The 106,882-nt window shown below is 40.9% G+C and overlaps 2 protein-coding genes across 7 annotated transcripts; one reads left to right on the top strand and one right to left on the bottom strand.

Annotated features, from left to right (window-relative positions):
- The first annotated feature begins 43,905 nt into the window (after positions 1-43,905).
- Positions 43,906-75,158, top strand: Paip2b (poly(A) binding protein interacting protein 2B). 3 transcript variants are annotated; one of them, XM_069988932.1, is made up of 5 exons: positions 43,906-44,078; positions 44,720-44,792; positions 60,527-60,675; positions 67,936-68,112; positions 69,150-75,157. In XM_069988932.1, the coding sequence occupies exons 3-5, from the start codon at positions 60,538-60,540 to the stop codon at positions 69,204-69,206; spliced, it is 372 nt and encodes a 123-aa protein (XP_069845033.1). In that variant the 5' UTR covers positions 43,906-44,078; positions 44,720-44,792; positions 60,527-60,537; the 3' UTR covers positions 69,207-75,157. The 3 variants fall into 3 exon arrangements, with proteins under 3 accessions (XP_069845033.1, XP_069845034.1, XP_069845035.1); XM_069988933.1 differs by lacking the exon at positions 43,906-44,078 and adding an exon at positions 44,536-44,620; XM_069988934.1 differs by lacking the exons at positions 43,906-44,078; positions 44,720-44,792 and adding an exon at positions 52,523-52,673 and having other exon boundaries at positions 69,150-75,158.
- A 4,234-nt stretch (positions 75,159-79,392) lies between these two features.
- Nagk (N-acetylglucosamine kinase) lies at positions 79,393-89,018 on the bottom strand. Of its 4 annotated transcripts, none has more exons than XM_069988928.1 (10): positions 88,921-89,018; positions 86,979-87,063; positions 86,729-86,827; positions 85,863-86,004; positions 84,691-84,801; positions 83,901-84,013; positions 81,851-81,938; positions 80,880-80,977; positions 80,396-80,474; positions 79,393-79,686 (listed from the first exon to the last, which is right to left on the bottom strand). In XM_069988928.1, exons 1-10 carry the CDS (start codon positions 88,947-88,949, stop codon positions 79,496-79,498), a joined length of 1,035 nt encoding a protein of 344 aa, XP_069845029.1. In that variant the 5' UTR covers positions 88,950-89,018; the 3' UTR covers positions 79,393-79,495. The 4 variants fall into 4 exon arrangements, with proteins under 4 accessions (XP_069845029.1, XP_069845031.1, XP_069845032.1 ...); XM_069988930.1 differs by having other exon boundaries at positions 86,729-86,831; positions 88,921-89,017; XM_069988931.1 differs by lacking the exon at positions 88,921-89,018 and adding an exon at positions 88,829-88,847.
- Between the last annotated feature and the right edge of the window lie 17,864 nt (positions 89,019-106,882).

Genomic DNA, 106,882 nt, shown 5'->3' with positions numbered 1-106,882 from the left:
TGTCTTTGTTTCTGTGTGTGAAATGCCTTTGTGAAACTCTTTTGTACAACTGATATATACAAAAAATGAAAAAGTAAAGGTATGAAAATAAAACAAGCTCTGTTGGGGAATGGGTACCAGTGGGTGTAGAAAGTGTTAACAGAATGAGTAAGGGTGAATATGGTTTAAATACTTTATATGGAGGTATAAAAACAAAACAATGAACCTATTTATTTTTTTTTTGCCAGTCCTGGGGCTTGAACTCAGTGCTTGGGCAGTGTCCCTGAGCTTCTTTTGCTCAAGACTAGCACTCTACCACTGAGCCACAGCACCACTTGTGTTTTTTTTCTGTGTATGTGGTACTGAGGAATCGAACCCAGGGCTTCAAGCATGTTAGGCAAGCACTCTACCACTAAGCCACATTCCCAGCTCCCCTATCCAATTTTTTTAAGGAGGAATGAGAGAGAATGATAAAGGAGGTAAATCTGATTGGGGTACATTGTATGTATAAAAATGTCACAGTGAATCCCCCATATAACTAATATATTGTAATACAAATAGCATATATAATACTATGCTGAAACTTTGAAAATCAACATAATAATATAACATGTTGACACCAGAAACTTTGAAACTATTACAAGAAGGAGTAGAGGAAATTAGAACTAGTATCAATATAAAGGAACTTCCTAAATAGAATTTCAAGGGTTCATCAAATAGGAAAGAGAATTGACAAATGGGATTGCATCAAATTTAAAAGCTTCTCACAGGGGGCTGGGGGTTTAGCCCAGCGGAAGGGCACCCGCTCAGTGTGCGCAAGGCCCTGGGTTCGGTCCTCAGCCCTGGAAAAAAAAAAAAGCTTCTCACAATAGAAGCAATGATCATTAAACTAGAAGGATAGTCTATAGAACAGGAGAAGATCTTGCAGAATATACAAAGAGCTCAAAAAAAAAGACACTAAAGAATCAATACCTAATTAATAAATGGACAAAGAAGCCACATCAACAATTCTCAAACACATGAAAAAATGTTCAAAATACCTGTCCTTAAAGAAAATAACATCAAGCAACATTGAGGTCAGGCACTGGTGGTTTATGCCTACATTGCTAGCTAGTAAGGAGACTAAGATCTGAGGATCATGGTTCAAAACCAGCCCAGAGGGGCTAGGAAGGTGGCTCAGTGGTAGAGTGCTTGCCTTGCATGCATGAGACCCTGGGTTCGATTCCTCAGCACCACATAAGCAGAAAAAGCCGGAAGTGGCACTGTGGCTCAAGTGGTAGTGTGCTAGCCTTGAGCTGAAGAGCTGAGGGACAGTGCCCAGGCCCAGAGTTCAGGCCCACAACCGACAAAAAAAAAAAAAAACAGCCCAGACAGAAAAGTCTGTGAGACTCTTTTTTTCCAATTTACTACCAAAAAGCTGGAAGTTGAGCCCTGTCTCAAGTGGCAGAGGGCCAGCCTTGAGCCAAAAAAAAAAAAACAAAAAACCTCAGGGACAGTGTCTAGGCTCTGAGTTCAAACCTCAGCACTGACACACACACACACACACACACACACACACACACACACACACACACACAATTTTAACTGAGATTCTATCTTACCCAGTCAAAAGACAATACAAATGTAGAATACAAACATCAACAAATACTGGTGAGGATGTGTGAAAAAGGAAACCTAACATGATGTTGATGGACATAAAAATCAGTGCAACCCAGGAGGAAAGGAAAAAAGAAAAACTTAGGAAAACGGAATGGCAGGGACAACAATGCATCTCTCTATACTTTCTCTTAATATAAATGGGCTGAATTCGCCAATTAAAAGAAAACGAACTGAGGACTGGATAAGAAAACAAGACCCATCCATCTGTTGCCTTCAGGAGACCCACCTCTCAGCCAAACATACAAACAAACTCAGAGTGAAGGGGTGGAAAAGGATCTACCAATCAAACGCCCCCAGTAAGAAAGCAGGTGTAGCTATCCTGATATCTGACAAAATAAACTTTTCATTAAAATCAGTACAGAAAGACAAGGACGGACACTACATATTAATAAAGGGAACAATCCAAGAGGAGGATATAACCATCATCAACTTATATGCCCCAAATATTGGTGCACCCAGATATGTCAAACAAATGCTCTCAAACTTACAGAATAAAATAGATCCCAATACGATAATACTAGGAGACTTTAACACACCACTCTCACCAAAGGACAGGTCTACCAACCAGAGGATTGGCAAAGAAGCTACCGAATTTAGAGAGGCCATACTTCAAGCGGAATTAACTGACATCTACCGAGTATTTCACCCTAAAACAACACAGTACACATTCTTCTCAGCAGCTCACGGAACTTTCTCCAAAATAGACCATATCATAGTTCATGTAAGGAACTTAAGCAAATACAAAGGGATTGACATAATCCCCTGTATCCTATCTGACCACAGTGGAATCAAGCTAGCTCTCAATAACAAAGCATACCGCAGAAATTTCTCCAATACATGGAAATTGAACAGCACACTCCTTAACAATGCCTGGATAACAGAAGAGATCAGAGAAGAAATAAAGCATTTCCTACAACTCAATGAAAATGAAAACACCTCACAAAGAAACTTGTGGGACACAGCAAAAGCAGTCCTGAGGGGCAAATTTATTGCCCTCAGTGCCCACATCAAGAGAATGGAGACAGACCAAGTAAATAATCTCATGTTGCAATTAAAACAGCTAGAAAAACAGGAAAAAATGGGACCTAAAGCTACTAGAAGAAGCCAGATAACCAAATTAAAAACAGAGATTAACCAATTAGAAAATCAGAAAACCATAACCAAAATAAACCAAACAAAAAGCTGGTTCTTTGAAAAAATAAACAAAATTGATGGCCCATTGGCTAGATTAATTAAAAAAAGAAGAGAGGAAACCCATATTAATAGGATTAGGGATGCCACGGGAAACATCACCACACGTACCCAAGATATCCAAACAATTCTAACAGACTACTTTCAAAAGCTATACTCTCTAAAGGAAGAAAATCGGGCAGAAATGGATGCATTTTTAGAGAAATACAAGTTGCCCAAACTGAGCAAAGAAGAAGTTAACCAATTAAATAAGCCAATATCCTATAATGAGATACAGGAAGCTATCAAAAGTCTTCCAACAAAAAAAAGCCCAGGACCAGATGGATTCACAGCAGAATTCTATAAGACCTTTAAACAAGAACTAATACCCATACTCCTCAAGCTCTTCAGAGAAACAGAGAAGGAAGGAGCTATCCCAAACTCATTCTACGAAGCCAATATCACACTCATCCCCAAACCAGGCAAAGACCCAACCAAAAAGGAGAATTACAGGCCAATCTCCTTGATGAACACAGATGCAAAGATCCTTAACAAGATTCTAGCTAACAGAATCCAGAAACACATAAAAAAAATAATTCACTATGACCAGGTAGGCTTCATCCCAGAGACACAGGGATGGTTTAACATACGTAAGTCAATAAATGTAATCCAACATATCAACAGAGCCAAGGTCAAGAATCACATGATTATCGCTACAGATGCAGAAAAGGCCTTTGACAAAATTCAACATTCATTCATGCTAAAAGCTCTGGAGAAAATAGGAATAGAAGGAACATTTCTAAAAACAATAAAAGCCATTTATGACAGACCAATAGCCAATATTATACTTAATGGGGAAAAGCTACAACCAATTCTCCTAAAATCAGGAACAAGGCAAGGATGCCCACTGTCTCCACTCCTCTTCAATATAGTCCTAGAACCCTTAGCCAGGGCAGTAAGGCAAGAAAAAGACATTAAAGGGATCCGCATAGGGAAAGAAGAAGTTAAACTATCCCTTTTTGCAGACGACATGATACTATACCTCCACGATCCCAAAAACTCCATCCCCAAACTCTTAGAAATCATAAATCACTTCGGCAAAATAGCAGGATACAAAATAAACCCACAAAAATCAGTTGCCTTCCTATACTCTGATAATGTACAGGAAGAGAGGGAAATAAAGGGAGCAACCCCATTCACAATAACCTCCCGAAAAATAAAATATTTAGGAATTAACCTAACCAAAGATGTAAAAGAACTATTTAATGAGAACTATAAAAAGTTAAAGAAAGAAATTGCAGAAGACACTAGGAAATGGAAAGACCTCCCATGCTCCTGGATAGGCCGACTTAATATAGTAAAGATGGTAATACTTCCAAAACTAATATACAAATTCAACGCAATTCCTATGTACGCATCACTGAAATACAGAAAACAGTCCAAAAATTCATATGGAACAACAAAAGACCTAACAATTCTAGGGGATAAAGACAATATGGGAGGGCTATCCATGCCGAACTTCAAACTCTACTACAGAGCTATAATAACAAAGACAGCATGGTACTGGCACAAAAACAGACCCGAAGACCAATGGAACAGAATAGAAGATCCAGAAATAAATCCACAGGCCTACAGCCAGCTGATATTCGACAAAGGAGCCAAAGACATACAATGGAAGAAACACAGCCTCTTCAACCGCTGGTGCTGGGAAAACTGGGCAGCCACATGCAGAAAACTAAAAGTGGACCCCAGCCTATCACCATGCACCAACATCAACTCAAAATGGATTAAAGACCTTAACATTAAACCTGAATCTCTGAAACTACTGCAGGACAGAGTAGGAGAGACACTCGAACTAATAGGCACAGGAAGGAACTTCCTGAACAGAGTCCCAGGGTCACAACAAATTGGAGAGAGACTCGACAAATGGGACTACCTTAAAATAAAAAGCTTCTGCACAGATAAAGCTATCGCAACCAAGCTAGAAAGACAACCAACTAATTGGGAAAAAATATTTACCAGCAATATATCAGACAAGGGGTTAACATCCTGTATATACAGGGAACTCAAGAAACTAATCCCTCCCAAACCCAACAAACCAATTACTAAATGGGCGAGGGAACTAAAGAGGGACTTCTCAAATGAAGAAATAAAAATGGCAAAGAAACACATGAGGAAATGTTCATCATCCCTGGTGGTGAAGGAAATGCAAATAAAGACAACCCTGAGATACCACCTTACCCCAGTCAGAATGTCCCACATCCACAAATCAGCCAACGACAAATGCTGGAGGGGATGTGGAGAACGAGGAACGCTATTACACTGCTGGTGGGAATGTACACTCATACAACCACTTTGGAAAGCAGTCTGGAGGGTCCTTAGAAAGCTAAAGATTGACCTCCCTTACGACCCAGTCATACCACTTCTAGGCATCTACCCTGAACAACAGGAACCAATATACAAGGACACGTGCACCTCCATGTTTATTGCAGCACTGTTCGCAATAGCTAGGATATGGAAACAACCTAGATGCCCCACCACAGATGAATGGATCCAAAAATTGTGGTATCTATACACAATGGAATATTATGCAGCCATTAGAAATGACAAAATAATGGCAATTTGCAGGGAAATGGATGGAGCTAGAAGGAATCATGTTGAGCAAGGTAAGCCAAGAACGAAGAGACAAACAGTACATGGTCTCCCTGATAAGTGGATGATGAATCCAAAATGTTAGGTGATATGACAAAACTAACAGGACTTAAGAAACAAAGAACTCCCACTCATCTGGTTGAACCACTACTAAATATCCCCATGCTGCTGATCACATATATGGTATATAACATATGAGCACCGTTATATATTACAGACTGTGATAGACAATTTGCTCCAGGAAAGTTAGAATGAACTTGTGACTTTAAATGAGCATCATTATTCCACAATACTGTGAATTTCCGGAAATTAAGTAATCACTTAATCACAATCAAAAAAAAAAAAAAAAAAAGAACCTTGGGGAAGGGAGGGAGGGAGGGGATGGTAGGGGGAAAACAATGGAGGGGGTAACAATGTTCAAGAGGAAGTGGAAGTGTACTCATTACCTCACTTATGTAACTGTAACCCTCTGTATAGTATCTTTACAATAAAAAAAAAATAAAAAAAAAATCAGTGCAACCACCATGAAAGTCAGTTTAGAATCAGAAAAATACTAAAAAATAGAACTACATTATGATCCAGCAATACCAATCGTAAGCATTTATCCAAAAGATTGTTAAGATACAATAAAGGCATTTATAAATCCAGGTTCAATAAAGCACTTTTTGTCATAGACAATTATGGAAATAGTCCAGATGGCTTACAACCAATGAATGTGACAGATAAACAAAACTTTATTCACCTATAAGGAAGAATGTTATGTCATTTTTCAGGGAAATGGAAGAGCCTGGAAAAAAATATGCTGAGTAAATTGTTTTCTCTCATGTGTGGCATGTGATTATATAGAATAATATATAAAAACAAATACATGGCTATATGAGCAAGCTAACTAAAATATAGAATGTGCAAGGGTATGTTTCCATTGTGTAACCCTTTGGAACAATTAACAGAGAACTTCACAAATGAATACCAGGAGGCTGAAATGTCTTGTCTACAGAGATGGGACTTTATGGGAAAGGGGCAGATGGACAGAGAAATGGGGACACATATAGTCATAATACTAAATGTACATATTTAAAAATACTACTAGGAAACTTTAGGAGAAGGTGGGAATGGGATAGATGTGGGGGAATAATGATGGAAAAGGGTAACAGTGATCAAGATGCATTATACACCTAAAGCGACATATTGCATTGAAATCCCTTTTAAAGGGCAAAAAACCAGTCATGATGGAGTACACCTATATCCTAGCACTTAGGAGGCTGAGAAAGGAGGATCATGAGTTCAAGACCAATCTGGAATACATAGGGAAATGTATTCTAAAAATCGAAGCAAAGAATATTACTATGACCAATAAACAAATAAAAGGCTGGAGTTATGCTCACGTGGTACAATGCCTGCCTCACAAAAGACCCTGAGTTCAAACCTCAGTACTTGTAATCCCAACACTCGGGGAAGCAGTATCAGGAGGATCCTGAGTTTGCAACCAACCTACAAGACTCTAGCTCAAAAACAAAGAAGTAAATGAAATGTGTCAGATGGCTACAGAATTTTGTTCAGATGACTAAAGAATCTGGGAAAGCCATTGCTGATAGTGATGCATAACATACTATTATTGGTCTTTTATATAAATATTTGAATTTGGGACAACTTTAACTGTGCTTCCAACTTTGGAAAAAAGTATTCCAGTTTACCATGTTGAGTTGGCATTGTACAGAAATTGATAGTCATGATAGTCTAGAAACATTATTTTTTCCATTTTTACAGAACTAACACTGTATTAATTGGTAAGGTCTTATGTATGTGGATTTGATTATAGAAGCTAATTAAGTATTCTCTAAATAAATGTCTAAGGAAAGAATTTTAAAGAAAGGAAAACAATATGGTGGCTCCTATAAAACTAAAAAATACTTTAGAGAATCCTATGATCAGTAATCTAGTAACCTAGATATGTACCTGAAAGAACTGAAAGCAAAGACCTAAACAAATATTGATACACCATTGTTCATAACCATTTTACCCACAACAGCTAACATATGAAAACAACACAAATATCCATTGATGGATGAATGAATAAGCAACAGGTTGTGTATATATGGAATGTTATTGTTTTAAGAATTCTAATACACACTACTGTATGAATGAACCTTGAAAGCATTATAATAAGTGAAATCAGTCACACACAAAAGTTTAAATATTCTATGATTCCACTTGGAAGAGACACCTAGAATAGTCAAATTCAAAGAGAAATGAAGTGGAATTAGCAGCAGCTACAGTGAGTGAAGGATGGGGAGTTACTGTTAAATGAGCAAAGTTTTAGTTTAGAATGATATAAAAGTTCTAGAAATGGGGGCCTGGGAAGGTGGCTCAGTGGTAGAGCACTTGCCTTGCATGCCTGAGGCCCTGGGTTCAATTACTCAGCACCACATAAGCAAAAAGAAAAAAGCCGGAAGTTTCAGTGCTGTGGCTCAAGTGGTAGAGCGCTAGCCTTGAGCTGAAGAGCTGTGGGACAGCGCCCAGGCCCCACAACCGGACCCCCCCCCCAGAAAAAAAAGTTCTAGAAATGGATAGATGATGGCTACATAACAAACTAAATGTATTTAATGCCTCTAAACTGTGTACTTAAAAATAGCTAAGAATGAGAGAAAGACATTTCATGTAGCAAACTCATTTGGCCCTAGCCAAAAAGAATGATTAAAATAAGTTTTATGTTACATGTATTTTACCACAATTAAGAGAGAAAGAGAGAAAGAGAAAGGGAGAGAGTGTGTACACTAGTGGCTCATGCCTGTAATCCTAGCTACTACTCAAAAGGTTGGGATCTGAGGCTTGCAATTCGAAGCTGGCCCAGGCTGGAAAGTCTGAGAGACACTTTTCTCCAATTAACCACCAGAAAACCATAAGTGATGTTGTGGCTCAAAGTGGTAAAGTGCTAGCCTTGAGCAAAACAGCTCAGGGACAGTACCCAAGCCCTGTGTTCAAGCCCAATGATCAACCAAAAAAAAATTAAATTTTAAAAAATTATGTAGTGATATAGCTTAGTGATAGAGTGTGTGCCTATCATGCACAAAGCCCCAAGGTCATAACAAAAGTGAGCAGATGGGGTGGCATGTGCCTCTATAGGCAGCAGGATTGTTGAACCCAGGAGTTCAAGGCTAGCCTCAACAAAATAATGAGACTGTCTCTAAAGGAAAACAATACAGAACATGAAAATGAATGGGATGTTTTGTTTTTTTTTTCCCCTTCAGAGGATCATTTCCATTAAGTAATTTCTTGGCCATATCTCAAAAGTTGGTTCTCTGATCAATATAGTTCCCAGGATGCCAGAGTTAAGTGACTTATTTAAAAGTGCCCAAAGCATGTCTTATCTATTACCTCAATAATTAATTGTCACTCAAGGCAGTGAAGTGACATTAACTATAGAAAAGTCCTAGCCAGCTTGGAGTAAAGGTTCACCATATAGTATATACTTTATCCCAGAGCCTAGAGCAATAGGAGGAAAGCAGGAAGATGTTGAGGAGTCTGAGAACTTAGCTTTCTGTGCTTTTTGAACATAGGTATAAATATTATAATACATCAGAATCACCTGAAGGCTTAAAATATAGGTTGCCACATGCTCTACTCCCCAAGAGAGAGACTCTTCCAGTAGGTTTAAAATGTGGTCCATGATTTTGGATTTCTAACAAGTTTCTAGGAGATGCTGTATATCTGGTCCAGGGAACACATATTCCCAGGTAATGCTGAGAACTGATGACCCAGGAACCAACCACACTGAGAAAAACTGAAGAGAACATTCAGAAACATACAAGTTGCACTATACTTAACTGATCCCAAAGAAAGATCAAAGAAGGTCAGGGACAAAAGTGAATATATTAACTGTGATAATTCAGTATCTACAAATTATTTAATATTTAGAAAAATATTTTCCATGTCCTCTGTTTCATTGAGTACTTCTAGAAAGAAGTTGGATTCTCCCCCACCCCACCCCGGTAGGCCAACGCTTTAGTAGAAGTCTTTCAAGTCTATAATTCTATGAAAAGGCAATACACAGCAAACAATTGAGAAGGCACACAAGCCAGGGTTAGGGTAGCACTGCCAGGGAGAAAGAGAGACAAAGCAGCTTCTCACAAGCTGCAGACATCATCTCAAAACCCAGAATTTCAAAAATATTAACATCAGAAATTTAGGTGTTATTACAAAATATCACAGAGATCTGGTACCTGACCTGAACTCTTAATTTTTAAATAGAAACATTTCAAAATAGAGTTTGGAAGTTGCTACAAAACCTAGCAAGGTTATAGTTGTTATTTTTTAATGGTTTGCTTTGAAGCTTTATCAGGAAATTCTCACTGAAGATTTTTCGGGGGTGCAAGAAGAGTGAAGGGAAAAAATCAGAGTTTGTAACTGTCTAATTACTGCCTAATACTGTTTAATGCTGTCTAGTATTATTTTCAGTGTTAAAATAATAAGCAGACATAAGAAACATTGGTTTCCTAAAACTATGATATTGAAACAACCAACAATATATTTAGTGTTTAAAAAATAGAGAAAACGTAAAATTAATTAAAATAATGACATAGTTTGATAAACTCTTGTCCAAGGATATAGGTGAAATTTTACATTCCACAAATGACTAGGGACACGGACACATACACACACACACACACACACACACACACACACACACACACACACACACACACACAAATGTGATAATAACTGAAGTGACCAAGATAAAAGAATATAACATTGAAATGTCAGAAACAGAAACAAATACTGTTAATAAACTATGATTTAAGTATGTAGCATAACTTAAGCATTTTATAATTAGAGATCATAAATTTGAAACAAAAAATGCAAATTAAAAAGCAAGAACATAATGTGAAAAAAACAGTATTTTATTTTAGTTCATTTTTTCAAATCTAAAATCAAAAGCCTGATATCATTTCTCCATACTAAAATATCAATGTAAAAGTTAAGAACAGCACAAAATGTGCAACAATAATTTTTAAAATCCTGAATTTCATTAGAAAAAAAAAGAAGTGTTCTTAAGCACTAAGTATTTTATCAAAGATAAAATTTTGCATAGTACTTTTTAATTTAGGGAATTGATTCAAAGCTATTTTTGTAATTCTGTAGCTCTAATGTTATATACTTTTGGGCACTTTCACTTGTAGCTATTCAGCTGCATGTTATTGAAAAATGCTTGTTTTCACAAAGTATAAAATCAAACAGCCTGCTTTGGAATTCATTTTTAAATTCCCTAATTTTGAGAAAAACCTCTGGCGTGTAGTTCAGAGGAGAAGTACTTGCCTAGCACATATAAGGCCTTGGGTTCTACTCGGAGTACCACTTTAAAAAAAAAAAAAGAAAAGGATTCCATTTATTTACACACACACACACACACACACACACACACACACACACACACACACACACACCACATTTTCTTGATCCATTCATCTACTGAGGGGCATCTGGGTTGGTTCCATATCTTAGCTATGGTGAATAATGCTGCAATAAGCATGGTTGTGCTGGTAGCTTTAGTATGGCCTTGTTTGTGATCATTTGGGTAAATGCCTAAATGTGGGATTGCTGGGTCATAGGGGAGTTCTTTTGAGGAAACTTCATACTGCTTTCCAAAGTGGTTGAACAAGTTTGCATTCCCTCCAACAATGCAGTAGGGTTCCCTTTTGGTCACATCCCCTCCAGCATCTGTTGTTATTAGATTTCTTGATTATAGCCATTCTAACTAGGGTGAGATGGAATCTCAATGTTGATAATTCCGTTATCCTGCATTTTTCTAATTTGGGGAGGGGAAGGGAAATAACAAAATGCTGAAATAAGGATGCAGGATGAACCATTGTAACAATGAGATGTACAAGACAGTATGTTGAAAATGAGCTTTACAACTTTGGAGTTGGGAAGGTGGGGAGGAAAGGGATGGTAGGGGAAAAATAAAGGAGGGGGTAACAATGGTCCATACCTTGCTCATGTAACTGTAACCCCTCTGTATAGTATCTTTACAATAATATATATATTAAGAACAAAAAAAGAATGAAAACCATATGTGTGCTGTTATCTACATATGATTATGTGAACACCAAGAAAATAACAAAGAACGTTAAGAGAAAGATTAATTTAAAAAATTGAAATTAAAGAGTGGCAATATGATCTCATATGTGTAAAAATAAATACATACATGTATACAAACATAAAGAGATATGAAAAGATGATGATCAGAATGTTAACAAAGGTTAGTTGAAATGATCTGGGCTAAAGGTGTGGCTTAGTGGTAAAGCACCAGCTGTGAGCAATAATGTGAGGCCTTGAGTCCATGCCCTAGTACCAGCATTTGAAAACACACACACACACACACACACACACACACACACACACACACAGCAGAACTGATCAAAATAATAAAATGTAATAAATGATTAGACACCTCTACTTTCACACACACACCACATTTCCACCTTCTTAATACCCAATGCCTACACATAATGATAGCAGGGCTAGAAAGAAGACAGTATTGGTGAGCTGGATTACTTTTTAAAGGATTTTCTATTCTGGTAAGAAAGTACAGTTCAAACAAGAATCATGTATAGAGCTTGTTAAAACAGATTCCTGTGCCCCATCCTTGTAGTCCTGAACAATAATGTCTGGAGGGCCAAGAATTTGAATTTTCCCTGTTCATAGGTGATGCTATTGTTGCTGCTGCCCCAGAGTCCATACTCAGTGAATTGCTATTCTAAGGCAACTTGGGATATTGTAAAAGTTCACTGAAATCAATATGGTTTTCTGTTCTATTCTCTTTTACTTTGAGAACTGCTCATCTAGCTAGTTTAGATACAGTCTTTCTCAAAGACCACTCTCTCATCCTCTGGAAGCCAGGTAACTTTGTCAGCCAGAAGCAGAAAAGAGACTCTGACCTCCAGGTCAATAGTAGAAGACAATGATAAGCCAATAGGCAGAAAATAAATGGAGTCCAAGCCTAAATATTAAACTGTAGAACCTTTGTTCCAGTGCAGAAGCATTCACATAGCAGACCTAACATTGTTAACTTTTGAAAGACCTGCTTGCAAGTTCAGTCTGTAGCTGGTATTTAGATTTCTGATTTCAAGGAAGTAACCAATATTCCATAACAAGAATGACCCCAGCACCTGGGGGCTGGGAAGGTGGCTCAGTGGTAGAATGCTTGCCTTGCATGCCTGAGGCCCTGGGCTCAATTCCTCAGCACCACATAAGCAAAAAGAAAAAAAGCCAGAAGTGGGGCTGTGGCTCAAGTGGTAGAGCGCTAGCCTTGAGCTGAAGAGCTGAGGGACAGCGCCCAGGCCCAGAGTTCAGGCCCCACGACTGGACCCCCCAAAAAAAAATAAATAAACAAACAAACAAATAAATAAATAAAAGAATGACCTCAGCACCTAAAAACTGTTTGTACAAATATGGACTATGATGAACACCTGCTTTCCTTCTGGGAGTCTAGAATGTTGGCAATAAATGTAATAAGGGAAAAGGTGTCTACATGACCATTCAAAACAAAGTCTTTAGGTTTTTAAGTCTCTAGTGGGTTTTCCTGGTAGACAATTACTGTCACAACTATTCAGCACACTCTGTAGAGCTGTACTGTACACCAGTTCTCAGAAATTCGTATCTATCTTTTTTCCTCCAATTTCACCCATGTACCTTTTCCCTTAGCCAAGTTTACTTTGTATCTTTTTGCTGTTATAAATCTTAACTATGAGTAGAATGATACTTAAGAGTCCTGTAACCCCTCCTAGGGAATCTCTGAATTAGGGGGAGGGCAAGGAGACTTTTGATACATCCTTTTCCAGCATTTTTTCCCCAGCATTATATCCTATACTGTAGAGGGCTAGAAGCTTCTCCCTAAAAACAAAACAAAACAAAACAAACAAACAAACAAACAAAAAAACAGAAAAGCCAGGCGCTGGTGGCTCAAGCTTGTAATCCTATCTACTCTGGAGGTTGAGATCTAAGGATCGTGGCTCAAAGCCAGCCCTGGGCAGGAAAGTCCCTGAGATACATCTCCAATTAACCACCAGAAAACCGGAAGTGGTGCTATGGCTCAAGGGCTGGAGCGCTAGCCTTGAGCTGAAGAGCTGAGGGACAGCACCCAGTCCCAGAGCTCAAGCCCCACAACCGACTTTAAAAAAAAAAAAAAAAAAAAACAGAAAAGCCAAACAAACAGGAAAAAGGGAGGTCAAAGGCCAGAGACAATGAAGAAAGCAAAAGACAACTTCAAAGATTAAAAACTGCAATTAGTATCTTTCAAAATATAAGCTGGGTGTGGATGGCTCATGACTAAGTCTAGCTGGACCCAGGATTGAGGTCTGAAGCAACCCAAGCAGAAAAGTCCACAAGACTGTACCTCCAATTAGACAGCAAAAAGCCAGACTGGAGGTATGGCTCAAGTGGTAGAGTGCCAGCCCTTGAGTAAGTAAGCAAAGTGAGCACGAGGTCCTGTATAAACACACACACACACACACACACACACACACACACACACACACACACACACACATACACACACAGCACCTCTAGGAGTATAATGCTATCAAAAGAAATGATATGAAAGAGCTCTACAAAATTAAGAAAGGGATGCTAAAAAATGAAATACTATAGAAAAGCTAGAGGACAGAGTTGAAAAACTACCTTAGAGAAGCTGGAAAAAATTTAAAATCAGATAAAAATGCAAGTGAGATGACAAGAAAATTAAAGATTGAACCACAAAACACAAAATCCAACTAAGAAAATAAGAATAAGAGAAATTATTAAAATAAATTCTACCAAACCAGGGGAAATAGGGAAGATCTTGTGTTGAAAGTGTCAGTTCACAGCACAATAAATGGAAAAATAGGAACCATTTCGATGGAACCAGAATGCTAGAGAGAAGATACTAAAAGGTTTTCAGAAAGGAAAAAGGAACATATATATACATATATATTCATTTATCTATAAAGGAACAGGAAACATAATAACATATAAAATTTCTCAACAGCAGTACTAACTGCAGACACATCAGAATTTTTTAATTCTCTAATCCTGACAGGTAAGCAAAAGCACTCCTTCTCTACTCAAACCAAACTGGGAAAGGGCAATACAAGCTTTAACAGTGGTGCCAAGAATGTTCACTAAAACTCCACTCCAAGAAAGATGACATAACACCACAGCATTCCATTTCTTCAAAATGTCTATCATTTTCTCTATTCCTAGCAACTCACACAAACTCCCGCTCACACAAACTCCCCCAAAGACTGAAAAGAGGATGGCACAGTACTGAAAACCACTTGCACTAAGTAAGTGCAATTCAATTTTCTTCCAGTATCAGTTCAGCTAGCTCCATCTAGAGGACCAGCGATCAGGACTAAAAAAAAAAAAAAAAATCTGATGTTGCTACAAAGTGCCCCCAAGGTGGAGCAGTGTCCCTGGTGACTCTCAGAACATGCAAATCACTGCAATAAACACTCTGACCAGCAGGACAGCCTCTCCTGAGCTCAGGGGTCAAGCCCTGAGTCCGGAGCTGGGCTCTAGCTGTGGTGGGCCGCTACTGGGGGGGGGGGGGGGGGGAGAGGGGGAGAAGGAGGATCCTGAGAGATGTTTAATTTACTATCCAAATCCAGAACGCGAATAGGTAGCTGTGATTAAAAAAAAAAAAAATCACCCAGCTAAGCAAAAGGAAAAAATAGTTCTTCAAGAGTCAAGAGTCATCATTAAACATCATTCAAAACGCTATGCCAACCAGGCTCCTTTAATTTTTCTGTTCTCAAAGAACTTTTTTTCTATTTTTTTAAGATGTTGGGATGGAACCAAGACCTTGCAGATTATAGGCAAATGCTCTACCACTGAACTACATCTCCAGCCACTCAGGAAGTTCCTTTTCTTCTTTATTTCATCCGTGTATGTTAATTGTACAAAGAGGTTTCATTATATTTTCGTACATGTACGTTGATCAGATTCACCTCTATTCTCCTCACCTAACAAATTTTGAGAAATCTATTACTACCAAATAATAAATCTCTAAACTTACTATGGGGGGGGTCAATTTTGTATTTAAATCACTATTCTTGTCTCAAAAACTATTTTCAAATAAAGGCGGCGCAAGTTAGGCAAGTCTACAAAATAATTTTTTAGAGAATAATCTTAAAAGCTCCAGCTCATCCAAGCTATTTCACCGACGCAAAAGCTATACTGCGACACTCTGTGGGTCTTCCCAGGTACCCCGCTGTGTGTATGCTCAGTCACTGAGCCCAGGTCTCCCCTCCCCACCCCCACCCCCAAACCGTGCGCACTGCGCCGCGCGCGCACCGAGCCCAAGCAGGCTCGCTGGGGCTGTGGCGGAGCCCGCAAAGCCCTCGGCCCCGGCCTCGGAAGGTATGGGCGGGCGCCACCCCACCAGGCGTTCCACGGTGGCTCGCAGACCGACTGGCACGGCTACAGACGCAACTAGCTAATCGTTAAGGACGAGCACCAGGGAGGTGTGATAGTCTTGGGGAGGGAAATCTGGACCCAGTCCCAGTGACACTGGGAGGCGGGTGCGCAGCACCCTCCGGCCCGCCCCTTCCTGCCCACCCCGGCCAACAGCCCCCAAGCATGGATGAGGGCGGGCAGCATAGAGGGCAAAGGAAGCGCTTACCGCTTCAGTGAGTCTGGAACGTGCGGCGATCCGGAGGTCGCTGAGACCCGGCTCGGCGCCGAGACCCCGGCAGCCGGCCGGGTGGCAATGCCTTCTAGAAAGCGGTCCCCGGTCATCGCCGGCGGCGCGCGCAGCCCCGCGCAGCCCCGCGCAGTTCCCAGCGCGCTCCGCACGCCGCCGCACTGGCCCAAACGCAGGGCTCGGAACGGCGGGGCCCGCCCATCACCGAGGCCAGCCAATGGGTACGGAGCGCGGGAAGCGGGGCGGGAGGGGGCGGAGCGAGACGCGACGCCCTCGTCGTCGCTCAGCTATCCCGCGACGCCTCAGGCTCTGCGTGTCTCCCATTCCTCACTCCCTGAATTGACCAGATTTGGGGAAGCACTTTAAGAAGAAGAAAAAGATAAAAAAAAAACAATCTGTGCGAGTCTGAAATGCCAAGGCCATGCTTCGTTCCTTTTGCATGCGGCTTACAGAGCACCTACTGAGAGCCACCACCAGCCCCACTCTCCGGACCCACCAGACATGGGCAGAAAGCGAGACCAGTACCTGCACCCCAGTATCAAAGTCTGGATGTCATGTGTTCGTGAGTTCGTGTCATGTGTTTGGTGAGTTCTGCCAAAGAGAACTGGAAGCCTTGGTTATTCCACCTCTGCTGGCATTGCTTCACTTAGTTGTCTTTTTCCCCTCATCTTTCGTCTCTCATATATACATATATATACATATATGTGTGTATAATATATGACACGGTTTAAAATTTTCAATCATATCAGAATGTATTCATGTCAGAATGTATTCCTCCCCTGCCCACCTTCACCTCCAGTTTTCTTTCCTGGCTTTCACTGCTAATCAATTTCTTGTGTTTGTTTGCAAAGACATTCACAAGCAAAGCCTTCCCCCGCCCCTTCCCTTCTTTTCTTCTTCCTCCTCTTTCTTCTTCCCCTCCAATTCTCCCATACACACACATATGCACGCAGGGTATTCTATACTTTTGCTCCCGTGCTTCTCTTCACTTAACTACTGTTGCTTTGGCTCACTTTCATTCGTTATGCTGACTGTATGGTATTTCATCAAATTATTGTCTCAGTTTATAATCTTGCAGTTACAAACAACATCACATCAATATTCTTTTTCTTTTTACCTCTTTATTATTAAGTAGTTGTACAAAGAGCTTACAGGTCAGGAGTACACTTTTTGATTAGCGTCACCCCTTCCATTAGTATTCTTCTTGACACATGAGCAAATATATGTTAGATTCAATATTTGTGTGCTGAATCCCTTAAACTATCAAGCTTAAAATTTTCACAGATGAAGCCTGGGGTCATGGCTCAAGAGGTAGAGTGTCTTTTCTAGCAGTTATGAGGCGTTGAGTTCAAACCTGAGTACCACTAAGAAGAAAAGAAAGAAGAGGTACATCCATTACCATAATATGTTGCCCAGGTGCATAGGACCAAGTGACTATGAACTGAAATCTCTGAAACTAAGCAAAAAATAAATCTTTCTACCTTTGAATTATGCCAAGTATTTTGTAACAATAACAAAACATCAACAAAGTAGTCATTAAGCAAATGAAACTCAAAACCACTATGCTCTACCACTTCACCCTTTTGGGGGGACTGGGGTGGGTCCTAGGGCTTAAACTCAGGGTTTGGGTTCTGTCCCTGAGCTCTTTTGCCCACAGATAGTGTTCTACCACTTTAAGCCACAGTACCATTCCCAGTTTTTGAGTGTTTAATTGGCAATAAGAGTCTCACAGAGACTTTTCTGCCCCAGCTGGCTTCAAACTGTAATCTCAGATGTCAGCCTCCTGAGTAGCTAGGATTATAGGCATGAGCCATTGGCACCCGGCTGTAGTCACTCTCTTTAGGATGAATATTTTACATATACTATATGTATTTTTCAAGGATCATAAGTATATATTGTATAGTATGTATAATTAAAAAGATTGCTGGTTGTAGTAACATATGCTTATAATTCTAACTACTTGACAGTTAGGAGTAGGAAGAGTGAGGTTCAAGGCCAGCCTAGGAAAAGTTAGAAACTTTATTTGAAAATCAAAGTAAAAAGCAAAAGGACTAAAAGCATGACATAAGTGGTAGAGCACTTACCTAGCAAACTTGAGACCCTGAGTTCAATAGTAAGAAGTTGGAAATTATTATAGACTGAATTGTGTTCCCCCAAATGCATACATTAAAGCTCTCTACTGTGTACCTGTGGCTCACACCTGTAATCCTAGTTACTCAGCAGTCTGAAATCTGAGGATCATAGTTTGAAGCCATCCCAGGCAGGAAAGTCCATGAGACTCTTATCTCCAATACGACTCAGAAAAAGCCAGAAGTTGTGCTGTGGCTCAAGTGGTAGAGTGCTAGCCTTGAGCACAAAGAGGCTCATGACAGTGCCCAGGCCCTGAGTTCAAGCCCCAGGGCTGGCAAAAAAAGAAAGAAAGTATTGATACTCTTAGAAAGCTATTCCTCAAGTAGTAAATTGGCAGTAACAGTGGCCAGGCCCTGAGTTCAAGCTCGGGATATGAAATGGATGGATAGATAGATAGATAGATAGATAGATAGATAGATAGATAGATAGATAGATATTATGTAAATGTACTTTAAGTTTATCAGAGGCTTAACTATATAAATTTTAAAGAACTATCCATTTGTTGTAACAATACTGGCTAACACAGAATAAACCATCTAGTTAAGACCTTGCCACAACAAAATCCAGTGGAAATGATGACCAAGTGCACCCTGGCCAATGACTAAGAAAAATGGAAAGCAGTTAGGTAATCACTGCTCTCTTGTAGCAGTAACATTGGACTATACTTAGAGTGTTTCAATTTAATAAAGTCATCCCAATATGTTCTATGCTGAAGGGTTACTAGAATAAAAATAATCAAGAAAACTGGTCCGCAAGAAGAGTTTAAAAGAATGAGTGGGTAAATAACATTTTTGGAAAAGCATTTTGAAGTTCTTAATTACCAAACTCCAGAATTCATGACTTCCACTGTGTTGGCCAGGAGAGAGATACTGAGCAGCTCTAATTTACCAACAGCAAGTTTGTGGCACAGAGCCTAGAAGTGATTTTCCCAAGGTTATAGAAGAAGCCAGAGGGTAAGCTGAAAATAGAACTGTACCTCAGACTCCCATGCAGGCTATATGATAACTTGTGTACTGTCAGCAAAGAGTGGAGGAATGAATGTCCTGGAGAGCTTAGCATAGTTTTATGGTTAAAGAAGTCTTGCTCAACAATCCCAGAGTCTACTCAACAACAGCAAATGACTTACATAATCTTATAAGCAGTAATGTCTACACATGTAAGCATAATATTTAGAAAAACAAAGTTCCTCTTTGACAACTGAAAAAAACTTAAAATTATACAACTCCACTGCCATAAAGCCATCATTTATTTCATAGGGCTTATTTCTTCAGGTAGACACTGTCAATCCTTATTCCTATGAAAACCAAACCTCCAAACAGCATCTCGTCAACACTGTAATATCAGCAAGCCTAGAGAATCTAGCGGATGAAGCTAAATGTTTTCATAAGCACAATTTTCTGAGGACTTAAATTCTCAAATTCTCACTGATAACCTCTCCCCCCTCTCTTCTCTTTCCTCTCTTTCCCCTCTTCCCCCCCCCCTCTCTCTGTCTGGTCTTGTGTGCTCAAGATGGGTGCTCTACCAATTGAGACACAGTTCCTCTTCTAGATTTTTGGTAGTTAATTGGAGATAAGAGTATCACAGACTTTCCAGCCCAGCTGGCTTCAAACCTTAATTCTCAGGTTTCAGCCTCCTGAGTAACTAGGATTACAGGAGTGTGCCACTGGCACCTACTAATAACTTTCTGTGTAAATTCCTTGCTGAACTCATAGAACTGGGAAACAAAAAGATAGCCTAAAAGTTAGAGCTCATACTAGCCACTAAGTTTTCTTTCTTTTTTTTTTTGGCGTCCGGTCCTGGGGCCTGAACTCTGGGCCTGGGCGCTGTCCCTCAGCTTGTCAGCTCAAGGCTAATGCTCTACCACTTGAGCCACAGTGCCACTGCCGTTTTTTTTTCTTTTTGCTTATGTGGTGCTGAGGAATCAAACCCAGGGTCTCATGCATGCAAGGCAAGCGCTCTACCACTGAGCCACCGTCCCAGCCCTGACTAGCCACTATGTTTTCTAAGTACTAAGGCCATTGAGCAAGTGCTCACCTAACTCTTACCTCTAATGGTATTTAAAGGGGAAAAATGGTATTTAAGGGATTGGTAGTTAGGTGACTCCTCTCTGCAACAGGTACATTTTTATTGACGTAGTCAGAAGAACACTTAAAAATGTATATATTTAGCTGGGCACTAATCAGAAAGTTGATATCTAAGGATTGCATTTCAAAGCCAGCCCAGGCAGAAAAGTCCAGAGAAGGTCTATCTCCAGTTAAAAACTTTAAAAAGCCATACACAGAGCTGTGGCTCAAGCTGTGGCTGTTTTGATCAGCCTTGAGAAGAAAAGCTAATAGACAATGCCCAGACCCAGTGGTCAAATATCAAGTACCAGCACAAAACAAAACAAAAACATAAAGTGACTTAATGAATTAGACATGTTACTGGTGGGATCCATCTGACAAACTATTACAATAAAAAGTAAGGTTTTTTTTTCTCCTACTAGATGCACAAAAAAGAGAGTAATAAGAAAGAGATGGGGGTAGAGGGTGGTGGGGAGTGTAGTTGAGGGAGGGAAGGGATGGTAGGGGAAAAACAAAGGAGGAGGCAACAATACTTGATAAGAAATGTACTCATTACCTTGCTCATGTAAGTGTAACCCCTCTGTACAGTATTTTCACAATAAAAACTTATTAAAAAACAGATGTTTGGGAAGCAGCATTTGCATACTTGACTCTTCTGTACAGGTTCTTAAAAGGGAAACAGAGGACCTATGTCACCATCAGCTAGTGAAATTTGGGGTGTGGATGACTTAAAGAATATGCATAGTTTAACAGGAAAAGGAAAACACATTCTAAACTGAGGGAACAGCACAGCAAAGTTCAAAAGATAAAAACAATTTTCACAAGTTGGAGGTGTGGCTCAGTTGGTAAAGTGCTAGCCAGTGAGCAAAAGCGGCTGGTTTGAGTCCTGGTCTTGAACTATCATATTTACAAAAAAAAATTTTTTCTTAGCCAGGCAAGATGATTTACACCTGTAATCCTATTACTCAGGAGGCAGAGGCTAAGGATTGTGAGTTAGGGGCCATCCCAGGTAACACTAGCAATATCCTATCTCATATCTCAGAAACAAAATTAAAAACAAAAGAATTGGGGGTATTGCTCAAGTATTAGAGCACTTCAAGGCCTTAGGTTCAATTCCCAGTGCAGAAAAAAAAAATCATTTTCTCAAGGAAAAACAAGACATCTTAAAAATAAACAAAACAAAAGATATATAAAAAATCAAAAATTTTAAGTATTTACGCTACCAAAAATAACAAAAACAAACCCATTATATGTTAACACAAATAACACATTAGATTAAAAAATAAGTATAACTTTCAAAATACAACAAAAATATATGAAGAAAGTGACATTCTTTTACATTTAAAAGAAATCTCTTCTATGTGTCCCTTAATAAAAGACTGTATTTTGGTATTTATTTCTGTATTTTTCTGTTGCAATGTCACATAGAATCTGAAGAGCTGTTCTATATACTTGTGAGAGAGTGAGAATGTAAAAACAAAATTACTTCTTATTATGAAAATAATTTTGAAAAAAAATATAAAAAAAACAAAACAGGACTGGGAAGGTGGGTCAGTGGTAGACCACTTGCCTTGCAAGCCTGAGGCCCTGGGTTCGATTCCTCAGCACCACATAAGCAAAGAGAAAAAAGCCAGAAGTGGTGCTGTGGCTCAAGTGGTAAAGCGCTAGCCTTGAGCTGAAGAGCTGAGGGACAGTGCTCAGGCCCAGAGTTGAGGCCCCACGACCGGACCAAAAAAAAACAAAAAACAAAAAAAAAGAAAATAATTTTGATCTCCCAGACCCTTGAAAGAGCTTTAGGTCCCTGAACCATATTCCAAAAATTGCTTCCAAGGAAAAATGCTGGTTATTCTTGAGAGAAAAAAAACAGACTTTACAAATATACTGATGATGATGATAGAAATAAAAGTGCTAGCTAACATTTCTTGAGTGCTCAATACAGGTTAATAAGCATCCCAATTATCCTTTATGGATAAGGAAACTAAAGATGAAGAAGGTAAATAAAATTAGCCAAGTTCACAAAGCTAGTCAGTAGTAATGAAGCTGGACACAAATACAGTTAGCCTGGGTGCAAAGGCTCCCTCTTCACCACTGCTTTACTCTGCCTCTCTAAGACACAAAGGCCTGCAGTATGACTGACAAAGGCCAAGTCATCCTACTCACCCACCCCTTCTCCTCCTCTCCCTGCCATTTCAGATTTCAATGCTCTTTTCTCTTTCCATGCCTGGTTAGGGAAATCATGTTTCTTTGCACTCTGCAGTAAGTCCTTGTCCACTGCCTGTTGTTCATTATTCCTACCACTCCACAGAAACCTCTCTCTCCAAAGGCACCATTGACCTTCTAATGATCAAATTCAATTGCTGTTTCTCAGTCTTCTCTTTGAAAAATGGGATATTAGTGACCACTGTATTTCATTAAAATTTTCTCCTCTCTTGATTATTATACCAGACAATTCTGTATGGTTTAACCACCTATGCAACCCTACCATTTTTTTTCCAGAAAGCCTGGCCTGCTGTCCTCTTTCTTGGCCTGTCTTTGTTTTTTTGTTTGTTTGTTTGTTTGTTTTGTTTGGGGGCTTTTTTATTGGTCAGTCATGGGGCTTGAACTTAGGCCTGGATGCTGTCTTTTACTCTAGACTAGAGCTCTACCACTTTGAGCCACGGCTCCACTTCCGGTTTTCTGATGGTTAATTGGAGATAAGAGTCTCACACTTTCATTCCCAGGCCGGCTTTAAACTGCAGTCCTCGGATCTCAGCCTCCTAAGTAGCTAGGAACATAGGCGTGAGCCACCAGCACCCAGGTTGGCCTGTCTTTCACTCTCTAATGTTTGTTCCTAGGCCCTTGTTTCTTCTCATTCTGTATCTTTCCCATATCACTGACATCCATGGCTTTATTATTTAATATATAGTGTTGAGGGCCAGGGGAGTGTCTCAAGTAGCAAAGTGCCTGCCTTAGCAAGTGCAAGACTCTGAGTTCAAACCTGAGTACCTCCAAATAGTAATAATAAATATATGCTATTGACACCCAGAGATATTATTTCTATTCCAGTTCTCTCCCATATTTTCAGATGATGCTAAGATATTTTCTCAGGCATTTTAAAATCAGCTTATCTGAATCCTAATCAATCATCTCTATTCCTTTGAACTAGTCCTCTAGACTCTGACCTGGGGAATTAATGCCACCATCCATTGTAAGCAATCACTTAACAATTATTCCAGGCTTCTCTTGCCTGTCTTGTAATTTTACTGGATATAACTTGGAAAAGTTTCTGAAATCTAGACCTTTTTTATTTCTACTGCTAAAAACACCATCTCCAGCCATGTACCAGTGGTTTATGCCTGTAATCCTAGCTACTCAGGAGGCTGAAATCTGAAGATCATGGTTCAAAGCCAATCTGGGCAGGAACATCCATGAGATTCTTATCTCAAATTAAGTACCAATAAAACCAGATATGGAGCTATGGCTCAAGTAATAGACTACTAGTCTTTAGAAAACTAGCTCAGGAACAGGATCCAGACCCTGAATTCAAGCCCCAGGATTAGTACATGTACATGTGCATGTACACACACACACACATATACACACCATTGTCACTATTATTACATTATAGTAATCATTAGTAATTTTCTTTCTTCATATCCTAGCTGCTAACAGTTTACCCACAATGGCCAGTGTCTCCACTCTGCACAACTGAAGGGGCCCTTGTTATCTTTTCTTCTATATTATTGTTGACCTTGGGGCTAGACAGCCCTGAAGTTTTATACTACAATACTGTTAAATCCTGTGGTTACCTCATAACCAGAAAACACTTTGATAATTCCACATATCCTTCCATAAAGTGAAAACACTTTCTATTAGACTCATGGATCCTTTGGGTCAGAAATTTGGAAAGGGTACAAAAGATACAATTTGTCTTTTCTCTTTGATGTCTAGGACCTTAAATATCAAAAGGGATGGTTCTTCAGAGAGTGGTGACTAGGATCATTGAAGGGTTTATCTATTCATAGATCAATCCTGGACTTAGTGGAAATTAATATAACTTACCAGAGCATCTACCTACACCCTCTCCCTGTGGCTTGATTTCCTTGTAGCTTGATGGCACCAGGATAAAAAGATTTCTAACATGGCATATCAGTGTTCTAAAGGCAAGTGCTTCATTGAACAAAACGGACCCTACATCATCATTTATGATAGCCTCTGAATTCATTGTCACTCCTACCATATTCTGTTGGTCACAGATTTTTTTCCAGATACAAGAGGAGGAAACATAGACTTTGCCTATCAAAGAGGTCTCGAAATAGTATCAAGTCACATTATAGCCGGGTGCTGGTGGTTCACATCTGTAATCCTAGCTACTCAGGAGGCTGAGATCTGAGGATCGCGGTTCAAAGCCAGCCCGGGCAGGAGAGACCGTGAGACTCCTATCTCCAATAAACCACCAGAAAACTGGAAGTGGCGCTGTAGCTCAAGTGGTAGAGCGCTCGCCTTGAGCTGAAGAGCTGAGGGACAGCGCCCAGGCCCAGAGTTCAAGCCCCACGACCGACAAAAAAAAAAAAAAGAAAAAGAAAAAAGTATCAAGTCACATTATAGATGATTAAGAAAGATGAGAGATGGAACTGACTGTCCTTGGAAAATAATAAACAAGTGAAGTATGATTTTAGGAGGTGAGGAATGCTATAAAGAAAAATAATTGGCCACACACCAGTGGCTCATGCCTGTAATCTTAGCTACTCAGGAGGCTAATGAGGCTGATGATCCATTGTTCAAAGCCAGCCCAAGCAGGAAAGTCTGTGAGACTTTTAGCTCGAATTAGTCACCAAAAAGCCAGAAGTGAAACTGTGGCTCCAATGATAGAGCAACAATCTTAAGACATTCATGGACAGTGCCTAGGCCCTGAGTTCAATCTTGAGGACTGGCACAGAAAATAAAAATTTTAAAAAGAAAGAAAAGAAAAGGAAAGAGAAAAAATAATAAGTGGACATATGGGTGGTCAAGGCTTAAATCATCTTTTGTTTCAAAAGGAGAAGTGAGGGAATAAGCCTAGCAAAATGTCTACTAAAAGAAAATTCTTGACAAAGAACCTGAAACTAGATTGAGCTCCACATGTTTTATGTATAGCAAGGCCAACAGGAGCCCTTTTCTCTTCCCAGCTATAATCACTTGGTGATTGGAAGATGATGTCCTCCAGTCTCTCTGAGAGTTTAAATATCATCTTTGTTCTTTCAATTCCACAATTATATCTCTAGATCATCTTCTTCCCTGGACTTGTAAATCTAATTAAAACCAATCTCTATTTGGATATCTAACACACCTCAAAGTTAATGGGGTCCAAACTAAAATCCTTATTTTCTTCCCCCAACTTCAACCTCCCAACAGAGATGTCTTCCTTTATCTCAGTTAATGCGCAACTTATTTTTTCTAGTCTTTTAGACCATAATTTCCAGGGGCATCTTTGACTCATCTCTCATTTAAAATAGAGTAACAAAGTTTACCAGTTCTGTCTTAAAAGTGTGTCTAAAATCCAGTGACGTCTTGCCGCCTTTACTAGTGCCACCTTCCTTTGTCCTACTGGCCTCCCTCACTCCTACAGCAACATATGCGCAGCAAGCTGATGAAATCCTTTATTAGGCTGGGAAGGTGGCCCAGTGGTAGAGTGCTTGCCTTGCATGCATGAGGCCCTGGGCTCGATTCCTCAGCACCACATAAGCAAAAAGCCGGAAGTGGCACTGTGGCTCAAGTGGTAGAGCGCTAGCCTTGAGCTGAAGAGCTGAGGGACAGCGCCCGGGCCCAAAGTTCAGGCCCCACAACCGGACCCAAAAAAAAAAAAAAATCCTTTATTATTTTTTGTGTCAGTGCTGGGGCTTGATTTGAACTCAGGGCTTAGGTGTTGTCTCAGCCTTTTTGCTCAAGGTTAATCAATACCTCAACTTCTAGTTCTTTTGATGGTTAATTAGTGATTAGAGTCTCTCAGATTTGCCTGCCTAGACTGGCTTCCAACCACAGTCCTAGTATCTCAGCCTCCTGAGTAATTAGGATTACAGGTATAAACCACTGGTGCCTCACTGAAAAAAGATATTTAAATGAAGTCAAATCACCTTAATCAGTACAAGCCAAATTCTCAAATGGTCTAAGAGATACTATGCTGTCTATATTATTTATTTTGTTTGTCAGTCATGGGGCTTTAATGCAGGGCCTGAGTGCTGTCCCTGAGCACAAGTCTAGTACTCTACCACTTTAAGCCACAGCACCACTTTTGGTTTTCAAGTGATTAATTAGAGATAAGAGTTTCACGGACTTTCCTGCCCGGGCTGGCTTTGAACCTCAATCCTTAGATCTCAGTCTCCTAAGTAGCTAGGATTAAAGTGTGAGCTACCAACACTGGCAATGCTGTCTACATTCTTACTACCTCATCACTCAGTATTGTCTTTCACTTTATTATAGCCATGAACCCTCTTCTGCTTTTTCTTTTAGTCTTCCTCAATTATGTGAGACATATTTCTATCTCAAGACCATGGTCCTTGTTTTATTGTCTCTTCCCTAATGAGACACAAGGGAATACTCTAGTTATGAGGCTGATTCTTCCACCTTCTTCAGCTTTCTGCTCAGATGTCACTTTCTCAATGACTTCCTCCTTGCCCAGTGGTAGTACATTGGCCAAGGAGACACATAGAGACTGAAATCCAGCCTCTGTGCATGCTACATAGTAGTTACTCGATGAATATTGCTGGATAAGTGAATAAAAATGACATCAAACAAAAGTAACTCATAGTTTAGAATATACCTTAAAGAGTAAAGGACATTTCTGCTTTTTATTTCTTTTCTTTTCTTTTTTTTTAGACAAGGTTTTGCAGGCTCATCAAACCCATGTTCCTCTTGGTTCAGCCTCATGAGATTATAGACATGTGCCACCAGACCTGGCCAACATTTTTCAATTTGATCCCCTGTGTTCTCACACTGGTATCACAGCATCATATGACTTTGGAAAGTAACTTCTCCATTCCTTAGCTTACATACAGATTGTGCCCATCCTGGCTGATTTGGAAAAGGAAACCTTTATGCCCGTTCCTCAATTGCAGTAAGACATGACTGAGGTTGTGGAGACTGCTATTGATCTATTTTTCTTCCTTCCTTCCTTCTTTTCTTTCTTCCTTTCTCTTCCTTCCTTTTTTTGGCCAGTCCTGGGGCTTGAACTCAGAGCCTAGCCTCTGTCTCTCAGCCTGTCTATGTTCAAGGCTAGCATTCTACCACTTGAGCCACAGCATCACTTCCAGCTTTTTCTGTTTATGTGGTACTAAGGAATCAAGCTCAAGGCTTCATGCATACTAGACAAGCACTCTACCACTAAGCCACATTCCTAGCCCCTTCTTTTTCTTTTTCTTTTTTTTTTTTTTTGGCTGATCCCTTACACTAGCTTATCATGTTTGCTTGGCTTATGTTCTACCACTTGAGCCATATCTCCAGCTTAGGTTTTTTGCTAGGTAATTGAAAATAGAATTTCTTGAAAAGTTTCCTGCCCAGACTGGCTTCAAACCACAATCCTCTCTGGATCTCAGCCTCCTGGGTAGCTAAAATTACATATTATATAATCAGTATTATGCTTGCCATTATTTGGAAGTACAAAGATAATCAACACTATGAAGGAACATGTATTAGAACACAAGATTTATACAATCATAATACCTAAATAAGTACCACAGGCACAACATGTTCTATAAGCCACAATAAAATGCACGAACAGCAAGTACCATGAAAATCTGAGAACTTTCAGGCTTTTCTGGTTCAATAATGGAAAACCTCAAAAAATAAGTTTGCCATGAATTAGCAGGCAGAAATGGTTAGGGAATTCAGCTTTTGGGGGCAAAGGAGCTAGTGAGTACTGTGGAGGCTCACAGTTAATTCCATTCCTATTTGAAAGACAGGCTCCTATTTATGGGACATGCTCCCAATGTCCCATAAAGTTTAAGATCCCTTTTAAACTCTTTCGTATTTTTTCTGGGACAAAAACCATGAAGTGTCCCAGAACTCAAGCTCAGCACCTGGTATGGAACTAGTAGTCATTTGGTGGGTGTTGAATGAAGAAATGAACGGATAGGCAGTATCACTCAAGTTTGAGCCCTTGGAGATCCATGGACCATTCTTCTTCTTGCCTGTTTCATACTTCCTAACTTTCTTCTCTACAATAAAGGTGAGAGAAATCCATTTGTCATTTTCTAGGATAAAAGATGCAAATGAGTAAGTGCTAGGAAAATGATAAATTAGAGTCACTGTCTCCCTGTTTCTCCAAATCCTGCAGTCCAGGCTCTGCCAGGGGCTCACTGCCTAGGGACAGATGCTGCTCTCTTTTTGCATGCTGTGCTGACAGCTCCAATTGGTAAGTAAACAGTCTGTGTTTCTAGTATAGAGAGAAGTTCTCAAAAAGGTGTTTGGGTTACTGCAGCCCTGGAAAGGCAACACAATATTGTGCAATCAAAAACTACCACCTCAGAAGGAAAGGTCAACACTGGATTTTCCATTACAGAAGGGATAAATTTGAAACCTGGAGGCACTCTTGGAATTTTGGTTCCCAGAGAATATACCAGGACCTTCTGGCCTATGGAAATGTGGATGAGTTTATTTTCAATATGCAAGATATAGTCAAAAAGTAATGGCTTGCAAAAGGTAAATTGGGCAGTAAAGTTTGTTCCTAAGTAAAGATTTTCTGTACATGTACATGTGAAGTAGAGAAACCAAGAGCTCTGAGGAGTGACCTTTAAAGAGGTGCCAGTTTTACTAAGGAATAAATCAGACAGTTATGAAGACAGAATTTAAAATTCTGGACAAAAATTTATAAAGGATTGCAGAACAGAAGAAGTAATCATTACTCCCAGTGTTCTTAAAATAGATGAATTTTCAAGTGAATATTTAGATTATAGAAAGCATGAGAATTCTAATAAGCTTCTGGAGAAATTTGTATACTATCCTATAAGCCATCTCTAATCTCAGACTCACTCGTCAAAGTTTAAGTTAAAGACTTTGGAAAAACAGTTTTGGTCAATATTGATGAATGATAACATTTTCATACATACAGTATTGATTTTAATCAGCATAATAAATCATTACATAACTATCTCTTTTTGTGGCAGTACTGAGGTTGGAACTTGGGTTTTTACACAGGTGCTTTACCACTTGAGCCATGTCTCCTAGGCCTTTTGCTTTAATTATGTTTTATTAAGTGTCTCATGTTTTTTAACCTGAGCTGGCCTGGACCATAATCCTCCTAAACATTCTGCCACATAGCTGAGATGACAGACACACAAGCAAATTTAGTTTTTTGTTTAGATGAGATCTTGATAACTTTTGCCAAGGCTGACCTCAAACAGCAATCCTCCCAGTCTCTGCTTCCAGAGTAGCTGAGATTACAGGCATAAATCACCATGCCTAACACATAGGCTGTCTTTTAGTTTTTGACAAATATACCAGTATCTTAAGAAAAAATAAGTAAACAGGAAAACAAAGCAGTCTGATACTCCTAAATTATGTGCATCTAAAATTGCTTATTGTATTTGTTATGTTTTCCTCATCCATGTGTATATCCATGAGTACTGATAAGTCATTTTGAAATGAATTTCATTTATTGTGACAGTTCATCCTTAAATATTTTAGCTTGTAGCTTTAAAAAATTAACAATACTCTATTAGCCATAATAACACTATCACAACCAGTAAAATTAACAATAGTTCTCCAATCCTATCAAGCATTCAGTACTATTTTCCAACTATTCCACATGCCTTTTATGGCTGTTGTAGCTTATTATTTAAACCACATCATTGTCATTAATGTTCTCTCCCATTATGTCCCTATAAATGTGGACAATATACTTAAGCACCTCAGGTTGACTTCTAACACAAAGAAGCTTTTGAGTAGCTCAGCCTTATTTACAAGTCCTGACAAGAACACACACACACACACACACACACACACACACACACACACACACACACACACACACACACACACACACACACACACACACACACACACACACACACACACACACACACACACACACACACACACACACACGGTTTTGGCCTGTATTCCATACTTCTCTTTCACCTGGCTCATAACTTAGTTTTATCTGCTTTTGTCATTCTTCAGACCTGACACCATCTGCCCTCTCCAGTCTTGGTCTTTGCTTTCTCCTGGGCAGTATTTAGACTTGCCTTCTGGAACTTCTTCTTTCAGCTGTTCTATCTTGATTTATCTAACCAATGCCAACCTTAAGCAAACTGTGTCTTTGAGGTCAATTATGCCATCATCTAGAGAGATAGGATTATTTTTGTATTTAGCCTGTGGTGGTAGAATGAGTAGGAATTTTAAGCACCATGCATCCATCATAGTTTAGCTCTGCCATTCTTTCACTGCTTTACTATGGCTGATCACTCTGCCTCATACATTCACGTTGGTGCTACATCAAATGATCTGTTTGGTGCTATAGTCCAGGCTTCACTATAAAAAGGATTGTTCTGTATTCCACTTTACTTGGGAAGAGTTCTCCATTTTAAGATAGGCAGAGAAGAACCAGATCAGAATATACAGGTACCCAGGAAAGCTAATGATTTGGTGCTCCATTAAAACAATGCTCAAAGCAAGTTTCTTTTAGAGGAAGAGTGAAACTATGCAGAGAAGCATCGAGAAGGACTATAAATCCTTGTATGTGTTCATACTTGACTCAGAAAAGAAAAGCCTTTCTCATTAATGGGACCCACTCTCCTTTATAAACAAATTGTTGTGGAGAAAGAGAGCAGATTTTTGAGGCTTGAATTGTCTCTGGGGAAGAGAGAGAGAATAGTAAACCAGAAGACTACTTTATTCCAGCTGCAGAGCCAGCTGCTATCAGTCACATCCTACCCACACTGTCTGAAATCCTGGTCTTCTCCAAGCTGAAGGCCAGTGACCAAACATCTTCTGAAGGACTCCTGATTGCCATGCACCAGTATTTTGGGGGCACTGGAGCATCAGCTCTTCTGTCACGTCAATTTCAGAAACTCCAGATGTGCAAATGTACAGTGAAGCCGCCTTATCATTACTCCCCTCTCTAGTACAAGTATCTACTTAAACTTGTGCCCAGCCTGAGATCTAGCCAAGCAGCTATGGATAACTCTCTCTTCTAAAGCTGCAATTCTTCTCAAATTATATAACATCCCATTCCTCAGTCAGATCTGAATGACTTCTGTAAAGAGCCTCTACCTAGTCTATTAGGACCACAATATAGCTCACCATCATATATGAGGGCTTTGAAAATTACTAGTGGTTCATTCACTCTTTTTTTCTTGCCAATCCTGGGACTTGAACTCAGGGCCCGGGCACTGTCCCTGAGCTTCTTTTGCTCAAGGCTAACTCTCTACTACTTGAGCCAAGTGCCACTTCAGGCTTTATTTATTTATTTATTTATAATATTGATTTATTTGTATATTATTTATTTTTATTTATTTGTTATACTCAGAAATCAAACCCAGAGCTTCATGCATGCTAGGCAAGCACTCTACGACTAAGCTACATTCCCAGCCCCTCATTCACTCCTTTTTCACTCTGACAACAACACAAGTGGACCCACTTACAAGTTAAGGTTATTTGTTAAGTTCTTGGAAATTGTACTGTAACCAAGAGGCTTTGCTGACCTTGTATGAGCCAATCTGCTGTTTTATGGATCATAAGCTCTCATCTTACAGCAAATTTATAGGGGCAACTATATTTCAAAAAAAGATATCTACTAACCACAACCCTGTACCCATTTCTCACAGCAGCTAACTCCAGTAGTGGTCACAAATTGATCCAGTGAATGGGAATTCAAGGTTTTATATACTGTTTCCTGAGGACTTAACATCAGAAGTAGGACATACATCCCATTCCCATCACAGCATGCCACCTGCAGTTTCCCTCATGCAAGGCAAGCTGCCTCTTGTGTGTGTGTGTTTGTGTGTGTGTGTGTGTGTGTGTGTGTGTGTGCATGTGCAAGCACTTGAGTGCACATGTGCGTGAACACACACTCATTTTAGGGCTTGAATTCAGGGCCTGGACACTGTCTTGAGCTTCTTTTGTTCAAAGATAATGCTCTACCACATGAACCACAGCTCCACTTCTAGCTTTTTTTTTTTTTTTTTTTTTAGTAATTTGTTGGCAATAAGGGTCTCATGGACTTTTTTCCTGGGCTGGCTTTGAATGTGATCCTCAGATTTCACCCTCCTGAGTAGCTAGGATTTCAGGTGTGCAGAACTCAAGCTGCTTAAGCCCAAGCTGCCTCTTTTTAATGTCTAAGTTTCAATTTCATATATTCTAGACTGCCCAAACTGCTATGTGGACACTTTTTCCCTATAACTCATGAGAACATGTACTTCGATTGATGCTGCCTTTATACTTCCTGGCTACTAGTCCTGGATATGTTCTATAAAGTTCAGAATAAAAAAGGATACCCTGACCAGGCTCTGGTGCCTTACATCTATAATCCTAGCTGAGAAGCTGAGGATCTGAGAACAGGAAGAAGATAGAGGGGAAATAATAGGGGATCACCCTAGCTGTCTATAACAGATTTGGGTGCTAACACAAACTTCTCCCAAAGAGATTGACAACAACAAATATATAAACAAGCAGAGAATCACAGGATCTGAATAAAACTAATAACTTGCATACATAAGGGCAAAAAATTGGAAAGAACCATCCCCCATCCCAAAGAAAAGTCCCACAGCGCTGGGTCTGGACAGCACAGAAAAGAGACAGAGACCAGTGACAAGCCACCCCAACACCCAGATGCAGAGAACTTGCAGCTCCACAGCTGCCAGAGACAGAGAACCAGTCAGCACCACTGAACAACCCACAACCAACTTCAAGATTAGTGAGTACCTGCCAGGGACCCCTTTCCCCTGCACGGGACCAGCACTGGTGGTAACCCACAGAGCTTGGCCTGGACCCCTCCCTCCCACCCAAGAAGGGGCACCACACCTGGAGCAGACAAAGAGCAATAGCCCTTCGTCACTCCCCCTCACCCCACTCAGCTTCCAGCAGGATGTCACAGGGACCCATACTGGGTGGGCACTAGAACCCTGTGTCAACCACAGCCCTGGCTGTCAGTAGGAAAACCAGGCCTGTTTGAAAACAACACCTACAAAATTTCCTGCACCTGTAGGAGCTGCCCCTCTGAGGTACAAGCCCATCTCACCCATCCCAGAAGCCTGAAGCTACTCTCCCCACCCCTCCACAGCAGACAGGTCCAATTGAGCAGCTGTTAGCAGATTGGTCTCCCATGGCCCCAAAGTGCACACAATGGGCACACCAGCCACCCAAGTGCCAGCCACCTGAAGGGCCAAAACCAACCCAGGGCCAAAGCACAAACAAAATCCTGCACACCTGAGGGAGCCCACCCATTCTGAAGCAAGCATCCACCCTGGAGGCCTGAAGCTAATTTCCCCAGCTCTATGCAACAGACAGGTCCAAATGGGCAGCTGCCGACGGACTGCCACCCCCCCCCCCTCAGAAGCCACAAAACAAACATGCACACACATGCATAAGCTGGAGGTCAAGTGTTAGCCACCTGAGGGACAAGAGCTAACCAAGGACCAAAAAGCAAACAAGCTCCTATGCACCCATGGGAGCCCATCCCCTCCAAAGCATGGGCCTATCCTGGAGGCTCAAATCTAATCTTCCCAGTTCCCCACTACACACCAGACCCATCTCCTTTCACCTAGCCCAGAGCCAAGCACATACAGAGCACTTGCTGGTCCAGGGACCCAGTTTGAGCTAGCCTGGGCCAAGCAAGGGCTCCCACCAGTCAGGCACAAACAGGCTAAGCTCAGGGCACAGGCCTGATAATCCCTGAACTCAAATGAGTAAATCACAGCAAAAGATTATAAAATCATCAACAATCAGGACAACAAACGAAATCCAAGAGCCAACAACAATCCTGTGAAAGACCCCAGTGAGAGTGAAGAACAGATTGAAGACAAAAGAACCATTAAAGAAATAATGACAGAATTGGCCAATGAAATAAAAGTGGAGATGCAAAAACAATTTCAAAAGTACAAAGAAGAAATAACAAAGAAAATCCAGGACTCCCAAAATGAAATGGAAATTTAAAATAGGCATACTATACATCTCATTAAAAGATTGAATTAACACTATGAGAACTGATCTTGGAAGCATAAATGGTTCAATTTTCACAATGCTAACCACAGTGGAATCCATAGATAACAGAATAAGTGAAATGGAAAATAGATTTTCAGGGGTCAAGGATAAAAGAGAGGATTTAGAACAAAAAGTCAAAGGTATGGAAAAAATACTCAGAACCTACCAAAGGGAAACCCAAGAATTGGCAGACTCAGCTAAGAAATCAAATCTATACATAATTGGGATTGACGAGGGAGAAGAACTTAATAGTAAAGCCATTAAAAAAAACTATTCAATAAAATAATTACAGAGAACTTCCACAATCTTAAGAGAAAATCTCACCTGCCTAACGCATACAGACCCCTAGTAGACAGGATCCAAGAAGAAACACTTCTAGGTGCATCATAGTAAAAACATTAGACTTGAATAGCAAGGAATTGATTTTAAATGCTTCAGAAATCAAAGAAGGAGCTATATTACAATGGAAAGAAAATCAGAATCACGGCAGACCTCTCCATACAAACGCTCAATGCTAGGAGAGCCTGGAATGATATAATCTAAGCCAGAAGATCAACAACTGCCAACCCAAACTGATGTAACCAGTGAAATTATCATTTACATTTGAAGGCGAAACTAAAACCCTCCATGACAAACAAAAATTAAAGGAATTCATGAACACTAAACCAGCATTATAAAGAATACTAAAGGGAGGAATACATTCTGAAGAAAACACTCAAACTCAAGGAATCACATAAGACAAAAATCACTAGAAGACCAAATTAGTAATCACAGGAAGGGGAAAGAAGTAAAATACAGGAAATCAAGAAAATGGCAGGAAACATGGCACATCTCTCTATAATAACCCTAAACATTAAAGGACTCAGTTCCCCAATCAAAAGAAAAAGAACAGCAGATTGGATCAAAAAACAAGATCCATTCATTTGTTGTCTCCAAAAGACCTATCTCTCTGTCAAATATAAAAAACTCCAAGTGAAGGGATGGAAAAAGATCTTCTCATGTAAATGCACGCTGCAAGAAAGCAGGAGTAGCCATATTGATATGATAAAATAGATTTCTCCTTAAAATTCGGTATTAAGAAACAAGGAAAGTCATTACATATTAATAAAGGGAATGATCCACAAAGAGGAAATCACAGTGGCCAATATGCACCAAACAATGGAGCACCTAAGTAATTAAACAAATACTCCTGGACTTATAGAAAAGATAGACCCAAACACAAGGATAATGGGAGATTACAAAAGATAAGCAAAGAATCCTCTGAACTAAATGACACCATCACCCAAATGGACTTAACAGACATCTGCAGAGTATTCCACCCAACAACAACCCATTTCACATTCTTCTCAGCCACCCACAGACCATTAGCCAAAATAGATTATATCATAGTACACACACAAAGAACCTAAGCAAATACAAGAGGATTGGCATAATTCTTTGTATCCTTTCTGACCACAGTGGAATCAAACTAGTTCTCAACAACAAAACATACTGCTGAAATTATTCAAATACATGGAGGCTGAACAACATACTACTGAATAACACCTGGGTCACAGAAGAAATTAAGGAAGAAATTAAAAAATTCTTACAATTCAATGAAAATGAAAACACATCACGCCTCTGGGATACTGCAAAACCAGTGCTGAGGGAAAAGTTCATAACCCTAAGCACACATAAAGAAAATAGGAACAACTCAAGTAAATAGCCTCATGATGCAATTAAAACTGCTAGAAAAAAATTCAAATCTAAAACTACTAGATGGAGAGAGATAGATTAGGGCAGAAATCAACAAAATAGAAACTAAAAGATTTATACATAAAATCGATGAAACAAAAAGCTGATTTTGTGAAAAAAAAATAAAAATTGACAGACCACTTAGGAGATTATTGAAAAAAAGTAGAGAAGAAATTCAAATCAAGATCAGAGATGCCACAGAAGCTTACGGGTCTGAGGAAGCTGAGATCTGAGGATCACAGTTCAAAGCCAGCCTAGGCAGGAAAGTCCATGAGACTCTTATCTCCAATTAACCACCAGAAACCCAGAAGTGGAGCTGTGGCTGAAAGTAGTAGAGTGCTAGCTTTTGAGTGAAAGAGTTCAGGGACAGCAGCCAGGCCCAGAGTTCAAGCTCTACAACCAACCTATATATATATAGATAGATATAGATATAGATATAGATATAGATATACACATATATATATACGTATATATATATATATCTATATATAGATATAGATATAGATATATACATTTATATATATATATATATATATATATATATATATATATATATATATATATACACACCCTGCACATTGTTGTTGTAGACTTCCACACTGATGATGAACTGCCAGAGGGGCTTGAAGAAGTAATGTCTCCTCTAAGACCCAGTTCTTCCTTGAATGTTTCTTACTCAAATTCCTAAAAAGGACCATATTACCCTGTTTACTCACACACAAAGAGCCAATCTATCAACTAGGTCTTAAGATTTCTAATCTAGCTCCTAGTTTACCTCACAGTTTAGAAGGTCACATCTTTTTTTCTTTTAAAAAGGGGTCATATTAAACAGGCATGGTCCAATATAACTTGTAGATTATTACAAAGAATCTTAGCTTGCTAGCTTAGCTGGCTTAAATATAAATGTGTTTAGTCAAAGTAATACCTACATGTAGTTCGTTAAATTAATCAGTTTTACAAGGTTTATGTTGAAGGATTGCTTTTACCTTTGAAGCAATACTTGCAACATTTTTAGCTTCATCTATCTATCTATCTATCTATCTATCTATCTATCTATCTATCTATCTTTCCTGTGTCAGGCCTGGACACTGACCTTTAGCTTTTTTCTTCATGGATGGTGCTCTATCACTTGAGCCAAATGGCTGGCTTGAGCTGGCTTTGAATCACCATCTGCAGATCTCAGCCTCCTGAGTAGTTAGGATTACAAGCATGAGTCACCAGCTCCTGGTTAGCCTTTCTCATTCTCTTTGTCAGTTGTGGAGCTTGAACTCTGGGCCTGGGCACTGTCCCTGAGCTTTCCTGCAAAGGTTTTTGCTTTGCCACTTTGAGGGACAGGGCCACTTCCAGTTTTCTGGTGGTTAATTGGAGATAAGAGTCTCAGGGACTTTCCTGCCCAGGCTGGCTTTGAACTGCAATCCTCACATCTCAGCCTCCTGAGTAGCTAGGATAACAGGTATGAACCACTAGCACCCAAGTAGCTACTTCTTTTGATATACATATATTCATAGCCGCATATAGTAATAATATGCTTAAGTATTTATTGTTGGAATGTCTTCACTTTGATTATCCAATCTGTTGCCTCTCTGGTCTGAAATATGGGGAATATGCCATTCACTACATACTTTCCAACTCTGTATACTCTCAGTATGGTTATATACTCTGTATACTCTCAGTATGGTTATGTTTGATATTAACATGATTATAACTATGTAAATATTATCAGAGATAGCAGAACATATTAGTTAAGAGTAGGAACTGTGGCTGTATATTTCCTGGATTTGAATTTTGCCTCTAACCCTAGCTTTACACAATTGTCAAAATCTAAGATTATATACCCTTACCTAGTAAGTGAGATTTTTGTATATGTGATTAAGTTCATGATTTTGAGATAGAGATATTATCCTAGTGTACTGGGTGTCCCCAGTGTAATCAAGTCTTTTTAAGAGATCAGTAGAAGAATCAGATTCAGAGATAAATGTGAAGGTGGAAGTAGAAGACAGAAAGAGAAAAAAATGCTACAACTCTGGCCTTCAAGATGGGGGAAGGGGTCACAAGTCAAAAACTGTGACTGACTTCTATAAGAAGGAAATGAATTCTAACTGAGAGACTCAAGAAGGCCCATCAGAAAGGAAAATCATGAAAATAATTCCATTTTCAATAGCCTCAGAAAAAGTAAAATACCTAGGAATAAACCTAACCAAAAACATAAAAGATCTTTATAATGGAAACTATAAAAATCTGAAGAAAAAACCAGAGGACACCAAGAAATGGAAAAACTTCCAAGTTCATGGATAGATAGAATCAATAGACTAGCCATACTACCAAAAATGATATGCAAATCCAATGCAATCCCCATCAAAATCCCAAAGATGTTCTTTACTGAGATGAGAAAACAATCCAAAAATTCATATGGAACAAAAGACCTAGAATACCAAAAAAAGACCTAGAATACCAAAGCAATTCTAAGCAAAACAAAAAAAAGCAGTGCAGGTGATATCACAAAACCAAACCTCAAACTCTCCTACAGAGCTATAATAACAAAAACAGCTTGATATTGACACAAAAATAGACCCAAAGATCAATGGAATAATTAGAAGACCCAAAAATAAAAGCATACACTTACAGTTATCTGATATTTAATAAGGGAGCCAGAGATATACACTGGGGGGGGGAAAAACTGCCTCCTAGATAATTGGTATTGGGAAAACTAGGCAGCCATATACAGAAAACTAAAAGTGGATCCCTGTATGTCATCATGCACTAGTATCAATTCAAAGTGATAAAAGATCTCAACATTAGACCTGAAACTTTGACACTACTGCAAAACAGAGTAAGAGAAACATTAGAACTTAAGTATAAGTAGAAACTTCTTGAATAGAGTCTCAGGAATACAACAGATAGGAGAAAGACTTGCCAAGTGGTACCACATCAAAATAAAAACTTTCTGCACCAATAAGGACATAGTTACTAAACTAGAAAGACAGCCTACAGACTTGGAAAAGATCTTTACTAGTAGCCATATATCAGACAAAAGCCTAATATCCAATATACATAAGGAGTTCCCAAACCTAATAACCAATCACTAAATGGGCAGGGGAGCTAAGGAGAGACTTCTCAGAAGAGGTAAGAATAGCAAACAAATACATGAGGAAATGCACATCATCCCTGGCCATAAGGAAATACAAATCAAAACAATTCTGAAATTCCATCTCACCCCAGTAAGACTAGCCAACATGGGGCTGGGAAAGTGGCTCAGTGGTAGACTACTTGCCTTGCATGCATGAGGCCCTGGATTCGATTCCTCAGCACCACATAAACAGAAAAGGCCAGAAGTGGCACTGTGGCTCAAGTGGTAGAGCGCTAACCTTGAGCTGAAGAGCTCAAAGACAGCACCCAGGCTCAGAGTTTAGGCCCCACAACTCACTCTCTCTCTCTCTCTCTCTCTCTCTCTCTCTCTCTCTCTCTCTCTCTCTCTCTCTCTCTCTCTCTCTCTCTCTCTCTCTCTCTCTCTCTCTCTCTCTCTCACACACACACACACACACACAAAAGACTGGCCAACATTGTGAATTTAAACAACAACAAATGTTGGCCAAGATGTGGGGAAAAGAAGCCCTACTGCATTGTTGGTGGGAATGTAAACTAGTACAACTACTGTGGTCAGCAGTATGGAGATTCCTCAAAAAATTAAACGTAGACCTTCCCTACAACCCAGGCTTACCACTCCTGGGCATCTACCCTGAACATCATGAGCCAGGATATAAGAAAGCCACCTGCACATCCATGTTCATTGCTGCACTATTCACAATATCCAAGATGTAGAAACAGCCCAGATGCCCCACAATAGATGAGTGGATCCAAAAAATGTGGTACCTATACACAATGGAATTTTACAGAGCCACTAGAAAGAATAAAATAATGTCATTTAGCAAGGCACCGGTGGCTCCCTCCTGTAATCCTAGCTACTCAGAAGGCTGAGATCTGAGGATTGGGGTTCAAAGACAGCCCACCCAGGAAAGTCTGTGAGACTCCTATCTCCAATAAACTACTCAAAAAGCTGGAAATGGCGCTGTGGCTCAAGTGGTAGAGCCCTAGCCTTGAGCACAAAAAGGCTCAGGGACATTGCCCAGGCCCTGCGTTCAAGACACAGGACTGTATAATAATAATAATAATAATAATAATAATAATAATAATAATAATAATAATAATAATAGTGTCATTTACAGGGAAATGGGTGGAGCTAGAACAAATCATGGTAAGTGAGGTAAGCAAAGCTTAGACAAATAGCGCGTGTTCTTTCTGATATACAGAAATTAGATCTAAAACACACTGACATACGATTATTATGCAAGATTCTAGATACACACAGTGAGACCAAAAGATGTTACTCAAGAAAGAAACACAAAGGTGTAATGCCTAAGTGCCTCTTCCTATTTATATAAAATAATATACATACTGAAATGAACTCCAAAAGGCCTCTTTTTCTTTCTTTTTCTTTTAATTTTTAGTTTTTGATGATTCGGCCTTCATTACCTTATGTATGATGTGTTCAAGTGTAGATCTTCAAAAGGGTTGGGGGCAGGGTACAAAACTTGAGGGAAAAATGGTGAAAAGGTGCAGCAGTAGAGCTCACTGGACACAGATTAAAGTGAACTATACAACTTGTGGGTAGAGATGAGAGGGACTGGGAGGTAATAAGGAAACCAACATCGTACAAAAGGAAATGTACTCATTACTTGACCCATGTGATTATAATTATAAGACATGGGGGCTTGAATTCAGAAAGTGCGTGCTATCCCTGAGCTTTTTTTGCTCATGGCTAGTACTCTTGTCACTTTGAGCCACAGCTCCACCTCTGCTTTTCTAGTTGTTAATAGGAGAAAAGAGTCACAGACTTTCCTGCCCAGTCTAGCTTCAAACCATGATGCTTAGATCTCAACCTCCTGAGTAGCTAGGATCTAGGGCCCAGCCTACATTATTTTTTCTGTCATTCATTTCTTTTTAGTTTGTATGAATTGCATTGAGGTTTCACCATGATATTTTAGATTGCTTGATTCACCTTTGTATGATCCATTTATCCCTAGAAACTTATAGGGTCTTTTTACTCCATTGCTTTGCAAATGGTTTGGCATGAATTAGAACTTGTGATAAAAAACTCCATCTTTTTTTCAGGTTTCTCTCCAAGGTGATTATTAAACAAATCAATCAATATGTTAAAATTCACTAAACACTAAAAAAAAAAACTCCATCTGACTGCTAATAGCTTTCAATTCCTACCATCACTCTTTCCCCATATATGTCTATAACCACTGTTCCCTTGTTTGCAAAATTGAAATCTTAGCCTGAGTATGAAAACCCTCCCAGCTAACAACAATGCAGGCTAAGCCAGTCACCTTACTGACTCTTTTAAGGCATTTTCTGACTTTCTTGGTAGACTTCAACGTGAAAACCCCATTAGATGCGTGATATATCTCTTCCTGCCTTCTTGGTATGTGTGTGATTTCATCAGCTTGTAATGAGTCTGACTCCATTTTTTTTTTATATTTGAATGATAACAGCTTTTAATTCCCACTGCCCTCTTCCCATGTAAGTAGACCAACTGGAAAGGTCCCAGTGCTCCCTCCTTTGAAAATTTTAAATCCCTTCTTCATCTGCAGGAACACTGAGAGCCATAAATGCTTAATTAAATGAGCTGCCTCAGTTTGTATGTTTATAAAATGAGAACTATAACAGTACTTGTTCTGTTGTTTTGGAGATTAAATGATGGGTTAATACATTAAGGGCTTCATGTGATACCTGGCCCATCAATAAAAGTTATTGCCAATAATTATTAGTTATTGGCTATAACAAACTCTTAATCATTAGTTATTATAAATAATACCTTGTGAGTTTTTTCTATTAAGGGATTTATGAAATATAACAGCAATTATGAGATATATTTTGGCATCATTTAATTTATATTTTTTTCCTCTTAGAAAGTATATCTTTTTCTAGAAAATTTTTCACACACTTCTAGTTAAAGAAAAAAGGACATGAAAAAAAACAGAGCTACCTGAGAGTGTGTATTAATCAGTAGGAGGTGAGAGAGAAGATATGATCAAAGTACACTGTGTGTACTTAAAAGGATCATAATGAAACTTGTATAAAAGGTATAAGAAAGTGAAGTGGCGCTGTGGCTCAAGCAGTAGAGTGCTTGCCTTGAGCTGAAGAGCGCATGGACAGCACCCAAGCCCAGAGTTCAAGCCCCATGACCAACCAAAAAAAAAAAAAAAGATATCTAAAAGGTATAAGAAAGTGAAAAAGAGGGATGAGGGAAGGATGATAAACAAGGGTAGATAAGAGAGTGTGAATAGGATCAAAATGCATTATTTGCATGTATGGAAATAAGACAATGAAAAACTTACTTTGTGCAATTAACATACACTAATAAAAAATAAGTTAATTTTTAAAAGAACTCCTTCCAACTAGATTAGCTCTCTAGAGGTTACAAAGAGTAAAAGAGGGGTGGAGATTCCCTGAGGAGGGAAGGAAATAGGGAAAGTATTATTTACTTCTAATGTTATTTAAGTAAATAGTATGTAATTATCTGAAATTGTGTAATTATCTTCCTTATCATTTGTTCACTCACTCACTAAGCCTCTAATTTGTGTCATGTATATAGTCAGCAGAAGGAGTGGGGAGATAGTGATGTGTAAAGTAATAAACCCATAAAGATATATCCACTTCCTAGCCAGGCGCAGGTGGCTCACGCCTGTAATCCTAGCTACTCAGGAGACTGAGATCTGAGGATCACAGTTCAAAGCCATCCTGGGCAGGAAAGTCCCTGTGAGATTCTTATCTCCAATAAACTACTCAAAAAAGCTAGAAGTGGCACTGTGGCTCAAGTGGTGGAGCGCCAGCCTTGAGCAAAAGAAGCTGACACAGAGCCAAGACCCAGAGTCCGAGCTGCAGGACTGGGGGGAAAAAAGAAAAAAAAAAGTATTTCCACTTCCTGAAAAATAAAATTGAAATCCTCAGTCAACGATTGGATGTCCCAAATCCAAGGGGATGGGGAAGGTTTTGCTTAAAGCACCAAAGAAGACAGATTGTTTTCTAAACATGTGGAAGTGCCTTCAGCTTCCTTAGTCTCCCAAGTAAGCAGACTCCCTAATTTTCTGGGACTAAACAAAGCCACATCCGAGCCAGTTTTACTCAAAATCCGGTCTAGGTAATAGACAGCAAGGTAAATCCCACTAAAGCCAGTCCTTCCACCACCCCCGCCCTCCTCCCTTTACACTGAGTGGCTAGACTGTGTAGGAATGGCTGCCCTTTCAGCCAATGGACGAAGCAGAAGCAAAAGCCTGTGTAAACAAACCTAGAGTTGCTGCTCTTGAGCTCCTCCCCCACGTTGGGGCCGGCCGCATCCTTGGCCCAATGCCTATCATGGGTTAACGTAACGTCCTTCCAGCCAATCAGAGTCAGGGTCTCCCGCAAGGCGGTGTTCCACCGAGGAGAACGAAAGGACATACATTAAAACCAATCACAAACCGGAACTTCTGAGGGAGTGGGTGGGCACTGCTTTACATTTAGACCAATAAAAATCACATATTCTCTTCTAGGCGCCTGAGCGGCATCCTCTACGGCCCAATAGGTGAATGGGGCGGTGCCCAGCAACCAATAGCTTGGTTTCGGGGGCGGGGTGAGAAGCCAGTGTGCAGTAAGAGGTAACCAGGAGTGTTAGTGGCGCTTGTCCAGTGCTGAGGCTTACATTTTGGTACTAGAGGCCGAGACTGTCCTGGTGACGGCGTTTTTCGAGGGGCCGGCTTTGACTTTCCTAGGAGTGGCAGAGTACAGTCCAGAGGAGAGGCTTCTGATCAGCCCAGGTGAGTTCGGCGTCCGGGCTGCGGGGAAAGGACCGCCGGATCTCGGGGGTGAGGGGTGTCTCCGCGCCCCTCTTGCCGCCGCCGTCAAGGCTGTGAGGGAGCGGCGCGCGCCCGCTAGAGAGGCTGTGAGGAGAGGAAGCCCGCGGGGTCCCAGGTCGTGGCCGCCCGAGAGAACGGGCGTCCGCTTGGGTCACCCCTGTCCCTTGAGATCCCACTGGGTGCTGAGTCCCTTTTTCTCTCACACATATTCTGTTTATCTCAATCCTCTTCTAACACGTGGATCGAGTTCCTGGGCTTGTGATTCCTGGTACTAAGGTCAATACCGCGAGGCAAACTGACCAGTGCCGCACCGCACCGCTCGGCCCCGCGCCCTTTCTCCTGGCGGAGCTGCGAGGAGTTGCGTGTGTGGCCCCTCCCCCATAGAGGGCGCCCCCCTCCCACGCGTTTTCTGCGTTTCTGCTACTCCACCTTCCCCCTTTTACTCGTCCCTTATTCTTCATCCGTCATTTGACACACAAACCCTCGCGACTGCTCCTTACGAGGTCTTCCACGAATGAGTCCTTTAACCCCTTCCCCCATCACCCATAAATTTTCACCTGCACCTTTCTTGGAAACCAACATTTACTACTTGGTTCTTTTAGGTACTTGAAAGGTGAACGCCAGAGACGCAGAAGTTGAGACAAGCCGAATACACTGAGCTGGGAGCTTTACAAGGTTGGGAACTTAAATCGGATTATTATTTTGCTTGAGATGGTATTTGATCGTTATACCGTTCCTGGATACCTCAGTAAAAGTTCTTTTGATGGTAATTGGTGAAAATGCAGGCGAAAAAGATTATTGGCAGCAACAGATAAAATGTGTCATTGTTTAAGTGGATGGAATTGGATTGTGTTTTAAACAGCTTAAGTAAAAGCCTAAGTTTCCAGTGTAAGGACCTGGCCAGCCTAGTTTGTCATAAAATATAGAACATACTGCAGCATGGTTTGATTTGATCACCAACCTATGAATGAATAGTAACAGTGAGTCTGTTTAAAAACAACATTGCACATTCTATTTTTATAGAGTATTGGTATTTACCTTCATTGTATAGTCATTTGCTTTCCAATTGTGCTAGTTCTAACCATATGTTTCTAGTTAATCACAGTATCTTGTACTTAAAGAAAATTATGCTGAGGTTCTTATGGGGAAAAAGCTAATGTAGCACTCTTGGTTTTGAAAGAGGTTTAAGAATATTAAGAAATTGGACAATGAAGATTTTATTGTGAAAGAGGAAATTGAAGTGTTAGAGTAAGATCAATAGGACTCAGGCTGTGTGTATGACAGAGATATAGGGGAGGGGAAGGGATGGACATAGGGAGAAAACTTGCACACATATACATATATATGTATATACATACACACAAAATCTTGTATATCATCAGTGGTTAGTCTCATGATTTTATATAAACTGGAATTGTTTTTGTTAGTTTTCAGTAGAGAAATGTAAGCTATGACTTTAACATCATGTTCACTATCTTAGCTAGAAGCTTGAAAGCTATTGTGAAAAAAATCTTGTTTTCTTTATCCTACTTGTAACATATCTATATATCTAAATATCAATCTTCTTTCCTGTGTTTTGTTATGGTAAAATTTTATCTTGCATTTGTAGATCTACGTCATAATCTAATGAGCCATATGTTTGAGGCTTGTTAATATTATTCTAAAGAGAGCAAGATCTTAAAGCCATTCTAACAAATGCCACAGTATTAAAAATAAAAGTATTCTGGGCTGGGAAGGTGGCTCAGTGGTAGAGTGCTTGCCTTGCATGCATGAGGCCCTGGGTTCGATTCCTCAGCACCACATAAGCAAAAAGGAAAAAAAGCCAGAAGTGGCGCTGTGGCTCAAGTGGTAGAGCACTAGCCTTGAGCTGAAAAGCTCAGGGACAGCGCCCAGGCCCAGAGTTCAGGCCTCATGACCGGACCCAAAAAAATAAAATAAAATGAAAGTATTCTATAATAAGATTATAGCAGTCATCAAAGTCATGGACAAATTGGACATCTCTGAGTTAGTCACTGTTGTGAATTGATATGAATGCAGTTGAAAACCAGTTATTGCCAGGCACCAGTGGCTCTTGCCTGTAATCTTAGCTACTCAGGAGGCAGTGTTCTGCGGATCTCAGTTTGAAGCCAGCCTGGGCAGAAACATCTGGAGACTCTTTACCTCTAATTAATCATACACACACACACACACACACACACACACACACACATACACACACACACACATACACACACACACGCACACGCACGTACGCACGCACGCACGCACACATGCCAGAAGTGGAGCTGTGCCTCAAGTGTTAGAGTGTTAGCCTTAAGCAAAAGAAGCCACGGACAACATCTAAGCCCTGAGTTCAAGCCCCAGGACCAGTGTGCATGCGTGCACACACTCATGCATGCACACACACACACACACACACACACACACATGCACGCATGTACACAAGCACACGGAGAACCAGTTATTTCTGTGTTGTGTTTTCAGGTATATTTGTGTTCAGTAATTACTGGTTCGCAAATTTAGAGCATGTAGCTATGTTTTCCTAGAGACTTGGACTTTGAAGAGTTCACAGTTTAGTGAACAAAAGACCTAATAACCAATTAAGTGCAAAGAGAGGTTCTGAAGCTCAGGGTGTGTACAGGGTACAGAGAAGCACCTATGTTCTGGCCTTATCTCCCAGGGCTCTAGACTTCCTAAAGTGCCATTTCCTGATCTACCTGTCTTACATAGACATAATTTTAAATCCTAAAAACAACTCATCCTGGTAGATTGTTTTCTTTATTTTACAAAGGAGAAAATGAGGTTGAAAAGTGCTTACCTGAGGCCGCCCCCACTAACAGGTGCTGGAGTTAGGATTTAAACTGTGTCCCATTGACCCCAAAATTAGTTTCTTGCACTGCACTGCCCCCTACTGTCTCTGTGCTTTTACCATTTCTGTGTAAGAGCCAACCAAGAAGGCCCAGTATCATGCTTTATTCTACCCTAGTTTGGGATGTATGCAAGGAAGAATCCATTTTTTGCCACTACATACATATCTATGAATAACTCCCGAAGTACTACCAGTACTAATTTTAGGGCCACACATAAATTTTATCAGCAAGGCAAATTTGCAGATATGAGATTCACAAATAATAAGGGCCAATTATGCTTGTGGATGACCCCTAGATACTATTTCATGACACTCTACCAAATCCTCCATAAAATGTTCCTATAGCTTCTTTGGTAATTTTTCCAGTTATTTATTCATTCAGCAAGTATTTATGAAGCACTTACTATAAATCATACTCTGCTTTAGATGGTGGCAAACAAGATAGAGACTGAGATTCTACCCTGTAGATTCTAGTAAGAAAAGTAGATAGCTAAGACTGGAGCTCAGGGAGATGTTCAATTATAAATTTACTTAACCAAAACGAAATGAGGTGTGCTACCTCTTACTTCACATCCCCAAGAATACTTCCAGAACATTTCTGTTCTACTCTGGTACATAAACTCTTCCAAACTTCTCTCCATTGGCCTATGTCAACCCGTATTTTCATTTGTTGATTTTTTAGGACATTTGCCCAAGTAACTTGTAGAACTACTATAGAAGAATCATAATCCTGGACTCTGTCAACTATCAAGTGATCAACTTTGGTTAAGGACTTTGAGTCTGTTTCCTAATTTTGTTAAAAACTTGTTTCAGGGAAGAAGTAGGTATACTATTAACTTGGTGATGAGGGTAGACATAAATGTAAATGAGAGATCATTTCATCATCCATCTTGTTTTTTGGTTTGAGTGCATTTGAAAATTTATTTAATAATAGTTTAGCAGTATTTAGGATAGGATTTGAGCTCGAAAGACCTGTCTTCTTTCACTTTGTCCATCAACATTTTTATAACATCTGATTTGATTGATCTGGAAACTTCTAAAATGGAAGAACCCTGTATCAAGCAGAATTTTTGAGCCAAAATAGGCTCTCAGTTGTGAAGTACTTTCAAGTTCAGCTGTTTGTTGTCTTTAACTGAGACACTGGGTCTTACTTACTCTAATTCAAAGAAATAGGATTGGTTTCATTCATCATCTGTCACAGGTTGCAGCATGAGTTAGAAAGAACTTCTTGCAGATAGTTTCTTTTCTTCAGAAGATAACTGAAGGGTACCAGTCCTAGGGTTTCCTGTTGTTCAATTCAAAAGCTTATCTAACAAAATTATAGTGTTTAAACAACACAATAATTGGCATATGTTAAATCTTAAATGTATCTTCTTGGTGTTATATTTAATATTATTATAATGTGATTGTATGTTCATATGGCTATGTCTTCTTATTACACTTCCATGAGCATCTTGAGTTTTGCTTGGCCTTTGCCTACCACTTATTTTTCCTTCCCTTTGTAGTTAAGATAACAGACATACACCGAATGCTTAGTTTTGGCCATTGAGATGGATTTTTCTGACAATTGCCTCAGCAGCCCTATAGTCTCAACCTCCCACCCACATGGCTATGGTGACAAGAAGGAGGGTCTCATTTATGACAGAGTTGGCTTTGAACCTGGATCCTTCCAATCTTAGACTTCCAATTAGCTAGGATTACAGGTGTGAGCCACTAGATCCTGGCCAAAGAAATTGTTTACATTCCAAAATCAGTTTGCGGGCCGGGAAGGTGGCTCAGTGGTAGAGTGCTTGCTTTGCATGCATGAGGCCCTGGATTCGATTCCTCACCACCATATAAGCAGGAAGTGGCACTGTGGCTCAAGTGGTAGAGAGCTAGCCTTGAGCCGAATTACTGAGGGACAGCGTTCAGGCTCCATGACTGACCAAAAAAAAAAAAAAAAAAAAACACATAAAAGAAATAAAAATCACTTTGCACTCTGAATGATACCACCCTCCTTTATTTCCTGAAATCGTTCATGGTATAATTTCTGTGGAAATCTGTGTATATCTTCTTAGTTTAGTTTACAGTAAACTTATAAAACCCCAGAGAGATAATGAATCTTCCAGTAGTATGAATCATAGACACACATCTGAGGTTTCCAACTGGAAGTTATTGCCTTCAACACCAATATTCTTCCTGGCTGATGGCCTTTGGGTGGGGGGTAGGGGTGGGAGTGGGATATCCTGGGTTACACCGGATATCCTCAAAGTCCCAGGCCTGCCAAATTCTTTAGGTATTCTCATTTTTGCTTTTAGAACTTTTTTAATGCATATAAGCATTTTAAAAAGTAGAACCATATGGTACTGAGTAGACACTATGCTGAGAATGAACTATACAACTTGTAGGCAGGAGACAGGAGGGAAAAACTGGGAGAGAGTGAAAGCAGGAGTGACATTGTCCAAAAAGAAATGTACTGGGCTGGGATGTAGCTCAGTGGCAAAGCGCTTGCCTAGCAAGTGCAACGTCCTGGGTTCGATCCCCAGTACCAAAAAAGAAAAGACAAAAAAAAAAAAAAAAGAAATGTACTAATTATCTGACTTATAAAACAGTAACCCCTCTGTATATCACCTTTATAATCACAAGTTTTGCTTTAAAAAAAATAGAGAACTGTAACATAGTCATTTTCTTTCTTTCTTTCTTCTTTTCTCTCCTTTCTTTCTTTCTTTCTTTCTTTCTTTCTTTCTTTCTTTCTTTCTTTCTTTCTTTCTTTCCTTTCTTTCTTTCTTTTTTTTTGCTGGTTCTGGGCCTTGAACGCAGGGCCTGGGAACTGTTCCTGAACTTCTAGCACTCTACCACTTGAGCCACAGCACCACTTCCCACTTTTTCTGTGTATGTGGTACTGAGGAATCGACCCCCCGGGGCTTCATGCATGCTAGGCAAGCACTCTAAGCCACATTCCCAGCCCTCCTCATTTTCTTATTTGGTGTATTTTTGGCATATTTCCATGGCAATACATTTATCCCAGTATCATCATTTTAATAGTTAGACATGTATTAAGTTAATCATTGCCCCATACCTACCCTGCCTGGTGAATGTCTTTGTACATTTCATACTTCCCAGAAGTAGAAAAAAGAGTAGAGGAAAAGAAAAAAGTAAGTAAAGGAAAAGAGTATAAAACCATTTGGAGGGTGTTAATATAAAATTTCAAATTATCCTCTAGCAAAATGGCTTCAGTTTAGAAAATGCTTTTCTTTAAATCTTTTCTAACTGATTAGATGACACCTAGTCCAGGGTTATGTGCAATTTTGTGTTTACTTTATAATCTATCTTATACTATTGAGTTCATACTACTTTAATAGTTTTCATTTCATTCTTTCTGTGTTGTTATGAGTAAGACTGGAGTATTAGTGATTTGAACTTGCTTGGCTTGCTTGGTCTACTGACATTCTGCCGTTTGAGTCAGGCCTCTGGGCCTTTTTATTCTGTTTATTTTGAGATAAAAATCTCAATTTTTTTCTCAGGCCAAAGCTTCTAATCACAGCCAAATTGACAGGCACATAACACCACAGTTAGCTTTTGCTTTTTTTTTTTTTTTTTTTTTTTGTCAGTTATGGGGCTTGAACTCTGGGCCTGGGTGCTGTCCCTCAGCTCTTCAGCTCAAAGCTACCACTCTACCACTAGATCCACAGCACTACTTCCGGCTTTTTCTGCTTATGTGGTGCTGAGGAATCGAACCCAGGGCCTCATGCATTCAAGCAAGCTCTCTAACACTGAGCTACCTTCCCAGCCCAACACACCTAGCTTTTACTGGGTGGCCTTTTTTTTTTTTTTCTTCAGTCCTGGGACTTGAACTTAGGGCCTGGGTACTATCCCTGAGCTTCTTTTTTGTTCAAGGCTAGCACTCTACCACTTGCGCCACAGTGCCACTTTCAGCCTTATCTATTTATGGGGTATTGAGGAATCAGACCCAGGGTTTCATGCATCCTAGTCAAACACTCTACCACCAAGCCACATTCCCAGCCCATACTGGTTGGCCAGATCTCAACCTTCCTACTCACTATGATTACAGGTGTGAGTCTAGCATCTGTTAATTCTTGGTCTTGCTGAGAAATCAAAGTAATATTCAGTAGTTACACCTTTATCTTACTTTGTTTGAAATGTGTACATTGCATAGAAATAGGCATGTTGTTTTTTTTTTCTTTTGTGCTAATTTTGTTTAGTTTGGTGTGTTGAGCTACCTATATGCAAATAATTAGAAGCTTTCTTCATTTCTTTATGTTTTGAAACAGTTACTTGGGAATTGCCAGCTTTTTGAAATGTGGTATTCTCTGAGCCATAGGTTTGTTTTGCCCACTCTTTTTTTTTTTTTTGGTCCAGTCATGGGGCCTGAACTCTGGGCCTGGGATCTGTCCCTCAGCTCTTCAGCTCAATGCTAGCACTCTACCACTTGAGCCACAGCGCCACTTCCAGCTTTTTTCTTTTTGCTTATGTGGTGCTGAGGAATCAAACCCAGGGCCTCATGCATGCAAGGCAAGCACTCTACCACTGAGCCACCTTCCCAGCCCCTGTTTTCCCCATTCTTTAAATTGTATTTGTCTCATGGAAATGAAGCTATGTGTGTTGATGTTAATATTTTTGGTTTGATAGAATACACTGACTTGTACATGCTAAACAAGCATTACCCATGAACTATACCCCCAGCTCAAAATGAACTTTTAATGTACTAATTTTGGTGTTTAGAGGAGCATAACACAAGTTAGTTTTATAGTGAGAGCTTAGTTTTGTTTACTAGTCAGTTTTTGGTGTCTTTTTCAATCTAGGCTGTGATGTTAGTACAGAACTATTAAACTCATTGTCCCAAGGCTTACAAGATCCTTAATAACATTGGACAGATCTAACTGTTCATTTTGTAGCATTGCAGATACACAAAATGTGTCTAGGGTTCCCACAGAAAGCAAGAAGTAATGAAATAAACTTTTGCCAAGCTTAGAAGCCTCTGAAGATAGGTTATCCTCATTTTATTACTATCTTGAAACTATGAAGATGAAAAAAATTCATAGTTAACTCCTTACTAGGTATAAGGGAATGTTGTACTTCCAGTTTTCTGGTGGTTAATTAGAGATACTTCTGGCTTCTTCTGAATAGTTTATTGGAGACTTTTCTGTCCTTCAAACTGTGATCCTCAGATCTCAGCCTCCTGAATAGATTACAGACTTGAGCCACCAGGGCCTGGCTGTGATTATACTTTTTAACAAAATTTCTCATTGTAGGTTGTTTTCTTATTTAAGTCATAAAGATAAAATTAGATAAAGGGAAGGTGAGAGTAGTAAGAAGTTATTTTAAGCAAATACCTTTACTTCATATCTAGATAAAATACACATCCTCCCTGGCTTTCGACCTACAGAAGAAAACACAATGTTTTCCACCTGCTAAGTATCTGAGTTTCTCAAACATATGCATCATAATCACCTGGAGGCCTTATTACAACACACCTCAGTTGCAGGTCTAGGGTGGGGCCTGAGAAATAGCTTTTCTGATAGGTTGTCTGGTAATGCTGATATTACTGGTCCAGGCACTACATTTTTGAGAACCACTGCTGTTTACTACATGTAAATTGTAAAATTCAAGTTCAGAAAGAAGCTTTGTTTGGTCTTGGAGTATAAGAAACTAGGTATGGAACACATCCAGCATTGTTTTGAGTTCAGGTAAGAGAGACCAGAGAGACATTGTAGACCTAGTCAAATAGTTAGTCAATAACCTTATGAGAATAGAAGTTCTTTTTTATTTATTTGTATTTATTTCTACTTCTTTTTACCCTGACTTTAGAAAGAACAAGTTTACTTTGTCTTAGTTCCTTTTAACTGATAAAGTGTTTTTTAAGTGCTTATTAAATTGAAAGTTTTATTTATATGTTTTTAAAGATGTTAGCCATATTTATTGTTAAGGTTTGGGCTTGGTTTTTTAAAAACAATAATTTGAGAGAATAAGAGCAACTTTTTCCATAAAGAAAAATCACTAGAACTATTTTATAGTCCTACTGGAATATTGGAGAATGTAGTCTGTTTCATAAAATATCATATGTGCTAGACTTAACTTTTTTTTAGTGATTATTCATTGCATTGTTTTTGGTGATCCTGGTAATTGTTGTAATCCTTTTGAAGATGAAAAAGGTCAAAATCATAGATTTAGCCTAGGGACTGCAAACTGGAGACAGATCTGAAGGAATGAAGATACATATACACATACATACATGTCTGCTGCACACAATTTTGAGTTGTTATTTAGGTATCTGTGATGAAGAGAAAGGAAACTCTGGAAGCCACACCTTTTCGTAGAGGAGTTTTGCTTCAAGTTTTTCTTGCTTGTCAACTCTGTAATTTCTATTGCTCTTCGGCTATTAGCCTCAGTTTTCAAGTTGACCAGTTACTGCAGGCTAGACTGGAGAAATTGCTGTATTACATACTGTGGGTTGGGCAGATTCCCCAACCTTTTTTTTAAAAAAAGAGTTTGAATGAACAAAAGAGACTGTAGAACTGCCTGTAAATTGTAAAAATCTAGTTCTGAAAGAAGCTTTGTTTGATCTTGGAGTATAAGAAACACCCTAGGTATGGGACACATCCAGCATTGTTTCGAGTTCAGGTAAGAGAGACCAGTGAGCCTCCCTCCTTGTACTCAAGGCTAGAGTTCTACCACTAGAGCCACAGAGCTACTTCTGGCTTTTACTGAGTAGTTTATTGGAGATAAGAGTCTCACAAACTTTTCTGCCCAGCTGACTTTGAACTGCAATCCTCAGATCTCAGCCTTGCCTCAGATCTCAGTCTTCTGAGTAGCTAAGATTTACAGGTGTGAGCCACTGGCGCCTGGCAGCAAGGTGTTTAATGAACTACAGAGACTTCATTGGGAAAACCAAGTTAAAGACAGCCATTGCCTTGTAGGATTATTGTGAAAATTTTAAAAAGAGAATGAAGCTAGGTATGATAGAATACACCTATTCTCTCAGAGTCTAGGAGGCTGAAATAGAACTAGAATGGGTCAGCCAGTTTGGGCTAAGTAATGAGTTCAAGGCCAGTCTGGGATCCGTAGCAAGATCCTATCTACAAACAAGAGAATGTTAGTTCAGTGCTTATAAGAGTTATTTTTTCTTCTTGTCCTTTCCACTTGGTTATTTGTTGTCTCTCTATACTTAATTTACCCAATGAGGCCTTCTCTTAAGCTAGAGGCTATGGGGAGCTAGCCTTAAATGGTTTCCTAATTCATGACCTACTTTAGTTCCATTCTTACAACTTAGACATAAAATCCTGTCTCTTCAGTGGTTTACACAGAAAAATCCATAGGCTCCTAAGCTTTTAGTGGGCCTATCAGTTTTACCAAAGGCCTTAAAGTGTAATCCATTTATTAGGAACTTTCACTCTGTAAAGCATACCACTTTTTTTTTTTCAATGTTCCATTGTTTTCCCGTAAGCCTGAGGGTCCCTGGTTTTTCACAGACACACATTTCTCCAACAAATTAACTTTAAAAGTTTCTTCCACCCAAAATATTGCTCTTCTTGGAAAGATTCTAATGAATAAAGTCTTTACCTCATTATATACATATTTGGGCTGCTAAGCTCTCCTTTCCCCAGTGTGCTATGGAAAACAATCCTTTTTCCAAAAATATATCAAATAAAATGAAAGTGGTCTCTTTCGATAATTTTTTGTTACAACTAAAACTGGTGTGGATTTCTTCCAATTTAAATAATGCTATGATTGAGCTTTTATACATTGCCTGAAGCTAGTGAGAAAAATGTTATAACTACCTGCTGTTACTACATGCTAAAATAGTAAATAAGAGCATATTGAAAGTTTCCTAGCATGAGCTTTTTTTCCTTGTTGAGTAGTTTAACCTATCAAAACAGATTTTTAAATGGCCTTGTCACTGGTTTGGGCGAATATGTTTATACTCGATGAAGAGTTCTGTCATAGACCTTTGCCACTGAGCTACATAGAGAGACTCTGTTCTAGAAAACCAAGGGTTGAGAAACGTAGGTAGAGGCTTGCATAGCCATCCAAAGGCCTGAGTTTGATCCTTAACATTGAGGGTAGGGGTGAGGGAGTTTTATCACTTCTTAAGAGTAGTAAGTATTCTTAACCCCTGAATTTGGTACTTTATTTGGTCCTATTTTAGTACTGTGTGTTTTTCTTAAGATGAATAGATTATGTCCTCAGAGCATAGTTGTAAAACACTTTATTAGTTTTTAAACACTGTACAATTAAATTATTGATGGATTAATTACTAGTGTTTGGAAAAGCCTGCACTTTCCAATTTTGTAGGAAACATGGGTGGAATGGTATAAAATACCATCCAATACTGTGCCAACACTGAGGGAACGACTTTCTTGGTATTGATAGTACCCTATCAGTGTTTGCAACTGCTTTGCTGTATTACATTAAGTTTAGTGATCTGAAGGAAAACAAACTCAGTCTCTTCTATACATGTTCACAATACAGATCACATCTGTGATTCCAAAATGTGTGAAGATTTCTCCTCACAAGCAAGTAAATCATTCTATAGCAGACACAAACTGGGCATCCCCTAATTTAATTATACTCTGACACTTTCTGCCTGCAGATAGCATGCAGCAGGTCCCACAGATTAGATGCTTTGTCCTACCACACTGCTTCCATTTTAGATACCAGTTAGTTGAGAGTTTCACAATTCCATCCTTGAATTTAATTAACTTTCTAAACCAGCTCACAGATACAAGTTTACAAGTTGACTATGAAGAATATTTTACTTCTAGGTGCTGGTGGCTCACACTTAGAATCCTAGCCACTCAGGAAGCTGAGATCTGAGGGTCACCGTTTAAAGTCAACTGAGGCGGGAAAGTCCGCAAGACTCTTCTCTCCAATTAACCACCAGAAAACTAGAGGTGGCACTGTGACTCAAAGTGGTAGAATGCTAGCCTTGAGTGAAAAAGTTCAGGGACAGTGCCCTGAATTCAAGCCCTACAACGAACAAAATAAAACAAAAAAAAAGGATGAGTGTGATCAAAGTAATATTATATGCATGTTGTAAATATTACAATTAAACCACTTTGCACAATTTATGCTAAAAATTTTAAATAGATATGCACAAAACCCATACAAAAAAATTTTTTCAGTCATAGGGCTTGAACTCAGGGCCTGGGCACTGTTTCTAAGCTCTTTTGCTCAAGGCTGGTGCTCTATCACTTTGAGCCACTTGCAGTTTTCTGGTGGTCAGTTGAAGATAAGAGTCTCATGACTTCCCTGCCCAGGCTGGCTTTGAACTACAGTCTTCAGATCTCAGCTCCTTGAGTAGCTAGGAATACAGTCATTAGCCACCAGTGCCTGACCCACATATAAATTTTTTAAGAAGAGTATTTTATCAGACACAACTATCCAGCTGAAAAGGTATATAGATTGAGGATTGGAAGGATTCCATGGAGTTGGAACACAGCACCCTCTCAGGATATGGTTGAGTTCTTGTTCACCTTCCTGCATGCCTCCACATGTTTACCTGTTCACCAGCTCTCTGAACCCTGCCTCTTTGGGTTTTTTTTAAATGAAGATTTCATTGTATAGCATGACTGAAACATAAAGAACTATGTGACAATGTGATTGGACCAAAAGGATATGATCTAATGCTAATATATTGTAGAAATCCAGTAAAGCTTGTCTGTTCAGATTCTTCTTGGCCTCTCTGTGCAGCATTCTCTTTTCTAGCTATGGGGGAAGACTCTTCTTAAATAGGGATATCTTTGGTCTACGACTAGACAAGGTAGGCCAGAAAATTTCTCTGTAGCCAATTTCAAGAGAGAGGAAGGTTATATTTTTAGCTTTTATGACCTGCCAGGAAAGAGAAATTGTAGTTTCTGTGGCCTGCTTTAAAGGAAAAAAGGAAGTGGTAAAGGGAGGGCAGAATGTCAGAGAAAAATTTTCTTTCTGAAGCCTAAAGGACTTCTGCATTATAACAAAAGACTGAGTGGAGGGGGCTAGTCTGTGGTGGAGTTCTTGCCCAGGATGTACAAGGCCCAGAGTTCAATCCCCAGCACTGGAAAAAAATGAATAAAATAGAAAAGATAAAATGACTATTTTTGCCTTTCTTACTCTGAAGCCAAACTGAAATAATAAAGGTTATGATTGTTAGAAGCCTTCAAGATACAGATGTCATAAAATCAAAGGTAACATCCCCACATTCACTTATAGTCATTGTCCATCCCCTTTCTCATGAACTAGTACATATGTAATTTGCTGTCTGGGCTTTGCCTTGAATCAGAAGGGTTATTCTTTCTCTGCCTTCTATTTCCTCACAATCATATTCACTCAAGTTTTATTATTTTGGACAAAGAAAGATGCTCTAGAAAATTGAACTCATTCTCCATGGATGTAACATAGTAACAGAAATCACTGCACTCAAAAAAGTCTTTGGAAATAAAAGTACTGTATAACCTGCTACCCATTGAAGTTGAGGACCTCTGAGAGTCTCTGTACTTGCATACTATCTATACAGAGTTGCCTGTATCTATCTAAAATATGCAAGAAAGATATATTTCATACTAAGTGCCCTACTTAAACCTATGGTAAATTAAATTAGTTCTATTTTAAATGAAATTATTTTGGAACTGTCAGTGAGTCATTTTTCCATTTATTCTCTTTTCATACTTATACATAATGAGGTTTCTGATGTCCATAGTAGATAGGAAATTGCAGAAACTTTAAAGATGATTAGCAGGAATTCTTTATACTCAGAAGCAGATAAAACTTTCAGGAGTATTGCCAAGATGGAAAAAAAGAGGAAAATAATTTGTTAGAGGAAATGTAAAGAAAGACCTCAGGAAGATGGGAATAGCCTTGAAATTGTGAAGGAGAAAAAGGAAAAAAATTATCATAGCACAATTAAATGACAGTTATTTATGGGTTAACTAATGTGATGAATTACAAAATGTATAAACCTCAGTCTTGTTTCTCAAGAGTTGAGAATTTTAATTGATAGGAGAAAAAATTTGCATTTGAAAGAGAACAATTAAATAATAGCATTAACATTATACTCCATAGGTACAGTAGCTTAGAAGCAGGAAATGAGTGAATTGAGCCTGGAATGATTTTTAGGGAATAGTTAAGATTTAGATAAAGAGCAGAAAAAGATGTACATGGTAGCAAAAATACAGAGATCAAGAAACCAAGTAAACAATTATTTAGTATATACAGGACTTTTATTTTTACTAATTATTTGTCATGCTATCTTTGATCTCAGAACTTTGCACAGTAGGCAAACTCTGAGCCACTGAGTTACAAATCCAGCTCTGTGTTCACTTCTAAAAGCTACAGACAGGGGCTGGGAAGTTGGCTCAGTGGTAGAGCGCTTGCCTTGCATGCCTGAGGCCCTGGGTTTGATTCCTTGGCACCACATAAGCAAAAAGAAAAAAGCCGAAAGTGGCGCTGTGGCTCAAGTGGTAGAGCGCTAGCCTTGAGCTGAAGAGCTGAGGAACAGCGCCCAGGCCCAGAGTTCAGGCCCCATGACCGGATCCAAAAAAAATAAAAGCTACAGACAGACATAAAGAGCTATAAAAAAATAAATAAATAAATAAATAAGGCTAGAGGGGATTAAGGCAACATAATAATTTTTTTCTCAGGCCTGGCTTGAACTCAAGGCCTGGGTACTATCCTTAGGCTTTTTCAGCTCAGTGCTAGTGCTCTACCACTTGAGCCATAGCTCTGCTTCTGGCTTCTGCCTGGGCTAGCTTTGTACCCCTATCCTTACATTATATTCAAGCCGGGCATATATTTTAGTTATATTTTAATTTATAGCTTATTTTATAATTGTTTAAAAACTGGGACAAATGCAATAAACTTCTTACAAACAGTAAGGAAAAGGAACACACACACACACACACACACACACACACACACACACACACACACACACACATAAAAGTATATACCTCAGTAGAAAAAATGGCCAAAAAATATGAAAATATTCAGCCTCACCAAAAATCAGAAAACTGATAACAGAACAATCCAGGTTTTTCTCTTAGGAGACTAGGAATGGCTTAAAAAATAACATGAATGTGGGAAAACTGGCCCTTACACACTACCAATGGGAATTTAAATTCTTGTGGGAGTGTGGCAACAAGTAAACCTAATCCTCAGTGTTCTACCCAGCAGTTTTTTTTTCTAGGAGATTTTCTAAGGAAATTTAAAAAGATAAACAGAAGTTGTTCAGCCAAACTATCATACAGAAACATCAGTCATACCTACAAAGAACAGTATTGCTATCTTACCATAGAAACGAGGGGGAAAAAAAAACTAGAGGTGTGCCTCAAGTGGTAGAGTACCAGCCTAGTAAGTGCAAGTTCAAATTCTAGTACTACCAAAAATAGAGAAAGGGGGATGGGAGAAAGAGAGGAAGGACAAGAAAAAACCAAATGGTACAACATCATAGAACCTGTTGTTATTGAGAATGGGTACCTTGGCAATGTTTGTGTATGTATGTATCTACAAGTACATAGCTGTGCCTGGAAGTTATATGCATCACATTGTTAGTTGCTCTTAACTCCATATAATTGAACAGTGAATTTTTTCTCCTTGTTATTAATATAACGAACAGGAACTATTTTGAAATTTACATATTAAAGAACTATAAGGCTTCAGAATCCGAATAAAGAGCAGGTTCTTAACAATGTTTATTTTATTTTATTTTTTTGCCAGTTAGGGGACTTGAACTCAGGGCCTGACTGTTGTCCCTGACCTCATTTATTCTGCACAGGACTAGTGCTCTACCACTTAGAGCTACAGCACCATGCTGATTTTCTGGTGGTTAATTGGAGGTAAGGGTCTCACAGATTTTCCTCCCTAAGCTGGCTTTGAACTTCAATCCTCATATCTCAGCCTCCTGAATAGCTAAGATTACAGGCAGGAGCCAGCAGCAACTGGCTTCTTACAGTGTTTACTAAAAATACATTTTTGCTGGACTCTAATAGTCCATGACTTATCCTAAATACTCAAGAGGCTGAGATTCAGAGGATTGTGGTTTGAGGCCAGTCAAGGCAGAAAAGTTTGTGAGACTCCATCTCCAAAATAACCAGAAAAAAGCAGAGGTGAAGGCATCATGCAAGTAGTAGAGCACCAGCAAGGAAACTAAGCAAGCATAAGGCCTTGAGTTCAAATCATAGTACCAAAAAAAAATTTTTTTCTCTATTAAAAATTAAAGACTTAAGGGTGTAGCTCAAGTGGTAGAGTGCGTGCTCTGAGTTCAAACCTCAGTACCACTCTCAAAAAAACAAAAGTTAAGGAAGCTAGTCCAGATTAGATTCTAGGATCTTTAGGAATTTGTCATTGGAAAACTCCTACCTCTAACCCTAGCTTATAGTACTTGTCTAGAAGAACTAGGCCTAAACATTTTTTCTCTCTTAATTCTTGAAGAACAACTATGTTTCTGTTTATTAAGTTAAAAAATCTGGCTTACAGCTAAAGAAACTCTTGAAAGAATATAGATGTTCTAGACTTACATTTCTTTGATTTTTATATTCATTTTCCCCCTTCTTCTGTTCCTGTTCAGATTCTTCCATAATGAATGGATCCAGTGTGGCAAGTACATCACCCAGTGTAAAATCCAAAGAAGACCAAGGGTTAAATGGGCATGAGGAGAAGGAAAACCCATTTGCAGAGTACATGTGGATGGAGAATGAAGAGGATTTCAATAGGCAGGTAAAGAAAAAAGTGAAAGATTAATGATAGTGTTTCCTATAAACTGCAGTAATAAAATGGCAATCACACTAGTATTGATAGCCAGGGCCCTTAAGTGGCAAAGGTTTATAGGCAGAGCTGACAGACTCAGAGGCCTATATCTCCAAATTCCTGCAAACTAGAGCTTACTGCCCTGGGTTCCAACTACCAGGGGCTCAGCATTCACCAGATAATGAAATGATCAGTTATGAGTAACAGCAAATGATAACAGCAGTTGGCTTTTTTCATGTTAATCAGTTCACCCCACTCTAGCTATAAGAAAAATCACTAACAAAGTACCACTTGGGAAAACACTTTCATTGGGCTCAAAATTGCAATACTAGAAAGTAGCACAGGAGACTGTCTCTGGGCTGACTAGAAAAGCGAGCCAAACAACTTGGTTATGTAGGCAAGAGGAGGGGAGATGTAGCACACAAATGGAGGATTGTAGTTTTACCAATCACAGAATAGCTTCCAGTTCTACCAAACACAGGTCTTACATAAAGACCCATCAAAAATCCTGTATTACACCAGTTGCTAGCTTCTTGCCAAATTACTGAGGAAGTGCTCCCTCTCCCTTCTTAAATGAGATGCAGGGTCATCCAAATTTCACCCAAGCATGTGTTGCCTGGGATGCTGCCTTGAAAGGCCGGTACAGGTTTTCTAGAATGCTTGTAACTAGGACAAGGCCTCCTGGCAAGGTATAATGGCTTCAGTTACAGTGATCCTTGAAGCTGGCATGTTCTCAGAGTAATCATACAGTGTCCAAACAGTAAGAACTAACATAACGGTAATCTGTCCTGTTACCAAATATGGGCTACTTAATGACATTTCCCTGCCAAGCATAAAGGAAGGGTCTATCCACTACCATTTTTTTTTAATCTACTGCCATTTTCAAAGGCTTTAACTGCAGGTCAGCCAAGCCTGAGGTTTCACTCATTCACAGGAACAAATTATTATAGAGTGCATATAATAAAGACTTAAAGTACAACATAAACATGTCTCAATACATGTAGTTCAACAGCTGCACTATTTTACTGTTTGTTACAAAATAAATAATAAATGGGTACCATTGGCAGTAAAATAACTTAAAAATATTTGGAGGCCTCATCTGGAATGATCAAGAAGCATCTTCAGGTGGCATGAGACCAGAATGATCATATATACTTATAATTTTATGTTCATTTTAAAAAGGCCACAGCCGACCAATGGCTCAAGCCTGTAATCCTAGCTACTCAGGAGACTTGAGTTCTGAGGATCGTGGTTCAAAGCCAGCCAAGCAGGAAAGTCCATGAGACTCTTATCTCCATTTAACCACCAGAAAACCAGAAGTGACTTTGTAGCTCAAGTGGTAAAGCACTCACCTTGAGCTGAAGAGCACAGGAACAACGCCCAGGTCCAGAGTTCAAGCCCCATGACCAACCAAAAAAAACAAAACAAAAATAAGATTAATCAATTGATCTAGAAGTCTTGATAATGTCTGGCTTTATAGCCATCTCCACACTGTGACGATGCCCCCTTACGTGTAATTTGTATTACATAGTAACTCGTGCAGAAAAGTGCCTCATTCTGGCTATATTTGTTTATTGAGCTTCTTTAGAGGACTGTAAACTACTGGAGGAGATTGCTATAATTTAAATCCAACAAGACTCTCCCTGACCCAGAGAACCATTATAGCTGAGTTCCTTTATCCTGCCCTGACTTGTGTTAATCCTAGGAACTACTGTGGTTCTCTCTACAAAGATCAATGTGAAATTAATTGCACGCATTGTGGACACAGAATGGTAGAGAGTTCCTTTTTTTATACTTTGGGGGTTGTATTGATTTTTATTTGCTTATAGGAAATATGAAAGTCTGAAGTCATCTTTAAAAATAATATAACTGGTTAACAGTGGCTTATGCCTGTAATCCTTGGCTCATGCCTATAATCCTAGCCACTAAGGTTGTTGAGATCTGAAGATCAAAGTTTAAAGCCAATCTGAGCAGACAAATCTGAAAAACTTTTATCTCCAATTAACCAGAAAAAAAAGGCCAGAAATAGAAGTGTGGCTTAAGTGTTAGAGTGCCACTCTGGAACAAAAAAGCTAAGCAGAAGCATGAGGCGCCGAGTTGGAGATCCATTAGTGGCATAAAACAACAAAACAAATGTGGACATAATAGATATTTAAGAACTCTGAGTGAAGGTATATTTTCCATTTGAGAGTAGTAGTTTGGCTTTTTTTTTACCTACTTGTTTTATTTTGTCTTTATGTAGCTCTAACTGAAAAATAGGTTGTTGAAAGTATAAATCATTTCTCCTGGCTTGGAAGGCCTCACTGATATGCTTTTAATCCCACTGATTAGGATTGGGACTCTTAAGATTCAGATGTCCACACTGTGGATCCTCTGTGAATTCCTGTGTGCAGGAGTTTAGGAAAACTGAGGCAGGATGGGTGGAATAATACTAAAAACTAGTAACTTTCAGAAATATAGACAAGTATAGTTATTGAAGAAAGACAGTTTAGAAGCTCTGAACACTATAACATTTTTTCCACAGAGAAAAATATTTTAATACAATGAAATATGATTATGTGAAATGAATATTTGAGAATGAAATTAAGTTTTAAATTTTGTATTTTTAAGTATTAAAATCAAGAAACTTTATAGATGAGATATACGTAAGTGGTTTCCTCTACAATACATGAAACTGCACACTGATGATTCAATCAATCATTTCATGATTATGTTCAAAAGTAATCTGTGTATATCTCTCTTTTCAGTTAAATAAGCATTAAATTGACCACCACATTTATGAAAGACACTTTTTCACTGTAATCTAACCTCTAATCCATTCTGTAACAATACTTGAAGATTACATGGCTCCCTAGTTTGAAAATAAACATCTAACACTCTCCTCAGAATGGTAGAATTTCTTGAGACTCATATTCCTGATTAACTGTAAGCTACAATCTTATCATGACACTTTGGTAAATTTCTGTTGATGGATGTAAAACAAGAAAGGAGTGAATTTAGAATTACTGTTGCTAGATTAATATGCAAAAAAATTCCAATAATTCAATCACTTCCTCTCCTTCCTTCCTTCCTTCCTTCCTTCCTCCCTCCCTCCCTCCCTCCCTCCCTCCCTCCCTCCCTCCCTCCCTCTTTGCCTTTGGTCCTGACAGGATCTGACCATGTAGTCCAGTCTGGCTTCTATCATCATCCTCTCTGGTGCTGAGATTAGAGATAATGACTGACTATAACTTATATAACTTATTTTAGAAAAGCAATGACAGCTTCAAGGATTGTGTTCCAGGCCCTTAGAAGGATTGAGCTAGTTAATAATTGGATATTCAAATTCTCTTAACCCTAATAATTCATAGGTAATATTAGCTTGGCAACATTGTCTTGAAACTGTTGCTGAATATTCAGCCAGAAGATTGAGAATTTCAGGAACTTTATTCATTTGAGAGCCAGGAATATTTTGGATCTAGGATTTTTATTGATGTCAGTTCTTCATAAATTCCTGCAAGCTGGACATCTCTTAACAACCATCAAGTTCTTTCATCTTATTCTCTCTTCTTATTTTATTGCAAAGTCAGAAGATACTGTATCAAAGTTACTAGCTAGTTTCCAAATTCTTCCTCCTTAAAATTCAACTCAGTTGTCATGATGGGCAAAAAACTTTTCAGTCCTTAAAAAGTAAGAGTGATGGTCACTAAGCTTTTTGAAAAGATATCTTTTAGTGTGAAGTTAATAGAAATGGAAATGGAGTTTTGAAAGAAGAAAGAATTTCAAAAAAGGTATATCACTCAAGATCTTAGAAAGTGTAACTCAGGAAAGGAAGGAAGAAGTAATATCAACTGTGTTAGTTATAGTTGTGGATGGTTTGTATCTCCAAAAATACACACAGAATTTTTAAGATAGTTTTTGTTTTATTTTTCCCAGTATTGGGGCTTGAATTCATGGCCTCATGCTCAGCTCCTTCACTGTTGGCTAGCTCTCTACACCTCTGTTTCCAGCTTTGGTTAATGGAGACAAGAGTCTCATGGACTTTTCTACCTGGGCTGGCTTAAAACCATATTTATTAGATCTTAGTTTCCTGAATGGCTTGGATTACAGGTGTGACCTACCGCTGCCTAGCTACACACATAATTTGTAAGACAGGAGAAATGAGGTAAATTGGGATAAAAAAAATTACTTAATGCAGTTTGCAAAATGTGCTGCACTATGATGTAGAAAGAGATGAAAATGCTTAATGGATATTTTGTGTGTCGGTATTGGAGTTTGAATTCAGGGCCTATGCACAGTTCCTTTAGCTTTTAGCTCAAGGCTAGCATTCTACCACTTGAGCCACAACTATATTTAGAGCAACATTTTGGTAGTTAATTGGAAATAAAAGTCTCATGGACTTTTCTGTCTGGACTGGCTTCAAACCACAGTTCTCAGATCTCAGCCTCCTGGGTAGCTAGCATTACAGGCATGAGTAATTAGCACCCAGCCATAATGAATTTTTAAATCTTTTGAGTAATATATGCACACACACACAAACACACACACACACACAGACACACTAGATAGATAGATAGATAGATAGATAGATAGATAGATAGATAGATAGATAGATAGATAGATAGATAGATAGATAGATAGATTTCCTGACTCTTATACTAAGAAAATTGGTTATTGCTATAGTAAGGGAAACAGATTCACATGGGCAAGGACCTACATGAGAAATATCTCAAGTAAAAAATTTCAGAGAGGGTACATATAAAAGAATGGATAGAGAAAATTCCAGGTTGACTTCAAACACAAATTTATATAAAAAAAATTTGTTGTATTTCTTTTTAAAATTTCATAAACATACAGCTTACTTGCGATCTTTTTTAGTATGTAGATAATTGTGAGGTTGAAGTTGAAATAGTTTGCTTAAGTCTTGCTACCATTTTTTCTTTTGAATATGTAAGGTACCTATACAAGCTAATTTTAATGATTACTTTTGTTTGACCTTCACCCTGAAGGTGGCGATAGTAAGCTATGAATTTGTCACCAGGCAGTCTGTAGGAAAATAATTTGCCAGATGTGAAGCGAGTCTGTCTTGTTAAAGTCACATTAAAATCTGTAGAGTTAACTGTACTCTATAGTAAACGTTGTCTACAAAGAATTCTGAAATAGCCTAGATATATTTATTGTGCTTTAATTTGGGGCAATATTTAAGGATTATGGAGTTTTTTTAATTATTTTTTTAATATACAGAGGGGTTACAGTTACAGAGGGATGATATACAGAGGGGTTACAGTTACATAAAAGTAAGGTAACTTTGTTATTATTATTGTCTTTTTTTTTTTGTCAGTTGTGGGGCTTGAATTCCAGGCCTGGGTGCTGTCCCTCAGATCTTCAGCTCAGATCTTGAGCCACAGCTCCCCTTCCTGCAGCTTTTTATATATTCATAATTTTTTCTTTTTTTTTGTTTTGTGTAAGACCACCAGTAATGGGGATTTGAACACAGAGCTTTGCACCTGCTCAGCTGATAAAATACTGCTGAGCGATGCCTCTAAGTCTTGTTTTTCACTGGCCACTTTTAGGATAGGGTCTTGCTTCCTGGTCGTGTATGCGCTTATTTTTTTTAATTTTTTAAATTGTTATTATAAAGGTGCTGTACAGAGGGGTTACAGTTACATCAGTCAGGTAAAGAGTACATTTCTTTTTGGACAATGTCACTTGAGCCTCAGGTTGCCTGCTTTTAGGCTTCTCATTGCTACAATCACAAGCATGCCACTGCATCCAAAAACTTCCCTTCCATAGAGAGGGAATATCATGGCCTGGTACCTGGATACTCCCAATCTCAGCCTCCCATGTACCTTGGAATGACAGTAGGTACCCAGCCATAGATTGAAAAAGTGCCTAAAAATCTTATCTGCCCTGGCTGGCTTTGAACCATGATTCCCCTATTTTCAGCTTCCCAAGTAGCTACAATTGTAGACCTATGTCACAGTGCCTGGCTCATAAATTTCTTTTTGTTGACAAGAATACTGCATTAATAACATAATTTTCTAGTGCTATACTCAGAAGTGTTCTTTATATCTTTCTAAAGTTCTGAAAGTATTTTTTTGCCATGGGGGTCTTATTACTAGGAAAGTAGGCCAAGCTGAGAATTGGTTTTGATTTAATCTCCAGTGGCCAAGTAGTAGGCTTAATGACAATACTTCCTACATCTTTTGCATACTTCCTATAAAATGGAAAATTTAAGAAGATTCCTTCTTTACGTACTCAAATGGGGTATGTTGGAGTCAAGGGGGAAGGGGTAAACAAATGAAGAGGGAGAATGCTGTCAAGAATCCAATGTAGCTGGGTGCTGGTAGCTTGCGTCTGTATTTCTAGCTACTTAGGACAATGAGATCTTATGATCGTGGTTCAAAGCCAGCTGGGGAAGGAAAGACTATGAGACTCTTATCTCCAATTAACTACTAAAAACTAGAAGTGGCACTGTGGCTCAAAGGAGTAGAGTACTAGTCTTAAGCAAAAGAGCTTAGGGAAAGCACCCAGGCACCAAAGAAAGGGGAAAAAAAAAAAAAGAATCCAATGTATATACTACAAAATTAAGAAGAGTGAGGGAAAAGGTGGCTAGAAGAGGGATGGATAACAAATGTTGAAAGGGGTGACATTGATCAAGCTACATTGTATTCATAAACTTCTTTGTTAATGGCAACTTATTTATATAACTACTTAAAGATAATAAATAGAAAAGCTAAAAAAAAACCTTTTTTAACAAGATCAAGAAAAGAATTTCTAAAAATGATTGTCCATAAGACTATAACTGAGGGGCTGGGAAGGTGGCTCAGTGGTAGAGCGCTTGCCTTGCATGCCTGAGGCCCTGGGTTCAATTCCTCAGCACCACATAAGCAAAAAGAAAAAAGCCGGAAGTGGCGTTGTGGCTCAAGTGGTAGAATGCTAGCCTTGAGCTGAAGAGCTGAGGGACAGCGCCCAAGCCCAGAGTTCAGGCCCCACAACCGTACCCCCCCAAAAAAGACGATAACTGAAAAATATTTGCATGAATATTACAGCTCTGAAAAGATCTGTAAAAGCCTGAAATTTGTTACTTTGAATAACTATTTCCTCAGTCTCATTGTTGAAATTATATTTTTTCTAACTGGTTTTTACTTAGAACCCATAGAGGATCATTGTGAGTTATAAAGACTTCTGAAGGAAAAGGTTGGGGAAAACCCTGGACAGGATGTGCTCTGAGCTACTGCCCTCTGCTTGCAGGTGGAAGAGGAGCTACAGGAGCAAGACTTCTTGGACCGCTGCTTCCAAGAGATGCTTGATGAGGAAGACCAAGACTGGTTCATTCCAGCTCGAGACCTGCCTCAAGCCATGGGACAGTTGCAGCAGCAGCTAAATGGATTGTCAGTCAGTGATGGCCATGATTCTGAAGATATTTTGGTAAGATGTAGCTCCACAGATGATGTATAAGAAGAATATAGGGTTTGGAAATCACAGACTCTCAGATTTCTCTTGAGTTGCCCTGTCTTATCTCTGAGATAGGCATTGATGAAAAAGTGCAATGAAGAGATGGACTACTCATCAAAGAGCCCAGGAAATAGTGTTGTTGCCAACATTACCAACTTTTATCTTCCCTTGGTGGATTTCTCAAAGGAGCTAGGATACAGGATAAAATCTGATTCTTTTTTGTTTAGTTTCAAATGATCATTTGCGATGGTCCCTCTCTTATACTATCTGCATTATATACTATCGTTCTGAATGATTCTGTTCATTGTGGAAAGAAGATCGTCTCAAGAAGCTATTTTCTATTTAGAATTAAACCCTATAAGTGAATTTCCAGCCTCTATGTTCTATGAACTTTATATAGTTCTCATATAACTCATATTTTGAATAATTATGCCTGGAAGTTTGCCAAGATTTGGAATATTCTTTGTTTTTTTTTTCTTTTGGTTAGTCATGGGGCACTCAGGGCCTTGGCAGTGTCCCTGAACTCTCTCTCTGTTTTTTGTGTTGATTTTTTTTTTTTTTTGGTTGGTCGTGGGGCTTGAACTCTGGGCTGGGCGCTGTCCCTCAGCTCTTCAGCTCAAGGCGAGCGCTTTACCACTTGAGACATAGCACCACTTCTGGCATTTTCTGCTTATGTGGTGCTGAGGAATCAAACCCAGGGCCTTGTGCATGCGAGGCAAACGCTCTACCACTGAGCCACTTTCCCAGCCCCCCTGAAATCCTTTTTGCTCAAGGCTAGTGTTCTACTACTTTGAGCCACAGGTCTACTTTGGGTGGTTTATTGGAGATGAGAGTTACTTTCCTGTCCGGGCTGGCTTTGAACTGCGAACCTCAGATCTCAGCCTCCTGAGTAACTAGGATTACAGATGTGAGCCACTAGCACCAGGCCAAAACTTTTTAAGTGGAGGGAAAAAATACAATTTGAAGTACAGCTTGACTTGAAATGTGTTATTTCTTGGTCCTTATTTCAGAGCAAAAGTAACCTGAACCCAGATGCCAAGGAGTTTATTCCAGGAGTGAAGTACTGAGCTGACAGAAGCTTTGAGAGGACTTATCTTTCCCCACATCTGGGGATAGTGATGCACAAAACTGAAGAGGGGGGTGGGTGGGCAAGGGTGCACAGCAGGGGAGCGGAATAGTGGTTTAACTGGATACTGTGATCCTGAGTAACTCATGTGCTCAGTCTTACTCTACAAACCTTTGAGTATTTCTCTTTTGTTCTACTGATTTTTGTTTGGAGCAGTTTGCTATTTTACTGTGTTTTTAATTGTCTCTTTTGAGTTAAGGAAATTGTGATTGTTTTTCCTTTGTCAGGAGTAGTCTATTGTCTGTATTTAAACAAAATAAGCTGACCAAGGAAAACTGGGTATTTAAGAAATACCTTTTTTATCCTACTGTATGCCTATTATGCGCAAGAAACACCTGAAGAGCTACTTCTGGAGTCTGTTAAGCTGGACGGTAAGAGGGACAAGTGGAAGAAACGAGTGGTGTAAATACGAATATGAAGCTCCCCAATCCTTGGAGTTTCTACAGTGAACTGGGATTAAACAGTGGCTTGCTGAGCTGGTGTCTGCCTGCCCTGAACCACCCATTTAAGAAAACACAGACTTTAAAGTTACTTTAAAGTTCTTTGTTTATGGTACCTTTTGATGATTGATGAAAGTTGTATATCAAAATGGGAAGGCTATGATGGTGATTGTCATGTGAGTCATTTAGATGCTGTTGTTCTCTATTGTTAAACCACAGTTTATAGCTACCATCAGATTTATCATTTACAAACTGAAAGAGACATTAGGTTGATTTACCACATTCACCCTCAGTGTCTTATTCTGTCTCCTTTATACCTAACTGTATTTTTTTTTTTGCCAGAAACACTAACAAAGGTTTTTTGTTCTAGCAAAAGTCAGGAGAAATCATTTGTAATCCTGTTGTATCTTAATTTTTTTTAGACAATTTTTTTTCCAGACCTAGTAGTTCTCTTGGTATCTTAATTCCCTCAGAAAGGTTTCTGCACTGTTCAAGGATAGAGACAGACACACAGACACAAGCAAACTCAGTTCCCTATTCAGATCCTTTTCCCTAAAGAATTATGTGAAGTAACACAAAAACACCCTCTGGGTCCTGCTTGACTCACATGACAAGGTACCAGACCCTCTGGGATATTTAAAGTTATTATCAAGTGCTACTGTTCCCACATACTCAGCTTTTCCAGTTTGCTAAGTTGACTCTAGATGTGCTTCTTTTGTCTTTCTTATCTGTTACTAATTCACTAGGGTTTCTTAGCAGGTCTTTGGTTCCAAGGGGAACACCACTGAAGACAAACTGAGAATGCTCAGGATTCATAGAATTCAGTACCATACTGCAAGATGTTTGGTTACTTTATCCTATAATGCTTTCCAACTTCAGTGAAGACATACAACTGTTCAACAAACCTAAAATTTTCATTTTATCACCTAAGTACATTAACATTTCCCTTGCTTTGGGCATACCATTTGCTTTTGGGGAGGGCTATTTTTACAAAATTCAGAGCAAGAAAACAGTAGATCATAGAACAAACATAACTGATGATGACATGGACTGACTTTTTTTTTTGCAACTGAGCTGTGTAATATGCAAACAGGAATTTAAATTTCATTTTGAGATTTCATTTTATTTTTTGACAGGCTAGAACAAAGCCACTTAAAGTAAACCCATGCATAAGGTAGGTTTGCTGTACTCTTGAGGAATTAAACTGGGCACCAGGAACTTTGTAGATGGCAATGTGTGAAAGAGAATGTGTCTAGTAATGGTCATTCTCCCAGGCCAGGGACTATAGGGGCCTGAGGATGCAGTGGCTTCTGTATGACCTGCTACTGTGCTGTGTGATGGGTCTCTAAGGTAAGACAATGTAACTTGGAATAAAGTCAGAGTAAATTCAGTATGTGGATGTGGGACAGAGGTGGCAAGGACTAGGGTCTGAAAAGCTGAAGAAGTTCTTTTTTTAATATGAGCTCCATTGTTGACTTTTTTGGGGAAGGAAGAGGGGCTAGTACAAGGGATTGAACTGAGGGTCACATGCTTGCTAGGCAAGCACCCTGCCCATAGCCTTCCTCATTAGGTAACATGTCATAGGAAAGTCACTTAGGGAACTTAAGAGTGCCATATAAGCACATTAATTCCCAAAGCCTCTACCTCGAAAGAGTGAAACTGTTAACTCTTTTTCAGAGAGGAGTCTGAATATAGAAACCTTGTTATTAAGGAGAGGGTGTTAGCAGTGCATAAGTACAATTACCTGTCCTGGGGCTGCTGCTATTGGCTGCAGTCTCCATTAGCCTGCCCAAGCTCAGAATGCTGAAGGTTGTTGGAAATGTGTCTGGATTGTTAAGAAGAACCTTTGTTAAGACCCTGGGAATCTCTGTCACAGAGTACAATGCACTCATTTGGCTACCCATTTGAAAAGTCTTACAGGAATCTAGCCATTGCTCCATCCTGATCTTTTGATGCCTGAGTAGGCTTATCTCACCCTCTGCTGTGCTGGCCTATTCCTTTTATGTTTTTGGATGTCTTTAGCATGTTTTCACTATATGTATTTTGTCTAGGAAAATTTTGCCAGATGAACATGCGATCTGAGGGCTGAAGTTTTGAGTCTCATTCAGGTGCAGTGTGTGCTGACTCCAGGCTTGGAAGCATGTAGCAAAATGCTCTTTTGCTTAATGTGTTAAGCATTTCTACATTCAAGAGCTCCTCCTGTGGCCCAACTCTATCATCATCTATTTTATATTATGAGTTGGGAGTATAATTATCCCCTAGGCCAACAGGTCCAGTCTTAGTTGGGAGTTTATCAGTTTCTTAGCAGAAAAATTCTCTGGGTCTTCATTAGGGAAAGATGGGGTGCCTCTGACTTTTCCTTACAGGTTCTGGGTACAAGCCAGGCTGAACACTTTTACATTTTCATGTCAAGTTTTGTATTTATAAGTGATAATGTTGATGTCGAACTTAAGCCGCTACTCTGTTCAGAATTTTTTTTGGCAGTTTGAGAATTTGTATAGAAATGGAACATGTATGTTTAACAGTTGTCAATCTGACTTGTTCCAATATTAGTTTATTTAGTGATTTCTGATCACTGTGATTGTTCCAAGTATTTATTTGATTCTGAAACTGCAAAGTAGAAGTATAATTTCTCTTTAAAGAGAAAAAATTATTAAGGTAATGCCTTTTCAGTTTCTCCAAACCTTTGAAGTGCAACAGAAAATGTAAGGGTATAGTCTAAGCCTGGACACATGCAGTTCTGTGTCTGGGGCTGTTCTCTCTACAATAGTTGACTTTCAGAAATCATATATAAGCAAACCAGAAAAAGATTATAAAGATAAGGCTGGATCTGTGTAGTACCTTTTTGTTTTCAAAATCACAACAGCTGGGATCTCTTTAAGGTTATAATGTTAACTATGGTTTACAAATAAAAGTTTTTAGTGAAATATCAAGCATCCTTTCCTAGATTGTTTATTCCTATAATGTCAAAGTTTTGTCTTGATTTTAAAGAGGCTGAGAAGGAGGCTAGTAAACACCCTGGTAATGAACACATTAGAGAGAAAATTGTGAAGAGCTTACCAAAGGGAATCCCTTCAAAGAATCTTGCATTAGAGCTGTTGGAAACACTAGACAGATGAGTGACTTCCTGTGTTCCTGAATATTCCTCTTTGTGATGGAAGGGGCAAGCCCCTTCAATAAAAGTCTTGGTATTATAAGCTAATGATATTTCTTGGTTTAGGTGGTGCTGGGAGTGACAATCTATAGAGATTTGACAAGTTTGACCAGGATTTGGCGATGCCCACCTGGTAGAAGACTCTGCTGGGAGAATGTCAGCATTATTAGTTTGGCAAGTAGGTAGCAAGAACAGGAGGCTTGACCCTGACTTGTAGGTAGCAAGGACCTTCATCTCTCCTGCCTCTGCATATAGCTTTCTGCCTGTGTGAATCTTTTCACCTCATTTTGCCCCTAGAGATTGTGAGTTCCCTAGTATCTTTGTGTGTCAGAAAGAAGTTCAGTCTTTCCCCCGTTATTTCTCCCAGGCTGCGGTTGCTATGGGTGACAGGGACAGAGAAGCAGCTCTACTACTGAATGCTACTTGGCCTTCAGTCCTCACTGCCCAACCCCTACTGCTGTTCCCACTCAGCTTTTTTTTTTTTTTCTGGTCCTGGGGCTTGAACTCAGGGACTGAGCCTCTCTGTGCTCAAGACTAGCACTCTACCACTTGAGCCACAGAACCATTTCCAGCTTTTTCTGTTTATGTGGTACTGAGTACTCAAACTCAGGGCTGCAAGGCAAGCACTGAGTAAGCCCCATTCCCAGCCCTGTCAACCTCTTTTTTAAGGAAGTCATGAGAACCGGACTTGATATGCTGATATCTTTGGTGCCAAGAGATTCATACTTCCTGGGCCTATGACACAGGGTAGAAATCTGTAAAGGGACAGATATGCACAATCTTTTAAAGGTTTTTGTTTTGTTTTCTTTTTTGTAAAAAGCTCTCAGATTTTGTTGCTAAGAGTGCTATTTGGACTTGCTAGTTCACTCCAGGTAATCCTAGCTCATCAGGAGGCAGAGATCACAGTTTGAAGCCACTGGAGCAAAAAGTGAGACCTAGCACCTCAACCAATAAAAGCTAGATGTGGTAGTAGATGTAGTCCATGCCATGTCAGCTACATAGGAAGCACAAGTAGGAGGGTTGTGGTCCAGGCTATCTGGGGGTATTAAACCAAGACTTTATTTGAAAAATTAACTAAAAATGACTGGGTTGTGCCATAGTGGTAGAGCACCTGGCTAGTAAACTCAAGGCCCTGTACCACACATACAAAAAAGAAAAAGTAATTTTGAACACTTGCTGAGCATTTCTTCCCTAGGTCTATGTTCTTACTGGGTTTCTCTTTTTTAAATGCAAAAAGAAACATTCAGCCAGGCACTGGTGGCTCAACGCCTATAATCCTAGCTACTATTGAGGCTGAGGATCTCAGTTCAAAGCCAGCCTGGGCAGGGAAGTCCGTGAGACTCTTATCTCCAGTAAATAGCGCTGTAGCCCAAGTGGTAGAGCGCTCACCTTGAGCTGAAGAGCTCAGGTGCCCAGGCCCAGAGTTCAAGCTCCACAACTGGGGGAAAAAAAAGAAGAAAAAAAGATGCTAAGCTATTTAATACTACAAAGAAAAATAACTTCATTTTGGAGTGCTGGGGATTAGACTCAAGGATTTGAACACTATTTCTGAGCTATGTTCTTGACCCCTAATATATATTTTCTAAAACTAATGTGTCACTTTAAATCTATACTAACGGAGAATCCTTTTCTGCTGATTGTGAGCCTTTAATAATGGTTAGAGCTTGAAGAGTGGAGATGGAGTCCTTAACACACACACACATACACACACTAATTCACCCAAAATATGCATATCAGTGATTTAGTAACTTATTTCAGTCTTAGAATGTTGGAATGAGAAACTTTATACTCTTTTATTCATTGTCCCTACCCCAGCTCTAGGTACCACTAATTTTCTGTCTCTACAAAAATCTACCTTTTCTGGACATTTCATATCAATGGAATCATATACTGTGTGGTCACATGTTCCACTCTTTTCATTCAGTGTTATATTTGACATGTAACTTGTTTTGGAGGTGTGTTCCTTTTATTGCTGAGTTGTATCCCTTTGATGGATAGGTTACATTTTCTGACCTGAGAGCCTTTAAGCATGGACTTTCAATTCCTGTGGTCTGAATTCCTCCAAACAGGAATGGAAGCTGCTGTGTTAAAGGAACTACTTTTCAGAACCAGATTTGTCATCATAGGTTCCACAGGAGTCTTAATTGCTGCAAACATTTTTATAATTTGCAACTTTTTAATAAATATTTTGTGCTACCTACTATACATCAGGACTTTTGACTCATCTGATAAATCCATTTAATAATTATGAGTATATGAGTGAACAAGGAAGTGGAACCACCAGGGCTGTGGTTTCCCCTACCCCAGACTGGAGGAATCTGATCTAATTACAGCGTCCTCTCCATTTGCAAAGCTGTATGTATTACAGGTAGATATATGTGATATATGTGGCAAGAAGAAGAGCCTATGGCAGAGGAGATGGGCAGTAGAGCCCTCAGTGCACAGGCAACTGTTGAATGTGCTTTTGAGGGAAATGTTAGGGTTCCTGGGCTCTTCCAGCCAACTCAGGTCAAGACTTTGGACCCTTGTTGGACAAGTATTTGTTTCCTCCTCCTAAACATTATATGCTAGCTAACTTCTGCATGAGGGACAGGCCTTCAACGTTATAAACCAAGTGGCAGCTGTTGAAAATCTCAATAAAATGCATTTGCTAGCAGTGATACTTTTCTAAGGTTAGGTCACTTTCACTATATTATAGGGGATTTGTGTGGAATGAAAGATTTGTCACAAAATGGATCCACACAGTTGAATTGCTTTCCTTCCAAGTAGGATTATGAAGTAGTAAAAGCATGGGCTTGGGAGACTGAGTGAATCCCACTTTCACTTTCTTTGGTCTGAATCTGTGTCTCTGTTTGTAAAGGTGTGATACCTTCACAGCTGCTATGAAAATTAGAATTTTTAAATATTGACTGGCATGTAAAGGCACTTACTAATAGCAAGTAATAGAAATATGTTTTGAATCAAAAGGTAATAAAAAGGAAATCCTTGGGCTAGTAGGCAAACTATATAGTTATTTTCCTGTTGGGGAAAAGCCAGCTCCTACCTAAACAGGAGATTTCATATCTGCTTTACCCCACTCAACTATGTGCTATGTACCAAGCACAATCTTAGACACCTGGGCTCCCAGATTAGTAAGATGCTGCTACTGAGGTTTGTTTAGAAGTTTGTGCTTATTCCAACTTAATACTTAACTTGAAATCTCCCAGTCATTTTGGAAGCTTTATCATATAGCCAAAAGATCATGGACCAGACTAGAATTGGCTATTACTACCTTTTTCCCAAAACAAGGAAGAAAACTGAGCTGACTTGCCCACTTAGAACTGTTTGAAATATTATAGCTAGGGTGAATGTAGGGCTGTATAACCCTTGAAGTTGTGGGCTGTGGGCAGTTTTTAAATGTCACTAAATGTAATTGAATATATTGAAGTGCAGATATTTTTAAATGCTGTCCCGAGACTGCAAAGAATTTTTTTTTTCTTGCTAGTCCTGGGGCTTGAACTCAGGGCCTGGGCGCTGTCCCTAAGCTTTTTTTTCCCAAGGCTAGCACTCTACAACTTGAGCCACAGTGCCATTTCTGGCTTTTTCTGTGTATGTTGAATCAAAACTAGGGTTTTGTGAATGCTAGGTGAGCACTCTACCACTAAGCCACATTCCCAGTCCTGATGTACTGATTTTTAATTTTTTTTTTTTTCTGGTGCTGGTCCTGGGGCTTAAACTCAGGACCTGGGTGTTGTCCTTGAGTTCAAGACTAACACTCTACCACTTGAGCCACAGCTTCACTTCCAGCTTTTTAGTGATTAATTGGAGATAAGAGTCTCACAGACTCCTGGCTGGACTGGCTTCAAACCATGATCCTGAGCAGTTAGGATTACAGGAGTGTACCACTAGTGCCCAGCTCTCATTTTTAATTCTTAGAGCATTCAGCATACCTAAGACAACATCAGCTGGATGAACTAAGACTGCCATCCATGAGGCCACAGGTATGTGGAAACAGTGCTGGCCTCCAAGTCCAGTGCTTACTGCTCTTGCCTTCTAGGCTCAGATGCCACCTGGCGCAGAATCACATGAACTGCTCCTGATATTGTTGGGAGAAGGAGAATATAATTAGTTTAAAGTAGGTATAACAAATATTTTTCTGTACCACAATTTCTTGTAAGAGTCTTAAGTGGTACAACTTGTGTAATAGAGCCTAAGTGGAGAATAAGTAACCTTATCACATGTTATCCAGAAACAAATGTGACTATATCTAAAGCTGTCTTCATTTTGGGGGGCTGGGAATATAGCTGAGAGGTACAGCCTGGCATACATGAGGCATGGGTTCAATTCCCAGCCCTGAAAAACAAAAATGCTTCATTTTCTTCAGCTAATGGTTCTTCAATACTCAGGTACAGGGGCACTTTCAAAAACCAAAACATGTGCTTTTTACTCTGCTCCTTCAGTGTCCAATTGCAACTGTGAAGTCTACACAATAATGAATGTCATTACCTGAAGAAATTAATAGCTTAAGTATTTACACTCTTGCACTATTTGAGCCTAGACCTGAAAACATGAGAAATACAGATATACAAAAACTACCAAGCTTACAACTTAACTATATTAAGACTACAGGGTACAGCAATGACACCTCTGTTGTCCTTGTTACCTGCAAGCTTTTTGCCAGGTGAGGTCCTATAGACTGCTGAGGGTTGGCACCTAGCTTGGTCAAGACTAGATGTAAACATTGGAAGCTGTCACTTCAGGATGGCCTTAGCTTAAGTTCTAATTGCTCAAAGAACCAGTTTACTGCATGGGTCGAAACTGAAGAGCCTTGACCATTGTGTTCTGTATGTTACTTTGTGTCACCTGACTTGGCCAACAAAGTTGTATCCAAGACCTTTAATAAGACCTGGTCAGGAGTCAAAAGCTGTAAGATAAAGCTACCTCCAGTATAGATGCTTACATTTGCAGTAATAGTTACCCAAGTGATTTAGCAGAAAGGAAAATTTCTAGCAAGACATTGGGTACATGACTATGCTTCCAGGTTCTTGGAATGACTGCTTGGGCCTAAGAGTTAAGGGTTTCCTGAGAAACACAGTGACCCCCCCCCTCTTAAAAATAAAAATCCCCCACCTACCCTACTCATCCTTGATCTGTTGAATCAAACATCCTGAGGTATAGGGGCAGAGCAGAAGACAAAAGCAAATTTTAAATTCTAGAATTGATGTACACATTTGAGAACTGATGTCCAGGATATGGCCATACCTTCTAATAGCTTATCGTCTTGATCCCTGTGGTTGTAGCCACTGTGAATCAAAACTATCTTTGGGGCTGGGAAGGTGGCTCAGTGGTAGAGTGCTTGCCTTGCATGTATGAGGCCCTGGGTTCCATTCCTTAGCACCACATAAGCAGAAAAAAAAAAAAAGCCAGAAGTAGAACTGTGGCTCAAGTGGTAGAGCGCTAGCTTTGAACTGAAGAGCTAAAGGACAGCACCCAGGCCCAGAGTTCAGGCCCCACAACCGACAAAAAAAAAAAAAAAAAATCTTCATTCTTCAAGAAGCACAGGCAGAACAGGAAGCTTTAGACCTGTCTTCACTGATTACACTACAGAAGCCAGGACAGGAATCATATCTACTCTCTACAGATGTTCATCACTCCCAGGACCACACAACAAAAACAGTCATGTGTAACCAGTAATCGGTAGGTGGGCAGGCCACTTGAACAGTGCCTAACTGGCCTTTCTGGATCTCAGCAACCCTCATAATTTTCAAGAGTTCATTCATTTGAAAAACTGCAGTTCCTGGTTACCTACAATTACCAAATCCAGTGAGGTTAAAAAAAAACTCTCCGAGCCAGGCATGGAGTCTTAAACCTATAATGCTAGCTACTTGGGAAGCAGAGATCAGGGAATCATGGTTCAAAGCCAACCTGGATATAAAATTCAATGGACTCCATCTCAATCTATGACTGGCATAGTGGTGTGCACCTGTTAACCTAGCAACCAAAAGAAGCACACTCCAGGCAAGCCTGGGCATAAAACAAAGCCCTAGTTTCAAGATCCTGAACCAATATAAAAAGGGAATACTAAAGTTGCTCAAGTGGTTTAACCTGCTTATTTAGCAAGCACAAGGCACTGAATTCAAACCCTAGTACTGACAAAAAAAAAAAATCAGAGGCTAGAACTATACTAACTTCTATAGCTTAGGTAAGAGTCTCAGGAGAGGGTGTGATATACACATTGAAGGTTAAGGTTCTGAATGGAGACCACTGAGTTCCACTGTCTGGTAAGTCAGGAATCATTCCTTACTCTGACAGGAAACAAATGACAGGTTACCTGAAGCCATAATGCATATGGTATAAGGCAATAAGGATGATGTACTAGATTGCATAAATTACCTGCCCAAGAGTGTGGTGAGTGACACAGATCATTGACCAAGCATTTAGAAATGAATTCAGGACAAAATAATTCCTGAGAATGCTGGGATACCTCCTTGAGGTGTACTGAAGATGTACACAGTGAGGATGCTTGATAACACAATCCAACTGGGTTTGTGGGAGTAGGTAAAGTGCTTTTATTTTCTATATGTGGTTGAAAAGACACCTCCCTTCCAACACCCAATGTCCACTGAGTTTGGGGCAGGTGGAGCCAGGGCAAGCCCCCTAGGAGAAGGTATAGGAGTAGAAGGCAACAGCATTGACCTTGTAGTCCATGGGGAGGAGGTACCCAATGTGCCTAGCCCCTAGGCTGGCACCCCCCAGGGCAGAGGAGTGCCTCAGCTTCATCAGGGTGAAGCTGGAGAAGGAATTCTGAGCCTGGATCTCTCGGCCTTGGGTCAGTGCCAAAAGGAAACCTGGAAAACAGGAAGGTTAGGATGAGAAGAGACTGGCAGTCAATGTGGGGACCAACAGGGAGGAGAGAACAAAGATTCCAAGACATTTCTCTGAAGAGGCCCATTAAGTCCCCAGTATTCAGGAAGCACCAGGACACAGGGACCCAGTAATAGCTGTAGGTTCTGGAGCCAGAAACCTGAGGGACCTACCTCCCTCTCAGCTCCGAAGCCTGTGGAGTTGGGAACTTCTTAATATTGGGAACTTAGATGACAGTCCTTGAGCTACTTCAGAATGCCTAGTGGAAGCCATGTAAATGCCTGAGACAATGCTGCCAGACTTAGAAATCAAGTTAATTTCCTTCTGGCCAGAATGATGTTGACTAGACACATCATGGAGAATTATCACATTCTAAGCTAGATTTGACCTTGATCTTTAAAAGACGATTAATAAATTATTTAGAATGTGACATCTTTTCAAGAGTTCAAGAGTCTGAAGGTGTAGCTCAGTGTAGAGCACATACATAGTATGTACTAGCCATGACTTCAAACAGTTCAAGAAAGTTGGATAGGACAGAGTAAAATGGCTCAATGGCAGTGAAGGCTGAATGCCCTATCCTGGGGCAGCAGTGGCCCACCTAGGATGCAATTCCCAATGCTCCCTAGGATATGCAGGTTTCCCAGGGCCCTCTCCAGCCCATCCAATCCCTCCGTCCCCTATACTCAGGCTTACCTTCCTTCAGCAGCTCCCAGCTCTTCCACACAGAGCCCACACACAGGATGGGGAGGCCAATCTCCCCTTGGAATAAGACCTGGGCAGAAGACAGAAAATGGATGCTGTGGGCTGAGCAAGCCAATGAGTAGCTTCCTAAGACCAATCTTCTCCTCTCAGACACCCTCCCTCTAGCTAAGAAGCAGAGGGAGGAAAATAGTCATAAAGGGAGGAAAAAGGAAGATATAAATTGAACAATAGAGAGGATAGAAGGGAGGGAAATGGACAGAAAGGACAGAAAAACACATTAAATCAATTTGCTAAATATAAAATACACATTTAAGACTGACTCACAAAAAGGAGTCAGTTTTGTGTTTGAGACAGAATTTTTTTCTCATATCCTAACATAGTACCCAATTTACACAGGGCTTAATGGATGGTCCCATCAACAAAGGAAAGAGCCAAACCTAGCTAGCAGCTGCCCATCTTGCTCCCCACAACTCACCGGGTCAATCTCAGGCAACACTGCTACAACATGTCTTCCCAGCATCTCCCCAGCCTTCTTGAAGATGTAACGGGAAAGAGGGTCTCCCTGATGTGCACCTGGGGCAGGGAGGAAGGAAGGTGGCTGGAGAGTGCCTAGGAGTGGTCTGTCCTGGGTTATTCTCTTTCTGTGGTAAAGCAGCAACCTCAGGAGCACTTGTAGCTAGTAAAGTCTAGATCAGGATGACTGCATGCCTCATAACTCAGGGTTAAGCAAGTCTCACTGCCACCTCTCCATTTTCCCTAGATAGGTACCGGGTACCCGGTGCCAGAGGTGGCTCACCCCACTGCCCCCACTAGAGCACCTGGGCACTGGCATTGGACTCTAATAATGCTCATATTGCATTTCTATGAATCTCTCAGTTCTGAGGACTCAGGACTCTGGCTGAGAACAGCAGGCTAACATCCTTATTAGTCCCCTACTTACCTCCAGTTGCTGTTGGTCTGTCCTTTCCTGACTCAGTGTTGTGAATAAACCTCAATCCCAGCATCTAAGAGAGCCTTAGAATCCCCTTAGGCTAAGGTATTTATTTAAATGAAGGGAATGTGGCCTTTCCAGAGGAAAAAGCAATGTATAGACCTGTAAATTCTATGTTGGGCTCTCTTTAATCCTCTAGTTCTTTAGGTATAATCAGTTTAAAAAGAAAAAGTTACGTGTCCAAAGGACAAATACATAAATTTCTTAAAAACAGGAATGCAGTTTACAGGCCATGAGAACTATCATAGAGAGAAAGGAAGGTATTATAAAACCATTGTCAATACAGTGCACTGTCCTTCAGCCTCTCAAGGTTCTTGCCACAAATAAAAGCCTAGGAGCGAGGTAGCAGAACACTGAGGCCACCTGATGAGAGAGAAACTGGCATCTAAGCCCCATCTGAACCCCATTCTACCCACTACTTAGGGATTTTTAGGGAACTGCCCTCACACCAGTACCTTCTGCAATTTTCCGGCAAAACCCAGCAAACCTGCTTTTATCAAAGTCTCTATACAGATGAGTGAGGATTCCTAGCCGATCTGGTACCTGAGAAACAGAGGAAGGAGCACAAGACAGTCATGAGAAGCAAAAATCTCCAATTTGTTCACCTAGTTGTCTTCCTAATATCTCTACATTAGTTTTTGGAGTTGTGTTTCATTAGGTCTAGAAAGTGTAGAGATTTGAGATTTCTCACGTGAGAAAAGTTGTGATTTTTCCCAATTCAGACTTCACTGCTTACTAAAGATTAAGGCAGCAGAATACAGATCTGTGTTCATCAGAGTGTTCAGTATTTCCTGAAACATTCTGGGAAAGTTATTTTAAGGAATCTAGGGACTGGGCATGTGGTTTAGTGGTAGAGTGCACGAAGCCCTAGGTTCAATTCCTCGGTACCACATAAACAGAAAAAGCTGAAGTGGTGCTGTGGCTCAAGTGGTAGAGTGCTAGCCTTGAGCAAAAGAAGCTCAGGGACAGTGTCCATGCCCTGAGTTCAAGACCCAGAACTGGCAAAAAGAACAAGAACAAAAACAAAAACTAAGGAATCTAAGGAAAACACACCAGGCAATTCCCCTTAGAGAGTCACAATACACATTACAAATCAAAGGCTCTGAGAAGTACTGCAACCAAGAAAAAGAGTCACTTCTCCCAAACTCCAGAAGAGGTCTTTTAACAAATTTGCACATCCATAACTAAGTCCCCCCATAAGGCACCAGGGATTCACCAGAATACATGTTAGGGAGGGGCTAAAATTTGAAGATACAAGATCCACAACAATGTAGTATCTCCTTTACAACCTTATACAAAGTAGTAAATGGTATTAAGAGCAACTGATGGACATAGTAATGGACAGTTTTGACCCAACTGGCTGAGTCAGGACAACTTCATTGCACTTTCCCTTATTGCTTTCCTAGATACAGGCCAGGGTTCCTCTTTAATCACCAACCCTCAGCTCTGAGAAGAAAGGCCCTCCCTTCCAACATCTTCAATATCCTAGCCCTAGTCCTACCTTTCCTAAATGGCTGAACAAAAGACTAGCTGTCAAGCAGACGCTATCAAATGAGCATATGTTCCTTCTCTCCCTTTTACCTCTGGCTCCACTTGAAAGCAGTGGTTTCTCCTAATCCATTACAAATGAATACTGCATAGTCAACACCTGATGCCCTAAGTACAGGCTGTTCTTTCCTGAAGTCTCCTTGCACACCTTTTGCTGTGTGTATACCAGTCTTGGAGCTTGAACTCAGGACCTGGGCACTATCCCTGAGGGGTTTTTTGTTTTTGTTTTTGTTTTTTTTTTTTGGTCGGTCATGGGGCCTGAACTCTGAGCCCAGGCACTATCCCTCAACTCTTTAGCTCAAGGCTAGCGCTCTGCCACTTGAGCCACAGCACCACTTCCAGCTTATGTGGTGCTGAGGAATGGAACCCAGGGCCTCATGCATGCAAGGCAAGCGCTCTACCACTGAGCCACCTTCCTAGCCCCTATCCCTGAACTTTTGTGTGCAAGGCTACTGCTCTACCACTTGAGCCACCAAAAAAAAACCATTTCTAGTTTTTGGTTTTTAATTGGAAATAAGAGTCTCACAGACTTTCCTGCCCAAAATGTTTTCAAACCTCAACCCTTGATCCTTCCTGCAAAGCTAAAATTACAGGCATGAGCCACTGGCACTTCTTAATAGGCTTTCATAACCCAATGCATTTGTTCAGACTCAATGCTCTCTCTGCCTCCCAACCTCCCCATGCAGGTTTCATCTTAGCCCAGACCTTCTGCTGTGCCCTCCCAATAGGTTTTAGCTGCCCAAGAAGGAAATCTGGCTAACCACTTACAAATCACATCTTCCTCATGACCCCTTTCTGGAATGCACTTTTCACATTTCACATCTGACCCCTGTTGTTACCTACAACCTCTCCACCCACATCTCTGAATCTCTGACCCACCCTTGGCTCATTCAAGTACTGTCCTATAGTCAGTTCCCAGTGTTCTATTCCAGGTGTTCACTCGGAGTAGGTGAGTACCTGAAAATAGTTGAACATAGCCTGTTTGACGTAGCCAATATCATGAGGAGCCGCCTCCAGGTTGTCTATGGAATCAAACACTATTTTCACAGCTTGGTGTGCAATCCAGTAGGCTGCAGAGAGCAGAGAAGGATATTAGGGAAATCTCTCGAGGGAGTTTACTCACTAGGAAAAAAAAAACAAAAAACGCAGACTAAGACACGGTCAGTGGTCTGCTTTGATTTTATAGCACATTAAGTTTCATGATTCAATTACATTGTATCTGACTGACCCAGGTAAGAAAAGCTGGAGAGGAAAAACAGAACATGTGAACAAGTATCATACCAGTTCCTACTCAAAGACATTGGTCAGCTGTACAAACACCAGTAGTCATGGCATAAACTGGACCCAAAGGCCCCTATGGAAATGTATATGGGCTAAACATAATAAAGGCAGGAGATGTTTCTATACCCCTTTGCTACCAGGAGACTTGTGTGGCATCTCCTTACACCTATGGGCTTTACCTTCAGATGCAACTCTTCCCTAAGGTCTCCAAAAGTCTGTATAGGCAGCATAGCCATAATGCTGAAGCATGAACCTGAATTCTGGGTACAAGTCACTCCTGAAGAGCAAGGTAAGTGGTCAACCTAACATTCATATCTCTATGACAATCATTATCCTGCCCTTGGAATGGTCACGGTTAAACTCTCTCCCCAGAGAGCCCCAAGAATTAGCAGGCAGTGGTAAGATATGGAGAACCGCAGGACAGGAAGAAGTCCATGTCGCTGAGCCAATACCAGTGTGAACTCACCTGAGCCCTCATCTCCCATCATGTGGCCCCAGCCACCACAGCCACTCTCAGAGCCATCGGGGTTGATAAGCCTGCAGTTGGAGCCTGTCCCAGAGATGAGCACAATCCCACCTGGAGAAAGGGCACAGGAGGCTCAATGAGGCCACAGCCCTACATATAGCAATAGATTCCAACTGAAAAAACACAGGACAGAAAGAACCCCTCCAACCAAAAAAGAAAAACAGATCACCACCCAATCTCAAAGAGGAGCAGCCAGGTGCCAGTGGCTCTAGCTACTCAGGAGGCTGAGATCTGAGGACTAAAGTTCAAAGCCAGCCCAGGCAGGAAGTCTGAGACCACCAAAAAGCTGGAAGTGAAAGTGAGCTATAGCTCAACTAGTAGAATGCTACCTTTGAGGAAAAAAAAAAACTCAAACAGTGCCCAGACCCTAATTTTAAGCCCCAGAACCAGTACAAAAAAAAAAAAAAAGGAAGAAAGAAAAAGCAAATCTGAAAAATCAAACAAATACAAGAAAACCAAACCACACTAGCTTCCAAAGGGGAACACTTTGATCTCAGACAAACTCCAAGAGGACCATAATCTGTGCCTTCTTAAGAGAATGTAGCTCCTTGTCTAGTCAGTGTTCAGTAACTCTCCTTGCTTTACTGAGTGCCTACTATGTGCCAGATTGTGCTAAACTCTGTTCTTACAGTGATCATCAGTACCCAAAAGTTACTTTATGAATACAATTGTCCCACTTACGGATAAGGAAACTGAAACTTAGAGGAGTTCCTTAGCCTCTCCCAGACTGTAAGCTAGTATACCAGAAGCTGGAATTTAGTTTGGGTTTTTTCTTTAGTATTGCTGGGATTCAAACACCAGTCCCATGCTGTAGTACTCTTCACACTATCAGATCTCTTGCATGTTCTCCTACGTACTCCTGGCTTCCCCCAGCCTGCTTCTCATGGCACTATCTTATAGTGAAATCTTGTCTTTGACTCCACTCCTCACATCTCTTTCTCCTTCTGTCCCCTCATCTTTGCTCTAGCAGAGACTTTTGCTCATGAAAGCAGATGGATGGAATATGACAGGGGCTGCCTTCCAGATATTTATAAACAAGTTTTTCAAGCTACATCTTGGGGCTCTCCCAAGAAAACCAGTTCTCAATGTCACCTCTGCCCCCACGTTCTCACCATCTGGTGTAGCTGTGGCAATGGAGCCAGCGGCATCGGTGGTGATTATGTAGCTTTCACTCAGGTAGGGAAATCGGTGCCTCAGCTCGTCCATCAGGATCCTAACCGCTTCTTCCTGCTCCCCACCGCTTAGGGATAAGCCCTAGGCCACAGAGGAGGTGAGCAAGTGAGTAGAACCCAAAACCTATCTTCTTTCTCAATCCTCTTCTATCCTGATGTTTGCCTCCTGCCCTCTCCATCTGGCTATACCCTGTTCACCCAGCTCCAATTCCTCCACTTTATTCAACAACATCTCAGAAGACAAGAATAGCCTGAACTAGAGATGGACTGAAGAAAGGAAGATTCATAAACACCATGTTGAAGTGTGGAAGCTAGCAGTGTTTTTAGCAAAAAATCAAAGGAAAAAAGGCAATTTGAAATACATAGGTTGAACATCTCACTTCTATGTCTTCCCAGACAATGCTATAGCAATTTGGGAGAAAGAGTTGAACTGGAAGTAACAATAGCTAACATTTGGATCAGACTATGCTAACCATTTTGGACTGTGTCAGGTCACTTTACTTTCTCAACAACTCTTAAGGTAGCTACTGCTATCCACATTTTCCAAATGAGGAAATTGAGTGACCTTTTAAGGTAAGTAACCTCTTGAGGATCACAGTGATGTAAAATAGCAAAGCTGGGATTCAGATCAGTCTCAATGGCTCTCCAAGATAGGAGGGAAGTAAAGCTTTGAGAATGGATAAGATTAAGTTTCCACACCAGGACCTGGAAGCCATATCCTCTTACAGTCATCAACTCTTCTAGTCCAAATTTGCCACCTATTTCAGTGCTGCTGGCTTAATTTCTGAGTTTTACCCTAGACTCACCAAGCTCCGAAGGGGTACCAGAGGATCCACCCCTGCTTTCTGTTTGGCTCTGTTCACCATCTCGTTGATTCTCTCCACACATGCGTCTGTCCCGATGAGCTGGCTCCAACAGGGAAGGAGAAGTTATGAAGGCTTGAGGACCTGTATAGCCCCTACTGATTGCTCTCTGAATCCCAGCCACCTTCTCAACAGGAGTTAAAGTGATAAAATCAGAAAAAGCCCTCTAGTACCATCAGTATAACTTTTTTACCCAGTGGTTTGTGCACTGTCCATCTGCTTCTGACAGGATCTGCCCATCCTCCGACAGTAAAAGGACCTTGGACCGCGTGCCTCCCCTACAGAACATAAGAGGGCACTTAATTCTGCCCAGGAAAACCTGCAGGTAAGAGCTCAGCTTGTGTAGTCCTTGTTATAGGCAGAGGCCAGTGTAACAGAAGAGACAATTTCTGCAACCCAGTAACTACTCCCAAACCCATCTTTATGGTTTAGTTGTTTGCTGTGCTCTTGAAACTGAAATGTAAGTCACACTTACCTTCCTTTGAAGATATTCTATCTATCCTGTGAGAACCTAATTAACTGTGACCTGGACCTTGAAAACTTTTCTGATACAAGGCCCACGTTAGTTAAGCCTTCACGGTGCATCATTGCTATGTAAGGTTCCCCTTTATCAAGTGTGTTCAAGCTAGGTATCAGTGGCTCTCCCTTGTAATCTTGGCTACTCAGAAAGTTGAGATCCCAGGACTGTGGTTAAAAACCAGCCTGGTCAGACAAATCTGAGACTCTTAACTACATACAATTAACCAGCAAAAAAAAAAAAAAAAAAAACAACCCTGGAAGTGGAGGCATGGCTCAAGTGACAGAGCACTAACCAATGAGCCAAAATGCCCAGGAAAAGTTCAAGGTCCTACATTCAACCCCAGTCCTGGTGCTCATGTACACACACATACATACACACACACACACACACACATACATACACATGCACCCACATTTGGTCATTTCTGCTTCTTACTAGATTATGATGTTCACTAGCTCAAGCTCCAAGCCACACCACAGCCTGGATGAAGCAATACTTGGGCAATATAGCTAGACAATGGAATATCCCCCTCTGCTCCTCTAACAGTAACTAATGACTGCCTTTCAGCTGCAAGATAGGCTTGTGAGAAATGCTTACCCAATATCAGGGAGAACAGATACATGCTTAAGCCATTAAGTATTTTAATGGTAATGACAGGGGAGACCTGAGAATTTAGAGAGAGATCTGTGGTGGTGAGCTGTGTTTCCTGATCAGTACTTTTAGGAGTATCTTAAAATTAAGAGAACGAAGATGACCTACTAATCAAAGATGGCATGAGTTTCAAGGGGTGGCAGATTCAACATCCAAAACAATCTCTTGACAAGTTTTTTTAGATGAATATATCAAGGCTGAATGCAAACATTGAAGAAAAAAAAAAAAGATGTAGTGCCATGGATACAGGCTAGAGAGAATCCACCTTAACAACCCATATGAAAGTCAGGAAGATGTGGCTGCCAGGGGAGTGAATCCAATCTTAGACCATCTTTAAATGAAAAGTGCTTTGGCTGAGACAAGAGCTTTCTATTTTGCCCTGATCTGACACAACCAAATTCACATTCTGTCATTGTCAGGAGGCTTGGTAATCAATCATCTTGTTCATCCCTGTCCTCACTTGACATCTGTGGTAACTGAAGCCCCGAGGCTTTGGCAGCAAGATACCTTCTAGCAATAAAAAGGAAAAGAAAAAAAAAATCTCTGTTCTAGCTTCTACCTCTTTCCACTCTCCACCATGCAACTTCACACCTGACACCTGTTCCGCAACTCTCCCTGGGACCGGGGCTGAGGCAAGGAGCCGCTCCCCCCAGACAACACCGCAGAGTGGGTAGTTCCTGCAGGGAAAAGGGGCGTGGTCCCGCCACGAAACACAAAGGACCCCCACCCGAGGTGTGCCCTGGAGACTGCGTTCTCCCTGCGCGGCACGCACGGTCGCTCTCGCCGGGGCGCCCCAGCGCGTGCACACGCCTCTCCTCCACAAGGCCCTGCAGCCCAGACTGGCCGGACCTTGAGGTGCAAGGCCACCTCACCTCCCGGCCTGACAAGGATCCGCTGCCCCGCCCTCTGGCCTGGGACGCCCTACGCCGCTCGTCCCGGGCTCCTGCCGTCGAGCCGCACTCACCCCTCGACACCCCCGTAGAGCGCAGCCATGCTGCTGCTGCTGCCGCCGCCGCCGTGGGTTCCGCCTTGCGCTTCCCTCCCCACCTCCTGCAGCTTCCCTCCCTCTCAGCCTCCACGGCACCGCCCCGCGTCACGTAAGCGCCCGCCAAGTGCGGTTGGCTCCTGGCGCGCGTGCGCGAGGCGTGGCTCTGAGGACGAACTCCCCCGCCCTTCTCGGCCAGCCGGGACGGAGAGGACGGCTCCTCGGGCGTGTGTGGCCCGCAGCGGTCCCTCCAGCCTTTTCCTTCATCCTATCCTTTGCTTCTGCAGAGGAACACCGAATCCCAAGCGGAGAAGCCACGAGGGCCTCCCGGACCGACTCCCTAGAAATGCTCACTGCCCTGCCCGCCCCTCTGCGCCCGGAAGTTGCTGGCAGCCCCACTTGGACTTGTGGGCCACACCGCCGTTGACGCACGCAGTGACGCACGCCCGACCCCGCCCCTCGGGGCCTCGGGTCCAGAACCAAGGGTATCTTCTCGGGATCGGGAGCGGCGTGCCCACACGAGCTGGCACGCAAGTGCGCGGATTTTACGCTGCGCTCCTATTGATAGGTAGGTTCACTAGGGCCCTAAGGACAATTCCAGAGTAGGACATGGCCCCTAGGAAACATCGCAACGGAGGAGGACTGCTATTTGCCTCCCCATCACCTAAGCCGCCAGAACCCGGAAGGTGGATGGCTGCATGTTCCAAAAGGTCTAAACATTCCCACCGCGGAATGTGGAGTGTTCCTTCCACCCCCAGCTTCTCCCAGCAACGCTTGAATTTCGCGGGTTGAACAGACCTGCGTGAGGACTGTAGTTTTCAGGTTTGCCGTGACTCACAGGTCTCCTCTGATTGGTCGATTGTCGTATGCCTCATTTACATGAGGTGTGGCTCAGGATTCTGCCACTTGACTGGCGGCTGGCCAGAGACCCTTTGTCTCTTTCGCTTCAACTCTATATCCTTCCTCTCACCTTTGGTTAAGGAAAAGGCCAGTATCATCTCTTGAGGGGTCGCTGGGGTTCGTTACTGCAGTCAGTAAAGGGGATCAACCGCTTATCACTCTTTTGCTGCTTCTCTTTGCTCTATTTTAAAGGTTCTACATAGAAAACAATGAGTCCTTAGGGGCCAAATCAACTCACCTGTGCCTCTGGCCGAGGAAATGTTCCAACTACTTTTTAGTTTCCTTTCTGAGAGATCCCCTTGACATGTGAATGAAGATGTCTCATCTGGAAACTCACCAGGAACTCTGATCATGGTACTTTCTGGTGTGATCCAAGGACTCTGAGGCCGAAGCGAGGCCACCTACTTTCCCATCAAGTGTACAGACACACTTTGGTTGCTTTTCCCATTGAGTCTGGTTGACTGACCAAGCACTTCTGTCCTTTAGTTCTAACTCACCTCCTTAGGGAAGAAGTTCCCTTGACTTAAGGAAGGATTGTATACCACCATCTGATTGTTGCTCTCAGTGCCACCCAGTCTCAGAGGAGATTCTTATTCTTCCAGTTTAAACAAAAGGAAATCCCTCGGTCTAAATCGTTCCAGACACTGACAGAATGCCAAAGGGTAGACTACCACAGATCTGCTCCAACTTCCCTAACTCTGACCTAGAGCCTGACCCACTGGAATTAGTACCGGTTGGACTTACTGCCAGAACTACATCCTGGACTGATAAATCAAAGGGATCGTAGTGGTCCTGACTATGAAAACTGGAGAAAATAAGAGCCTAGAGGACACATATGATATCTAGGACAAGGCAAATGGACCAAAGAGATAAGTTCCACCGGAAAGATATAATCTTCAGGGAATGTATATATTTTTTAACTCTTTTAAGAAGCCCTATTTCAGGTATAGGCATAACAACTGGATTACGACATGAAGAAATCAGTAAAGGGTCTCATTGTCACCATTTAGGGAACTCAAAAAATATGAGGATGAGTTCTGTGATACTACTGCTCACCTAACCCTCCCAGGTATGGGTGTGAGGTGCTTACACATCCATGAATTCAAATTATTCAAAGGACACTTTGAACTTACAAGAGATGGAGAAACTCGTAAAGGGATGGCTTTCTTTTCCCCTGTCTTTTCAGATGGTTACCATCATCTGTGGCCTACATTCTACTGGGGTAACTAGCTATTTCTCTACTTGAGAAACAAGGATTCCTTTGACTGAACCCCTAATATTGCTCTGTACCAGAGTGTGGCCTGAATACTAAACTAGAGGATAGAGAAGTTTGTCTCCTGAAGGAAGCATAAATTATACCAGCCTACAATTAAACTTATTTTGTCACAGGAGGGGAACTGGTCTGAAGTTCTATATGTACAGGCCTTTTTGTCTTAAGGGATAACTCTGGTTTCTGCCGAGAGTATAAACCTGATCTAGCCCTTTTGGCAATAGTGTCTGGCACCCCAGATACCAGACCAAGGATCTCTTCACCTGAGAGAAACCAAAATGGGAGCTTCAAATGGCTACTCCTCCTGAACCTTCATAGCCACACTACCAGAACCCCTGACAGAAATAAAACTAAAGGTACTCTCCCATATAAACTTGATGATAATAGGCATAGGTATTAGAAGAAATCTATTCCCTCCTCTTGCCAAGACCCTCAAACAATTGGGAGGGTTCTTTGGCATAACAAAATTCTGCAGGTTATAGATTTGGATATAAGCATATAACTCCTCATGACAGGAGCTTGCTTCCTGGAATGGGAGCCTGACACCTAATAGACATTTACCAAACTTAAATAGACTGTACTCCATACCACTGTTCTGAGTCTCTTGGTAGGAAAATCCTTTAATCTGTATGTCAGTGAAGGAAGGGAAAGGCTCTGGATATGTTTACTCAAGCTGGAGGCCCCACTCAACAATTACTGAGTATCTAAGTAGAGAACTTGATGTATTTGGTAAAGGATGGCCCAATCTTCAAGCAATAGCAGTAGTAGCCTCTCTGAATTCCCAAGCAACTAAATTTAGTCTGGGAGGGGACATAACAATATTTATTCCTTACAAAGTGATAGGACTACTTTCCTACAAAAGAGATCTATGGCTCTCAGACAACTGTCTCCTCAAATATCAGGCATTATTTCTAGGACCAGCCATCCAGCTAAATATATACCCTTCTTTAAGTCCTGAAGCAGGAATAGAAACAGCATAACGGCAAACAAGTGATAAAGGACTCCTTTGGAGGACCTCAACCTGAACCTCTTCATAGACAGTAGCTCCTTTAGGAAACAGAATCCTTTAGAAACATGATTCATCATGATTACTTTAGAGGCAACCACTGAGAGCTCATCCCACCCCTTCTCTCCTCAAATATGCCTTTTTGGTTCTTCATGCTCATACTGTCATTTGGAGGGATAGATGTTTTCTGACAGCTAATGGATCCTCTTCCAATACCACAGGAGATTGCTCAGTGCTCATCTTTCCTCCCAAGGTAGAAGTCATGTATTGTAAGGGTCGTCAAAAGGGACAGATGAGTCATACACTGTTGAGTTACACTTACAATCCTAATTACTCAGCGGCTTCAGATCTGAGAATAACAATTTAAAGTCAGCAGGACAAACTAATCCAAAAACTCCTCCAATTAACCAGCAAAACGCTGAAAGAAGAGGCATGGATCAAGTGGTAGAGTATGAGCAAAAAAGTCCAAGTAAAGGTGCTGGGATTTCAAGCCCCAATACACACACACACACACACACACACACACACACACACACACACACACACACACACACACACACACACACACACACACACACCCTATATATCACACACACACACACACACACACACACACACACACACACACACACACACACACACACACACACACACACACACACACACACACACACACACACACACACACACCCTATTTCAGAAGGCAACAAATTATCAAACCTGGTTCAAGCCCCAATACACACACACACACACCATTTCAGAAGGCAACAAATTATCAAACCTGGCCTAGGAGCCAAGGATTCCTTGATGTCTGAAGCAATAGAAGCCTTCCTAATTTGGAACAATTCCTTCAGGGAGATATGACCCTAATTTACTCCAGCCCAAAAGGAATAGGTTCTCTCATGAGATGTCCCTCACTCCTTGGATGGCTGCAAACAGAAGAAGGAAAGTTATTCACACCAGTACCTAGCCAAAGGAAGGTCATCAGCACTACATCACTTAGGAAAGGATAAAATATAATAAATAATTCAGAATATTCATGGAGAAAGCAATTTGGAAACCATCAAATAGATTAAATTCACCAGAAAAAAATCTGCTTCATACGAAAAGTTATTCCCTGTCATCCAAATTTTGGCAAATAGACTTCACTCACTTGCAAAAGCTAACACCATGCAATATCTCCTAGCATAGGTGGGCACACTTACTAATTGAAATGGAAGCCTTTCCCTGTTGAACTGAAATTATCCCAAAATTTGGATTTCTTAGTTACCTACAAGTGACGATAGTCCCTTCATCAAAGCTGCAGATATCCAAGGAGTGTCCAAGGCATTGGAAAATACAATATCAATTGCATTGTGTTTGGCAGAAACACTCTCCAGAAAGGGAGAATAGACAAAAAATTATCCTCAAGAGACACCTTAGAAAACTCAGGAAACTCATCTCCCTTGCCCACTCTTTTCTCCATAAATTTGCTAAAGATTAGAAACACTGCCAGATCTGCCAGATGCCTGTAATCTTAACTACTCAGGAGGCTGAAATCTGAGGATTGAGGTTCAAAGCCAGCTAAGATAGGAAAGTCTATGAGATTCTTTTTTTTTGGGGGGGGGGGGTCCTGTCGTGGGGTCTGAACTCTGGGCCTGGACGCTGTCCCTCAACTCTTCAGCTCAAGGCTAACGCTCTAACACTTGAGCCACAGTGCCACTTCCGGCTTTTTTCTTGCTTATGTGGTGCTGAGGAATCGAACCCAGGGCCTCAGGCATGCAAGGCAAGCGCTCTACCACTGAGCCACCTTCCCAGCCCTGTGAGATTCTTATCTCCTGTTAGCCACCAAAAATCAGGAAGTGGAGCTGTGGCTTGTGTGGTAGAATGATAGCCTTGAATAAAAAAAAAAAAATAGCTAAAAGACAATGTCCAGGCCTTGAGTTCGAGCTCTGGAACTGACACACACGTACATACAAAGAAGTCAATGGGGGCTGGGAAGGTGGCTCAGTGGTAGAGCGCTTGCCTTGCATGCATGAGGCACTGGGTTTGATTCCTCAGCACCACAAACAAAAAGAAAAATAGCCAGAAGTGGCACTGTGGCTCAAGTGGTAGAACACTAGCATTGAGCTGAAGAGCTGAGGGACAGCGCCCAGGCCCAGAGTTCAGGCCCCACGACTGGACCCAAAAAAAAAAAGAAGTCAATGGGTAGTTTTATTCAGGCATAGCTACTGTATTGGTTTAGGAATACAGGGACCTAAAGGCACGTATATATGTATATATATATATATATATATATATATATATATATATATATGTATGTATGTATTTGTATTTGTATTTGTATATGTATATGTGACTCATGTTGTGTTTCTGTTGCACTACATTGTTCTGTTTTGTCTCCTATCTGTCCAGACCAGAGTATTTAAAAGTCAGAGTCCCACATCCGAAATAAATATTGGCTGTATGACTGCAGAATAAAAGATCAATAATAACATATATGTTTGTGTTGCTTATTCTTTGAAGCTTTCTGTACCTTTATCACTAAAAACTTGGTAACAATGACAGATTTCTAACTACACATTACAAGACTGAGTCTCTGAAATCAAAGCAGTTAGCCAAGACTTGGACAGATAATAGATGTTGCTTATTATGAGTATGGGTAGTTACTGGGAAGAGAAGGAAATAAAGATGTAGTAATACAGGAAGGTGTTCATGATTTCTAAATTGCTTTGTAGACATTTAATGCCCGTTTGCACTGGGCTTGCAATGTCCTAGCAGCTGTTCCCATGATATTCACGAGGTAGGTAATGTTCTGTAAGAATCTGCTAGCCCAAGTTGTTTTTCTGCCTTCCTTGCTTTGCCCTCTGGCCTCATGGAAGCCATAGTGGTAGAGGAGGCAGGATGAGAGTGGTAGGAGAAACAGTAGAAAAATATCTACCATGCCAAAGTTACTTAGGGGTTTGGGACACAACTTGTGGCCCCAAAGTTTCAAAAATGTATATTGATTTAGATCATAGAACAGACACATCTATTTTTTTTTCTCACCCTGTATTTCCTGAGGTAACCTCGGGACCAAACAAGTGGTAGGAGCTTTTAAAACCGGTGTGTGTGTGTGTGTGTGTGTGTGTGTGTGTGTGTGTGTGTGTGTGTGTGTGTGTGTGTGTGTGTGTGTGTGTGTGTGTGTGTGTTACACAAAGTCTCTATCCTATATAGCCTAGGCTGATCTCAAATCCACAATCTTTCTACCTCTGTTTTCTGAATACTGTGATTATACGTGTCTATCACACTCTCAACTTCTTTTGGGGTGCTGATAGCTGAAGTCAAACCATAAAGCACTGTGCTACAGACACAAGGAGTGCCAAATGCCCCACTGTGATCTAAAGGGGAGAGCAAGCAAACTTCATGGCAGAGACAATTTGCAGAACAGACTGGAGCAAGGAAGACATGGAATATGTAAAATTATGAATTGAGGGGGCAAGAGTTGGACAGGTAGTCAGGAGGACCTCAAAGGGATCTAGCCCTAAAAGTTGTACTAACATCCAGACATAGTTGCTCATACTATAAACCCAGGCACTTGGGAGTCAGAAGTTCCAGGCCCTAAACTTAAATTCAATTTTCACTACCAAAAAAAAGCAGGGGCAGGGTGGGGTGGGGTGGGGGGGAAAGGGGCATAGGCACTGATGGCTCATGCCTATAATCTTAACTACTCAGGAGGCTGAGATCTGAGGATCACGGTTCAAAGCCAGCCCGGGCAGGAAAGTTCGTGAGACTCTTATCTCCAATAAACCACCAGAAAACCAGAAGTGGTGCTATGGCTTAAGTGGTAGAGTGCTGGCCTTTAGCTAAAGAACTGAAGGTCAGCGCCCAGGCCCAGGTTCAAGCCCCATGACTAACAAAAAAGCCGGGGGTGGAGGGTGGCTGGGAAGGTGGCTTAGTGGTAGAATGCTTGCCTAGCATGCATGAAGCCATGGGTTCAATTCCTCAGCACCACAGAAAAGGCCGGAAGTGGCGTTGTGGCTCAAATAGTAGAATGCTAGCTTTGAGCAAAAGAAGCTCAGGGACAGTGCCCAGTCCCTGAGTTTAAACCCCAGGACTAGCGGGGGGGGGGGGGGGAAGAAAAGAAAGAGAATGAAAGACAGAAAGAAAAGGAAGAAAGAGAGAAAAAAAGTTGCCAGTACACGTGACATTAACAATATGCTTTAGAAAATTAATCTGGCAGATTCCTTATACTGGTACACTTGCTCACTTGGAACTGAAAAACAGAAGACTGGGAAATGACCCCAGGCTAGAGCTGAACAGAAATGATAAAGGCTCTGAGCACCTGTGGCTCACATCTGAAATTCTAACCACTGGGAAGGCTGAGATCTGAGGATCCCCGCTAGAAGCCAGCCTAGGCAGCAAAGTCCATGAGACTCTTATCTCCAATTAACCACACAAAAACCAGAATGGGCTCTGTGGCTCAAAGTGGTAGAGCCCTGAGCAAAAAAAAACTCAGGGATAGTGCCCCAGGCCCTGAGTTCAAGCTCTACAACTGACAAAAAAAAAAAAGGAAGGAAGGAAGGAAGGAAAAGAAAGAAAGAAAGAAAAGGAAGGAAGGAAGGAAGGAAGGAAGGAAGGAAGGAAGGAAGGAAAAGAAAGAAAGAAAGAAAAGGAAGGAAGGAAGGAAGGAAAAGAAAGAGAAAGAAAGAAGAAAGAAGAAGGAAGGAAGGAAGGAAGGAAGGAAGGAAGGAAGGAAGGAAGGAAGGAAGGAAGGAAGGAAGGGAGGGAGGGAGGGAGGGAGGGAGGGAAGGAAGGAAGGCTAGCTGTGGCTCAAAGTGGTAGAGTGCCAGCCTTGAGCCTTAAGTGAAAAGTTCAGGAACAGTGCCAAGACCCTGTATTGTTCAAGCTCCAGGAAGGAAGGGAGGGAGGGAGGGAAAGGGGGAGGAAGAAAGAAAAGAAAAAGAGAAGAGGCAGAACTGGAGCCGCTGAGAGGAATGAAAGTGGGAATCATGCTGACATCGGATCTGGCATATGTGGTCATTACTGATCTTGGAAGACAAGAATGAAGAGAGAGGGGTAAGCTGCTGGCTTACTGAAGGTAGTTATGGACCTTGAACTGGTAACTGTGAAATAAAAGAAGAGCTATTCAGAAAAAAAAAAAAATAGAAAGGGGTGTGGTCTATATGTGCTTGCAAGAGGCAACTTAAAAGATGCTTTCACTGGGTTCTGTGAATTAACTAAAAGGTTCCCAACTTTATATCTGTGCCCTTTGGTCTGCTGCCATCCCTTTGCAATAATCTTGGGTGGCAAGAAAGAAAATTCACTGATAAGCTTCTTGTGGGGAAGGCAATCTTTCCCTCAAAGAGGCCATGCCTTCTTATCATCTAAAGGAAACCACTGAAACTAGAGAGTCTACCTGCCAAGCAATTTGTTCCAGTTCCCATTCCAAGGTCACACTGATAACAATTCTCCAAAAGCCCTCCCAGAACAAAGATTGAGATAACTGTCAACCATACCTGTAATTTGGAATCATTTTAACTATGCCTACCCTTCTAACTCCCTGCCCCCATTCTCCTTGTTTAATTTGAAGCCAATGTCTGCACCCCTGAAGATGACTGAAGATGTACTAAAGTGCTGGCTTCCCATGGTTTCCATGTAATAAATATCCTTTCTCTACCTTTCACTATATTTCTTTATTTGGCACGTGGGAGCAACTGGCCAGACTAACTTGAGACTCCTGGATTTGGGGCTTAGGGTATAAAACTCTGGTTTCATAGGGATGCTAGAGTGGAGATGCATGTGGAACCAAGTGGCATAAATATTCTGCCCTTCAAGTCTCCTTGAAGAAGAAAAAGAAAAGGGGGCATTTGATGCTTTGATCTGAAGTTATTCTGAAAAGTGTGGGCCCCAGACCTGGGCAGCAACCATAGAAAATCAAATCCATTTCTTTCTTTTTTTTTCCCTGAGCATGTGTGAGTTCATATGGGTGTCTTTGCCTATGTCAATTGATATGTAGTTGTGCACATCTTTTTTATGTATATTTGAATTTGTCTTTGTTTCTAAGTGACTGAATGTGTCCACAGATGTATCTACAGGTTATCTACAGATAATATCATTATGTAACTTATGTACTAACATGACTATGGAATTAGAATTACCATTCCAATTCTTGAGGGAATCTAAAAATCCCTGTACATCTGCTTACCTTTGTGCAGGTGCATAATTGTACAGACATGACTTGGGTTGAAGCTTCAGTGCAGTGATAGAACTCACTCACATTACCTTATAAAAACCCAATTTCACCATATCTTTTCTACCTCCCATTCAGACATCATACCAGTAGCTACTCATCAATGTGGGGCATATATATATATATATATATATATATATATATCATAAATATATATATATATCATAAATAGACAAATAATATTTTTGCTGTGTATGTTTTCAAGAAAGCTGGCTGTTAAACATTAGCCAACATACTACCGCATGTGTTGTTTTGAGATTATTAATTTATTTATTTACAAGTGTCTTACTATGTCATTTAGACTTGCTTTGAACTCCCAGACTGAAGCAATCATACTGGCTCAGCCTCCTGAGCATCTGGGACTATAGTCACATATCACTGTGTTCAATGTAAAGAGCTTTTGTGTCCATGAGAATCTCAGTGGTTTGTGTCTACATATACCAGTGCATAGTACTCATATGAAAGAGTATGCCTAGGTATTATTGGTGGAACAGATCATAGGAACTCATCTTTCCCTGGGGTACTGAGAAAGAGCTGAGCCCTTTTAAGTACTGTTAAATAGCATAAGTATGGTTTAGTGCTATTAGAATTGTAGTTCTCTGTTGTGCTTTTTAAACATCTTTGCTGTGAATCCTCATTGAATCCTTTCTGTGAATTATTACAAAGACCAAGACTAAGCTATCTAACAACCTTGAGTGAAGAAATGTAAGTCAAGCATCATTTCTTTGTTAGCTGTCTAGTCTGCACTCGGGGCAACGCTGATGCTTTGAACACTATAATGCCTCAGGGAAGCTACACTGCACCCACAGCAGCTTGCCACCAAAAGCACAATTCCCTCTTCAGAAGTACTAGGCGGGTCATCATCGCCTCAGTCATCTGGGCCAGACTTTCTGCTATCACAAGCTTCTGTGAACTCTAGTAGCTACTTTCACCCAGGCCAAAGGAGAAGCATTTTCTCCTGGTAGCCCAGCAAAAGGCCTGTGACTAGGGCCAACACAACCCTTTATTCTCATGAGGGGCTGTGATTGGCGCAAACAACCTTTCCACACCCCCTCTAGCTATATAAGCAGGCTGTTGTTCATCTCTTTGTTGGATTAGCTCTTGTTGTGCTACCTGCTTTTGCAAGATTAGACCCATTAAAAGTTTCTCTCGTGCTTATTTCAGCAACACATGTACTGAAAAATTTCTCTCCAGCTGGATACCAGGTGGCCCATCTGTAATCCTAACGACTCAGGAGGCTGAGATCTGAGGATAGAAGTTCCAAGCCAGCCTGAGCAGGAAAGTCCAAGAGACTCTAACCACCAAAAAGCTACAAGTGGAGCTGTGGCTCAAGTGGTAGAATGCTAACCTAGAGAAAAAAGGCCCAACGACAGCACCCAGATCCTGAGTTCATGTCCACACGCATGCACGCGCATGCACATGCACTCGCGCACACCCACACACACACAGTTTTCTCTCCAATGTTTTTTATTTACTTTTGCTCATCCTTACAGTAAGCTAAGCTAGTAACAAGAAGGGGAGACAGTAGCACAACAGTGGGAGCAGCAGCGTGGCAATGGGAGTGATGACTGCATTAGCTGCAAGAGTGTGACTAAAGATTTTCAAAGAGTAGCTGGAGGTGGAAATGATTGTCCAGCAAGGACACCAGGGAGAGAGAAGTCTAGGAGAGGTGAGAGAGGGCAGAGGCAAGAAAAGGCAAGAGAGGCAAAGACTTAATGGCTAGCCACTAGAAGAGTTCCAGGAGCAGTCAGTCTTATGTACCAGGGATTTTGATACCCTAGGTCTGAGAGTTCTATACTAGCTTCTGAAGGGCAGATGTCCTAACACCTTATGCTCAAGAGCTGGAACATCAACCACTATTGCAGCTGAGAGTCCCAACACCCAAGGAAGGCCTGCCCAGGAGCTATATCACTAGCAGCCACTGCTGCTGGTTTCTCATAGCTACTAGAAGCCAAGTGCCCACCCCACTCAGGTTAAAGCTTGGAGTAATGGGCCTTCAACCCAAGTACCTATAGCCATAAACCTCTGGCTTTGAAAGCCTGGAGCAATAGGCTCTTCAATGTTAGAGCCTGGAGGTTGGGTCAGTTTTTTTAAAATACTTTACAAACTCAGGCTGCAGAGATGTAGCTATTTTCCTACCACTAATCTTGATTTCTGTCTCAGTATTTCATTATCCGTAGCAACAGAAGGCTTAATCTAATCTCAGGTAAACGTGGGACATTTCCGTTGCAATTTAAGGTTGTTGTATGGCTGGGTGTGTCTCCTTCCTCCTGAGCTCCTGGCCTCTCCCTCCAAGTATCAGAAAAAAGAAAGCAACATTATATCACCTGGCTATAAAATACTCAATAAGCTGTATGCCCATTTTACAAAGGCAGATCTCTTCAGAGGTTAATAAAGACTTAATAAAGGGAAATGCTAAGGGTTAAATTCAGTTCTCTCTTTGCCATGTCACCAGACTACCACAATTTGCTATAGATTGTGGGCATGTATGATGCACTTTTAATTGTGATGGATTAGGACTAGTGCTCAAATAATTATAGAAGTTCCAATTCTGTGTGTTTGTGTGTGTGTGTGTGTGTGTGTGTGTGTGTGTGTGTGTGTGTGTGTGTGTGTGTGTGTGTGTGTGTGTGTGTGTGGCTTGATCTTAGCACCTAGGCACTCCAGACTGGTGTTCTACCACTTGAGTCACAGCTCTACTTTCAGCTTTTTGGTGGTTAATTGAAGAGAAGAGTCTCATGGATTTTCCTGCCTGGGTTGGATTCAAACCCTGGCCCTCAGCTCTCAGCTTCCTGAGTAGCTAGGATAATTATATGTGTGAGCCAGGAGCACTTGGCTTAGAGCCTCCAATTCTATCACTGGAACCCACAACAAATATCTCTCCTGATACTGTGGTATATCAGGAAACTCAACGAAAAGTGTACATGGATCAAATGCTATGAGGTTGAACAGAATGATTTCTATGTAAAGCCAGTGAGATAAATTTCACAGAGTTGCACTCCCTAGCTTGTTCCATTCTTTTATTAAGAGTTAGCTCTCTGGCCACAGCCTGGATACACAACTTTCTAAATTATGATATGAACATTGTGTCTTCTGGAAGAGGAAGGCAAATATATGCTGAGAGTAAGGTGCATTCTCTTAGAACAAACCTCTTCTGGATCAGTCCCAGGGAAAGAGGGGCCAAAAGAGGGTGAGAGAGGAAGTGCTTTATCTCTCCTAATCTCCTACTTTGTTCACTAAGAAACCACAGTCCTTTAAAAAAATGTTTTTCCTGTGGCATTAAGATTTGAACTCAGGACCTTTGGCCTGGTAGACAGGTATCCTACCACTTGAGCCACCCTCCAGACCTATAGTCCCTTTATATGAAATTGCATTTTATTTTCCTAGAATCTGAACTGAGAGCTTTGCGCATAATGGGAAAGTGTTCTTACTCCAGAACTACATACTTGGCCCTTAGTTTTATTTGGTGGTTCTGGAGTTAGAACTAGGGCTTTATGCTTGCTAAGCAGGTATTCTACCACTTGAACCAAGCCTCCAGACCTTCTTGCTTTATATATTAATTAATTAATTTTCTGAAATAGGTTCTTACTTTTTGTCTCAGCTGGCCTGGTCTTCGAGCCTCCTATTTATGCTTCTTGCTGTAGCTGTGGAGAGGCATGCTGCAACACCCAGATTTTTTCTGTTGATTATGAGGTCTTTCAAACTTTTTGCTAGGGCTGGTCTCAACCATGCTTCTCCTGATCTCAGCCTCCTGAGTAGCTTGGATTATCTGGAAAATGAGGAGAAACTTGTTAGGTAAATTAAAGTTAGGTAGGTTTTATTAAGTAGTGGACAAAGAGAACACCACATGATATTCAGGCAGGAAGAGTTTGCTCCCAGCATGTATGGTGGAGACCACTTGGTCAAAAGGACAACCCATCCCTGGGCCAGAACTTATCTAGGCCAGCGATGGGCAGAGGTGTAGTCAAGTGGGGGGAAAGGATCCAGATGTGATTCCTGGTCCAAAGGGAAGCATGGAGGGGGGTAGGGATGGTCCAGGATGTGACCTTGGATGAGGCTGGGGCGTGACTGCCTCCAGGTGTGCCAGTTACCTAGCTAACACAGGTACTGTGCAGAGATTGATGTAGGAGGTGGGGAGGCCAGGTCCCACATGGCCCAGGGCAGACCTAACAAAACTGTTTAGTATCAACTCCTGAGCTTTGTGGGTGAGGATCCCTCTGCCATGAGAGAGGGTCTACTGAGAAAAGAACTCTAGGTTTCTGTGGTGTGACCTCGTGGTGGAGGGAAGAGATGAACTGGGCTGACAGCAGACTCATGTTGTCTGGAGCATCTCTTATGCTCAGGCATGTGGTGGGGAAAGACAAGCAGACACTCTTGGAGGAGGCTAGGCAGAGAGACCCTTTTGGGGTTGTCACCTCTCTCTACACCAGTTCAACAATCACAAAAACAAAACAAAGGCCATAAGTCTTTCTAAGTTGCCAGGTACCTTACACTGAGGCCCCAGGATTGGACTTTGTTTCCTTCTGGATTGAACCACAGCAGGTAAGGATCCATTTCTGAAAACAGCACATTGCTGTTGGTGGCCCAAGGCCTGATAGCAGCAGATAATGAGATGGACACCCCTGTACCATTACTTCCAGAATCCTACCCCACTTCCTGTTTCAGTAAGCCTTTGGCTTGCCTCCACTTTTTCCGTCCCTTAAGGAGGAGGAGAAAAGTGACCCAGAACAAGAACCAGACAAGGCCTAGGTTTCATCATAGCCTCTAATGTGAGTCCTCTAGCAGATATCAAGGGAAGACACAATTGGTTTTTCTTTTCTGCTTGTTTGTTTGGTTTGGTTTTTCTCATGATGCCCAGTGGGCGTGCTGGGGGGTAGAAGCATGCAAAAGAAGCAAAGGACAGCTGGCCGCACTTGCCTGCAATCCTAGCTACTCAGGAGACTGAGCTCTGAGGATTGCTGTTCAAAGCCAGCCTGGGCTAGGAAATTCTAAGAGCCTCTTATCTCCAATTAATCATCAGAAAGCCAGAAATGGAGCTGTGGCTCAAAGTGGTAGATCACCAGCCTTGAGCAAAGGACTCAGGGAAAGTGTCCAGGGCCTGAGTTCAACCCCATGACCACACACACACACACACACACACACACACACACACACACACACACACACACACACACACACACACACACACACACACACACACACACACACACACACACACACACACACACACACACACAAAAGCAAGCTACAGTACAGTCTAGATCTTCCCTGGGCTCTGCAGTGCTTTGATTGGGGTAGACACAATTTTCAAGATGAGGCAAGGATGAACTTGAAAAGTTACCTCTCTGGGTGATGTCATGTTCTAGTACCTAGTTGCCAGAATGTTGTACCCACCCAGTTGTAAGAATGTGACCCACTGGGGTTGTTGCTGGAATGTGGGGTGGGAGCAGACTAGGTGGGGCCATCTGAATCAATTGTGGGAATCGCACAGGCATTTTCTTTATTTTGATGCTGTACAGAGGGGTTGCAGTTACATGAGTAAGGTAATGAGTATATTTCTGGTCAAACATTGTTACACAAGGCCTTATTTAAAAAAAAATAATACAGGGGCTAGGAAGGTGGCTCACTGGTAGAATGCTTGCCTTGCATGCATGAAGCCCATGAAACCCTGGGTTCTATTCCCAGCACCACATAAGCAGAAAAAGCTGAAAGTGGCGCTGTGGCTCAAGTGGTAGAACGCTAACCTTGAGCTGAGGGACAGTGCCCAGGCCCAGAGTTCAGGCCCCAAGACTGACAAAAAAATAATAAAATAATAAAAAAATAATATATAAGGAGTAGTAACAAGATGGTGTGGTTTCTGGACAACTAGAAAGGAACTGATCACCCTTCCAGAAGCTGATGTCAGCCAGCCTGATCTTTTGTATGTGTGATTAATGCCTATTTTGTGTAACCTATATAAAATCCAGGGTTTCCCCTCCCTCAGAATCTTTTTAGTGCTAGCATAGTTAGGGTCTCCTTTATCCTTGCTAAAAAGTGTTCATGATCTTTGCTGGTCTGCAATGTCTTAATAAGGACAGCAGGAAGGAGGCTGCCAGAAGGAGGCAGGCTTTGAGGATGGCTTGGAAAACATGCACTCCTTTTCCTAGTCTCAGACAAGAAGAGGATTTGGGTCCTTAAAATTCTTGGACTCTGGCCAGGAGCTACTCAGGAGGCTGAGATCTAAGGATTTGGGGTCTCAGCCAGCCTGGGCAGGAAAGTCCTCAAGACTCTTATCTCCAATTAACCACCAGAAAACTGGAAGTGGCGCTATGGCTCAAGTGGTAGAACACTTGCCTTGAGCTGAAGAGCTCAGGGACAGTGCCCAGGCCCAGAGTTCAAGCCCCACGACCGACCAAAAAAAAAAAAAATTCTTGGACTCTGCTAAGATTGGAATGGAAACAAGAGAAGTGGGAATAGGGTGCTCAACAATCTACAAGCAACTAAGCCTTGAACTTTCTCATGGTTCAGGCTTTGGGTACTCTCCAACCCCACTGGAAAGTCAGATAAACCAGTCTCATCAGAGGTCAACAGAATCTGAGGCCTGACTGAAGAAAAGCCATTTTACCTTCCCTGAAACTAGTTCTCAGAGATAAGTGCAATGGCAGAGACACAGAGGCAGCTTTCTACTCTGGAAGCAATCCACTGATAATTTGTGGCCTCTGGAGTTGAGAGGTACCACAGAATCAAACTTACAGACCTGACAGACAGATAACCATAAGGAAGGTCAATTGTAAGAGTCCAGTTACTAATGTTTCCTCTTCCTGCCCTTCAGAACTCTACCCTCTCTTGTCCTGCTCGCCCAGCTGGTGATGGTGGGATACCTTTTAAGAGAAACTCTGAGAGAGAGTCAAGACAAATCTTTCTAAAAGTGGTAAGTCAGGCACTGGGTGGTAAGTCAGACACTGGGTGAGTTTCTGTGCAGATTTGGGCCTACCTCAGACCCTTGTTATCACACCACAGTTAAGGCAACTGCTCGATTGAGGCCAGTCCTATTTGCTGATTTATCTCTGCTGTCTTAGTGGGGCGGGGACCACCATCAGGAGGGCTCACTGGCTTAGTTGGTCCCACGTGGCCAGGCATGTACGGTTCAGTGGCCCGTTGAAGCCTAAGCAGAAGAGACAGCAGTGCCTTTCCTGAGACAAGTGGGAAGAAGGTATCAGCTATGGCTGACCGAGCGATGACCCATGGCCCAACACAGAGCCAATTAGCAGCCACCACAATGGTGGTGGGCTTGCCTTAGCTTCCACAGGAGGCCCTATGTGCAAGCAGCATGTCAGGCCAAGTTAGCACCAGGAGGGCTGAATGGAGTCCAGCTGGAGGCTGCTTGGATGGGGGAATGTGGGTGATAGCACTTCTCCTGGGCTCTGGAGACCTGAGCCATGTGAGGCATGTGACTACACATGTGCCTGCTCACGAGTGCATGTGCGAGTATGTGCTGAGTGTATGCTTGTGCATACAATTGTTGCTTTGGTAGGACATGTGTTTAGTTAGCACAGTTAGTACATGCCTGCTGTGTGCACTATGAAATCTGGGACTAAACAGACCAAAGTCACTGCCGTGTTGGAGCTTTCAGCCTTGTGGGACAGATAGGAAATACGCACACATCGGTTCTTGGAAGAAAGGTAATACTGGAGATGGAGGGGCGAGGGAGGTGGGTAGTTATTTAGCTAGTGTAATTGGGAGACCGTCATGGCCAGAACTGGATATCTGGAGATGAAAGGCTTAGGACAAGGCCAGAGAGAGAGGATCCAGAATTGCATTCTTTTGTTGGGGTGTACTGTAGACTAGAAGGAAAGGAAGATGCCAAAGCATCATTGTGGTTTCTGACAGCCAGAAGGGACATTCCTTAGTAAGAACTTACCCAGCTCTATTCTGAGGGTGAGCTCTCACCCTATCCATAAACCTAGCCCTACTACCCAGCTTATGTGGAAAGCACCTGGACTGTCCCCAGCGGGTACCCTCCATTATGTGGATCCAGTTGCATGCACACAGCACACAGCGACAATGGACACCCATTGGAACCATCAGAACTTTCACAGGTAGCCAGAAGTGCCCTGACGGATAGGAGCCACTGACAATGGTGGGATAGGTTACCCATACTTATGAAAGGGATTCTAGAGACCCTTAACCAGGCTGGCTTGCTTGTTTGCTTGCTTTCCTTCTTTCTTCCCTTTTTCTTTCTTTCTTCCCTTTTTCTTTCTTTCTTTCTTTCTTTCTTTCTTTCTTTCTTTCTTCCTTCCTTCCTTTCTTCTTTCTTTCTTTCTTTCTTTCTTCCTTTCTTTCCTTCTTTCCTTCTCTTTCTTTCCTTCTCTTTCTTTCTTTCTTTCCTTCTCTTTCTTTCTTTCTTTCTTTCTTTCTTTCTTTCTTTCTTTCTTTCTTTCTTTCTTTCTTCCTTTCTTTCCTTTTTTCCTTCTCTTTCTTTCTTTCTTTCTTTCTTTCTTTCTTTCTTTCTTTCTTTCTTTCTTTCTTTCTTTCTTTCTTTCTTTCTTTCTTTTTTTCTTTCTTTCATCGGTTAAGG

This window comes from Dipodomys merriami, unplaced genomic scaffold (genome assembly GCF_024711535.1).
Source record: "Dipodomys merriami isolate MVZ:Mamm:240054 unplaced genomic scaffold, mDipMer1.0.p SCAF_37, whole genome shotgun sequence".
NCBI lineage: Eukaryota > Metazoa > Chordata > Mammalia > Rodentia > Heteromyidae > Dipodomys > Dipodomys merriami.
The sequence above is the reverse complement of the archived record's forward strand: the minus strand, read 5'-3'. Positions and strand labels throughout refer to the sequence as shown.

What these genes read in the sequence shown, in the direction of transcription:
- Nagk (XM_069988928.1), bottom strand. Translation starts at nt 88,949, where the DNA reads ATGGCTGCGCTCTACGGGGGTGTCGAGGG. An exon ending in CTATGTTCAACTATTTTCAG is followed by an intron (nt 81,939 to 83,900) that starts GTACTCACCTAC and finishes TCTGTTTCTCAG; the next exon opens with GTACCAGATCGGCTAGGAAT. An exon ending in TTGCCGGAAAATTGCAGAAG is followed by an intron (nt 80,978 to 81,850) that starts GTACTGGTGTGA and finishes TCCCTGCCCCAG; the next exon opens with GTGCACATCAGGGAGACCCT.
- Paip2b (XM_069988934.1), top strand. Translation starts at nt 60,538, where the DNA reads ATGAATGGATCCAGTGTGGCAAGTACATCACCCAGTGTAAAATCCAAA. An exon ending in AAGAGGATTTCAATAGGCAG is followed by an intron (nt 60,676 to 67,935) that starts GTAAAGAAAAAA and finishes CTCTGCTTGCAG; the next exon opens with GTGGAAGAGGAGCTACAGGA. An exon ending in ATGATTCTGAAGATATTTTG is followed by an intron (nt 68,113 to 69,149) that starts GTAAGATGTAGC and finishes TCCTTATTTCAG; the next exon opens with AGCAAAAGTAACCTGAACCC.